This window comes from Papilio xuthus, unplaced genomic scaffold (assembly GCF_000836235.2).
Source record: "Papilio xuthus unplaced genomic scaffold, Pxut_1.1 DF828142.1, whole genome shotgun sequence".
Lineage (NCBI taxonomy): Eukaryota > Metazoa > Arthropoda > Insecta > Lepidoptera > Papilionidae > Papilio > Papilio xuthus.
Genome location: NW_013530507.1, coordinates 2,820,052 through 2,943,337, shown reverse-complemented (window position 1 = coordinate 2,943,337; position 123,286 = coordinate 2,820,052). Strand labels below are relative to the sequence as shown.

At 33.0% G+C, this 123,286-nt stretch overlaps 7 protein-coding genes across 12 annotated transcripts; 4 read left to right on the top strand and 3 right to left on the bottom strand.

Moving 5' to 3' along the window:
- The first annotated feature begins 2,826 nt into the window (after positions 1-2,826).
- On the top strand, positions 2,827-58,828 carry Src42A (Tyrosine-protein kinase Src42A). 2 transcript variants are annotated; one of them, XM_013307417.1, is made up of 8 exons: positions 2,827-3,387; positions 41,319-41,440; positions 46,987-47,150; positions 54,739-55,066; positions 56,072-56,250; positions 57,226-57,382; positions 58,219-58,472; positions 58,739-58,828. In XM_013307417.1, exons 1-7 carry the CDS (start codon positions 3,023-3,025, stop codon positions 58,425-58,427), a joined length of 1,524 nt encoding a protein of 507 aa, XP_013162871.1. In that variant the 5' UTR covers positions 2,827-3,022; the 3' UTR covers positions 58,428-58,472; positions 58,739-58,828. The 2 variants fall into 2 exon arrangements, with proteins under 2 accessions (XP_013162871.1, XP_013162870.1); XM_013307416.1 differs by lacking the exon at positions 2,827-3,387 and adding an exon at positions 27,541-29,324.
- Positions 58,829-62,881: 4,053 nt separating this feature from the next.
- LOC106114093 (uncharacterized protein C1orf112 homolog) lies at positions 62,882-67,825 on the bottom strand. The gene is made up of 12 exons (XM_013307179.1): positions 67,655-67,825; positions 67,441-67,575; positions 67,051-67,265; positions 66,811-66,968; positions 66,266-66,456; positions 66,042-66,187; positions 65,759-65,888; positions 65,235-65,397; positions 64,782-64,989; positions 63,980-64,319; positions 63,613-63,837; positions 62,882-63,525 (listed from the first exon to the last, which is right to left on the bottom strand). Exons 1-12 carry the CDS (start codon positions 67,718-67,720, stop codon positions 62,899-62,901), a joined length of 2,604 nt encoding a protein of 867 aa, XP_013162633.1. The 5' UTR covers positions 67,721-67,825; the 3' UTR covers positions 62,882-62,898.
- A 515-nt stretch (positions 67,826-68,340) lies between these two features.
- On the top strand, positions 68,341-95,447 carry LOC106114184 (midasin). The gene is made up of 41 exons (XM_013307287.1): positions 68,341-68,564; positions 68,724-68,980; positions 69,245-69,493; positions 69,934-70,235; positions 70,492-70,694; positions 71,045-71,208; positions 71,457-72,970; positions 73,052-73,217; positions 73,472-75,773; positions 76,060-77,788; positions 78,369-79,968; positions 80,219-80,433; positions 80,751-80,883; positions 81,381-82,005; positions 82,552-83,054; positions 83,386-83,562; positions 83,736-84,154; positions 84,241-84,380; positions 84,472-84,698; positions 85,108-85,328; positions 85,650-85,867; positions 86,191-86,361; positions 86,653-86,853; positions 87,316-87,530; positions 88,027-88,189; positions 88,670-89,805; positions 89,877-90,003; positions 90,096-90,225; positions 90,305-90,383; positions 90,675-90,888; positions 91,036-91,134; positions 91,208-91,381; positions 91,484-91,852; positions 91,930-92,104; positions 92,299-92,450; positions 92,578-92,703; positions 92,878-93,062; positions 93,203-93,408; positions 93,700-93,905; positions 94,263-94,616; positions 94,910-95,447. The coding sequence occupies exons 1-41, from the start codon at positions 68,478-68,480 to the stop codon at positions 95,096-95,098; spliced, it is 16,122 nt and encodes a 5,373-aa protein (XP_013162741.1). The 5' UTR covers positions 68,341-68,477; the 3' UTR covers positions 95,099-95,447.
- A 2,686-nt stretch (positions 95,448-98,133) lies between these two features.
- Positions 98,134-102,815, bottom strand: rush (pleckstrin homology and FYVE domain containing family member rush hour). Of its 5 annotated transcripts, XM_013307619.1 has the most exons (9): positions 102,711-102,815; positions 102,452-102,516; positions 101,935-102,136; positions 101,117-101,242; positions 100,635-100,741; positions 100,179-100,362; positions 99,777-99,880; positions 99,291-99,366; positions 98,134-98,407 (listed from the first exon to the last, which is right to left on the bottom strand). In XM_013307619.1, the coding sequence occupies exons 1-8, from the start codon at positions 102,724-102,726 to the stop codon at positions 99,307-99,309; spliced, it is 864 nt and encodes a 287-aa protein (XP_013163073.1). In that variant the 5' UTR covers positions 102,727-102,815; the 3' UTR covers positions 98,134-98,407; positions 99,291-99,306. The 5 variants fall into 5 exon arrangements, with proteins under 5 accessions (XP_013163073.1, XP_013163071.1, XP_013163074.1 ...); XM_013307617.1 differs by lacking the exon at positions 99,291-99,366; XM_013307620.1 differs by lacking the exon at positions 99,291-99,366 and having other exon boundaries at positions 99,777-99,859.
- Positions 102,816-103,194: 379 nt separating this feature from the next.
- On the top strand, positions 103,195-104,548 carry LOC106114085 (ribonuclease kappa-like). Its single transcript, NM_001311936.1, is given in 3 exon segments — positions 103,195-103,314; positions 103,385-103,510; positions 103,925-104,548. Coding segments are annotated over 3 exon segments (303 nt in total). The 5' UTR covers positions 103,195-103,239; the 3' UTR covers positions 104,027-104,548.
- A 507-nt stretch (positions 104,549-105,055) lies between these two features.
- Positions 105,056-106,264, top strand: LOC106114164 (ribonuclease kappa). The gene is made up of 3 exons (XM_013307261.1): positions 105,056-105,179; positions 105,644-105,760; positions 106,088-106,264. Exons 1-3 carry the CDS (start codon positions 105,114-105,116, stop codon positions 106,241-106,243), a joined length of 339 nt encoding a protein of 112 aa, XP_013162715.1. The 5' UTR covers positions 105,056-105,113; the 3' UTR covers positions 106,244-106,264.
- A 151-nt stretch (positions 106,265-106,415) lies between these two features.
- On the bottom strand, positions 106,416-109,872 carry LOC106114119 (testis-specific serine/threonine-protein kinase 3). The gene is made up of 6 exons (XM_013307211.1): positions 109,575-109,872; positions 108,841-109,010; positions 108,328-108,477; positions 107,852-108,125; positions 106,957-107,133; positions 106,416-106,564 (listed from the first exon to the last, which is right to left on the bottom strand). Exons 1-6 carry the CDS (start codon positions 109,749-109,751, stop codon positions 106,478-106,480), a joined length of 1,035 nt encoding a protein of 344 aa, XP_013162665.1. The 5' UTR covers positions 109,752-109,872; the 3' UTR covers positions 106,416-106,477.
- Between the last annotated feature and the right edge of the window lie 13,414 nt (positions 109,873-123,286).

Here is a 123,286-nt window from a genome sequence, read left to right as displayed (position 1 = left end):
AAGCTAAAACTAATCTTACTTCGTACTAATACTTGCGAATGTTTGGATGGATGGATGTTTATTTGAAGGTATCTCCAGAACGCCTGCATGGATCTCGATGAAATTTGGCGTAGATATAGAACAAAGTCTGGAAGAACATGTGTTCTAGCCTACGAAAGTTACTAAGTATCGTTTTTTTTTAATTCAGCTGACGTGAAGTTGTAAATACCTGTGTTATAAAAATGCTAAAGCCGTATTAAAATACACTAATTCGGACAGAATACGAATACGGATCTCGATGAAATGTGGCATACATATAGAATATAGTCTGGAAGAAGACATGGCAACTAAATAATTATGTTTTTTTTTTAATTCTCGCGGACGGAGTCGCGGACGACAGTTAGTAGATTATAAAACGAAAAAACTATTTGGCTGAATAATTAAAAAAAAAGATCAAACTGAAAGGTCAACTTATTCGCTTGTGCAAAAACTTGAACAACACTGTTAGAAAAACAAACTTTAGAACATTATGTTTTTATAATAAAACAATGTTGTTTACGTAAACATTATTATATGTTAATTAGTATCTTCTTATAAACATTAAGCTTTGTTTGTCTTCACAAACAATGTTCAACTTGGAAATTTTCGTGTACTACGTTACTAAGAATGTAAACAACTTCTCTGGAACCAAAATAAATTTTTGAAGCATATATGTTGCCTTTCGTATTAACTAAACTCCTGATTTATAGTCCTATCTCAACAAATATGTAAGTGTTAACTCGTTTATAAATAAATTAGATTTTTAATATAAAACGTAAATCGATTTATATCGATATTTGATATGAATCGATTTATTATTTCAATCAAATTGTTCAAACGCTTTTCGTTCCTACGTTTTGATCGGCGTTATCACGTTCCGTGATGGATTTTTCTCACCCGATCCCTTATCCTGACAAAAACTGATCGTAAATCAAGAGAATGTCAAGACATCATCCCGGGATAAAACAGATAAATCCTTTGAGGTGAAAGAAGTTTATGATGTAATCGTTATATTTTCGAAGTCTAATATATATAACGTTAATTGTTTCAGTACGATTCTGTTTCTCCGTGGGCATTATTCGTAATCTATGTCCTTAATCTGGAATCCTAATCTCTATTGTTTATTCGTAAGCTTCCTTCTCCTATAAAAAAAAACTATAATTCAATATAATTTTTATGAGTAACTGAAATATAATATTTCTTTGCTATATTTAAAGCATAGAAATTCATCGGAACTAATTACCTCTTAATAAATTTTCAGGGTATATGTTAGGAATTAATTAACCAGCTGCGCCATTGCAACTTGTTAATTTCGAATGCAAATTCCCAATTAATTACAAAGCGCTGAAATTAGTTGTCGGATAAAACAACCACTTTCAAAGATAGACGCTAAATATAGCCTCGCCACAAATCATTGTAGCGAGAGAATAAAGTCTAACTGTGGCTTTCGACTGCAGTGGCCACGGAGCCTATATTCTTACTATGACTATGGGAATGACACTAGTATTGAAGCATATTTTCGAAACGAAGAGTCTAAAATAAAATAATTAAGCGGCTGAACGGGTATTTGGAGCCATCAACAGGTGTCCACTTTCCCCGATCCAGTCCTGGGCCTGGAGCTCCTAATTATCTTTACAAATTAAAAAATATATTAAATCAAAATATCCGAAGAAAAACGGAATTAATAACTAATTACCGATTATTATTGTCTAAAAGTATTCTCGAAGCAGCTTAAAATATATTTATTGAAACAACAGGGTGTTAGAACAATAAGGTGTTTCTTAAACTTAAACCACAGAAAAATTGTATTTTATGCTAAAAGTCGAAAGTTCTAAAACATTTCGGGTATAAAACTTATTCTCGCATACCGTTATACCTTAACCGACCCTTATTTTACTATTACTCGACTTTATATAATAAAAACAATTTTTATTATCGTAAAGACGGATTTCTGACGTTTCTCTGTTTATTTAATTTCGGCTTTGTTTCGAAACGAAGGATGCTCACTTACCTGGTACGAACAGATAACAAGTCTAATGTCATATTATATTGCCACTTACGTTAGCATGGAAGTTCATATTTACATTCTCTCGTGTAAATAATATTTAAGTCGACGTAGATTAACAACTTTAAGGACGATCGGCTGTTTCATGTGATAGAAAAAAATATATAAAAACTAAATAGTGATAAGTAAAGAATAAAAAATCGCGTATCAAATGTTAAACTTTTCATTAGCTTATGAATATTTGTGTATCAAATTGTTATCATTGTTGAATAATTATTATTGTACCTTATTAAATGACATAATTTAGAAGGAAACTCGTCAGATTTTTTTCAGGCAGAACAGTAGGATGAAAAATTGTGCAATTAGGTTGTATTTTTAAAAGTCCCATCTATCAATAAACAGAAAAATCAAAAAAATCGTCTACAGGCCTATAGATGGCGGTACTGTTCAATAGATGGCACCATTGTGAAAAGGATGTTGCTACTGGCAAATAGATGGCACTACTGGCTAATAAATTTATCGCTACTCTTAAATAAAGGTAACTGCTAAAGAAAAGATACAAATGGCCGAGCCGAGTGTGCTGTGTTGCCATCCTTACGAACATATCTTTATGTTAATGTTGATTTCCATTTTATGATTATTGATATTAAATAATTTTAAAATGAGTGTGTAGATAAAAAATAGATACACCAGTTTTTCTATAAAGTTTAATTAAAAGAATATTTTATGCCGTGAAAGAACTGACATGAAACAGATGCAGAGTAATCTTGTCTATTATAATATCTATGATATTTCAAAATGGCTTCTGGTAGTAATGTCCTATCGGGATTTTATTTTCTTTGTTTACCATAAAATATGTTTTCCATTTGATTTTATTGACTTTTTAGTGACATTATAAAATGTTTATAGATATATCAATCCTAAACGGTTGTTTAAATTCATATGAGTGTGTGATTTGACGCAAAACAAGTGGTACTTGTTTCACCTTGTAAAGAGAAAATGGGGAACTGTTTTAGTAGCACAGGAGAAAAGGATTCTAAGAGTAAAAATGAAAGAACCAATCCACATGAAGAAGATCCAAGAACACTCCACACTCCAGTGCCCATTCCACCTCCGGATCCAATAAGATCTACTGTAAATCAAGGGCCTGATACGAGTGAGATCCCTCCCACTCGAATATTCGTGGCCCTGTATGATTACGACGCTAGAACCGATGAAGATCTTAGCTTTAGAAAGGGCGAACACTTGGAAATACTCAATGATACTCAGGGTGATTGGTGGTTGGCTAGAAGCAAGAAAACTAAACAAGAAGGCTACATCCCTTCAAACTATGTCGCCCGCCTGCAGTCAATAGAGGCCGAGCCGTGAGTAATCATATCTGTTTTTATGCAATCTTTACTACAGTGAGCGGTTCCTGTGCGATTTCTTTTCCTTTACGTGTTCTTATTAACTACACATGCGTTTCAATTGCAAATAAATATTTGATTAGATAAACGATTCGAGGTATCGTACTTTGCAGGAATTTGATTAAATATTTACATTACGTTTGGCATGTGTTTTAGATAAAAATTCTTCCATTATTTATGTAGGGCTTCTATGTCATATTATATGATTTCCAATAAATATATTCTATATGATTTTTAACTGTGAGATAACAGAAATTGTCAGAGGAAATATGATTCATCCATTTGTATAGTGAAAGCATAATTAACAATGCATATAGCATGAGTATATCAAATAGTGAGAATATAAATAATTGAGATTTACAATAGCTATATATTATGTTAAAAAAAAAAGATTTCATTAATTAATATGATTTAAGAACTAATTATATTAAATTTTCCTAATAACATATACAGAGATAACACATTGTAGGTAATGCATTAATCATGTTCCTAAAATATTCAATTCGTTTATATCTCAAATACAAATGTTTTTGTGTTTATATTATAAAGTATGCCAAAAAATAATATATAATGCATACAGTACAATAACAATATTATTAAAGGGAAAATTAGATGAAAACTTGGCAATGAGAAACATTATTACTTGGTTAGCATTTATTTGTTAAATTATACTTCTATGAAGAACTAATAATGATTAACTAATTATAAACAAGTAGCCTCTTGTAAGCCTCTGGTTGCATATGAAAAAGTTTTTATTTATCACAGGAAACAGCATAAGCTGTGTTGGATAGAGAAAGAAATAAAAAACCTAGTCAAGCTTAGGCTTGGACCCTTAACATATTAACATGCCATTTTTTCTAAAGAAATGTTTATTGAACTCATAGATGTGCCATGTCATCAAATTATTTTATTCTTGATTATTGACACCAATTCAAAGTGATCATTTTACAGATCACATTGCAGAATAAATTTTATGATTACTGTTGCATCCAAATTGTGTGTTTCATATCTTCGATGGCAATTGACTCTCCATCCCTAGCCTAGATTGTTCGCTAATCAATCAATTTATATTTCTATTTGAAAAGTAATATTATGAAGTACTAGCTGTCAACCAGGACTCTGTCCCTGCAATATAAAAAAACATAACAAGTAGCCTATGTATTCTTCCAGACAATATGTGTGCCAAATTACATTAAAATTTGTTTAGCTGTTCAAACAAACATATATCCATCCAAACATTTGCATTTAAATATTAGGATGATTTTAGCATTTTGGTTGTTCTAGACTAGAGTTGGGTTGATTATGTCACATTGCAATGTATGTCCGATTCAGCAAGTCTCAAGACTTTGCCATGCCGACCCTTCATTCCTGTTTTCACTCTCATGAAATTTGCTGGAACTTAATTTAGTTTACTTTTATATCAACTACTATATATATCTTCAATGTGATTTGCCTATCATGTTGTTTGTTACGCAACACCAAAAACCTAGTCATCAAAATAAACTTTTAACTTGTCAAAATGTCTAACATAACTTGAAATAATCATAATATAGTTATCTACAACTTTCAATAAACATTTTATATAACTATCAAGTAACCAATTATCCAATCAAACAGGAGGCATGTCATATTTGTTGACAGTTGATGTCATTGAAGAGAGATTTTTTGCTTCTCTTAATTTTTACCTCTTACACTTTGTTAAGTAAAATCTAGTATAGCTTATAGAATATCAGATAGGATAAGAATATCAATAACTTTTGATAAGTCTTCATAGCTACCACAATTAAATCAAAACTTTGCTGACTCCGTACATGGTGATGATGGCTATTTTCATACCTATTTTTGAAACAGAAGGTGTATATATGTACGTACTTTTATTCATTTACTAAATAAGGTATTTATATACCTGGTTTATATATAGCATTGAACTATAGCATAATGTGTGTATATAAGTATATTAAAATTTATAATTAAATTTTGAACATAAAAAGCATAACCCTCCCTAGTGGCTTTGGTTATTAGTAAAGTAAATAACAGCAAAAATAAAAATAAACGGTAGCTAACACTTGATAAATAGTAGCCAATTGATTTTTGTAAAACCTATTATTGACGAATAAGGTTAAATGGGTGAATGAATTCAATAAACGAGTTATATCATTTGGCGGCCGCCAGATGTCGGAGTGGGCGCTGTGGCGCTTTCACACTACAGGCCACTTACACCTCATTTAGATTAGAACGCTATTACAATAATAATTACAAAACAGTTTACCACGTTTGCATCCGTTGCGTAAGAATCGGATACGCATTGCCATTGCTGTGTGTTGTATTAGAAAATTTGCGAGCGAAAGTGTACCTACGACAATCGATTCGAACGGACTTGAAAAAAATATACATTGAAGTTCGTCGCTCCCATTTAACTTACTTCTTACTAATATTATAAATGCGAATGTTTGGATGTATGATTAGACATCTATCCTGGATGTTTGTTAGAAGATATCTCCAGAATGGCTTAAGTGATCTCTGTGAAATTTGCCATAGATGTAGCCTAGTCTGGAAGAACACATAGTCTACTAATTATTTTTTTTAATCTGTGTGAACGGAGTCGCAAGCGGCAGCTAGTGCATCATATCTATTTCGATATTTAATATTTATAAACCAATCATCGATTTATTACATTTTTTGATTAATTTTATATGAACGATGTTCTTCCTACTTCATCATTTGATGAACGTTCGAATTTGAAACAGTCATCACGATGTTTTTAACTTAACATAATATCTTGTCCACGCGCACACAAAAACCCTTACGTAACTAGAAAAATAATAATTCACTTGGATCACTAACTTTACTGATTGATTTCAATTAATGAATGAATCAGAAGTTATTATCTGTTAGAAAATATTTGTTTATATTTTGACATTTTACGATAACAGTATTTTTTACATAATCCAGTTAGGTACGATCTTATCTAACGCTTTGAAAGATAATTGGTTGCTAAAGTTAATAAGTGAGACACTCGGAGGAAAAATACGAATCGAATGACACATTTCAAAATCAGCTCAGTTGTTTAGTCTACACGGAGTCACATTAGAATATACAGACATCCAAATCCGCACACATAATAAACATTATCTTCTTAAGTTAGTCGGGTAATAAAAGCCAAAATACAGTTTGGTAGAGTGCAAACATTTCAGCATAAACAAATTCCTATCATTGTTTACACAACGGCAAGTCTAATTGCTACTTAAAATTTTGATCACAATCCCAAATAAAGACTATGACAAAACATAACCTTCATAGACATTATATGATGTGGTACGTTTCGATTGCTCACGAGTTCGTCCTCAGCGAACTTCCTCCAGGCGTCGATAACGTGATACGACCGCAGCCGGCTCTGTGTCGTCGCATCAGGAAATAGCAGGAGATATCCATTACCGATACAACTAGCCACTCGTGAAGGACAACTAATGTAACCAATGGAATTGATAGTTTGAAACCGATGTGTAGAATCATCTACATTGTATGAAGACATTTCTTATTTATTTATTTGTAAAATAGCTGTCGACCGAGACTCCGTCCGCGCGGGATAAAAACTAAATTAGTAGCCTGTTTGTTCTTCCATACTATGTTCTAAATCTATGCCAAATTTCAGCGAGAACCATGCAGCCGTTCTGGCAATGCCATCAAACATCCTTGCATCCACACATCCAAATATTCGCATTTATAATATTACTAAGATTTAACATTTATTTCTTAAACTTGGGTCGAATACATACATACATTTATATCTAGACAAAATTGTTATCGCTTAGAATTTATAATATCTGTCTTCATCGCAAGTTTACGGGCGTTGCTAGATAAATATTTAATCCCTTGGGTGCATTTAACGTCTGAGACACGTTATTCACTTTTTTCCCTTAAGAGCGGATGACGTGTCTAAGACGTCAAACCAAAAATTAAACTTTTAATATTTTTACTTTACATACTTTACAAGCAGCTAGAAATTATTTCCGTTCCACATGCAAATATTTTCTCAAATAAATCCATACCCAAGGGGTTAAATATAAATAAAGCTTAAACTCATGGTAAATAGTCCCTATATCGTAATGATATTAAGTGAAAGTTTGTTATTAATTATCTACATCGCTATTATTAACGGCTAAATGTATTTAAATTTGGCGTAGAGATAGTTAAGTCATGAAAAATGACATAGGGTAACCATTAGTAATGTTTTAAATGTGAAAGTCTGTGTGTTTATCATTCGATCGCGCGCAAACGGCTAAATGTATTCGAAAGGAATCTAGCACACAGATAAGATTAAGTCACATAAAATTACATAGGATACCGTTAAACACGAATGTTTATATTCTTTTAATTAAATTGTATTTGAATGGATTTTAGCGAATTTTTACACAAAGATGATATGTCTGATAAAATCGCGGCCTAACAGTAATATCTGTAGATATAACAGTCACGGGATATAAATCCGTGTAATCCGGATAGTAGTTATACGGTCTGGATAAACCGTGCATCTATAAGTGTAGTTTTCACTAATACAATAGTGGAGTAAAGTGTTCAGTTTCCTACTACACTATATATGTATAAATTTCAAATTAATTACATGCAATGTATTATGTATCAAAGTAAAAAAATGACCGTGTAATAAATGTTAGAGACAAATCTAAGTTTCTCTCGCACGACCTAAAAAGTGTTACATACGTAAGGAGTGTTCAATTACATTTAATTAGTCGTTGGAACGGATCGCCGAATCCAACTCGGCTGACACAAACGGTCGCAAATTAATTTCTCCGTCGACATTCTAGATGTCTATTTGAATTTCAAATGCGATTACGCCTTCTCGATTAATATCAATTAAAAAAATAAATACTATTTCTCGAATAAATAAAAAAAATCGTATTTATTCGTAAGGATCCTAATTACATGATTGTCACATAAAATTGTAAAACATCAGTTTACAAGTCTTGTAAGATTACGTGCGTAAAAAAACGTAATTAGTAAGTTTGTAATCAATATGCTTAACCTTACAAGGTAATGAAATAATTTTCTACGATGTTCTAGAAGAAAATTAAACATCATGTAACTTGTTTTTTGTAAAAACAAAAAGAAACAGTGTGTAAGGTGACAGCTAAGATACAATGACAAATTCGTTGTACTTTATATAAATTACTAGGTAACGGCCGCGACTCCGTCCGCGTGGAATTAAAATAAAACTTAATAAGTAGCCTATGTGTTCTTTCAGACTATGTTCTACATCTAAGCAAAATTTTAGCAAGACCTGTTGAGCCGATCCGAAGATATCTTTAAACAAATATCCATCGATCCATTCAAACATTTGCATTTATAAAATTAGTAAGAAATAAGATAGTAAGATCAATAAGAAGTAAGATTTTAAATTTTTTATTTCACTATTAATATCTTACAATAATCTATCGAGTTTATTCAACATGAAAGAAATTGCATCGCGTTTCGCATGGCTCCGACCACAAACGAGGTCAGTAAACACAAGTGTTAATCACCGCTGAATTTAAATGAAGCCGATACTTCAACGACGAAAGTGTTAATGAAGAAAGGTTCTTTGTTCAATGGCTGTCGAAGATAAATTTACGTTCTGTGCCGATGGAAGGTTGATTGTTAAATTGCATCATGTGATTTCCTCTAACCTTCGATTAATCGATAGAAAAAACCCACTTATATTTAGATTAGACCATTCGTACAGGCAAATACTAAATAAACAGTGTATATATAGTATTTTCGATGCCGAACTAGAACTTTGATTGCATTTCATTTGCATTTGAGTTTCATACACAAAGAGATGCATGTCTTCTCACAACATAAACTGGTCATGCCAATATCTTTGCTTATAGGCATAAAAATTGAATATTTCAGTCAATTATACGTACTACAAGGTTAAGCAATTTCACAATGAAAATCTTTTTTTATTCAAAAACATTTGACAGCCTTAAGTTTTTATATTTGACGGACAACTTCTTTCAGAGCACATAGTAAACTATTATACGTTAACTTGAACGGTCACTAAATAACACGTTTTGGCAGCTAAAAAGACAGCCAAGAAATTCTTAGGACAGTAAAATTGCTGTTACAACTAAACAAGAAGTTAACTTTACAATATTGTTTTTTTTTACTATAAAAAAATAGATTCTTAATAATCAGTTAGTCTTGTTGCCGATTTGCTGTCTCGCCAATTTAACTGACAAAAGAAGACCTTAAACGATATGTTTAGACGTCCGCATACATCGTGTAATACTACTTATTTATGATTTAAGGTGACGCTAGTTTAAAAAATAAACATCTGCGTTAGCAACGTTGGGCTTACAGGAAATCTGTACCTAGTCAAATAAGCAGATTGTAAGTCAAACATTAGAATTGCAAGGCTTCCCCCTACCCCGCGGTGTCTGTGTGCGTTTGTGTGTACACTAATAGCTATTCCCCGGCCGGAGCTTGCTTAACGGTGTGTTTGATGACTTGAATAAAACCACCGGGGCCCGCAGAACAAACATTTTATGCGTCCTAAGTATTAGAAAACATCTCTGACGCGGCAACCCCGCCGCTAACTAGAAACCTCGTGGCCAACTCATATTTTAACATGCAATTACTTTACCATTGGAGACGATTTAGTTGGCCCATGTTAAAAAATAACGGTACTTAAGTTATTCATGGATTGAAATACGTATGCATATAGATGTATAGGTAAACTTTGTTTACAAAAAGCCTTCTTATACAATCCACGGTCAGATGGTCATGTCTTTTGTATTGTATTTTGCACCAAGTTATAATAAGTTATCATTTTTATTGTAAAACATTGTTTAATAAATCAGAAATATAAAGCGCAACATCTTAATAGTGGTCTTCCCATACCAAATCGAAAGTAACAGAACAACCGAATGTTAGTTGGTATTAAATGTAAATTGTTTATTGATGACAGTCGATCAGAATGCGTCGGCGCAGCGTCGCGCGATTCACCGAACCCACCGCCACACTTCCTGTCACTCCGCGCATGCCTCATGAATAAACACCTCGACATACGCCTGTCACCTTAATATGCCGAATTAGCGTGAGATACTCAGCTACACACGTAAATACGTACTGTATGTTCCAATGTCCTTATCAACATCGTTGTGAGGCTTTGTTTTAATTTCAAAGATACGATTCACGAGCTCTCATATGTTAATTTTGTCAATCTAATATCTAGTTTTATTATATTAACCCTTATGTTCATTTTGTATAGTAAAAATATACGATCACTATAAAATAATTTAAAACTTAGTTTTATTAAACTTAGTTTTGCTTTTGCTTATTTTTTGCTTTTCTTTAAAAAAGAAATCTTGCCACAAAAGGGTCAAACTGAGCCGAAATTGTTGTATTTCAATCATAAAGCTTGGCTTAAGCACCTAAGAAGATTTTCAATAATGTTGATTAAACCTTTGCATATAAAATGTTTCTGGCAGCAACGCGATGCTCGGGACCAATCTCCAGTTCCTATCGTGCTACAAACCTGTTAGTATAACGACTACTTATTACTTGTAACACGTGTAATTACTTCTCATTACACACAGTAGGCCTATCTACTGCCTCTCACATACTATTATTGAATGCCAGCATCATTCGAACTGTAATTATGGACAAATAACTGTTTACTTTATGTATGTTTATTTTATAACTGCTAATTATCGTAATGTGAAGTGCATATTACGATGATTAGCAATTATGAAACTAACATTTAAATAGAAAGTGTTTTTGATTTAGATCTGTTTTATGTATAAGATTTATGTAATTTGTTATTATATTTTAACTATTATTCACTTATATACAATGTTTAAAAATTGACTATGCTAAGGGGTCCATACAGCTTATCAGAATATTACCAACGTTTTGAAAACCGGTCAATCGTCTAGGAGGTCACAATGATATGGACATATTAACACATTCCGTTGTTAATCGGGCAAAAAGGAATTAGTAAATGCAATAACATATTAAATTAACATACATCCATATTCATATATTAATTACAGATTCTCGTTAGCGGCTAGATCAAAACCTTTCTCATTGATTTTACACAGAAACCTAAAATAAATAAGGATCATTAAGGATAATTACTGTGTCAGATTGTTGGAGAATTTGTTTTATAAATTAGTATGTAATGTAAAATAGTGGGTGACCGAATTTGCTAAAGTCGGATGCCTCGTAAAATACCGTTAATTATAGCTTCACTACAAAGGATAAAATAATAGATAAGTTGCAAAAAATAATGATATAAAAGCAAATTTTGATGATTTGTAATTCGTAATGATGGAAAATTAAGTAATTAAAATTGTTATTAGAGAATGTTCTAGATATTTTATTTGATTCAGCGTCATTCAAATTGTATTTAGAATTACGATATCACCCGCAGTTTATGGTAATTTACAAAATACTTCAACTTCCCATAAATACAATGAATGCAAACCGATAACAGTTGTAAACTTTTTGTTATTTGTCAAAATTTTCCGTAAAAGGCAATAAAGAAAAGCACGTTATGACATAACAATTATAACCAGTTCCATTTTTGAATAAGGATCGATGACATCAATAACAACTTTAACATTTCATGTTTATTATCATTTACTATAATAATCAAGTGTGAAAAAAATAAAGTGTTTGAAGAAAAACAGACAAACGGATGTAAAGCGATAGATAAACCGCAGAACCTTGGTGAAGCTACGCCCTAGTGACAGCTAAAAACTTGCATTTCCTGGTGCGTATGGCCGGCACACATCTCCCACTTGGGATACAGGATGCGCACGAGGGCAGCGGCCCGGTCCCCTGCTCGAGCACTAATGCCAGCCACTCACGTTCAGGTTTAACGGCACAATTTTAACTGAACAGTATGTCTGGCTAGTTAAAATTGAATGTCTGTAGCTGACTTAACCTTACATTTAATGCGCCATAAACCGTGGTCACAAATTTGTTTGCTTTACTCCATAACACCCTACATACCGGCAGAACTTTGACTTATTGACGTTTGTTCTATGACACACTTTATAGCAACTATTCTTTAAAACTAAATTTTGTATCCAACATTACCTAAATTAAGATTATTGGCATACATAGATAGAATTAGGTTACCGTGGCTAACGATGTTACTTTAAAATTTATAAAGCCTAGCACATGTGTAGCTTCCTAACAATTAAAGAATTTTTTAGATCGATTTAGTACTTTCGGAGCCTATTCAATGCAAACAATCAAATCTTTTCTCTGTATAATGTTGGTATAGATTTAAAAATGATAATATTTTATCGTCGGACTTTGTAAAAATTATATTTTTCTTTCGTGATGGATGAAAAATAAAAGCAACAATCCATAGGTCAGCGATGTCAAATCGTTACGTGCTACTGTCGTATCAATGTACATACATTAGATAATCGGGACAGTATAATAAATCATATTTTTCCGTAAGCCTTTCACGAGCCGTTGGGAAGGCCAAACAAGGTTGAACTCTTCAATCGATCTCATCCAATGGCCACAACAAACATCGCGGCGGTCATTGGCATCGATTGCATAAGGCACGTGTTACTGCAAAGCTCGCGTTATGCGACTTTCACACGAGGGTAGCACGGTGAGGCAAAACAATAGGACAGAACAGTACTGCACATGGCAGCCGAGACAGAACATTACGGATTTGATAGTACGGACGACAGCGTTATTATTTTGCGTCGTCCTCGTGTGAAAAAAGCACTAGGGCGGGCGCGCGCGCTGCCGACTCACCTATGTAGGGCCCTCGAGTTTGATTTAAGAGAGAGCAGTGGCATAGTTTCTCGGTACTTAATTAAGGTCACTATTAGACTATAGGCCCTTGTTCACATATACCGGTTAACAAGGTTCACAGATATGGTATCCAGAATCAATTGTGTGAAAGTTCAGTAGAGGTTATTTTAGCAATTAGTCACAAAAAACTAAACTAACAGAAAAATATACACGATGTTTGGTCCTAATTAATCAGGGATAGCCCTTACTACTTCTAGGTAACGATGAAGTGTTTCTCAACTGAATAAATTGTTATGTAAAAATTCTTTTTCCTTATTTCATTTCTGTTTTCCACATTTTACCTTATCGGACTGTAGTAGAAAATTCTAGATCTTTCTCGGCTAATAGAGTCTAAGTAGATATTGATCGCGAAGTTAATAGTTTTCCGGATTCCATTTGCTCAAGACTTACATGATAAGTTTATTTATATTTGATGTATGAGATTAGCGAGTAGGAATCAGGTTTCGGCTGGTGTCCGCCCTGTCGCCATGTAAATGATAGCTTCCCTTGCTTAATGGTACAAACAGTGTTTCTTATTAAATAAGTATTAATCATTATTATAACATTTTTGCACCTATTAAATGCCAGTTTTTCTAGAAAACTGATCACGAACACTTTTAATTATATTGATGATGAATTTTAAATACCTTTATTATTTAATATATTGCATAGTATTTGCGGTTAACAATACGTACATATTGAGTATGCTTTATACATTATTTTAACTTGTGACAGTCGATGCTGTAGTAACTGACATAACAATGGAAACTATAGCTTTCACATTTTAAAGTATTGTTTTGTGATATAAAATTTTCGATTTTAAACTTTTGTTGAAGTTTGAGAAGCCCTGGCGCCGTAAGTGTTGGAGAAAATTCGCATCGAAGACTCAGACGAACGATTAAAGGCGCCGGCGCCAGCGACGTATTACCCAGTTCGCGTCGCGGATGTCTTGTGGTGGAGTATTAATATCAGAGGTAGCATTCGCGAGCTATCGCAATTCTGTTACGCCTCATCACACCGTGTGGCAATTCCTTTACTTTATATCTGCGGCGGTTCTGTACTATTAAAACATATTTATTTTATTTAATTATGAACTTGAAGTTTGTTATTAAATCCAAAAGATCCATAATTATTTCTTTGTTACGTGTAATATTTTAAAGTTTAATAATAAAAGTTTTGTAAATATAAAAGTCCTTCGCAGGTAAATAATGCGAGATGACCATCGCCGTGACCAAGTGATTTGTGATACATCGCTGATTTAGAGGTCGAACTAATGAAGTTTTCCAATAAAGAACATTCAATTCATTCAATAGGTCATACGATTTGAAGGTTGACCACTCAACCGGTAAGACCGATTGTCGCAAAATTCAACATTTCTGAGTTCTTTATATATCGCAAGCATCCACCCTCTATTCTTATTTAATTACCGTGGGGGCAGCAGATCTAATAATTTTTGCATACTATCAGTTTACTTAGTAATTAGTTGGAGTAATTAGCTATAATTAATTGTTTACTTTCACACACGATCCCAGTGGCGCCGCTGTCTGCGCAGCCTGCGATTATTTTTAGATTAGAAATGGCACAACCGCTTTACGTAATTGAACTGGTCGTCGCGAGCGCACCGAGTTCCAGAGTATTTGCTTCTAAATATAGTCGCCGGGTTGGTAGGCAATTATACCTTATTATCGCATATTTCCTCGGGAAGGTTGGCAGCGGCTCTCCAGCCTAGGCTATTAGTCGTGTGGCAGTTTCTTTAGAAAGTATCGAGATGTGACGAAATTGAATCGCGCGCTACCGTTCGCCGAATGAGCCGTAAACAGTTTTCCTTGCTCTCAATGGCCTAGCTTAATGTAAGGCGCGTGCTCCGAACACCATGCGATAGCGATACGGCCGGGCACGTTGCCGCCGCTGCTGTTGTTGTTGCGAATTAGGGCACAACTGAGTACAATTTACCTTATTCATTCAGTCCACTCACTGAGTCTACGATATTCAAATAAACGAACACAGAGTCTATAATTAATTTAGGTTGATTTTGTATCTTAAATCCCAAAGATGTACACCTAACACTATTATCGTCCTTCGTCAACTTATATATACGTCCTTAACGAGGGATGACTAGGCCTTAGTCAACCACGTTGACCAAATGTAGATTGGTTGACTTCATACACATCTTTGTGGAATTCTTCACAGATCGTTGCATCGCGATTTTTTTTTTATTTAATTATCATTACACAGATTACAGACTGCATAAAATGAGGATTGCCAAGGCTTAACAACCATGTGACACACAGATTCACAAAATTTTATTTTTTACTGGACAAAATAGTATAAGTAGGTAGTACACAATAATCGAAATCTTATTAGTCCAACCCAATGATAAAATATTCAAAATATATAGTAGAAAGCTTTTATCGAACGCCATCAATAATTATCTTTGTTTCACCTTATAATAGTATGTACATATTTGGTCAACCGCTGTTTGCGGCCGATATAACTTTCTACCAGCCATCCTTGCTTTGTTTGTACATGTAATACTGAATTGCGCGCAAAAACATTGAACGCCACTTAAGTATTCAGTGCGGTGACGGCTGTGATACAGATGGACTGGCAGATGTGGTGGTAGCCGCCCACGCGCCGGCGGCACACGCCCATGTCATGGCCGCTATTGTACACAGCGGCCGCCGAGACCGTGAAAACGTCTTGACACACATCGCATCTGGTACGGACGTCGCAGCGGCCTGCAACTGATGGCACTTTCAATTATCACTGCACCGCACCGAACTCCCACGCGCCAACTATTCAGCATTTTTAACTGCAACACATCCGCTGCTATGTTTTGTCTACACTTTCTCTCCTCCTCGGTGTGGTTTTTGTTTTGTACATGTCAAACAATCTCCAATGCGCCTGTCATTCAACGTATTTTCGCTGTCTTCTTATGTGTCATTCCGCTAATCGCAATTACAGACAAGAATCGCATCGAATGTGACACGTCGTTTTGCGATTTAAACAAGAAACGATCGCTAAGTAAATGCGATTGTGACTGGCAGCCGATAAAAAAATCCCGCCAATTAGTGTCGGAGCCGCGTCGCTCGGATCCTGGTACGGCCAGCTTTGAGCTGCACTGGTGATGTAAAAGCCTTTCAGCGCCGCGCTCGCGCCGTAAGTTTCCGTTGACCGAGATATGATCATTAGAAACGTCGACGTATAGTGTATATTATATATTTTTTGTCGGCCGCCTAAAATTATCGGCGAAAGATCGCAGTACGCGCGAGATGCGACATCCGCAAGTGAGAGTTTTGCAACACCGAAACTGGTATGTGTACCAGTGATCGGCGTAATGATTTCTTAGACATTGATACGTCCGGTGGCCGGCCCAAGGAAAAAAAGTGCAAGTGAGGTCGTTCGTTAAACCCCGCACCATAAACAGCCATGTGCCGTTTCGTATCGGAATTGGTAAACAAAATCCAACCAATAAAAACGCTTCCTCGAATACATTATCTGTGCAAATTAAAATAAATAATACTTTTATTTTATTTTGTTGGCTGTATAGTTGTTAGATTTTATTTGAAGTTCTAAATTTTTCTCTTAATAGAAATATAGTTTTAATGACAACAACTTTATAAGTTATTTAATTTCAAGATAACGTAAAATTGTCACCGTAGTAGTATAACATAATTAAAGATAATCTTAGATTTTTCTCAATAAGTATCCAAGTAATCGCTATTTGTTAAAAAAATTGATGACGCATCGGAAGCTATGCAGGTTTTAAATTTAATAACTCTGCACGTGAAATATTTATGTCAATATTTATTTGTATTTAATATCGACCTATTAACCTGAAATATCGCAAAAATGTTAATGTTTTTGTAGCAGCTAATATATTACAAATGCGCTTGATTCCATTATTCCACTTTACGCACAAATTGTCATGTATTTCTTGTGCGAGTTGATTACAGACCTCATTCGATTCATTTTATCAGCTATTAAAAAACACAAAAGACTTATCGTCCTGTGCTTTTTGCGGAGTTCAAAGGTTTCTAATCATGTATACGTGTATCGTGTTTCTCATTAGTCACAACCAAACTTATGTTCTCAGGTTCCATTTCTATTAAATATTACAAAGCTTTTTTTTATTATTTTAACGCCTTATCATTAACCTTTTTTAGCCTAAAAGTGTTAATGTGTTAGTGTGTCATTGGAGAAAATGACAAAAGTCAAGTGCCTATCACCTATAAGCAAATCCTTCAGTAAAAAAAACTACAAGTCTGAAATTATTAAAAGAGTAACTATTTAACCATACAAAGGTTGTAATCAAATTTTTTCCTCAATCTATATAAGGTAGCAATGACTGTTGATGCTAAATTAAAATTAAATTTCATCTAATTGTTAACTTGCGACTGTTTGCAATATGATTTTCTTGTTTTCTTTGTTAATTCGCAATGTTGCAAGGGCGAGGGGGGAACGGTGTCGGGCGGGGCATGGCTGCGCCGCCGCGCCCGGCTAGGTCGTTCATCGACCCCGCGCTCCGCAACCGCACTTACAAACTATTGTTTATACACACTACCATTATCCATACAATGTTTTGTTACTCCGCGACATACCTTTGTAATCATTCCCAAATCTAGGTTAAGGCTCCTCTTTCGCTCGAAACCTATGGACGGAGGTATTACTACGTATTGTTTTCCCTCTCTTTACGATTTCTTTGTCTCTAGCACGACTTAGTCGAGTGTAACATTGTATTTAAGAATAAAAAAATAGCCGTCGTCGTAGTCAGAAATAGAACTGGTGCCGATTACGAGTTGTGTAAATAAAGCGCGTGAGTCATTCGCGTTGGCGAATTACACATTCAAACAGCTAATTACGAGAGCCCTATTGAAGCACGAAGCACTTAGTATCCCTTAATGGTGCATGCATGTAAAAAACCAAAAAACATCCTATACTATTACTTATTAGGATATCTAAGCAACCTGTGGTGCAATTTAAATGAGATCGACGGCGACTCCCGATGGACGCCTGATTGAACTTCAACTTTTTTATTCTATTTGCATTGCAAACCAAGGTAACTCGTCTTGACAGTACAGCCTTCGTATTTTTTTTTAATTTACTAACCACTACTAACTAAACTAAAACGAATTACTTTTAACTTTAATCAAACACTGCGACTATTCAAGAAATAAAATAAATATAATTAAATAAAATCTTGTTCTTAGTATGCGCAGTTCAACTAATTAAATTTATTTACGTGTATGGGTTGTTGATATTTTTTTATGAATATAATTTCATATAAATTACGTAGTACTTGAAAGTATACTTTATACATTTTCGTAATCTCACGAGCTTCGGGCGGAAATCCCGACGTGATTTCAATCTATCTTTACATATATCCTCCGCGGTCAGTCCCACGAACAAGTTTAAATTAATCTCGACGCATGTTTTTTGTGTGCGAGTGCAGCAACCGTCGCTCGTCTTGTACGGGATCTGTTATCTCATTGACCTACTTTCCGCTTGACATGCGATGAACGGGATCAGCCCATGTTTTATATTGATGGCTAGTCGGAAAAATTACGCCCGGTGGAATATTTAAATATAATTTTACTTAGAATTACTACTGCCTATACTAAAACTAACAATATCTTTCTGATTAAAGAGTTGTTGCAAGTCCATGTTCAGCTAAAATAGCTACAGAATTAAACGCTTGTTAAAAACGTTATCTTAATATAGACATGCTCGTGTCATATTTTTGTAATGTACAAAAATATTTTTTTTAATAAGAAAGTAATACTCATTAGGAAAAAATGGCTTGTTTAATATTTCTTTGGCTATAGACAAGTCTTGTCTTCTCATTGTCTCCTCTCGTCTGCTTTTATTCATTACTTAAATGGGTGCAGCGTTTGCCTTCATTGTATTCAGGAGTTTTGTCAAAAATGTTAAAACGTCCTTATCTTTTTATGGTCGTACCTGATAAGATTGGATGCATATTTATTTTCATATTAAATTATTTTTTTGTTGAGACGTTTGGCAAATTACAAGCACATTTAAAATACATCAACTTGGTCATATTTACATACGTTTAAAAAATTAATTTCGCGTGAAATTCATACAGGTATGTTAAGTGGTTTTAAATTTGCAATAATAATGTCAAATATTATGTTAAATAGTTACTTAATTTGTAATCGCGTAGGTATCTTATCAAAGTTACAAATATAGCGGTTTCCGCAGTTCGTTATGCAAGTTAAAAAACAAATCATATAAAGCATAGGTAGAGATAATTTTATTCATTGATAATAGAGTACATTAACAGCTTTTAATAAAGTCGTGGCAATATTGAGTGACAAATATCTGATTTGTTTTTAATTATTGAAATGTTTTTAGACCCCAATTAGACATACAGACGAATTGATAACCTCCTTCTTTTTGAAGTCGGATAAATAAATCAATCTCTTTTATAAATTTATATCAATTAGTACATAGAACAGTCATTGGCACTCATAAGTCGTCTGGGATTCAAACTATCTGTGGTTAAACCCCAACACCGATTTCCAAGAATGCTGTTTTCAACGCTTAACGGCATTCAATGTAAATACTCATTTCATAGTTATGCAATAAAAGGATTATATAAGGATTTTGTTTATTTTGTTGGAATACGCAAACCTAAACAAAACCCCGAATCCGAATCTGATATAATTATTGTAATATGTAAAGTTCTCCCTGACAAACAAATCTAACCAATGTTTACCCAATAGTAAAATTGCTCAAACGATTGATAAATTAGGATGCTTTATTGCGCAAGATGAGCGCTTTAGAAGCAGACGCTGAAAGTCAGACAATTTTATTGACTAGACTCATTGCTATCTCGAGAATTCCGCAGCCGTTTTGCAAAACCGATTCATTAGCATTTTATTTATAGATCGGATATTTCATAGTGTGCGATAATTGTCTATTTTCAACGTGCAAGGGGCGCTTGCCTTACTGCGAAATACACTTTGTTTAGTTTAAAGAGAGAGACATTTTGCGCTTTTTAGTTTCATTTTAAAAGCTCTCCGGAGAATGCGGATCGCAGGACACGGGCGCCGTGGAGTCGCGCCGCAACTTTCTACGCGTCTAGAACGCTCTTAAACCGTAATCGCAAGATTGACGTACGCGAGAATGTTACCGCGAGCAAATTAAATTGAACATTACGCGCATATAATCATTTTCAATTTTCATTATGTTCTGAAATAATGGAAGATTTCACCGATCTCCAATACTTGTACGAGGCGAATGGACAACCAGCAAACATGCTTTGTTGTCCTGCTGGTTGGTAGTATGTTCCTTTTCAAAACGTGGTCTTAAATTCTATAGAAGGACTTCTATACCATTCTCCACAATGTCCACTACGGATAAACTATAATTTTTTTGTATTTCTAGGTAAAGAAAAATAAAAAAAAATATATTCCAATTTATTGCCATTATAAAATAAAAGTGTATTGTTAATATTTTAACGCTATCAATGGACAATATTTATAATAATTAATCCTTATAAAATATAATTATTAAACAGCATGTGCTAGTTTTCATGTAAATGTAACACAAGGCTCACATTATGCATAAAAACTTCATTTACACGTTACATTAAACGCACATTGTAATGGCGACGCAGCGGCAGGGCTGCTTGGAAATTTTATTACGATGTAGACTTATGCTACGTATTTTCTTTAATCGAAATTACATATTTTTTAAGTGAAATTATAGGTATCGAATACTTTACTGTACTGTAATGAATAAATTACTGACGTTTGTTGTCTTAGAAAGCTCTAAGATTGGGATAAGGAAAAAGTAGATGAGTTTTGAAATTAATTTAAAACAATACGGTTCATTTCTCATCTAACACAACAAAATTTACGCTAAAAGCATTATAGCAAAAAAACTTCGATTTGGGAAGCTGTTGTACTTTCTTCAGCTTTAAATCCAATTACGTGGAAGCCTTTCATTGTCCTTACTCAGTTGTGCAAAGGAATTAACTATACAGTCTAATCACATAAACAGTTCAGATGGCCCGCGTTGAATTTATTTGCCGTTCGCAACATTGTTCTATTTATATATTATACTGAAATTGCCACCTAGAGAATTTCATTACGACCAATGCGTTTCTTTGTTTAACATTTGCCTAATAACGTCACGACATTGTCTTTAGCTCTCACTATTAGACTAATGAGACAGTTGCAAATAAAATTGTTTCACAGATAACTGAGAACCAAGAACCTGTGATATACTAATTCGTAGTGACCTAATGCAAGCGCTAAGCGTAGATGATATTAGTAATTATTTATTTTATAGATTTCGCTGACTTACTTTCTTTCCAAAAATTCGTAGCTTCTTACTGTTGAAATATATAAAAAGGAACGAACATTTTATTATAATTATCATATTTAGTATTTACAGACATGGCTTTCGCTAATTATTAAATGATTAAAACAAATATACATTTTTTTTCTTCAATGACAACACACTACTATTTACACTACACAACTACACTATTTTAGGTCTCCGTGCTACGGATCTATTTACTAAGCTCCTATACTTATTTGCAATTTAAATGACCGCTCTCTTTCATGGTGTGATAAAAACAAAATTAGTTGTGTAATAATAAACGTATTTCACAAAAACAACTGTTTTACAAACAAATTATATAACATCATTATAGAAATATAATAACTTGTATAATCTCCTATATACGTAAATGACCAAAACTTTTTAATGTAATGAATATGTGTAAATTAGTTTAGGACTATGTGTAATTATTTTGCTAACATATTGCCATGTCATACTGACATTTAGCAGCGACGCTATTGAAATATGGCGAATAGCATTTAATGCAGATATAACTATGACTTTCTAATCACGAAATGATACAAAATTCCTGAGTTTAAACAACCAACACATAATATTATCAAAGGATTATGATCCTTCAATCAAAAAATAGCAAAACTTACTGTAATTCTTAAGGTTACCAACCAAATTTTAAAATAAAAGGAATATCAGAATAGAGCCAAAAAAGAGCATACTTCTTTTTGCAGTTGATATTAAACTGGAAATTTATTTACCCATATTGACAGTATCATGAAAATCATAATTGGTATCTTTGCTAAGAGGTTATAAGATTAGGAATATCGGTCTCGTAAACATAAATAATTGAATATCTGGGTGACTGAAAGTATGTTGCGGTGTATCGTTCATTGCATGTTGTATGTCGGATATGTAAAAAATCGACTGGGAGGCGCCAAGCGTTGGCGCCGAGCCTCGCCGTCGCCAACCGTCGCCCGCTTCCACGAACTTACTGTGCTCGTCGCTATTGCTGACCGCTGCCCGAGTATGCGACAATCCCTCATTAACCAACTTTGTTGACATTCAATATGATGAAGTATAACTTAAAAGGTTTTAGAGAACATACTGTACTATTAAACTATAAGTCGAATAACTAGGTCTTTGTTTTTTTACCGTAAATTATAAAAATAATTTTAACAAAATAAGAAACACTATGTATATTAGCTTTTCAAAATGAGTAGTTAATAAGCATTTATTCAATCCATTAAATCAAGCAAAAGTTTTGAAACAAATACGAAAAAAGCTGTACCCGGTCTCAAACATGCAAAAAAATTAAAAACGCAAAAATTTTCTCTACAGTTTTCGCTTCGTTGCCTGCACAAAGTTTTTCAACGGTGCTCAAAGTTAAGTTGAGCTTAAAAATAGCACGCTCTTTTCCTCTTGGCCCCGTTTGGAGTATTCGTGACTGTAAATATGTAAGAAAATATTTTTATAATATTCGTTATGGTGTAGTTTTTAAAGTACTAGCGTATTTTAAACAAATTAATGCCAGTATTATTTAGTTAGATTTGAATACTCATTAGCTTAGTTTTAATGAACAGCACATTTTTCAATTGTTTTTTAACTAAGTTCCATGCATACTTTTTATGTTATCTATACCAAAAACAGGAAAGATTTGATTGTTTGCATTGAACAGGCTTGGAAACTATTAAACTGATTTGAAAATTCTTTTACCGTTGGGAAGCTACACTAGTCATAGGCTATATTAGATACTAGACTTCTTTAATTCTGCGCGAACGAAGTCGCGGGCATGTGCTAGTAAATTATATCAAGGTATGCAGCATTGTAATGCAGCGATGTGAACGATTTTAACAATTTTATTACATGGAGTTATTAATTAATATGTGCCCTAATTAATATTTATAATGTAGATGAAGCAAAAGAAGACCATGGCGTGCAACGTGATGTGTCGCCACATATAGCTAGAAATTAACTGTGTGATCAGGATTTTTCCTTTAACTAACAAAGACTAAGTAACCAGTGCCACGTGCCTATTGAATTTACGTTGCTGTAATTAAAAAATAGGTCCATTTTTAAAACATACCTGATGAATATAATCCAAAGATTTATTTTAATCAGAACTAGGACACTAAACGTTCCAGGATTTAAATTTTTGCGATAGCTAAAAGTAAATTTTATAGTAATAAAGTCTGGTATTTTTACCCAACCCAAAGTTATCCACGATCAATTACAAGTAATCAAATAAATATTTTTGTTGCATCAAAAAAATATATTAAAACAATCTTTAAAAGGAAATGAATTTCCTTAAAAACCGGAAAAATAAGGCGGAAAGTCATTGACTACAATTCAAGCACCACATGCTCAAAGCCCTGCATGTAAGTGCTTACAAGGTATGAAGGGGTAGGCTATTAAAAAGTGCCCTTTGAATTTCCTATTCAACTACAGTAGCTTCTGTGTGAGTAGTTTCGATTCTCGATGGCTTTCTTTGAAATTGCAAAACTACTTGAAAAAATCATTTGATACTTGATTGTATTTAGGTCAAAAAGTATTTGAATATGTACCATTATTTCCAAGCTGTAAAAGCAATAACCTAACCTATATTTTTGTTGTCTAAATTTTGATATTGCAGTATTTATTTTTTACTACTATTAATAATTAAATATATTGGGACGACATAGTGAACAGAAATCTCCGTGTTCGAAAAACTAACCTCGTATAGAAATGCCGTAGTGATAAAGTGATTCAAATAAAGCAAAGTAAGAATTTATGGAGGTCAACATTATCTTAGGGTTTTTTCAATCGATATCAAAAAATACTTTTTATACCCGTAAAAAAATGAAGCTAATTTTGACCTGCTTATTTAGAGATTGGCGCATTCATTCTTGGAAATTTTTTAACCGACTGACCGTCCTTAAAAGTTAATTGAAAAACGGTTTTAGTACATATCATTGTACAGATAATGTATTCGACAGAATATCAAGATTGAATTCTGAATTTCAATTCTGATCGATAAATTCTGATGTAAAATGTACGAGAAAAATATGTCGTTAGAATAAAGTGATGTCGTCACCTACTTGGTTATTACCTTACGTATTTATTTATCGTTCTCTTCTTTAATTCAAATCATGAGATTTTCTGACTGAAAAAAAATAAAGAAATACCCAAATGTGTGAAAATTTTCCTTGTATCATTATTTATTGTTTAAAATAATACATGAACAATTAATCACTCGCACGAGACCTTGCTCGGGGTAAATAAAACCTCGTCCGTATCATGTTTGATTCGGCATATTCAAATGTGGGTATTGGCGTGATTGTAACTTTACACGGCAGTTCATCCATCCGCCCGGATTTTGTCGAATTCGTCCTTTGTGTGTCGCATATTAATTTATTTATGATACTTCCGGTTACACTTAATATTGTGTGTACGATTATCCTGAATATTTACTTATGAAGGAAATTAGGTAAAACAATGTCATTGACCGACATTGGATAAAACAATGTTAAGAATTTTTTAAATATGTTTTATTAAGATATCTGTGTTCTTTCACTACTAATTTTGATACTCTCCAACCTTAACCTTTACCAAATTGCACTTTAATTAACAAAATTCTTAATTTTGGCTAATTTTATTGGAGATGAAATATGGAATGGAAAGTTCTAAGACCATAACAAACTCTGTCAAACTTATCAAAGCATGTCAATAGATTTCCATTATCTTAAATCAATCAATATGTCGTCATTAACCGAACCTCTTAAAATAATTTTTCCTGCTTACGGGCTTGTCCGTAATTCCGCTAAACAGAAAGTTATTCTTCGAATCTGTATTGAGAGAACATTATCATACTGGAGGTCGATGCCTCGCGTCATCGATGCTAATAAAATCTCCAAGTCTGTCAGCCACCTACGTTTTCTGTTACCTAACCTAATCTTTTCAAATTGCTTATGTTTACAAATTTGACTTCATAATAGTAACCAAAGGCGGCTTAATACAATCGTACATTTTTAGGTAAAAGTTTTTAAATAACTTTCACTTTATTTTACAGAAGTGCAGAAAAATAAAGAACAGAACTTGAATTTTAACGAAGTGCATGTAAGTAATAGTTATATGAAATGTTGTGTAGGATAGAATATTAATATGTGAGTTTCACAGCGTAAGAAACAACTTTTTGCATACACCTCAACATTATGATTGAAATAAATTCTGACAAAAATATAATTTTAATTGTACATCAACAAATGCACAAGAAACAAGACAACAAGTGTAGTCTACCACATCATACCTACAATGGCAATTTCTTCAACTTGATCAATACAGTAAGTTTGATTAACTTCGTACGGATAATTAATACCCGATTTGTTCGTCCCAGTTACGGGTGGCGCATCACAAGCTGCGCAGGCGCCGTCTCTAACTGTTGATTGGCATTTGTGCATAACTTTGAGCTTAGTACTATGGTGCATTTGAATTCGCGCTCTTTCAGATATTAACTTTAAAACTTAATCACATCTAGAATCACTACGACATCTGGACTAATTTTTTTCATCTGACATAAATTTCTGAAATTTTTTGAATCCTCAATTGCATGCAATCGACAGGCAATAATCGTGTATCAACCTCAAGTTGTCCTCGTAACCAATTTCGACTGCGGCGACATCTTCCGGTCTTTATCAGACCAGTTTGATTTAGCAATATTTTCACCTTCAATTGAAAGTAAATTAAGACCCTGTTTTAATACATTGTTTTCATCTGATTAGACTTGATATGAATTTTATTATTTATTGGTACAACTAGTAATTTATAAATCTGGTTTTGGGTTTCAAGACACAAAAACACGTTATGCTGGTCCCACTCAATGAATGCAACCTATTTTTAATAAACAATGTTCGTTTAAACCTTTATGTTTACGTTCTCTTTTTCGGAAATTATGATTGTGCCCGAAAGGAGTGTACAAATGGAAATATGATGTATAATGTTTGTAATTTTTTATAACCATACTTATGAATAGTGCCTATTCTCAACAAGTATAATACCAACGACCTAATACTGCTTATTTCAAATTTGCTGAAGTGCAGTTCCGTTACCTTATAAGAGTATTAAAACACATGTTTATGCTCAAAGAAGACATAGAGTTAGTGATTTAGTGTACATAAAAATATTTAAGCCAATGGGACGTTTAATTGTGAACAGAACTCTATAGACGTAGAAGACCTTATGACCGGCGACTGGCGGACCGTAGCTAGCCGAGCTCGACATAAAGCTTGCGGTATTGCGTTGTCGATGGACGAGTAATGGCCCTCCCAGATACGAATAGGCCCACACAAAGCTTACTAACAGTACTTCAAAGATGAACCCCGCTTGGGTAAATTGGTAATAATTTAGAGCTCTTTTACGAAGGTAACAACTTCTTGAATCTTACTCATTACAATAATAGAATAATACACACTTAATCTTAATAAATTATTACAAACGGGGAATATAAATAGCTGTTAATCTTTAAACAACAATAAACGGTGTCCAAGGTAGGTGAACGTTTTACTAATTTTTAGTTCGTAGCTGTTACGTCAGTGGAGCAAAAACTTGCAGTACATGCATATTTTATGCAAATAAAATTGTAAATAAAGAAACTCTTACCACCGGTTACATTTACCCAACACACGTCCAATTATATCGTAGTTTTTTGCAATTGTAACGCGATCTTAATAACTTTTAATAATAATTAATTTTAATTCTGTATTCGCTATTATGTCGCCAAAACACAATTCATATGTTCGGGACCAAGATTAACGGTTTAATAGGTCCTCCTTACCGTTACGTAATTCGCCGAAGTACTGGGTCGTATCGGATAAAAATTGATGTATGATGGAAGATGGCGCGGGGCGGCAGCAGTGGGGAGGCGGGGCGGGGGCGCGAAGCGGCGGCGCTGCGCGTGCGGCTCTCACCGCCTTATCTCTCGCGACCTCCGCCGGACGCGCACGCACGCCGCGCGCCGAACCGAACGCGATCGCGCTATGTCTCCCGACCGACGATTCACTCGCGTCTTTGTATACTCCCAAGTTTTTGATTATAAAAGTGCAGGCAGCAGCCCGGAAATGCGCCAGTGAATTAGTGCTTTTTTATTGACTTATTTATTTTTCATTATAAACGTTAAAACACTTTCGCAACACGACGATGGTGTCGGAAGGGGCTCTGCCCGTAGTTTGGTGTATGCGCGACAACCAACTTGTGCCTCACCAAGTATCCGGTGTTAAGTTACAGGGCGCAGTTACGGGAGCGCACATAGCCGCTGTTACAGACTTTTTGCGTATGGTGGCCGGGACGCCTATTATTTTACCGCATACGGCCGTCCCTGAAAATTTTGACAATGACATCAATAAAGAGAAGGAAAATACGACAAGGCGACGAAAGATGTCTATGCAAGTCGAAGTGCCCTGCGTTTTCCTTTCAGAAAGCGCACTTCAAAAAGCGAAAAGCCGTAGCAATTCTCTAGAAGAAAAGGTAATTTTGGAAAATAGTAATAAATCGTCTTCGGCCAAAAACGACCTAGATAATAAATCAATGGCTAGTTCTACTAATACTTTAGATTCTGAAGAGTGCCAAAATGGATTAGGAAAAGAAAATTTTAAACCATGTCCGCTACGGGAATCTAGTGGTGAAATATATCCACAAAGAATAACAAGAATAATAGAATTAGACGATTTTAATACACAAGCTTCTGAAACAGAGAATGAAACACTTCAGAGGATAGCTAGGATTATTGAATATGAAAATAATAATATGCCCTCACCAGTATCTGCCGATGGAGATACTGATATGCCACAACGAATTACTAGGATTATAGAATTAAATGACATGAATGATCTCGATAAAGAAGGCCCCCAAAGGCTGCCTAGGATAATTGAAGTAGGAAAGGACGAAGCGTTTCCCAGTATGGCAAGAATCATAGAAATGGAAAATGAAAAGTCAAACGAGAGGAGAATTTCTTTGACTAATGAAAGAGAAATTGGTTCTGGAATAGCTGAAAATTATAGTGAGGAAATTATAGTTAGGTCAAAACCTTCGCACAGAAGTACACCTAGGTTTAGTGTCGACTCATCATGCTCCGAAAACTCTTACGTGAACATTGAAACCATGAAGAGTTTACAGGATGTAAGAAAAGAGGAAAACACGGAAAGCGGAAGTCCCGAGTCGTTATCGTCTTGTAAACCTATTGTTCGTTCCCGGTTTCGAAGAAAAAAAACGTCAGTTTGCTCTATCGGCTCGTCCGACTGCGACGACGAAATCGACGTTATTTTTAAATCTAAGCCGAAGTCTAGTCAGTGGGTAAGTTTGGACTGGATTCCTCCATCCCCTAAAGAGGAACAAGTCATCGGTCAAGTCTGTGATAAAAATGATTTTATTTCAAAATGGATAGCCGATCAAAATAACCAAGATTCGGGAATTGTGGCAGACGAGCGAAGAAAGAGTCTGCCGCCAAAGTCGAACGAAATATACCTACAGAATATGAGACGATTTAGCGACGGACTCCAGATATGTAAAGAGGATGCGGCTAGTGATTCACCAGCTACGGTGAAATGGAAATGGCATGACATCGTCAAAAGACATCTTCAACTGTTGAAGAATGAAAAAGGATTTCGACGACAACGAGGTAGCTGGATGAGAACAGCGAGGCGACTGTCTAGTACAAACATTAACACGAAAAGCTTAGAGCCGCTGCCGCATGATACCTATATAAAGATTAATACGATGCCGTAAGTACTTTTTACTTCATTTTAGATATAACACATTCAAACCGAACTGTCGGCTCAAAAAAAATATGTTGCGCCGATGCGTATCCATGCGACGAGCCACATCGGTCCACTTAACCGGAGGCAACCCGTTCAGCTAGTGGAACTGGTTACCACCTCACGGCTCGCGGCGAACCGCAGCTTTGTGCTAATTCATTTCCAATGACTAATGTTCACTGGAAGCGTTTCAGATTCGGTATGTTGAGACTCATATATTGCGCTTCTCTATTTTATTCTCATCTTATTAAAACCAAACCGCAAAATAGGTAACGATATTTTAATATTACAATGATTAGTGTGAGTTTACAAAAAGAGATCATGTCGTGGGGTCGTTGGTAAGACGCAGGCCTAAAGATGTTACGAGAGCGATTTGGAGACGCGCGCTTCCGCAAGGCCGTGCGATTAAAATGCAAGGAGCTCGCGTCCAAGGCTACGCTCGCCCGGTCGGTCGCTGCACCGGCGCCGCCCGCCGTCTTCCTCTTGGCGTTTCGGCGATTGGAAGTCGCCTCAGGAAGTGAGCCACGAAGGTGACGCTAACGAAAAACTGTACGCAGCCGATCGGAAGCGATTGTGCTTTGAATTTTCGACGTCTCGTGTTCGTGATTTCGTACGCTTCCTCAATCCTCTTCATGAATAATTAGGACACACGCAGATGAGTTTACATGCGGAATAACGAGCGTTTTGTTTTTATTGTTATGCGTATATTATGCCGCGAACTGAATTTAAATACCATAATGATATTTTAGTTGCCACCACTGCTCTGCCCGTACCTGTCCATGATGTGCGCGTGCGACACACTTATTCTGTCGCATCAGAACGTGTCACGTACTAATTTTCATAGATGTTAGTTAACATTATGCACGTCTTCGATTCCTAATTCAATGCATACAAAAACTGGATTTTTAATTTAAGCGCATGTCAATTCGTGTCAGACAGACGTGAATAAGTAAAATAAACTTGTCCATTGACGACGATTCGTTAATGCAGTGTGTGTTTACATAACGGCACATGCAGCAGTTTAAAATAATACAGTGGTAATGAACATAGCAAAACGTTGAGTAGAGCCGGCGACGGTACGGGTGCAGGAAGGTTTGCCGGTGAAGCAAACAGTGCGGACGCCGCGCCGGTGTTGGTTTCACTGGCCAGCCTTGAGGCTACTCTGCTTCCACAATGCCTGTTGTCCATTATCAATACAATTGTTCTTATATTTAGTACTATCTAACAAATGTATACTTATTTTTACCCTACCCTCGGTCAGTGACATAAAAATGGATAATCAACGATGAATTATGCTATTTTATTTTGTTAAATGCAGTGTTTGTGTTATTCCTTGTTTTAAAATTTAACATTTTGGATAATAGTTTTATTTACATAACGACATGCAATTACATCGATTTAATATGACTTTTATAAGGCTGTAAATCTAACACGGAAATTTGTAGTTCATTGTTATATTCATACGAGAACATAGGTCATGGACGTTTCGCCCTCGAGTTCGGAGTTACGACCCGTATCCTTACTTCCTTTGTTTGTTTACATCTGACTGTATTAAAATTGTATACATTACATTATTCGAACATTTTTATTCATTTCTTGCAAAGGCCGCGAAGTCGACAACTCATGTTTAGTGTAAGGCTGCATTTCCGAAAACATGTGTGTTTGTATGCAACGATTGTCAACATCGGCTATTGTACGCAATGCGTGTAAGCGGCTAATGGAACAAACAAACGCCTCTAATATCGAAATATTTTGCTTGCATTCTTAATCTTCCAATGCTTTCCCACTACTTGGTATATAAACATCAGTTCTACTTTGTTTCTCAGTTAAGTAACAGTGAGTTAAATTGTAGTAAAATCTATACTTTTATTTTTACACTGAAAATCAATGTTAGCTTTGATGAGCTGTATTTTCAATTATTTCTTATAATTATCGATATCTAATGCTACACCGACCGTTAGTCGGGTAATAATAGTGTAATTAGTGTAGGTAACCTTGCATTATTACTTGCCAATAACAATGGAAGAAGTACACAAATGACTAACCGTCTCGTTTCATTAAACTATTATTATCAACAATTTGATTTTCATGTAAAGTTTCGTTGTACTAGTATATCTTGGCGGCGATATTGAGATCGGGCACAGCTGATTAAGTACACCGATAATTATATTGTCATTAATTTGATAATCAACAATAGTTGTATTTTGTATATCGCACAGATTCAACACGTAAATCGTTTTAGTTGTGAAATGTTATTTTTGTTATTTGTGACATAAATGCGGCGTAAAAGTGTGATTTTATAAAATAATCAATATTATGATAACTAAAGTGAAATTTTGTGTCATGAAGCTCCCTGCATTTGTTTGTGAAATAAATCATGAATACGGATTTCATCATTGAATTCGAGAGGCGTCCTGCGACGAAAAAGAAGTAACGAGTTTCAATACTTTTCGACACTAGAACGTATAATGCGAATTTGTTTAATATAACGTCAATTGCTTTTGCTTCACTTTCACTGAGCCGATGATTCGGGTGCCATGTCGTGACGTCTCTGAGCTCAGCGTCGAATTGAGTTTTTTTTTTATCTAGCCAGCCACTCAATTCGCTTTCTAAGCGAATTATGTGTACACGTTAATCCGTGTTGACATTGAATATAATTTATTCCATCGATTTATAACGATATTAACGTTGTTGACAGTTTCAGTGCTGTGTAAATTGCAGCTCATTGTTTCAAACACGTGTCTGAATCGATGGAATCGACTTCGCCCTTATCACGGCACCGAGGTGAGGTCGTCTCTTGCGAAAGAACAATACGACAGGTTTTATGATTTGTTTTTACTTTTTGCGCGCGCGCACGCTCGCCGCGCAGACCTGCCCCTACAATTACTGCGGCGGATGTTTTCAAACTAAACATTTTAAAGTCGTTTTATCCATTCTATGTTATAAATATTTATCATATTTTATTTAAAATTAAATAATAATTATTCATAGCTACACCAAAGTCAGTCATTGTTTGTCTGGGTTTTTCATAGACATACAAATTGTCATGTTGTGGACAAAATTATCTTTTTAAATTTTTAATCGTCTTCAAAAAGAAGGTTCTCAATTCGTCTGTATGTTTTAACACACGGTAATTGTAGCGATAAAGTCAACAACGATATTCAATAAAAATACTGTAAAGTAAGCCATGGCTAAGCTATTGTTCGATAGTAGTTGTATATTTTAAAATTATTCCAATTTAAATTCTTGGTTAAAACATTGTAACCTCAATAGATGTTCACTCATAGCATTGCAAAGATACGAGGAAAAAAGGACAATGCACGCAAACACAAGTTAGCTGACACTTGAATGTGACATTGTCACTTTTGTTCATGATATATCTAGAGCATTATTATTCTTAACCTAAATGAGATAGACAGAAATAATAGCACTTTTACTAAGGACAATCAGTCCCAAACTACTTGCGGCCATCAGAAACTAATGTTCTTCTATAATTTATCAATCGAATACTTTGTACTTTGTCGAATAAAAATCTTACGTGATCCAAGATTATAATTTAGTTTGTCTTCATACACACGTACATTAATAAAGCAAACGTGCTAAAATGTTATGTTGTGAGTTAGGAAGTCCTATACAATAATAGCACAGTTCAGCAAAATGTCCAGTTATAGTCTTTAACTGAAGATAAATCGATGACTTAAAAATACTGCTAACTCGTTGTAAACTTAACAGTGTTTATGGTTAAAGGAAGTCAATTTTTTCTCAGCCTTTTAAAAGTTGACAACCCTATCCGTAAGTGTGAAAACGAAATCTCTTGTTTAGTTAATTATATTCGCAATCTAGTACGAAATGAGCGCGCTAAAGTTGAAACTTGTGAGTGCGAGAGAGAAAGTAGCTTACTGTTATTGTTTTTGTCCTAAACACGTGTGAGCTAAACAATCAACTGCTAACTAAATGTTGCTTAAAAATAATTCTATATTCTACACAACAGTGTATGGCTTTGTTATCATTTTCGCTTATGATACATTTATATGTGAGTGACGATATTGATTTAGACTTTGATTAATATCAGAGGAACTCTCCGCAGCCATTCAGCTACGATCATGAACCTTTATACGAGCAACAAACGACAATAATATTTAATGATCTATTGTGGTCTTTCTTATTTGTCGTTACATGACGATGGGTATCCAAATCTGGATTTAAATGATACTTCCTTTTTAAACTGTAAACAAACTATTGCAAATAGCCATGCAAAATTTAATTAAACTATTTTTGCCAATCTACTTTTTTGTAATACTTTTGAGTATTTTAGAGCCTTTATTGTATTGCGTAATAGGATCTAAAATATTTAGCCAAAGAACTAATAGAAGACATGTGGGAATATTTACAATTTAACCGACAGTTTTTCAAGACATACAAAAGCAATAAAAAAATTATTAGTATGATTTATTTCAAGTAGTAGCATTGTTTTATATGAAGCAGAACCAATGCCCTCGTCACTTATGACCAAGTCGCGGAACTATAACAAACTCGTTTACGTACTTCTAATATATTAGTTTTGTTTTTCCAAATAATTGCATTAGTGATTACAAAAAAGAAAGTACCGTAATTAATTCAAGCGTTAAATGAGGTAGTTTGTTTGGAAGTAGCTATTGTATGTGACGTTGGTGGTTTGTTCTCCAGTAATCAATAAATGTTAGTTGACTAAGAAAATATAGCAATCAATAAGATTATCAAAGACTGTTATAATTGCTTTATTAAAGGTACCTGGGAATCTATTGAAATTTTTTCGTTATAGTTGTTTTCAAAGGATGTATCTATAGATCAACGCCGAGGTTAGGCTATTTAATATTATATTAATAAGTTTCAGACGACCTTTTTAAATAGGTCATTTAGATAATTATAATTATTTCGTCATGAATTCATGCATTGTTGGTATGTAAGTCTGCATTCGAAATTATAAATAACAATAATAGATACTGTCGCGTGAAAGTGAATTGGGTATTCGGGATAAGATGACGTATTATTTCAATCTTTTTAAATATTCGTTTTCAGAATAGGAAGCATACAACCCAACTGTCCAACTGTTTATGTATGTCGTACCGTGGGAAGTTCTTATTGAAAATTCAATATATGTCTCAAATTGTATGACCGGTCGTCCTTATCTGTCACTTCTTTGAATAAATAACGGACGAGTACATATTTCTCGCAAATATACCGTTTGCTTTATTATCTTCAATGAGGTTTTTAGTTCATGCATCTCCTCGAGACAGAAGCACTCTCGGTGTAAGCGATCGAATTGATTTATATCTTATAATTTTTTAAGATAAATCGCACGCCCTCCTGACAAATACACCGATACATTGCAAATGAATTGCATGTTTAAAATGCAATTCATTTTGTAATTTATAAAACAACTCGGTCATCGGTGATAAAATGAAAGGGTTTTCCATTTATTAAGTAGCCCGTTCCAAAAGGATAATTGCGAAGAGTTATTTAAGCTGTACTGAATATTTTTTTTATATATTTATAACATCAATGTTGACCTATTTAAATTCTTACTATTAATTTACACCCTGTATGTATATTAATGCAACATTTTCAAGCGTGAATATAATACTGATATATTCATCTACATAATTTCTAGTTTTTTACAATTACACACACGAGGTGTTTTAAAGTTTTTTTTTCTTGAGAAAAGAGAAAAATCTTTCTTGAGCTTCCAAAGGTGTGGTTTTTATATTATTAGAGTTTTATTTTTATTTAAAAAGTCTGTTTAGAATCAATAAATAGCTCTGAGGCAATTAATACAAAAAGAAACGTTTATATTCTGCGCGATGGTTTAAAAACTAGCTTCTAAGTACTGGATTTAAGGTGAATGTGTCCATCGGGAGAGAGGAACCTATAATTAGATTGGCCATCTAGCAGCAGACCTAACAAGAGCAAGCAAAATGTAGTGCCATCGGCACGCAAAGTTCAACGCACGATGTCTCATCCGTAGCTCTATAAAATTATTTTATCGAAAATTTATACGACGGTCGAAACGCTCGGGTCTGTAATATTTCAAAAGGGCTTACGACATATCAGTTACTCATAAATTTTAACTAGAAAATACACATTCTTCTTAGCGGAATATTAGGCAAATTATACATGATTTTGATACGTTCGTGCTTAATATAATGATAAATTATTATAAAATGTCAAATTTCTTAGTTTTAAATATGGAATTATTACGTTCCAATAAATAAACTGTCACGTTTTATTCAACACGTCATAGATTATACTTAGAAATCGCATTCAAACTCACTCGACTTCAAACTTGCCAAAATAGGCTACAGCCATTTAATATTTTTAAAACTCTTTAAAATAAATTTAAGTCAACGAAAGCAGTTGAAATGTGAATCCTCGAATGTCATAACATAAAATATATAAATTATAAAATCAATATAAAGCCTAAAATTAGGAGAAATCGTATCATATTTCAAAAATCATTTATAAATGTAAACGATCTCTCGGAGAGTTATTACCATTTATCGTCGTTATGGTTTACTGCTGAGCTTTTCATGAGATTTGTTATATATGATATCTAGCTATAGCTTTTGCCCGCGGGTTAAAAAATATCTAGTAAGTAGTAAGCCTATAAAAAGCCCCGCTCCATTAGTATTTGACGCATAAAGCGTTACATGCAAAAATACAAAGATTTCCCCTTTATAATATCTGAGTGGATTTATTATTCATAAAAATGTAGATTTTAATTTAACATTTATTTTACATGCCACTGAACATTCCATAATGTTTGGACTGCTCTTTTATTTCTAAAACTTTGTCGGATAAATAATTCTGTAAAGCAATATTTAATAAGACCTAATAATGTTACACTTTTACTTGATGTTTTAGTTCTGTTCTGTTTCTTGTTTATGGCTCTCCCTCATCGGATTGGGCCAAATGTTTTAGTTCAACTCGACCGCCATAACGACCTAGTCATATTTGCACTTTCGAATATCGACGATCGAAACGGCAAAACAAATACAGCGGCAAATTATACTTGACTAAACAGATTCTATTTATACAACAAGTTTTAAGTGTTACCACAAACACTACACAAGACTTGAAACGATCTATATTTACAAAGAAAATTTTTATTCTTAGAACGAGATCTCGTTTCAACATAATTTTTGGGCGGACTTTTACATTCAGACTCCGTAACGTCCTTGCTTATTCATATCGGAATGTGGAAAGTTAAGACGGGAAACTAGAGTAAGACGGCTGCGTAGTTACCGCAACAGCATAAAATTCAAAACAGTCGGAGAAATGAAACCGGCAGACTAGTAATAGGTTGCCCTGGCGACAGCCACGGCCCGTCACTGATCGAGTGAAAAGGTTTACTTAGCAACTGACGTCCGGAGCTTCTTTTTCATCAACAATTACATAGACTATTATAGAAAACTATCACTCCATCTCTATATAATCGTTGAAGTCTTTTCTATGACCATAAGACAAAGATCTCACCTATCGTTTGTATATAAATAAAACGTAGTATACAATTTACTATAATAGACAACATGTGCGCTGACATACGAATTTATGAACAGAAATTGTAGGAAACAGTCTCCATTTATTTTAGTTTCGATTTCCTTGCGCTCATTATTTATGTTTAATAATATTTTGTTAAAAATTTTAGGTACTTATGTTATTAATATTCGCTTGTTATTATTTTTTTCTACTTCGATCTCGTTATTTGAACGTTTTTGCGTGATTGTTCTACTTAATAGTCATTTATAATTAATAATTTATAATGAATACAAAAAACGAAGCATTTTATTCAAATTTAACTATAATGATAATATAAAGACATTGAGTTGCGGCCTTTAAATGTAAATCAGTAGCTAATTCAACAAATATATCTCTCAAAAGGCATGATTCATATGACGATTTCTCTCGCATACAGTATACAGGTCAAGGTCGGTATTTGTGTCTGTTAAGTCGCTTTGTTAGTCTACGGTTAACCGTCTCGTATATTTGGAGACTTACACCAATGACTAACTGTTTTATTGTAAATAGTAAATAGTGTATAAATAGAAACGGCTTTAGTCATAGTTAAGTTACATTAACTTTTTAGTTTTACCTGTACTCGTAATTTCCAATAAAACTCCATTAAATTTTATTATATTGATTTTACATGATTACCGAAATGTAAATTTTGTATAAATTATTCTTCCAATAAGCATTAGTGTTGTTTATCATTTTGATTTCTTCTGACAAACAATGAGTTCTATTTTAAATGATTTGCAATAATGTTTAAACATGTTTATAGAAAAAAGTCGGCTATCGGATGAATCTTTAGCGTTTTCTTTATTCTAAACACGTTTTACATTTTAGGCCTGGAAATAATGAATTAATTCCGTGGCTCCCAAGCTATTTAAAACTTAGACTGACAAGGGAAGACCCGTTTTCACAGCACCATAAAATTTATCCGATCATAAAGATTGTTGTCAATAGCGCGTTTACAATATAGGATAATTTTATGATTATAAATAATTAAAATTTTAGATATAAACGTGTGGTCGTATTTTTAGTCGACTCCTATAATCTTATCTCTTTTTATTTCTTCTCTCTTCTTCTTATATCTTAATCTTATCGTATTCCTTCACGAAGTGTCATAAAGTCATTAAGGTTGATTGTTTTAAATTACTATTACTTCTTATATAAGACGCTTTACTTGCTTCATTTAAGGTCAGTGATTTGTCAATGAATGATTTCAGAGTAGTAATAAAATCAGATAAAGTTGAAGGTGAAATGTTGAGTATGAAATATAATCAGAAATGACCACCTCATTGGTATAACCTAGCTCTTGACTCACCAAGTTCAATGGACCTTCAAATTAAAACCTTTAAAACAGTTACGGCACATCTTATTATTCGTTAAAGAATGTTTCTCTCTATTCATCCGAGGTCAAAGAGTGAGGTTTTTATATCAAACTATTTTAGTCAAAAACAGCGTAAGTAATTGACGATAAAAGGATTTTTTACTATGTTCACAGTGTTGGTCTAAAATTAGCATATTTACTTTATAGTCTAAAATATCTAGTTACCAATAGAAATTATAAACGTATACTTTGCCTTTTAAATTGCTGTTTTTACTGAACATTGCAAAATGTATTTATAGATTAAAATGTTTGTATAAAAAATTGTTTCCATTTAATATTTAGAAAACTTTTATTATGTTTTAGAACTATATTAGGTATACTCAAATTTATATCTATGTATTTATACAGATCATTGAAGTTTTAGACGTCCGTGTGTAGTCTTTACGATTGAAATATAATTTTCTTAATAACAGGATCCAGATTTCTCGGTGATTTGTGTCTAGTCTTTGTCGGTATCAAGATTGTTTTTTTATATACTTTGAAACGTTATAATAACATAAATTATTTAGTTTTTATGTGTATATTATGTATTTTTTTGATGTGTATTGTAATTATTATGCATTTCAAGATTATCAAAGTTGAGATTATTCATTTCTGTTCAATTCATTCAATATTTGAGAAGCAGTTTTAATATCGACAATATTTCCCATTAAATTACAAAACTTACTTATGGTATGTTTCGATTTTATCTATCTTCTGTCGGAGAATATAGAGTGTTATCCTTTATAGTAGCATTAATAAATAATTTATTTCGCATCCCGTTCAATCCCTTGCGTGTTTCTTTTCACGTTATCCTCTTTTAAAGTAATTTAATATATAATTTTACCCGTTCTTCATACTAAACTACTACTGTCGTTAAATAGATCTTATCATATGATTGAAATGAATCAATTCTGTAAGCGTAAATCGTGAGCCTTCAAAGTAACCTAAGCGATGTCTATGACCCAAAGGACGCCCTTAGCACGTGACGAGGTCTAATGGACGCCCTTTCCATAGTATATTTTTATGGTTATTGTGACATTGTTCCCGATTATTTTCCTCCATTGCAATTTTATTACCCAAGTCCGACATTAGCAAGCATAGATTAAGAAAGATGAATAGATTAGTATGTTTTAGCATCTCTGTAATTTGTCCTCTATTAAATTTTACGAGCTTCTACTTTATGGTAATTGCAATAAGAGTAAGATTAAATTTTGAGTATGATCAATTTAAATAAGAATAAAAATAGTCATTACTTTGAGTAAATCAAAGTTTAATTATACTTTTAATAATGTTATCAGCGTGTGGTAATTCTATTTCGCAAATAAATATCATGCTGCTGATAGAATCTTGGATGATAAGCAGCTCAAGAGAGTTTCCTCAATGCAATGCAGTTACTCGCTATAATTACGGAACATTTCTATAAATAATTGTAATCGCTGCACAATCAATAGCTTATCATCACGAACAATATAAAAAGATTCCATTGATTCTATTGTAAGATGCTCTCAATAAAAATACATAAAAGTTTTATGTAATAAATGTTTTATGCAGCGGTCTTTGTTTGCTACCAATATTTTTCTTAAATTTATTAATAATTGTAATTAAGGTTAAGTTTATAAATATCCAGTCAATTGAGCGAAAAATTCGATGCATATTCTTGTATGCTTTGTTTTAGCCAATGCATATTTAGGTGGTAGCATGACTACAACAATTTTAAAAGACAAATTCGTACCGGCCTCGCGTGAGCGTTCGGTTTCATGCAACACTCGCCGCCATTGTTGGTCGGTGTCGAAACTGGTCAGTCCTAGCGAGGATTTTGTTTTGCTCCCAATTACACATATCGCCACGTCCTTGAATAAATTTTCGTGACTAAATATTGATGTCATTATAATGATATAAAGAGTTACATGATATCTGATTTAATAAAACATCAATGTGACGATTTAGGAAATTCTTTATAGATTTGACCCACTTAAGCTTTAAAAGTTATTGTATACATAATACTACCATACTTAAGTGTACGAGATGAGAAATATTTTGATTAATTTCACTAAAATTATTGTATAATCTAAATATTATTATTTGTATTATAAGTTAATAATTTGTGTATTGTGGTTTCTCGCAAACTTTTAAAGTAGCTATCACAATGAGTCGGCCCTCTTGTTGCGGAGAGTGTACGCCGATTGAATGCTAAATAGCTTCCATACGTAGTTGTTGAGTCACTGCCGCCCCGCTTTCTGGACTCCATGAAAGCACGGACCATCCTTTGTACATCTTACACATTATTATGATACTGTTTCATTAAAATAAATTAACTTTTGTCGTTTCTAATCAACACCATGAACAAATAAATAGTAGTAATAATTAACAGTATACAATGAAGTTACAGGTTAAAATATTGTCGTTTTCATTTGGTCAGGTTTTTAAATAATTTGCACAAAACTTTTCCATTCACAATTCAAATCGCGATGATGAACAATTATCACATATGACATGAAATAACTTTCATGTTATATGTGATAATTGGTGATGGTGGTTAAATAAAATATTGGCAACACAATCACCAGAAACCGCAAACTAATCAGGATTCGAACAACGTCCATACAATATGTATGACAAATTCTCGTACCGTGTCTTATTGTTTAGAAATGCATTTATACATCGGTCTTTAAAATATTGACAATTGAATCTGACCTCCTATAGACTAGATTTTATACAGTCCAAAACCCTGATGTCAATCTTTCGTATAGTTCTATTGTTCTAAGAATGTTTCATTCCACTATACGAATGATTGAGGAGGGGGTCTCTTTGTTCTATTTGTCACCAATTGTTAACTAAATCATTTGCTTCTTGTCTATCGTGAATGTTCCACACCTTAGACGAAACAACGCAAGTAAAATATCAGTTAAAAATCACCAAAGTGACGCGTTTTAGTTTCCTAATATTTTATAATTTACCTTAGTCCGATTATAAAGTGTACACGTTCAAAATTTCTTGGTAACATGTAATTATTAAAACAATCGATTTCATAGTGTTGTGAATTGTTACAGATGGTACTTCCGCAAGATAAAACGGATCGAGGCGGAGAAGAAACTGCTTCTGCCCGAGAACGAGCATGGTGCTTTCCTCATCCGAGACTCGGAGAGCCGGCACAACGACTTCTCACTCTCAGGTAAATAAATCGCCCTTTAAATCAAAGATTATTATAAAGATTTGCATAAGAAATAAAGTAACTTCAACTTGAAGTAATCGTACTTGTTTCGAATGGGTCAGTGGACTGCTTTTTAACATAATGTGTTCAAAATCTTCGAATATCTGGTGTATAAAAATAACTTTTCAATTCTTTACTACCTTTGTTGTCATTACTCGAAGCTAATGAGTTTATGAATCAATTAGAGTTGCATATAAATCTCGTGTTGAGTTTGTCGATATGTGTATAAAAAAATTACCGTAAACTTTAAAAAAGTCACGCAACAGGAAAGGGATAAAAGTCGAGGTAACTACGTGACCAAAGCGGAGGGCGATGGCTGGTTACAAATAAAATTGTGCTAACTATTCTAGTAGAGAACCCGTCTATGGGCCGCCTCGGAGATCCGATGCCGATGGTAAAACCGGTTAAAGTTTTTCTAAGACCCTTGAATAGGCGCCAGTGCCGTGGGAACATAACTATGCTACTAAACGATAGCTCCAATAGATTACTTGCTATCACATAACTATTACGCTTTATTTATTCAGTCTGGTACCGTATCACTCTATTTATAAAGTGCTCTGTGCTGTCTTATTTTGCGTACTGATAGTTCTAAAAATAACATACGTGATTGCAATGCGCTAGGAACGAGTTTATGCAGTAGCTACGTATTAACTAGAAAGAAAGCTAACTTGGAACTGTGGAATAATAAATTATCTTTGAATTGAAATAAAGGGACAAACAGGGGTATCATCACTATTAGGTACTGCTCATGGATTCTCTCATAAATATTTAAGAAATCAGTTCAAAATCCATTGAAATGTCATGAAGACTTATTTTTGTATTATATAGTGATGTTTATTCAAATAATATATTATCTACCAATAAAATCTGCAACGCATCTGCGGTTCCTCTGGTATTGCTGATGTCCATCGACGTCGTTGAACACCTCGGTGTTCCCGCTGCTCCTTTGCCCCCTTCTGTTATAAAAAAAAAACGTAGACTCAGAATTTATAGACTATGACGCACTTTACAATTATATTCGTTAGTTAGATATATTTTTACTTTATTATCAATTATTGCTTCCAGTTATTGTTGCATAACATAATTATTATATAAATTGTAATTATCATTCCTTATACATAAGTCAATCAAATGTCAATATGACAATAACATTTCTAGAAGTTACTCATCGAAATTCTTGAAATGTGATTAAAAATCAATGACTTATGAGAAATTAACAATTAAAATGCATTATGTAATAATTTATTTACATTGTAAGATGTTTTTGTTCTAAATGTCAAAATAACAACCGGCATAAAACAATCGCATACAAATCTGATCGTGGGTTTCCACGGCTACTAGTGTTGCGTTATCTCTCTCATTTTCACCGAAATAAAGAAGGAAAAACAATATGTTTCGACGATGAAAGCTCCGATCAATAGACCTATTCTCTATAACATGTCTCATGTATCAAGCAGTCATTGACTTTAGCTATAAAAACAATATAGTCCATTACAAGTACTTGGATTTTATTAGGATTAAAATATATTAGTAATCGTAAAATTTCTCACACAGTCATATTTACGGCTATACCCTTATTTAACATTGAATATTTGATTTAGTGCAATATTAAAATGCTATAGCTCGTTCACCGAGAGTCGGCAATTAAACGTCGCATATGCATGACAATGGAATACGCATAAATCTCCTGTCGGCTTTCCCAATGAATGAAAGTAGTTTCTAAAATTATATCTGCCCATCCCAACGAAAGCACAATAGCAAACTTTATTCAAAAATTTATGATTTTATTTGACGTCATGACCTTTACCTACTACTCTATGTTACGTCAATAAAAGGATATGCAAATACAATACAATAACTGGCTTTTTCAATCACATAAGCAACACGCGACGACCGGGTGGCAAATTTTCATATAAATAATTATTTTTTTCTGAAGTTTGTTGGATAAAATCCTTGTGTTTATAACGTAGTCCCCGATATGTACTTGTTTAAACTAAACCGACCATATAGTGATAAAAAAATTAAAAGTATTTTAAAAAGCAGAAAATTATTAAGAGGATACGAGAACGTTGTTAGCTTCATTTGTCGGCATATGTTAGTTAACCTGATCAAAATATTTTATAGTTTTGTAAACAATCTGTGCAATTGACGTATGTTTGTGTAAAAACAATATTCCATAGAAAATCCGCAAATAATGTCATGTCCGAAAGTTATACATACCGTTTCCAAGCATTTTGCGTCATTCGACGTACTTCATGGTTTCCTTTGAAAAATAAATTTAAAGTTGTTATGTATTTATGAACAAATAACGCACGCATTTAACTTAAGGTCTATTTCTTCGTAATCTTTTTATGTTTTAAAATTTAGTTCTTATGATTCTGGCCCCTGTTCTTATGATGAGCCCACAATAACAAGTTCTAAAGACTAACTTTCTTAAATATAAAGAAGAAGAATTATCGCTTCCTTATTTAATAGATATAACAGGTCTTGATAATTACAGTTATTGATTAAGTTTTTTTACTATTAAAACACATTTGCAAATGTAAAAAGATATTCGATTGAAAAATACTATTTTCTGGTATTAGTGAATACAAAAATTATTTAATATCGAAGCTATTAATTATTGACTTTACTGTTGTTATCGTTTTCCCTACAAATAAATAATTTTCTCTGTAGGACTTCCTTTACTACTTTCAAGACATTGTAAATGTCTATTCCCTCGTTTTACCTCATGTGTTTACCTTTGAAGTTACAATGAATACACTTTCATGTCTCTCACTTTATATGGAACAATATAGTATTGAAATTTGAAGTTGTTAACCTCCTGATCTATTCAGTTGTTTGTGAAAAAAGTAAACTTGTTTACTTACATATTAGTTACATAATACATATAAGGTAAATTCACATATTTTTTCTTTCAAATACTGATACTCAACCAATAAAATTTGTAAGCAGCCAGTTACTTCGTAATCAAAGAAAACCCAACGTTTAATATAAATATTCAACATTAGTGGTTACTGGTAACAGAATACATCTTTTTACACAGGACGTCAGCAAAATGTAGGTACCGCATTTCCAGTTCTCTCGGCAATCATTCATAATGACGCACAGCCCTGGCATTGTCCTTATTGTCTCAAGCGCCGATATGTTTATGCATATCCGCTTGTCACTTCTAAACAAATGTTGCGTTTATTTTAATTCGCATAAATTCTTGTTTTAAATTATTTATAACTGCCCTTTTGATCGTCTACGCCAACTACGCTTTTTTTATGGTGAACTAATAGGGTTGTCAACTGTATTAGAACATTGATACGTTTTTGTTTTTCATAGACACAAAATTGATTAGATTAAAACCAAAATTAAAACGTATACTTTTATTTGATAGTGTGTCTGGCTTCAAAATATTTCAATATTATTCATAAAGATACACAAATGTTTCACTGAAACAATTTTCGTTCAATTTGAATACGTATATTTGTTTCATAGTATCGCCTACAAGTTTATCTAGGTTCATGTCCTCAATTCACATTTCGCTTTGCTTGTATAGCATTTTAACACAAAATTTCGTTATTTTATACATCATTGCATTTACCAATTTTTATGTAACTTACCGCGTCTCTTGTATATAAAGTATTCAGAATATTTATTTAAATAATATGACATCTGATTATTATTTGTGTGTTCCAATTTCGAATTTTTAAGAATTACGTAAAAACATACATATAAATAACTTGTCATAAGTAAAAATTTAATATGATCCTCTTTATAATAATATTTAAAAATAAAATATGTGTATAGGTTAGCTCTTGTACTTGCTTTACTATAAATTTGTTTGTAAAATTGACATAAATTATCACCTTAGTACATAACTGTGCAGTGTTTTATGGAATTTGATAGTTACTACGTTATGGGGGAAATTGTTTCTTTGACATTCTTGAAACATCCCTCCAACATGAGGGATGGAAGAGACGTGTCTTTTGCAAGGAGGGTTTAAAGGACCCTTTACGCTATAGTTTCCTTTATTATGTTACTTATTGTTTCCATCACACCCTCTGTAACTTTGTGCACGTAAAAAAATCCTCAACCCTAGCTTTATGAGTAAGATCGTATTATATTTAGCCGTTATAAACAATTACTTACACGCAGCTTTATATACTTACGAGTATATATTAAATCATTCTGCACGTGGCTTGCCACTCGTCTAATTACTTGATGGTACATTGATTCATTATATGATTTTGTAACAGATACGGTGTTCGATTCCCAGTGAACAAATAATCTCAATAAATTATACAAAATTTGCATTACAATGTTCAATGCGTTTTCATTAATACTCTTATTAAAATATCAGTAAGTGTGTGTTCACAATTTAAAAAAATTATTACGCAATATAATAAAAAGTTCACTTCATTTTGCAGCGTAATTTTTGTAAGAATCCGAAGTAATAACTGGATTTTTTTTGGTACACAACAGCCAGTCACATTCCCTACCGTTAGATCGAATGTTCGAGAATTTTTTCTATTACCGATTTTTAGACAGCCATTATTTTTTTTCACTAGGACGCCTTAAGTTTAATATCCATTTAGAATTAAAGTGTGGAATACCCGTTTACGATGACGCAGACATCAATATAATTTATTGATTTTAAAATAACGTGGGTTTTGTTTTGATAAATTTATTCCAACAATAATGTAGCATTCAGTTGTCAATACAATTTACAGAAGAAATGTATCGTTTGTGTTTGAGGAAAGCAGTTTTTATTGTAGTTTATTATCAACACGAGATTATAACGTGCCCCATACTCGTGTCGGAAAGCGAGTGAATATTGAAATTTATATGGTATCTTATTGAATACAAAATTCAACTCCTTACATCTTTGCTTGTTGTTTCTTAACCATCAATCTATCTCGATCGAATACACTGAAGAAATAACGTTGGACAATATTGCATGCAAAATTTATTTTGAGAACGTGCAAAATTATAAAATTCAACCAATTCACTTTCGAGTAATCGATAATTGATTTAATCAAAAAACTAATTAAATTGTTAATTGCAATTATTTTAATTGTTAAGTGCCGATTAAACTCTTGTGTACGACGATAAGGAAAACCATAGCAAAAAATTTTTAGTTAACATTTCAATATATATTGCCTCTGTATTTTCACAGATCGGTTTTATCAAGAGCACGTACTGCATTGTTCCCTCCAATAATAAGCTCTCGCCCTCTCGAGACATCTCCATCCCCAGTAGCTTGAGGTTATTCAACTTTGTAGTATAAATTCAAGTATTAAGTCCCATCCACACATAATATAATAATTATGACGATGCTAGGAACTGAGAACAAATTTGCATGAATTGCTGACTACAGTCTTAAGCATAATTGTCAGTAGCGCAAAAGACAATAGCTAACTATAGCTAAATCTCAATTTATAATCGGGAGAATTCAGTATTGTTATATATCTTGATAAGTTGAATGCCTTTAATTTAAATTGCGTTTTCTTCTGCAGTACGCGATGGGGACACGGTGAAACATTACCGCATCAGACAATTAGACGAGGGTGGGTTCTTCATAGCGCGGCGCACCACCTTCCGCACTCTGCAGGAGCTGGTCGAACATTACAGCAAGGATGCGGACGGCCTCTGCGTCTCGCTCAACAAGCCTTGCGTACAGGTTAGTACCACCAGCATTGCATTCAATTCTTTACATTATGATAGAGTTATTTTAATCGGGTCAATATAAATGGTGTTCTTTTCCAAATTGCCGAAATATTAACCAATGTGGTTCGGAAATATTTTTTAAATTGATCTTATCATGAAAAAATCGCAACAAATTAAGCAGTTAAACTAGATTTTAAATTGGCAATACGCGATTTCACCCGAGTGTCACGGACATATGTCTGAACTAATGTGACCTCGCTTGTATAGTCAAAACTTTAGAACTCATCTGATTGAAATACGATTATTGAAATTCATTTAAAAATATCGTTTACGAAATTCTCAAATAGATCGAAATTGCTTCCGTGAATCACAGAGAAATGTCTTTCACATTAGTTTAAAACTATGACGTGTGTCTTGAAGTTTAATGTGATAAAAATGTAACAGGCTGTAGGTGCCGATCGCTATCTCTATATTGATTAAGTTGAATAATCGTGACTCTTATAGACATTGAGTTAATCGAAAGGGAACAATAAAGTCCCCACTAAATACTGCCAAGGTTCTCAGCTCCGACAAGTCAAAATTAGTTTTCTCTTACCATAAGTGCATATGGTGAACTCTAATTATATGTAATCCAACGACCCCTTTTAAATATTCCTCTAGTTTTTTTTCAATTGTCTACGCATTACGCTGTCAAATCAGGGTCATATGTAATTCGTGTTATTTATTGTTACAAACTCGAGGTGTTGCAAAATTCGATATCGTTTCGATCGTAAATCTTTTATGGTTTTCGTGGAACAATACAACTGGATGCGTGAGAATTCGCACCGTATAGGATTCGAAGAAAAACGGAAAGCTTCGTGTGTATTGCACTGACCTAGTGGTATCAGTACGTAGCAAAAATGACAAATATATGCTGTTATTGAATTACAGTAATCGTCGTATAATTATTAATCGTTGAAGTTCACTTTTAATTCATATGATTTAAATTTTTTTGGTCACACACTAAATAACTTCAACTTTTTGGTATGAACAAACATGACAATGACAAGTTCACCTAGTATTAGTTGTTTAGTCACATCTATTTCTTTTTCTTTGACGTAATTAATGCTGTAATTTGATTTATTAGTAAAAACCTAATTAGTCAACAAATGGGTATAAAAAATTAGAAATTTTTGTTGCAAACATTTTGTAATTGTTATTTTACCCGTTATTATGAATTACGTTGAAGCATTTATACTTTAACGTTTACATAACTTTAATATCATATAATAATTTTCATTCCACTAGGTGTAAGAATACGTAGTTCACTTAATTGCAAGTTAATAAAAATTATAAATAATGTATGAATTTATCGTTAAATTGAGTTTATCTGTAACGTTCCGTTTTTAATATACATCAAGACGACTTATTAACACATGGAAATTACTATACAATAAAAATAACGAGAAAAAATTATCCATCAAAGGCATTAAATGATATCTATATGAATTCTTTCATAATTACGAACAGTTATACGTAATATGATAATTATATGCTCTGTTTGTTTATGACCGTCAATTTGTAAACACGTTCGGAATGGAGATCCGCTGAGGTAAAAATGTGAAGTCTTAAACCGCGGGTAATATTCATAACGTGTAATAAAGTTCTCGTGTATATTATTATATCAAGAAAGACCATTCCAGTTTCGCGGTCGAGCGCCCGCCGCCAAGGTCGAGATGACCCCGCTTTCGTTGTGCACAGGGCTGACATCATTTAATTAGAAAATTAACAAACATATTATGTAGTATTGCTATTATGTTTATGTTTATGTCAACATTATAGTCAAAATTATAGTTATTGTAGAAAATAAGAATATCTTGGGAATGGGAACAAATGGAAATTTCAATTGAAAGTGTAATTTCTGTTACATTCAAAACGCTTTTTCGTTTAAAAATAATATATTTTCGATGTGTACATGTACCTTAAATAGTTTCTGCATTAAAATTGCACATCATGCGACATGCATACAATCGGTATTCAAATGTCACCTTCGTTTTGCCATTAATTTAAATATTTCGAAAGAAGTGGCAACCCTTGTCACCAAGCAACTGACCATACGTCTTTTGTAAATCCATAATTCATCTCACTCTCGCGTCTTTCCATGGAATCAGAACGTAGTGATTTGACTGCGGCACAAACTGCCCGAGGCCGTAAAATAACTATATTATAGTGATCTTATGTCACACTCTCATATGGAATTATCTTCACGAAAAATAACCGTTGAAACAGCAACAGTTGCCAAAAAGATCACGATCAGGAAACTCAACTGTATATATGCACTACCAACGTCTTTCTTTGCCAGTATATAACAAAAAGAGTTTAATTAAATTCACCAACAAAAATGAGGTCAAGATAATGTATCGATTGTGTGGTGGACAACGGTCACGTGTGCATCGAAGCCTTCCGTAATACGATCCTACCCTTGCTTGTAATCGTATCTTTACTCCCAATTCGAAGGTTACAGAGTTATACGATTATTACATTTGTCATTATTTACATATTCTTTCCCACTCTATGTGAGGTCGGCTCAACAGATTTTTGTTCTCTAAATCGACCTTTTATTCATCGTTTCAGTTTTCTAGTCTTTATTCTCTTACTTTTCACACAATCCATCCATATCTTCGTAATACTGCTTGTCCAGATATCCCCCTACAATATTTTAAGTTTTATTATAGTTTACCTTAACTTTTAAGTGTTGACGATAGTGTCCATATTAACCTTTATTGTACTACAGTAACGATCGGAGTGTCCAAGCGGCAGCCGTCATTTGTCTGTATCATGTTACGTTATCGGAATACCTGCCCCTCCAAGAAATGGCGCAGGTATTTCCGACTGTGGATCAATAGACACACTTGTGTAACTGACTACAATTCTAAAATACGATAACGATCGAAGAATGCGATGCATTAAAGAGTCCTTTGTGCACTGATACGCGTGGCACATACGCTGATATATTTATTACCATTATATAAAATAGCTGTCAACTGCAAGTCCGTCCGCGCAGCATTAAAAGAAATATAATTAGTAGCCTATGTGTTCTTCCAGACTATGTTCTATATGTATACCAAATTCATCGAGAGCCGTTCAAAAGTTCTGGAGATCTAATCATTTCTATTTAAAATATTAGTAAGATTAAAATGTGCTTGTCAGGTATTCCCCAGTCAAGTTAACCGGATTCGAAACTGACGTATAGTATAACATTATCGATTTTTTGGAAGTCGTTATGCCACTTTCACTGTATAATGGGATCTTGACGTAATTATTAGTTTTTTTATAGTAAGCTTCAAAAGTAAAACAAAAACAAATATTTTTATTGCGGATGAGTTCATTATACTAGTATTTTTTATAGATTGTTTACTAAAATATAAAGAAGAAGCGACCTTATATGATGCTACGTAATTGTCACTGTTATGAATGAAAATTTTAGCACATAACCATAAATATGTTGTCATAAAAACGTAAGAACACATCTCATTGCAAAAACATTCCTGATCTAATCATTATCCTTGTGTCGCCACATTTGTCCTTATCAACGCTTGACGTCAACAAACTTAACTCGTTATACTAATAAGCTAATAGCACTTAAAAGTTATGCACGTCAATACATAAAATTAGTAAATACTTGATGAATTAGTCATTTTTGTTAATGTTTAAATCAGGCGAACATTCTTTTATGAATTGAAATCGAATTCAAAAACTTGTGAAAGGGAAATTAAGGATTAAACAGCATTTTGGGCAAGTCACACCATGACAAAATCGTAGTTGTAAAAATGTATTTATAAAAGGGGGGAAGTATATGAGGAGCGAGAACGCCTGTGATCCCACCACTATGAAATATTCCCAATAACCTGGCAAATTTATTTGACGGTTCGCCATCCCTGTCTTACAGAAAAGATCTATTAATCGTTTTTTAAGATAACTAATAAATAAGTAGTTGAGTTGATATTATTGTCAAAAGAACATTTTCACAAGTGTAAGACAGATTATTTTACAAACCACAATACTTGCTTTCGATAAAAAGTTCGGGAATTTTAACATCGTCACAAGTAAATTATAAGTAATAAATAAATGTATAATACAAACAATACGATCATTTTGTAAAGCAAGTTTAACGATGCCTTGACAAGGACATTAAATCACAACAAGTACAGTTATCTTTCACTGACTCATATTTTACTATTTTTTTGTCACGTACACGAAATAAAAATGAATATTTAAACGAGTCACTTTACATATAAATATCCTAATGAATGCTATTGTTAACTTCTCAACTACAACTAAACTATCAATACCATTTCTTTTCTAATGAACCTTTTGTTTAAACCATATTTATTTTTACGTGTGCTAACATTAAAGACTTGACGAACGATTGCAAATAAATAAATGCTAAGTTTATTACGCATGTGCTCGTTTAATTACTTGCACGAGACCTGAAAGATATTTTTCATTTCACTTGATTGCTTTGTGTTTAATTTAAACTGTGTTTTATTACTTTATGGCTATATGTTATTAATATAAATAGCGGATTTTGTATACATGTGAACCAATTTACTAATTTACACCACAGAAAATATAAATATACATACTAGCAGGTTTTAATTAATGCTTAAAGACAACAATATTTTTAAATTTAATTTACAATTTTAAAATAACTCGAAAACCCCATTTCCTATAACATATACCTGCACCGGTACCAATTAAAAATTCGTTATGCGTCGAGATGTGACGGAGGTTCAAATTAACCAGCGTCGAATGAATGACCTCTAGAGGTTATTCAAAAATAACGAATCAAAACCACTGTTGATCCCCGCACATGTCAGATATAACTGCACAACACGAGACTACGAAATAAAAGTAACATGACGTCTTTGCAGACATCGTTACATACTTGTTTTAAACATCTCTTACATACGAATGCTAACAAAAACCGTGAGAAACGATTGAAGCGTGAACTATACTTATTTTTGAAGGATTTGTATTTCAACTATTTATGTTTGTATTTTTGGCAATATGACATGACTTTAAACGGAGCCGTATCAAAAGTTCTGTGTTCTCAGTTCTCTTTCTTGAACGCCGAATGAAATGAAAGAAATGACACAGACAATATAAATTTTGACAACATTGTGTATGTTTTAACTTTCTCGTTGTTAATACTTTCACAATAATGTAGTCTGAAAGTTATCTAATTTGCAGCACAATGATAATAAGCGATGTACGTGCGAGGATAGTTTTGATATATTGGCACACGACACTGTATCAAAATATTATGAACCGAACAAGAACGAGCTGCGCAACATTGTTTCTGTAATCTTTAAATGTTAACATCTAGTAGTTTTATAGCTTCGGAATTGTAACGTGTAGGAATTTTAATATATTTTTATATTACAATCTAGTAAATTATTAGAATACATAAATTACGAAATTACGCGTGTATCTATTTAAATCTATTATGAGGATAAAATAAAGCTACCAAAAATTTTGAGGAAAGGAAACAAAATAATTAAGACTACGGTTTAAAAAAACCCAGGGTAGCTAACATAGGTTTATTGGTTTAATATGTTAAAGTTCAAACTTGGTCTTGCCAAACACAAAAGTAAATAAATGATTAGTAATTATTACTTGTCACTTATTCAGTCATGTAAGCAATTAAAAAACCGTGCATTCAAATTTTATTAAACTCATTACGAATGTCGATGTTTAATCGTGTCCTCGGTTGACAACGTTTTATTTATGGTCGAGTTGAGCTCAGTAACCCCAGTTTGACATATTGTATAACAAAGTGTTGGTTTGTGCAAGACGCCGGCGGACGATTACATCAACCGCTCGATTTACGATACGCTTTAACATGTTGGCGCTGTGCGATCGCGACGCCAATACTGTTTTATTACGAATTTGCATATAATTTGTGCGTTGCATAACATTTCGACTCTCATTTGCATGTCGCCACAGTATCGGTGACAATGTAGGCAACTCTCCGCCCTGGCTAGCCTACGTGGCGCGTAATTATTCAAACATGTATAATTTAAAAAAAATATATTAGGATTCTTATATATATAGATTATATATCAATCACTAGTGGTCATGGTAACATGTAATAAAAATAGTAGTCATAAAAACTATAGCACAGTGTAAGTTTTAATGTATTATAATGAATAATATCCGATTATTCACATTGATTTGTCATATTGGAAATCTTACTGTGCCGTGAAATAATAGATACTACTAAAACCTACTAACTCATATCTAACCAGATCACGGTATCATTTGATATCACGTAACTCGTTTTAGATCTCGTTAGTAAAAATGACGATTACGAGTATCTAATGTTAAAAATCGATAATACAATTAATCGAACGTGGAATCGATAACGAGCATTCGTTAATCGGTGATCGCGACGCGTGACGGGCGCAGGTCGCGGTCGATGGCCAACCATTCCGACGGCGTCTTGTTACGCGTATAGAATAAAAAAATAAAACAATCACGTACAAAAACACTGACGTATGATAATGCTCGAGTTCGGCTAAGTGACGTCTTCCGGTAGGCAACAGAGGCAATGTAATGTAGCGCGTAATGTGCATTAATTAAGAAACACAAATGCACCTTAATAGAAGCAATGTATACTGCGTATACTGTTCAACTCACAGAATTTTATATCATTGTGGTATGTCTCTACCTATATAAATAATAAAAGAATACAGACGTATTGATAACCTCCTTCTTTTTGCAATCGGCTAAAAAGTGATCCATTCCATAAATCTATTCTTGCACTCTCTATAATTTTAACTTACATTAGATAGTCAGGATTTCAAATTGACTATACAATCGGTAGTGATATCATCAGCATATTGTTTCGATATATAGCGATAATTTTCTTCGATAATGTTGTAAACTATAAAATGCTATATTGTCTGTCTTGGAAAATACTACTTAGAATGCATTAACTTTCAGTTACTTGATTTATAGCAAAAATTGTGATCACAATGTCGCAAAGAGAAAAAAATTTAAAATGTCAAAAAATATTTCTCCACCACATTTGCCTAATGTAAATAACGTAACAGTGTAATAATATTGATAAAAGATGCTTTTTAATTTAACGCCGTTTTCTCACTAAGTGCGCTCTACCGATAGTTTACAAACCAAACAGATATGAACTATCAGATAGATGTCGACTTTGTGTCTGCTTTACCTCTTACGTTAATAAATTAAACACACGCCATCCCCGGAGTTCACTTTAACATATAATGATCAATTTAATGAGACAATGAGTCGCGTAAATCATTACATAATTCATCTTAAATTACTTTTCTATTGTAAGTAAGAGTAAAACGTGCCGTATTCAGAGGTAAATTATAATTAGTTTTTACAATCCATTGTTGTGGAAGATCTTATTTTTCTTGCCGTTTGCAATCGTTGCTAGATACTTATTCCGAATAATTAGTCATCATGATAAATATACGTAAAATCATACTATCTTTGTCCTTGGATCTGTTTTGTGTTTCAAAAAAATTTAACACTTCGATTTTTTGGAACCCGTTGTGATAAATGTTTTTTTTTATTTCTAGGTCGAGAAGCCTGTTACCGAAGGCCTTTCGCATAGAACACGCGACCAGTGGGAAATCGACCGATCCTCCCTGAAATTCGCCAGGAAGCTCGGCCACGGCCAATTTGGCGAAGTATGGGAGGGATTGTGGAACAATACAACGCCTGTCGCTATTAAAACATTGAAGCCTGGTACAATGGACCCCAAGGATTTCCTCGCGGAAGCCCAGATTATGAAGAAACTACGACACAATAAATTGATTCAGCTGTACGCTGTGTGCACTCTTGAAGAACCCATTTATATTATAACTGAACTCATGAAGAATGGTTCCTTGTTGGAATACTTGCAAGGTGAGTGATATTTAAACATTAAAGCTTTGTATGAAACTAATGTCGATGATCTTATATAAACTTTGTTTTTATGTAGATCTTCGGTAAAAAATCTTGAATGTCTCTTATATTTTTTATTGTTTATATCGTAAGAGATAAACTAGATTAAATGCATAAGATTTCTCAATCCTGTTTCTTAGAGTAGTCCTACGACTTATTGACTTCCTTGTTTGGATGTTTATCCATTTCTTTTGGCAACTAAAATTTTTGTTAACACAGGATATTTCTTTTAAAATCGTAAATTACTGACAAGAAAATATATAACTATTAAGTTTTACAATATGAGTAAAGTCACACAAGTTCCACATATCTTCTATATCCGTTTGTAACCCTTATATAATATATAACAGTAAAGTTGAACATAAAACTAACCACCTGTACTTATATACGTAATGGAAAAATAAAAGGTTATGCAAACAGTTTCCTTCTTATTTTTATGGTGGTATTTTTATTGAATTGTAACGCGTTCTGTTGCATATTTTACAATGAGTGTATTTCATAAGTGTTAAACAAACAAATGCGACAAAGAGGAACTTCATGTCCGTGACATAAAATATATTGTAAAAATGTGACTCATGGTATGTTATCTCATTTACTTCGAGTTGAGGAAGTCATGAACCTTATTTATTTTAAATCTTAACTATATAATATCAATGTGAGTAACACCAAAGCTTTGACGTTTATAATTATTTTCGTGGGTCCAATAAGAAACACCTTTATAAATTATATTTAACTCTGTTTATTTTTTTTAGTTTTAGTATAAACATGTTAACACTAAAAACCCACCATTAGGTGGCAATTCGAACGCTCTTATCCATCCCTGTACAAAACAAAGATGTTAGTGTAATACAAAATACGTAGACTTATTTCGTAGAATAATTTTATAGGACATCGTAATTACATTTAATTTAAGTAATTTGTTAAGAGACTTGCGTTATGGTACAATGACTTATTTGTATTGTCCAGGCAAAGGTCGTGGTTTGAAGCTGCAACAGCTGATCGACATGGCGGCGCAGATCGCGGCCGGTATGGCGTACCTCGAATCACAGAACTACATCCACCGCGATCTCGCAGCAAGGAACGTGCTCGTGGCCGACGCTAACATCGTCAAGATTGCTGACTTCGGACTCGCGAGACTCATCAAAGTAAGTGGTCGTCTGAAACAACATGTCGCGGACGTTTATTTTCTGCTCATTTATGTGAAGTTTCATTTGACGTTTTCAATGCGATTAGGACGAAAGCATAATATACACGTGCCAAATTTTAGCTCTTATGCTGACAGTTACATACCATACGGAACTCGATCAAGTGGGAATTGAATTTGATTCTCTAACTGGAAATTTCTGCCGACGAAGTTTTTTAAAGAAAATGAGAGATGCCTATGTTTTAGTTTAGTTGTTTTTCGTTGTTTGTACAAAGTTGCTAATGTTCTACGCATACTGGAAATGCAATAAACATTATAAAATACATTTATCGTAACCGCTTTTCAATACAACATTAAATGTTTTTATAACTGATGCATTAAGAAAGTGAATTGAAATCTCCGCAAATAGATAGTCGACTTTCTCGACCCTCTTGTCACTTTCCTATAACTTATTCTATACAATTGATGGGTTCCTTTTTTGTCGTGAGTTCTAAATGTCATTACAAGATACCACAGACGATTTAAATCGCAAGGTTAACGCGAAAGGTCGTGTATTTGCTTTTTATTTAATCTTTCATACTATGCATACGGAGCGGCTACGTCATTTTTTTTTCTCTATCGCGGATATACAATTAACTTGGAAGTGTTTTGGTTTGTATTATTTACCTACGTTAATTGGAATATTAGCAAATAATAAATTAAACTTTTACAATTCTTTTGAATATAAAATGACTTATCGTTGGTTTCTAAAACCAAAATTCCTGTATAAAATATCTTGTTTCTCTGTTTTTTTTAAATAAAATAATAGGGATGACACTAAAACTGTGGGTCTCAGAAACCAACTATTAATAATTCAATTGAATAAAGCAAAAAATATTTTTATTACGAGCATTCGAAACCGATATAGATGGAAATCAGTGATTTTTGTATGTAGTGTTTTTGTGGTGAATATATTTAACAGAGCTATGTTTTGTAGGAGGATGAGTACGAGGCTCGTGTCGGTGCTCGCTTCCCCATCAAGTGGACGGCGCCCGAGGCGGCCAACTACAGCAAGTTCAGCATCAAGTCCGACGTGTGGTCCTTCGGCATCCTGCTCACAGAGCTCGTCACATACGGACGCATACCTTATCCAGGTGAATATACTATCAGCTCATATGATAACTTTGCCTTTTCACTGCTAAAAACACGTATACAACCATATTGTCGTCCCTCTCTTTGAATAAAAAAAACAAAACAAGTTTTAGTACAATTATTAAAGCAGTGGATTAAAAAAAACTGCTACATTCCATTTCATAAAAATAACTTAAATATCAAATTACTATTAAATTTACGTATTGTTGATGTGAATTTAATATTTATAGTTAAAAATAGACACAAACAGATTATATAGTCGAGGGAAATTTGTATCAAATGATGGTATGAATTATGTATAATATTGCAAGTTTAGCTTATACAACTTTGGTTGGAGTGCACTGCACGATGCACATGCAGCCTTATATAACATACGATATCCCTTTACAACACTACGAAATATATAATATGTACCATATACACCTTTTATCATAAAAAGGAAATATTTTTTTCTCATACAATTACAAAGAAATTTCATGTAATTTTGTAATATTACACCAATTTATGCAAATGTCTGATGAATCACTTGATTATGTTTCAAGAAATTCAAACCCGTTTAGAAGGGAAAACCGCAAAGTAATCATATTATAACAACATTTTTTCCTTCTTTTAAACGAATCTATTTCCTCAAATCTTGTTTTGATCATTGAGGAAATTCTTATTTTGTAATGAAAACTACTCATGATTATTTTTTTCGAGAAATATAAGAAGCCTATAAAATCCCACCACCATTTTCAACAAACTGTAAACATTCACTGGGTTGTTAAGTGTATTCATTTTACAAAAGTTGATATAATGTCGTAGTTGCCTGTACTAATAATATTGTGTTATATCGCAGGCATGACGAATGCGGAGGTGCTGCACCAAGTGGAGCACGGGTACCGCATGCCGTGTCCCCAGAACTGTCCCGCAGCGCTCTACGAGATCATGCTGGAATGCTGGCACAAGGATCCGCTCAAGCGGCCCACCTTCGAAACGCTGCAGTGGAAGCTCGAGGACTTCTTCACCATGGACAACTCAGAGTACAAGGAGGCCTCCGCCTACTGAGCCCGGCCCTCCCTGCCGGCGCACCGACACGCGCACATGCATCATGTCAGTACCACACCCCAATCCCAAAAGTTGATAATATATGATAAAAGCAAGCATAAAAGCAAAAGTAGTACAACACTGATTAATTCGAATTTATTCAAATTGTTTCATTAAAAAAATATATATATTCAAGCTGTATAGCTTATAAAATCATGACTTATCCAGAAAGCTATCTGTATAGATAGCTTTCTGGATAAGTCATGATTTTATTCTATTAATGAATATTATTTTTAATGATGTGTTGTATAATGAGTTTGCTTTATTTGCAGACGCCAGGCCTGTACCACATGCCGCCGGAGCTGCAGCTGCTGCATACCAGCGCTTCCATGCAGCACCTGCAGCACGTGCAGCTGCACCAGCTGGCGGCGCACCAGGCGCTCGGACAGCTGCCGCCCGCTCTCGCGCCTCTGCAACACCCGGCGCTCGCCCAGCTGCAGCACCCGGCGCTCAGCCAGCTGCAGGCGCACCCCGGCCTCGCCCAGGTGCAGACGCTGCAGGCGCACCCGGGCATGCCCCAGCTGCAGGCGCACTCGGGTGTGGCCCAGCTGCAGGCGCACCACGCGGCCGTGGGTCAGATGCAGGCGCACCACGCGGCCGTGGGTCAGATGCAGGCGCACCACTCGAGCTTGGGGCCGGTGCGGTCGCGGCCGCTGTGCCACCACCACGCGCCGCGCCACGCCACCTAGCGGCCGAGCCTCGCACCCGCCTCCGCTCCGTATGTACAGGATTTGCACAAAACAGTATCAACCGGCTATTTTGCTTTTCGACGTACATACGGCGGGGATGCACGATTTTAGCGATATTGAAAGCGATAAGCGAAATATCGATATTTCTTGTGCATGTATTATTTCTTAATGTAAAAATGATTTGTTATTATAAGTTTTCTTTTCGCTTACTCGTGATCGACGTTGATAATTATCGTGCATCTCTAAGAGGACTTACGTGATGCGACATCTCGTCACACCGCGCGCCCTCGCAACTACTTGACTATCTCATCCTCAACTATAGCAATACACGTTGTCTCAGTAAATGAAATTATGTAAACAAAGATAATGTTTTTAATTTTCTTAACTTTATGAATATTTCCAATTTGCTAAGTGTATTAAATCAAAACATTGTCAATCTCAGTGCCCTCCATGTATGCGTTACTTTCTAATCGATAGAACCATATTGATTTATAATAAGACAAAAACGAATGATTATAAAATCGATTTGATATCGCCCGAAATAAATTGTATCGAATTTAAAATGTATGAAAAAATTTAAATTGTAATGATAATGAAAAAAATACTTGGAAACTTCTTATCCCTGTAATTATCCAATATGACAAACGTAGAAATTTTCTATGTAATTTAAAGTAAACTTTTGTACTTCATACTATCAGCGTTGTCTGACCTTAATCGATTATTTTAAGAACTGTAAGTTTTATCCGAATGTTTAAAAGTCCTAAGGTTATTGCAAGAATTTTTCGAATAATTCAACACAATACTTTACAGCTAGGCTAGGCTTAAGATATGCTTGCCGGTGCTCTAATGCAAAATATTTATTTTTTATTTAATCGACACCTTTAAATAATCTAATATTCTTCTAACTTCGCTTGCTTGCAATTAATAGAACACATTTTTTTTAAGAAATGGCTTTTTTTATTAAAATTCCGTTTGAGCATTTAAAAGTTCTTTGCTGTAAGTGTGAAGAGTTGAAATTGTCACTATAACTACATAAATTCATAAATCATCAAAAAACTTTTTTTATATATGTCACGTTAGTTGACATCTTGTGATTATCGAGATTCTTTGAAAAATTACTAAATAAATAGTCACATTAGATTGATATTTGAATCATTTGTTGTCCATTTTATAGCTACGATAATGTAATATTGTCAAATAATATTAATATTGTTATGAAATTGTATGCGCTATGTATGTGAGGGGCTGTATGTATGTCTGTCCGTTGAGTTGTCGCTTGGCGGCGCGGAGGAGTGGCGGCGCGGAGGCGCGGTGTGCGAGAGTTCGCGTGTCTTGGCTTCATCGATTGTGGCTCCATCTATGAACTGTGCGTGTTTCGGAGGATATTTACGTTCGGCAGGGATCATTTGTCGTTATGCACGACTATTGTAAAGATGTTTACTTTGACGGGCGCATATCCAATAGGTATTCTCACCTATGTATACCATTTTTATTGTAGAAATATTATTGGTGATAGATGCCAAATAATCCTAATAAAGAACTGAACTTTTATATACATATTAACTGTTCTGAGGGTATTTAGAATTTAGGACTTTATTTATGTAATTTAAACGCAATTAGCTTTTCTAAACGCTATTTATGTATTAAGTGACTTTATTTATATATATTTCTAAGTGACTCATTAATATTTTACATTTTTCGCAATTTGAGTTTCCTATATTACATCATTTTAATACAAGTAATGCTCAAGATTCAGGAAGTTTTATTGTTTTTTATCGGAAAACAAATCCGAAATGATATTTATTTTGTGCCAAGAAAATTAAGTTTAAGTCACTTTTTATTGATGCCACAAATTAAATTTTAATTTTAATTCAAATATATATTTTTGCTCCTTTCTTTGGACCCTGGGAAGATTATTGGCCTAAGTAAATAAGTATTTTTCAATGTGTAGGTTTTGTATTAACATAGCGTTTATGTTAAGAGGATTGTTTTAAATATATTATATATAAACAAAATAACAGTTATATTCATTAGTTGTAATTACAGTTGCAAAATATATATTATATAAGTGCAATATTTTTTAAATACCCGGTGCTTAGTATAGTACGAAACAGTGTAATTGGTTATCAGAGAATCTTTCACATCCTCAGAACATTTAAGAAAAATAGAAGTATATAAGAGAGTTACGAATTACGACCATAAATTTAATATTAATACGAACAGTTTACAAATAATTTTATTGCACTAATTGTAAATAGTATCTAAAGTAGGATCGAATACGAGTTTTTTTTTTAATTTTGAAATGTCATTTTAATGTGCTACAACAAAGTGTTCTGACTCAACCATTCCAATGTACATCGCATTCAGTAGTTTAGTGTTGGATTGATAAATGTGACGGAAATTATATATTTTTAAGATTGAACCAATTCGCACAAAATACGTTTTTATATCGACTTTGTGGTGCCTCGTAAATTAACGTCACAAATTCACCTTCACCCGGGACTTGACCATGCAGGATACTTATCTAAATAAAAATATTTTTGCTCTAAAACTAAATTATTAACTATTTATTAATTCTATTTAATGAAATGTACGATTTTTTGAAATTTTTTCATGTGTATTTCAAATCAGAACTATTTAAAGTATCCAGGCATGGGCTAGTCACAGAGTTTTTTTTTATTACACTGTGGATAAAGCACTTTTTGTATAGGATTTGGATTTAATGAATTGTTTGTACACAAAGGCATCAGATGATACGTCGATTAAGTATTATAAAGCGGAAGAATACTTGATATTATTGAAAAAGTAGTATTTAAAGAATCCCAAAAGTATTTACTCCCCCTTGTATTGTTTTCTAATTTATTTAAGTAATATATTCGTTCGTAAGTTATATAGCTGTATAAAAACGCTTCAAAGCTTGATGCTTGATCGCAATAGCTAGGTTTCGCTATATCTGTCTCATATGGCAATAATTTAATAATTGTATTCAATATTTTATTATTAGTTAGCCAATGTTTTTTTTTTTAAGTATTTTTACGTATACAATGTCGCCATCACAATAATTACGAGGATCGATCGGATGCGTAGAAATAAGCTAAGAATGAATGTTAGTTATATAAAGTAGATGTTATTTAGTAATTGTTGCTGTGTTACATGACATTTGTGCGTGGTTTTCACTGATGTACAGCCATTGCGAAGTATTTGGCAGAGGTTAGAAAATGAATTGGAATATAGAGTGCGACTGAAGTTAGTTGATACTGTAACGCGTGAGCTAAGGTCTTATTACCTCCGAGTATCAATTAAATGTATTTTAGTTTCCCGAAGGCCGATGTTACACTTTCGTACAAACGTCTGTCGACTGCCGATAGTGTAACATCGACCTTAATATGGTTATGATTATTATATTTCACTTACTTGTAAAATTTTTTAACACAACAATAAATTTAAATGTGAAAAATATTTTTTTGGTTTTATTTTTACAAACGACAATTTCAGTATAACAGAATCCAGAAACAAAAAAATTAAGAACTAAAATGTGATTTGAAAAAAAAATTATGATTTTGTCTTCCAATTCCGATATACTAACACAATGTTAGTTACCATCTAAAGGTTTTTTTTTAAATTTCAATTTTATTCAAACATGTTTATTTTATTAATTCTGTGCTTATCTTATTTCCATTAAATTCAACAATACAGGTGTCGGAACCATATTATTAGGGTAAAAACATTAAAATAAAACTCTTCTAGGTAATTATATTTCTTAATCTATCACATACAACTGTTATTCTCTTTTTACATTCATCAGAGATATGCTTAGTACTAGACAATAACAAGGAATCATTTTCAAGTCTCTTTACAATATCTAGAAATTGGTCATCTTCGAGCTTTACTTTTTTACTTGCAGGTTCCTCTGCAACTTCAATAGTAAACAAATTATCAATATCCATTTCGAAATTACTCTTTAATTTAATTTTATCTGAATCTTCATGTATAAATTTATTCTCCATACATTTATGTGTATATTTACAATCGGCTATTAACATCCATTGTTTGTTTCCTTCATTAATATTTTTATTTTTAATATGTTGCCACATTTTTTGCAGTTCTGATGAAGAGTTAATTATTTTCCCAACTATATTTTTGATTTTTTTCTCCTTATTATATTTTAATAATTCTCCCAGAGTATAATGTTGAACTAGAGGTTCTGTTTTTAGAAGTAAATACTTGAATGTTTCATCTATATTTTGGTCTATTGATAAATTTGGTTCATCGGCAAAAAAATAAAGTGATATTTTGCAATATAAAGGTATTAAGAGTAATATCAATTCATTATTTCCTGTTAATATTAACTTGGATATAATATGAAATACCTGAAAAAAAAACAACGAACTTTAAGCTTGATTTGTGAAGAAATTTATAATTTAGGAAACAAAGTATTTAAAAATAAATGCCATTACCGTTAAGACATTTTCAAAATAGACAAATTTTTCTATAATTTCATTGGTCAATAAAACCAAAGCTTCCACATATGAATAATACCAGAAAATACTATTTTCTATATTTTTAGGTAATGAGAAAAGATTTTTTGGACACGCTTTAACCCAAGCTTTTACAATGCTATCTATTATATTAGAATTTAATTCCGTAAAGCAACAAGTTGAAGCAACTTTCATTATTTTAATCTGTAACAAGAATAAATTTAATACATCATAACATATGAGCATTATTAACAACTTTTTTTTTCTCAAAACAATATTTTATTTCAAAATAAAAAAAAACTCTCATAATGTATCCAACTTTTAGAAATTGCTAAAGAAACCTTACCAACTGCTGCATATCATTTTCCATGTAATCAGAGTTTGTTAGCTTTTTTAATTCAAACAATAATTTTCCAAGTAAATTCTCTTCTGTTGCAACCCTTATATTTTCTGGTAAATTTTTAATCTTAATAAAACTCCATAGATTATAATATTTCTCTTGAATTTCATATTGCTTTTTAACCAAAACTTTATAATGGTTAGGTAAAATTTCAAAAAGTCGTCTAATAATCTGTCCCAATTGAATTTCTTGAGGAGAGTTTTGAAACGAAGCATTTAACTCCAAATTTTCGTATATTTTACATAAAGATGTCACAGTAGGTACAATGTATTGAGAATCTGTGAGCCTGTAAAGTTATTTTTATACAATTAAAGTATGTAACTAAAAATTAATTGTGGTTATTTTAACGGTCAAATCAACCTATTTTACTATAAAATAATCTCGCATAAGATATGGGTAAACATTTTTTTACTGAAAATGAAATGACCTGAGTTAAAGATATATTCATAAGAATAAATTACAATTAACAAGCTGCCAGAATGATTTTTCGAAAAACGAAAAAAAAAATTGTCCAAAACCATTTGAAAACACCTAAAAATATAGTAATACCTTATTTACATTGCTCATATACTTATTATTTACATATGAATGGAAGTATGTCTTATCGGACCCATAGTCCGACAAGGCCTGATTGAAACATTAGCTTGTCGAACATATAGTCCGACATGGCAGCTAATGTGTTAAGAAACCTACTATAAATATGAAGCCATCTTAAATATCGTAGTAGCATAGAACATGTCAAACTTACTTTGCCAATAAGACCCAATAATGTGTCACAAACAAAGCCTTTGAACAATTATCTCCCAACACAGCATCGCATAACTTTTCTTCCAATACTGAAAACTCTTCGCCTCTCAAACTCATTGATAATGCGACTAAATTAACAAGCAAATTATCTTCCAAACTTTGTTCTTCACTGTCTTTATGAGTCACCTTTGAATTAAGCCACACTTCACCTACAATATTATACACGTTAAACAATCTATATGTAATCTGTTTAATATACATACTGATAAATGCGAATGTTTAGATGGATGGATAGATAGATGTTTGTATAAGGGTATATCCAGAACGACTGCATGGATCTACTAATTAAGTTTTTTTTTTATTTTGCGCGGACGGAGTCGCGGGAGACAGTAATATTAAATAGTAATGAAATAAAATCAAAAATAATTATGTCATTTAAGATTAAAATACTTACCATAAGGTATGATGTTGAATATATATTCAATTAACTTGTTTTTTGGAACATTTAAATTCAGATCAGTATTTTGTAGAGTACATTTAATTGTTGATATCAAAAGTAATAGTAAACCATGTTGTTTATCCTCACTCACTTTTCTTATATCACTTTGAAGTAGACACTACAAGTAGAAATATAATTTATATCTGTCACACTGTCACTTAATAAATATTTAAGGATTACTTTAGTGTAGTATTTTAAATGGACGGAGGAGGGTACAGACTAAAAACCGATATACTATTTACCCTCTTTCTTATTAGGTAGCAAACAAACAAGCAGCTGCCTAAATTCGTCCGTATTTACAGATGTATGCCTACTTTAGGCAAGGTCATGCACAGAAACGGAAAAAAAACATTTCTATTCCCATCCTATTCATTTAAGAAAAATTTGGAAAGGGGAAAACACTAAAATTAGGCCTCCAGCATGCAAGATTGTGTGAAGCACAATAACTGATAAGTAAGTGACCCAACCTAGCAACTTACATCAAAGAATCTTCTATCAAGTAGGAGTTGAAATAATAACTCTTGTGTTATCTTAAAAATAAGTAAATTAACTTGACTTATAAACTGCTGTGACTTGTTTAACTGTTCACGCTGAATTGTACCATCACACCTTAAAAGTTATAAAAATCTATGTAGGTTTTTTATAATGAAAATGTTTATTGCAGCACTGAGGTATTAAAATCCAAAATTATGACATGACATATAAAACAGAAAACTTTAGTTAAATCTATTATATATTTTAAATATATTTGTTTATACTCACATATAAATAGAAATCAAAGTCTGTAGAACAATATCATAATTGTTTCTTGCTCCATATTTGAAGATATCGCTTAGTTTCGTTAATATCTTAATAATGAAACTGGCAATTTTCAATGAACGTAAAACTATTTTTTCCTCTTGATCAATCTTTAAAGATATCAAAAATCATAGCATATTATGAAAATATATTAAAACTATTTGGAATAATAATTTTAAAATACAAACCTCTAAAGCTGTTTTCAAATTAGATCCAATCAAACCACACAAGAGTTCAGTACATTGGTTATAAATGTCTTTATCCATTAAGCTCTCAGAATATTTAGTACATATCCCTGTATAAGCCTTTAACTGCTCTGCCATTGTCTTCACATCCAAAGCTTGGACTATCTCACTTATTTTCAAATTGATGTCAAGAGCTGTAATAAGTTTTACAATTCAAATAATAATGTAATCTTTGCTAAAACTGTAATATAATCTAATTCAGAAGTAAGGAAGGCACAATATCTCTACATATTACCAATGTGAAGAAATTAGTGATAGATTTAGGGGCTCAAGGCATAAACATATTTTAAGACCTGAATACTAAGCAATGATTTATTGAGTTGTATTTTCATGTCTTAAAACAACAAATATCCCCAAATGGAGATGGGAACAGAGTTCATAAAATGTTTCTTTTTTTTTTAAAGATGAAAAATGAATAACTTCAATGAAAGTTTAAGCTCATTGTATTTTGTAAGTTATACTATGGCCATTGTAAATGAATTGAGTACCTTTGAGAAGAATATATTGTTGTTCAACAACCATCATATCAAATATAAAATGCTTCTCTAATATCATCAAATATGTATGTTGCAATTCATGACAAGTACGAAATAAATCTTTTAATTCTGTCTCAACAACCTTTAAAAAGTTTCCATATAAGTTTTCACTGTAATAAAACATATACATTCATTTGCTTAAATTATAAACATCTTATAATGTTAATTATAAATACAGTAAAAATTAATTACCTATCTTTGCAGTGAGTAAAAATATTTAAAATAATTTGACCAGTGGTTGTGGGAAATGTTTTTAAACTTTCACATGACAATGCAACTGTTTCTATCAGAGTTTTCAGAAAACATGACAACTTTTGTAAGAGAATAACGGCATCTTCTAAGTAACTTTGTAATTCCACAGATTGAACATCAGTACTCTCTACTGTAGAACTTATTAATTCCAGACACTGAAATTTAATGTTTATTTGTCAGTTGCAATTATAATTGAATAAAGGGTTAAGGGTTACTACAAAAATGGAAAGTCCAATTTAAATATAGTAATTCTTCTATATTTAGTTCTAAGTTATTTGCCAATAATCAAATATTAAAAATTGTAAGTGTGTACGTATTTTTTGGACTTACCTGACATACACAAACGCAACAATCTTCAAGGCATAAAGTAAATTTTTGTGCAAATGAGGGTTCTTTGAATATACTTTCTGTGCTAAGAAATTCTATAGTTTTTGTCAATAGCATTTTATAAGGTGTACTATTAAACTGTTAAAAATTATATGTTAACGAAATTATATGACGAGGCACGCATTTTTAATAATCACAATTATAATTAAAAGGATACGATATGTGGACTATCTTCAATCATGCTATTTTCCAAGAAAATATCTGAATTTTGAGAATTATTCATGTTAATTTACTTGATGGTATTTTGATAGTATAATTCATACAGTAATTACCAAATCAACATTTTGATTAATTATTAAAATTCTAAAATATGTTACGGTAAATTGAAAACAAAAAGGAGTTACCGCCATAAAGTTTGAAGTTACTGACAATTGTCAATTTTTTTTAAATTTTATGACATGGTAACTTAGACCTTTAGGTCATTGTCAAAAACAAATTTGCACCAACCAACACTGGCATTTGATTTGGTCAAAGATTTTATACGTCCGGAAAAAAAATTGTGACAAAAGGTCACACATTTAATGTGTTCTCTTTTCTCTCATCATTAGGATAGCTCTATTTCTAGACCCAATAAAGTGGTACTGTTTAGGCGACCGTCGATTCTTCGCAACCCGCGCGAACCACAACTTTGTAAAGGTAGGTGAATGTTCGGTTTTTCACGACCGAGACCTGCGTGACCGCGACGGCGCAACCTTTTAAATTTTTCCTAAGGGCCATAATATGAGAAAATATGGTTATTTTTCTATTATGTGTAAAAAAATAAAATAATTAAAAAATCTCAAACCTGGCGCGATGGTGCGGGTGACCTTTGACAAACTTCTGTCAGCTGTCAAATTACAAAACACTACAGAAAACACAACACGTGCGGGCGAAATTGGAGCGAAGCATGGTTTATTGTACCGGCCAAACTTATTTTACAATATTTTTGAGCATAAAAAAGTAGAAAGAAATTTACGAAACCGCTTTTGCGGGACGATAACATGTCTGAGAATACAATAGTGGCGATTGGGAGAATAGAAGAGGAGACTACAAATTCTGATTTAGTTAAAACATGTCAACATGTTAAGGTTTGTTCTTCAGTTTTATGAAAAAAACATTAGCAATAAACTAGATTTGCTTATTCTCAAACTTTCTTTATACCAACAAAAGGTATATAAAAAAACCATAAAAAAATTGTTTAACATTACTAATTGATATAAATAATTTGTATTTTTTAACTTTTTTAGGATGCATTGCAAAAGAAAACTATTGAAATCACAGAAGCAATTAATATATTGTCTGACCACATTTTGAATTTTGAAGATGCTAAACTATTTAGAAAACATCTATCCAATTCATTATTAGCTCTTGTATCAGCTAGAATACCATTGAAACCAGTATTTTCTAGTTCTAATTATGATTTATGTAATGATTCTGAGAAAACCAACCATTTGGAGTTTTGCATTATACTCTCTACATTGTGTGACCATCCGGACATACTTCAGTAAGTTTAATTTTACTTAATATTTATCTACATAGCGCAAAACTATGTGATTGTGGCTTAAAAATAGCTATTGGAAGGTTTGGTAATTTAATGTTTTGTTTGTATCAAAGTAATTGCATGGTATAAAGAGATCAAAAACATATTACCATTACATTTACTTTAATTTATCCTATTAATATTGATTTTTTTGTTAGATTTCATGTTATGATTGTTTACGGGTATAATTTTGAGTGACAGATATTTAAAATCAATTACATGATGCAGGTATACACTTAAATACTTTCAAATCAACACTGTACCACCATTTGAGGTATTTATTCATCACGAGGATTCATATAATGTTGCTCCGAAGAAACGCAGACTCTTGAACTGCAGGCAGAAGATAAGTGATTATAGAATTGTGAACTGCTGCTATACATTACTTAACAAATTGCCCAATGAGTTCTCAACGAAATGGGATTGGACAAACTTTGTTACTAATTTTAGTTACCATGAGAATGCTGAAATAAAATGGTAAGTGATATTAAACAGGTTTTATATGAGTAGTCATAACATAACTGTTGGATTAATCATTTTTATTTTTAATTATTTGACTTATATTATAAATGTGAATTGGATGGATGAATAGACATTTGTAAGAATGTATCCCCAGAACGGCTCAATGGATTTCAATAGTCTGGAAGAACATATAGGCTACTAATTATTTTTTTTTTTAATCCTTGCGGCAACAGCTACTTTACCAATAAAGTTTTATTCTAACTTTCTGTGAACACTTCCAAAAAGATTCTATATTTGTTTTCATGTTTATGTTTGAAACAATGCAGATAACTATTTGTATAGATATTAGGGCATTGGAAACTTGCAGTAAAAATTTGCCTATTTTATTTTGAGGTATATATTTACTCTATTTAATAGTTTGAGACAGTGATGTATGTAATTTTTTTGTCTTTCAGGATGGTAAAAGAATGCATGGCTATATTAACAAATATGACAGAAATTCAATCAAAATTATTGACTAAACACCTTAATATATCTGATGAAGATTGTATGGAGATAAATTTTGCACTTAAAAACAAGGATGCAATAACTATAGAGGGCAACACTGATAATACTGAGTTATCTACGGCTAGTGTTGTTAACATAGATGGTATAATGTTGCCAGTGTATGATAAAACTAATGTTCAGAGTGGTATCCTGGTTCCTGTTACATCAACTGTAAATAATTTGAGGAGCTTAGCTTTAGCTGTGGCCTCGGGTAAATAACATTAATTTAATTTGTGAAAAATATATAGCTAAGATAAATATTGTTTAATTTAAAAAATCTACTTTCAATATCCAATAAATGTTTCATATTTATCTTTCATTTTTACTGTGTCTCTACTAAATTATTATTTTATAAAATGCATTATAACTTGAAACAAAAACATTGAAAGAATAAATTTCAATATAAGCAATAACAATATATTCAGACAATATTCAAATAATGATATATCAACTTTTTAACTTTACAGGAAAAGCTTTATCTCTAATGGGTCCCGTGGGGTCTGGAAAAACATCTCTTGTGGAACATCTGGCAGCTATCACTGGTAGAAAAGGTGTTGCCTTTAAAAAGATTCAACTGGGGGATCAAACTGACTCCCGGATGCTACTAGGCTCTCATCAATGTACTGATGTGCCCGGTGAATTTATTTGGAGTCCTGGTGTTCTGACTGAGGTATTATATTTTTTTTAAACCAGCTACATTTTAGTTTAGGCTAACTGGCTTAAATACATATGCACACCTAACTTTTTTTTTAAATTAAATCTGTACTCTGTAATCTTGTTAGCAGTCCAGTTACAGGAAAAATTCCTTGTAAACTAACAAAGGGTGTTTTTACATGTGATACCACAAACCAATAGGACTGTTTAAACATCAGTTGGAAACTAAGTGATATCATGTTTACATTATTCCAGTCTCGATCCTGCACACTGGCTTCCACTGGAATAATGTAAACTGGCCATAAGACTTATTTGCAAATTTAGGTCTCAAATTTGAACTGCACATAAACTTTGCTATTCTTTTAGGCTGTACAAAATGGTCATTGGTTGCTATTAGAAGACATAGATTGTGCTGCGTTAGATGTAGCGTCGACCCTAAGCTCGTTGTTGGAAAGGAACACATTATGTGTGCCGGGTTATAGAGATGCGCTGCCTGTCACGCCCGGCTTCCAACTATTTGTCACACAGAGGTATGTTTATGTCCTTTCTCTACAGCTCTGACCACTGGCTATATTTTTATATAATGTGTTTTAGTTATGTGTGCATGTAGATTGTTCAATATCTAAGATAATTAATGAAATATTAAAAAAAAAACTCACAGCATAATGTTAAATATAATGAGCAAATGCTCGATAATACCTAGGATTTAATTTATACCATAGATTTTTTCTATTTATAAAATTAAGTGTATTGTCAAAATTTACCATCTTGTTCACAGAACGGTAACAACAAACTATGGCTTCCAAAAGAAGATGTCTAATTCAAGCACATTGCTGCAAAGACATCTGACACAGATCAATGTGGAACCACTCTCAAGGTCCGAGCTGGCTGAGATAGTGCAAACATTATATCCCAGTCTTACAACAATATGTCCCAGAATAATAGAAGTATTCATGATGTTTTCTGTAGGAAGTCACGATACATCGCTACAAACAACTGAAACTGTTCCCAATACAGATAAAGAAACAAATTTAATATCAATACGAGGCTCTAGACTTATATCAACTAGAGATCTAATGAAATGGTGTTCAAGAGCCGTGATAGATTTTAAAGTATCCAGTCCCGAATCTGCCTTAAAAGTATTACAAGATGCTTTGGATATTTTCACATGTTCGGTGTCATCACCCGTACATAGATTGGAATTAGCCAAGAAAATAGGCACCTGTCTAGGAATTGTTGAAACTAAATCAGAATTCTACATGAAACATTACAAACCACATGTATCTCTAAATCCAACATCATTGGAAGTAGGTCGAGCTAAAGTACCTAGGATAGAAAAAAGTTTGGAAACTATAAATTTCAATGACAAGCAGGAAGTGTTTTCATTTACGAGACAATCGGCTTGTTTACTTGAACGCATAGCTTGTTGTGTTACGTCAAATGAACCAGTACTTTTGGTTGGTGAAACGGGTACAGGAAAAACATCATCCGTACAATATCTAGCCAAACAAACGGGACATAAATTAGTTGTTATAAATATGAATCAACAATCAGATTCAGCCGATCTACTCGGTGGCTACAAACCAGTCGATCTAAAGTTTGTTATCCGTCCTATTAAGAATGAATTCATAGAATTATTCAAAGGCTTCTACAAAGTGGATAAGAATCAAAAGTTTCTAGGACACATAGAAATGTGTTATGAAACAGAAAACTGGATAGCTCTTGTTACATTAATGAAGCAAAGTCATAAAGCTGCCGTTACCCGCTTAGGTAAAGAAAGAAAGGAAAACAAATTAAAATTATGGCTTACTTTTGGCCATAAGTTAACAAAATTAGAACAACAAGTTAAAGCTGCAACCAGATTGACATTCGCATTTATTGAAGGTTCCTTAGTTAAAGCGATGCAAGAAGGATACTGGGTTTTATTAGATGAAATAAATCTGGCCTCAGCTGAAATATTGGAATGTCTCGCCGGTTTATTGGAGGATAAAAACGAAATAGTACATTTACTTGAAAAAGGTGATAAGGTACCTATAAAAAGACATCCAGATTTTACTCTTTTTGCCTGTATGAATCCAGCAACGGATGTGGGTAAAAAAGATTTACCTGTTGGATTAAGAAATCGTTTTACGGAATTTTTTGTTGATGAATTAACGGAGAGAAACGACTTGATATTACTAATAGGTGACTATTTGTATCATATGAACTTGAGTAGAGCAATGTTGGATGCTATTTACAATTTTTATTCCACTGTGAAGAAAGAAGCTAAATTGAGCTTAGTTGATGGAGCTGGTATGTATGTTCCTTATGTTTTATCATATTATTATATTATGTACTTTCTTATTTACTAATATGTTTTTAAAACTTTATTAGGTAACGCACCGCATTATTCACTTAGGACTTTATGCCGTGCATTAACAGCGGCAGCAAAAGCTAAATGCGGGACTGTAGCAAGATCATTATATGAAGCATTTTGCCTTTCATTTTTAACACAACTTGATAGATCCTCACATCCGAAAGTAGAGGCCCTTATAGCCAAGTAAGTATTCATCAATGAAAATGAAAATATTGCTCACTAGCTGTCGCCCGCAATTCCGTTCGCGCGGAATTGAAACAAAAATTGGGTTCTTCCTGACTATTTTCTACATGTATGCCAAATTTCAACAAGATTCATGCAGCCATTCTGGAGATACCATCTAACAAACATCCATCCATCCATGCATCCATCCAAACATTCGCATTTATAATATGAGTAATATATACAGATATTTAATACATGTTTTTATTTTTCAGAGCCATCATCGGTAAAAGAAATGTTGTTTCAATTCTCAACCAGCTTATCCCCGAACCACAGATAGAAGGCAAAAAGTATTTACTCTTCGAAGGACACTGGATTCCTCAAGGGAAATTGGAAATAGATATTCCTGATGGATATATTTTGACACCAACTGTTAGAAAGAATCTTAGAGATATAGCTCGTATTGTGTCCCTTGGTCGATTACCAATTTTATTACAAGGTGATACATCTGTAGGAAAAACGTCTTTGATAACATATATAGCTAAAGCATCTGGAAATTACTGTGTAAGAATAAATAACCACGAACATACAGATTTGCAAGAATATATAGGATCATATGCAACAGATTCCAGTGGGAATCTAGTATTCAAAGAAGGTGTACTAGTTGAAGCTATGAGAAAAGGATACTGGATCATTTTGGATGAACTTAATTTAGCACCAAGTGATGTACTCGAAGCGCTTAATCGAGTTTTGGATGATAATCGTGAGCTATTCATACCAGAAACACAACGGGTCGTGAAGGCAGATCCCAATTTTATGTTATTTGCAACACAAAACCCTCCAGGTTTGTACGGCGGTAGAAAGATGTTGTCAAGAGCGTTCAGGAACAGATTTGTCGAACTTCATTTTGATGAAATACCTAGGAAAGAGTTGGAGACAATTTTACATCAGAGATGTCATGTTCCACCGACTTATACGAAAAAAATGATCGCAGTGATGGCTGATTTGCAAGTTAGGAGACGAGGTTCCGCTGCAGTACAAGGAAAAGATGGTTTTATAACTTTGAGAGATTTATTCAGATGGGGAAATAGATATAAACATGCTTCTAAAGAAATATTGACCGAAGAGAAATTCTATGATTGGGACCAACATATAGCCGATGAAGGATACTTGATATTAGCTGGTAAAGTTCGACAAACAGACGAAAGATCCATAATAGAAGAAGTAATTGAGAAACATATAAAAAGGAAAGTTAATCCGGACAATTTATTCAGTTTCCATCAGAATACATCTCCTGTGACCAAGTCTATTTTGGAGATTATTATCAATAATAATTTCAATGAATTTTCTCATGTTGTATGGACATTTAATATGAGAAGATTGGCCGTGTTAATTGCTAAAGCGTTTATATTCGATGAACCGGTGTTACTTGTTGGTGAAACTGGATGTGGTAAGACAACAATATGCCAAGTATTGGCCGCTCTAAGTAACCGAAAATTGTTTTCAGTAAACTGTCATATGCATACGGAAAGTTCCGATTTCTTAGGCGGTCTTCGTCCTGTACGACAATATAAAAATGATGGAAGATTATTTGAATGGGTGGACGGACCTTTGATTTTGTCAATGGAACAAGGACATATGTTCTTAGCTGATGAAATATCTCTAGCAGATGACAGTGTGTTAGAACGATTAAATTCTTTATTAGAACCCGAACGGCAACTTGTGTTGGCCGAAAAAGGAATGGACGACGGATCAGATATTGTCGTAGTTACAGCTGCGAAAAATTTCCATTTTATAGGTACTATGAATCCTGGAGGTGATTTCGGTAAGAAAGAGCTTTCTCCCGCTCTGAGGAATAGATTTACAGAAATATGGTGTGATAATGTCACATCTAGAGAGGATTTATTAAAAGTTTTGGAAAAGAGTGTCGGTAAAGGCATCGCGTTAGGAAACCAGGAAGATGGTACATCTGGAATCGGTAGTTCCATTTTAGATTTCACGAGTTGGTTGAAAAATTCTGAAGTAACGAATAAATTTCCATTCAGTATCCGTGATTTACTATCATGGGTACAATTTATTAATGTAACAGTGACTAAAGGTCTACTAGATACGCCAGAAGCGTACGTTCATGGTGCATGTATGACGTTTCTAGATTGCTTCGGTACAGCTTTGACGGGACACATTGACTCGTCAACATTGACTTTATTAAGAAAATCTGCGACTAATTTCCTAATGAATCAAATCAAATCCTTTGCTAATGAATGCTCTGAGAATTTGAACAATTTATTGGCTATCAATTCGTCAACTTTAAAAGCTGAATGTGATGATAAAAAATTTGGTATAAAACCGTTTTACATTGATATAGGACCACATGTAAAACAAAGTGATATTGAACAGAGTTTTACATTCACTGCTCCAACAACTGGATCGAATACATTAAGATTACTAAGAGGTCTTCAGTTAAATAAAGCTATACTTCTAGAAGGAAACCCGGGAGTTGGTAAAACAAGCTTAGTGACTGCATTGGCTAAATCTTCGGGTCATAAAGTGGTTCGCATTAATTTGAGTGACCAAACAGTAAGTACTAATTATGTTTCCAATTATATACTTTTTTCTTTTCACATTCTTTTTAATTGTTCTATTAGTATAGGGTTTCTTTAAAAATTTTTTTTATTTTCAACTAGCCGTCGCTCGCCACTCCGTCAGCGCGGAATTGAAAATACTTAATTAGTAGCTTATGTATTTCCATCCAAACATTCGATTTAATAATATTAGTAAAATAATAACAATGGAAGGAAGTTATTTTGAAAATTAAATACATATATTTTGATATTTTTTCCAACTATTTATTTTTAATTTTCAGGATATAACAGATTTATTTGGTACCGATCTCCCAGCGGAAGATGGTTCATTCGTATTCAAAGAGGGAGCATTTCTAAGCGCTCTACAAAATGGCGATTGGATATTACTAGACGAACTTAATCTAGCTCCACAGCCAGTCCTAGAAGGATTAAACGCCTGTCTTGATCATAGAGGAGAAGTTTACATTCCTGAATTAGGTAAAACATTTAAAGTTAAGCAAGAAACTAAATTATTTGCTTGCCAAAATCCATTAAAACAAGGCGGGGCTCGAAGAGGACTACCTATTTCGTTCTTAAATCGATTTACGCAAGTCTACATTGATACTTTGACCAAAGAGGATTTAATTTACATTGTTGAATCGCAGTATCCAGTATTGCCTAAAGATATTTTACATAGAATTGTGAATTTCAATTGTAAAATAGCTCATGAAATCACCGAAATCCAACTATGGGGTCACAGAGGAGGACCCTGGGAAATGAACTTAAGAGATATACAAAGATGGTGTGAATCATTAATAGCTGATTTAAATGCTGGCAACACTGCTTCACCTGGAAAGTTTGTAGATATGCTATATGTCAATCGTATGAGAACTGTTGAAGATAAAAATCTTATGATTAAAGCTTACGATGATATATTCTGTCCTGAATACCCAAGAAGTGATATAAATCCGCAATTCAATATAAATGATGAAGAAATTATTATCGGAGATGTAAAATTGAAAAGAAACAATGAAAAAGCTTTTAAAAATAAACACTCATTGGAAACGAATTTATTGGTTTTGAGAAATCAAATGCCGATATTAAAATCAGTCGCACAAAATGTCAAAATGAATTGGCTGACAATATTAGTTGGGTCTTCATCGACAGGAAAAAGCAGTGTTATTCAAATATTAGCTGATTTAACGGGCCATGATTTACATGTGTTGCCAGTAACATCAGCTATGGATGTTTCCGATCTTTTAGGTGGATTTGAACAAGTTGACTACAATAGAAATCTTGAAAACATTTACGACGCAGTGGAAACACTAACGCAAAGCACTCTTCGTGATATATGGTTGACGGAAAAAATTGAAAAATGGAAAGAAAATAAATTACTTATCAATCTTCATGAATATAAGAAATTACAATGCAATTTCGTACAAAATTCGTCTATTGACGATAATGAAAACTTTAAAATAAAAGTACAATTTCTTTTGAAACATTGCCACAAATTACTTGAGAGGAATTTGACAAATGATATTACTGATAAAGTACAATTAAATATAAATAAACTGAACAATTTGCTGAGAAAAGTTCAGTCATTTTCAGTAAATACTGGAGGCAAATTCGAATGGGTTGATTCATTACTTGTTAAAACATTGATGGAAGGATCATGGCTTTTATTGGACAATGTAAATTTAACATCAGCAGCTGTATTGGACAGACTTAATGGTTTGTTGGAGCCGAATGGAGTTCTAAGTATTCCGGAGAGAGGAGAAATAAGTGAAATTAAGCCGCATCCAAACTTTAGAGTGTTCTTCACTATGGATCCTAAGTATGGAGAGATATCAAGGGCAATGAGGAATAGAGGTGTTGAGTTATTTATGCTACGGTCAGCTGATATGGAGACAAGTTTATCAGAAAGTATGCCGTACTTGGACTTGACAGCATTACTCTCTTCTTGTGGACTTTCAGAGAAATATTTCAATGTATGCATTAAATGCCATGAACTTATGACAATGTTCATTCAAGGTAAAACTCTCTTACTTTATTTTGTTAAACTGCAAATTTTGTTTAGCTTGCGAAATACGTTATAGTTTCACAATATACGCTAATGTTACAGCTAAAATTAGTTTAGCGTAGATACTTTATTGTTATAATAGTTGTCAGCCGTCAACTCCGTCCGCGTGGGGTTGAGAAAAAAACTAATTAGTAGCCTATGTGTTCTTCCAGACTATCTTATACATCCATGCCAAATATAAATATAATTGAGATGCGTTCAGCCGTTCTGGAGATACCTTCAAACAAACGTCTATCCATCCATCCATCGGAACATTCGCATTTATAACATTAGCATGTTGTTAAAGTTGTTTAAATACAGTTGAATCTAGGTAAGCGAGAGTCCAAGGGACCGTGATATTTTTCTTGCTTATTGAGGTTTCTCTTTTACTCGAGTTTCTTACTTATGGAGGTAGTCCGTAATGACTTGCTTATCCAGGTTGGACTGTAATCAGAAATTTGTCTTATTAATTTCTTTTGATGTCGAAATCTTTTTCGATTGTCTCTATTTATGTTTTATGTATATATATTTTTATAATCTTTTTATTTGTAGGACTGGACAGACCAACAGTATCACATTTAATACAAGCTTCACATTTGACTTGGCAACAAATTCTACGCGGTATTTCATCTAAAACTGCTTTATTGAACAGTTTCTCTGATGTATATATAAAACCCAGAACTGGTAGTGATTTTGTCTCAAATATAAACGTATCATTGGCTGAAATGAAAAATAATATGCTCAAAGCTTTGGAAAACGAAATAGAAAAAGCAGAATATAAAGAAATATATGCAAATGATGCAATTCATACTTTGTCTGTTAAAGGACTATGTAACAATTCTTCGTATGAAATTGGTAAACAAATTGCATTCCCACTTATGCAGTTAAATAATGAAGGAGAAAATACAGATGATTGGTGCTATCTTTTTAATTTACTAATTGCATATCAAAAATGTTCAAAAGATACTTTGCAAATACTAAACTATGTAGTAAAAGAAAGCATGAAATGTAAGAAAAACAAAATATTAATTAATCAACTTAATGAGAAAGCTTATGATTTTATACGGAAGAATGAAATGAATTTGTTAACATATCAAAGATTTTATCCAGAATCCGAAGGACAAAATGTTGAAATAATTTTAAAATGTAACGCTGCATTTACTTTGCTTTATAACGAATTACAGAAACTGTTAACACAAACATTAGAAGAGGGAAGTGAATTCACAGCGATGAAGTACTCAAAAGCAGTACTGTCAAAAGAAATAACCGATGATTTTGTTGAATATCCTATATTGAAATATTGCAAAATATATCTTCAATTAGTTGACGATGAAATTATTAATGCTATAAAAAAACAAAATTCATGCAAAGATACAGATGTTTGTCAAATAATACAACTATTAAACTGGAGGAATAGATTCCTTAAAATATGTTCTCTTCCAATATTTGAGTTGACAAAAAATAAAATACCGATTTTAAAAGAAGACATCGTACCGTTGCTTAATGTACATAGCAGATGGATACAAAAACATTTAATTTTAGAACTAGCAAAAATAACAGGAAAAGATTTAAAAAAAATCAACAATGATTTGACAACAATGAATTTAAACAATCAAAACGATTCACAAACAATGCTTAAATTGAGTAAGAAATTACGAAAAACATTCGGTCAACCGAATTTATATGAAAATGACACAGAACAATCTTTATGCTTACAAAGATATGAAGTTTATAATTCATTGACTTTAGATATGGATCAACCAATCCATAAACAATTAAATAGAATTAATTCTAATATAAGTCCCATTTTAGACGTGTCTTTAGTAACAGATGTACCAGATCCGAATACTTTGAAAGTAATTCAAGAAAATATATTCAATATTGTTGGAAATGCAGACATTAAGAATGTTAAACTTTTACCTATTAACTTATATGTTATACAAAGAATAGTATATTTAATAAGATCTGATTTAATAAATATTGTTAATGATATTAATTCTGCCAACAAAAAATATACGTTGACGAAAAATTTTGTTGATTTGTTAGTAAATTTGGTGAATATTGCTAAAGAAATGAAAGGATTCCCGCCCACACTATTGAGCCTTTTAAAAATTATACAAAACATTAATAACGGAGAAATCAATAGTAATAAGTAAGTAAAAAACTGTATTGTACACTAGTTTTAGCCCTTGACTACGTCCGCGCTTAATTGAAAAAAAAAATCGGTGCATGTGGTCTTCCAGATTGTATTCTACATTTTTGCCAAATTTAATCGAGATTGGTTAATCCGTTTTGAAGATATGTAGTAACAAACATCCATCCATCCATCTAAACTTTTGCATTTACAATGTTAATATGATTAGGCGTTGTTTTAACGTTTTATTATAATTTTTCTCCTTTAGATTATCTTCAATACCTATGAAGTTTATTGATGAACTATACAAATTATTGGTACGATCGCCAGTGCAATATCCATTGCCTTTCCTTAACTATGCTGGAAATGAAACTGAAGAAGATAACGCAATGGAAACAGTACCTTTGAATACAAAGCGGTTCTCATCAAATCTACCATTGATGCCTTTTTATGTACAAAAGTTGACTATATCCAGTGATCAGAGTAAGTATAACTTTAAAATTGTTACTAATTTGTTCAAATTAATTGTTATTACAATAAATTATTATTATTACCTACTCAGCTATACTCAAAGACATTTATTTAATTATTACCTAAACAAGTCCTTAGTGTATATTTCTAAATCTACAATAAGATCCCAATACGATTTTTAACATTGAACACTAGCTGATAGAAATTAGATCAAGAGATTCCCTTACTTTACTACTTTACTAGAATGTATAATTAAATTTATTAATGAATTAATAGGTTCTTTAAGAATTAATTGCAAAAAGAATAACTGATTATTTGTAATATTTCAGACTCGCGCCATAATTTTGCATATGAATCAGTACCTTTAAAAGATCGTGCGGAATATTCGATGCATCTCGCCAACATACGCGATGTTCTCTGGAAGAATATTGGTGTGTTAGATGCAGCTGCTACTTTAAATTTGTAAGTAAATAAGACTTAAAACTAATGTACCAACTAACTAATAAACTATATTACTCATTTTCGTAAAAAAAAAAAACTTTAAAATCATTGTCACATTATATTGTTCTAACACTTTTCTAATAATAATAAAGTTAAATTTATATAAAAACGGCTAAACACTCACGTATACTCATCCGGTGGCGGCACCGACTAGTTTCGAGCCCATCGGGAGCCCTTCATCAGGGTGAGTGGTACTGGTATTATTTCGCGGACAAGGCCCTCAGCTCACTGGGGTCCGAAACCCCCCGATGAGCTCGAAACTAGTCGGTGCCGCCACCAGTCGAATATACGTCAGTGTTTAGACGTTTTTAAATAAGTTTATTAACGTCTTACGATACTTTGAATAATTTAATAATAAAGTTGTCAGAGAGCCTAAATGCTTTATCAAATATAACTAAAATCTCTATGAAAGATTACGATATATTCTAGCAATTTAAATATAACTATTTTATTTTCAGAAAATCTAACATCGAATTAGAAACGAGAAAATATGAACAACTTATGTATCAGTTGCATTGTTTCGTCAAAGACAAAAGTAACAAAACAAATACAGAAATGTACAGCTTTGAAGAATCCCAACTAATTAAATATTTTAAAGACACGGTTTTCGTTGATATGATTTCAATAGCTAATTCTATTTATGAGAACTTAAAATCAATTGTTCTAGAAAATTCTGACAATTCAATAAAAATGAAAGCTAAAATATTGATAACGAAATTATCTGTGTTAACAAGTTTCATACTTCTTAAGGTAATGGCAGAAATAAGTCCTATAGACCATGTGGAGAAACATCGACTCAAAATTCAATATATAGAAGAAGATGTAAAAATGTTTGAAAGTCTACTAAGTGTTTATTACGTTCACGGTATAGTTACAGGATGTGTTTTAGAAAATACAAATATAGAAAAAAGTTCAGAAATAACTATCGAAAAGTTAAAAGAAAACAAAGAGAGATTAAATAAAGTACATCCTTATTGCTCTATTATTGCTGAACTCAAAGAAAAAACTGCAAAAGCTGTACTTAAGTATGCATCTGGTAACACTTTCCGACCAAAGGAACCTTCTTATGGAAGTTTTGCAAAGGTAAATAATTTAACATAAATTTTATAATAATGACTAATTTTGCCCGAGGCTCCGTCTGCGCGGAATAAAAGAGAATTAGTAAGTAGCCTAAGTGTTCTTCCAAATTTCTACATCTATGTCAAATTTCGTCGAGATCTGTAAAACCGTTTTGGAGATGAGTGTGCGTCCCGGAGGCCTAATTTAGTCCTCTTTCCCTTCCCACCCTTTTTCTTATAAGGAAAGGATGGGAAGTGGAAGTGGACTTTTCGGATGAGAGGATACTTGGGAAGGGAAAATGTTTTCTTTCTGTGCATCCACTCCTCCATCGATTAAAGTTAGCCAACGCATATGCAATTGCGTATGTCTATGGGCAACGGTCACTTTGCTATTTCAGTGATTTCAAGTGGCCTTTCGCACGTTTGCCACTTTATGATATAAAAAAAGATACCTTTTAGCAAATATCCATCCATCTAAACATTCGCATTTATAATATTAGTGATATTCAGTGTATTGAAAGTTGATAAAAATACTAATTTCATTGTGTTATAAAATATTCAATATTTTCAGGACTGCAAGCATTTTACTAAATCTGTGTTATCACAGAAAACTGTTACAACAATATCTAAAAATCTGATAGCTACTTGTGACAATCTATATGATTGTTTCCATTCTAATAAAAACGATAAAAATATAATTCAAAACGCACAAACAATAATTAAAGAAACTTCATCTTGGTTACATTCGGTTAATGCGTTTTATAAGAAAATTGAAACAATATATTCTGAGGTGTTCCCCGATTTAGCAAAACCACTACAAGCTTCGATATCTCAAGTTGTGTATAGTATAACATCTTTAAGTGATATAATCAAAGAAATGATTGTCAAAATCGAACAAGGTTCAGATTTATGTGAAAAATTAACTGAATTATTGCAATATCCAAATAAAATACCACAAAACGACAAAGAAATTTATTTGAATAGATTTGTGACGTCTGCATTTATGCAAATGATAAAAAGAAGTGTGGTTTCTTCGGAAGATGATTTGTTTACTGCAGATTTGGAATGCTTGGAGTAAGTTTATTTTTTATTTTTGCACCAATATGAAGATGTAATTTTGTTATGTTTGTCATTAAAAAAAACTCAAAAACTACTCGACTAATTTCATGGCGGAAATTAAAAAAAATAATTTGTAGCCTATGTATTCTTCCAGGCTATATACTACATCTATGCAAAATTTTTGGCGAGGTCTATCCGTTCTCGAGAGACGTTGTAACCAACATCCATCCATCCATCCATCCAAACATTCGCCTTTATAATATTAGTAAGATTTAACGAACAACAAAGACAGAATGTTTTTTAATAAATTCGTATTCTTTGTTCTAATACTTTTAAATTTCTTTAGGACGTTAAAAATGAACTTATCAGAACTGAATATGCGTTGCGTTGCATCGGAGGGAGTAGATAGAGTGACATTTGATGCAATATTGAAAACATTAACTGCCATTGTCGATGCCTGGGAAAAGCAACGGAAAGACATTGAAAAGAAAAAAATAGACGACGAAGCTCTGTATGTTACGAAGTAAGTACTTTTAGATATTCTCCATTTTGATTCAATGCCGAAATGTAGTAAAAAGAGATGTTATCAATGGCAGGCATTACGATATAAAATCTAGACTAGACTAGACTTTTTACCTCTGTCATATCAATGTAATTTACTATTGTTTAACTTCATCATAATTTTTAATATCTTAGGTCTAAATGCGAAGACGAAGATGAGGACGCAATCGCACAAGAAGAAATAATGGAAATGTTCCCGTCTTATTCAGAATCAGATTTCGCCGAATTCAAACCACCGACATTAGAACAGAGGAAAGTTAAATTACAAACTGACGATAAGAAAAAATCTCAATACTTAATTACAAACGAAGACGTCTCATTAATATATAAATGGCATTCAAACTTCGCTCATGGTATGACTTCAGCGGAATGGTTACCCTCCCCCAGGAAATTGGTGGCGAATAACGTTGTTAGTCCATTGCTCATGAGGTATCCCATATTTAGTCGGTTAGTCAACAACTCATGGGAAGCTTTAGATGCAGAATTTGAAGGTGTCATATCTCCCACTTTGATGGTGATTTTATCAGATATCAAAGAAAAAATAGATGGATGTGGTAAGTAATTTATTCTTATTAGTTTCTAATTTTCCTCTGGTGATGTTTTTCTATGTGAAATATATATTTTTTTTATTTGCCAACAGAATCATCAAGTACCAAAATAGACTTTTACCGCTCAGCCTGGGTTTCTGAAACCAAACAGTGCCTGCCGTTACTGCAGAGAGTAAAGGATGCAACCAATAACTTACTCGATCAGTGGCCCGACTTCCCCACATTGAAAGACGTAAGTGAATTTTTTTTAACACAGATCCCCACCATGAAATATTCACTGTTTAAGTAAAAGAAAATTATATAATTTTTAATTATATTTTCAGATAATGATTATCGTAGAGAGAATAATAAACTTTTCAATCACAAGTCCCGTGTCCCGGTTTCTTACCGGATTGGAACTGCTGCGTGATAAGATCGAGGAGTGGAACAAGAACGCTCACAAAGCAAACAATATGATAGATATTTCCCTCGACGTTGGTCAACAGATTATCAATTGGAGGAAACTTGAAATGTCACATTGGAAGGAGTGCTTGAACAATTTGTACAACAGGTAAATATTTGCCAAAGTATATGCATGCGTACGCGTACGCACATGCGCACGTGGACTTACGTGCATGCGAACGTATTTTTAAAAAGTATACTTATTTTGTGTATGCGTTTAATGCGTTTAAACGTTAAATAAGTGTCTTTTGTCAATTAACTGCGTGTTTCCTGTTTGAATTGCAAGTTCACAGAATAAAAAAAAATACCATTCCACCAATTGATTCCTAGTTCGGTCACCATATAAACTATTAATTTTTAATTAAGCTTTTTTTAGAGACGTAAGCTTAGTTAGACACGAAGTTTTTCTACACCATAAGACATTGATATAAAATGTTGTTATTATTTTTCCTTGATTGGGAAGTAAAATTTAATTATATAATAATAGATAATAATATTTTATTTTTTTAATATTCTAGGAAGCAAGCTGAAGCACACAAATACTGGTTTTATTTATACTCTGTGGTGAATACATATTTGTTTGAATCACAAAATGATGAGGCAGTGACCGCAAACAGAGTTATTTCAGTACTAAAAGAGTTTATGGAGAGTTCTAATTTGGTGGAATATGAAGTTAGATTGAATATTGTTTATGTATATCATTGTCATTTGATACATCTGGATCCAAGTCCCAGGAGAGGTAAGAAAAGCTACATACACCTATTATTTACTAACATTATAAACTAGCTGTCGCCCGCAACTCTGTCCGAGCGGTATTAAAAAAAGTAGACTGTTCATATTTTTTATCAAAATCCAATGAACCGTTCTGGTGATACCTACTAAGAAACTTTAATCTGATTTGGGGTTAATTAAGTAAATAAAATATAGTTCTTAAATACAAGGCAATTATTAGTTTCTTTTGGGCAACCTAGATATACTTTTAGGCTCAGATTCATGACATTTTTCCCCTTTTCAATTTTTTGTCCACACAATGATTTATTGGTTTCTTTTCTTTTTTCAGATGAACTACTATCAATCTTATGGAACACGTACAACTTTTATTCTCAATTTTCAATGCAAATTGCGAATGCTATCAAAGAAAAGCGCACACCCATAGAGAAGAAACTACGAGACTTTGTTAAAATTTGTACCTGGGACAGAGATTTGAGCTACTGGAGTGTCAAAGATACTGTTGAAAAAGCGCATAAAGCGTTACACAAGCAAACTAAAGAATTTGAGGTAATTTGTTACTATTTGTTTTATTTGTGTAATTCAGTTTTTAGTATTAATCTTCTTTGAAGTGATATTTTGTTTTTTCCGATGCTCGTAAGCAGTAGTTGCTACCTCATACATTTTTTATTTTTACTTTACGATATCGTTGGTTACTTTTAGTTGATATAAGACAAAAAAACTAGACATTTTAATATTTTTTTTTGTAGTGTAGTAGTCGAATTTATTTTTTATAATCATATGATTAAAAACGTATGGATATGATAACTATTACAAAGATAATATTTGTTATAATAGATATTGAAGTAAATTGTATATAAAAATGTTTTCAGAATGTTTTAAAAGAGAGCGTTGTACCATATCTGGTGGACAACGTGTCAGAGAGCACGGAGCACGTGGGTCTGTGGGACAGGCCCAAGCGCGCCACCGGACCGCACGCGCCCTCCGGCGGCGCTTACATGATCGACCATCAGAACCACATCGTTACTGTCAGACATATTAAGGTAAATCACTTATGCAAATTTTTAAGCTTATTAATAGACTCCTATTCACCCTAATCTTGAGGGCACCCACGTTTTTAAATAGCTTTGAATCTGTCGCACAATGTTGGCCCGGTGCAAATACCACGACCACACAGACAGGCATCAAGTGCGAGCTATCCGTGTACAGTTTGATGAGTGCATGTCGGTGGCTTAATTTTACTAAGCTTTCCCTTCCCACTCTGATGTTATAAGGAAAGGATGGGCTGGGGAAATGGATGTGACGGAGGAGGTGACGCATATTTTTTTTTTCAGAAATACCTAGACCAAGCAGACCAACCTTGCGATATAATACCCGAAGGCAGTTTGTTGTCCAAAATTCCAGCGTTGATGAACAAAGCCAAGTCCCTGTGCAAGGACACCATGTTTAACTCTGGCTACCCCTCTCTCGTGCAGGCGTTAGATGACTTTGTTACTGTGATTATTGAGACAAATACACATTTGACTTCTTTAGAGGTTAGTAAGAAGATTTAATAGAAAAAACTTTACAAAATGTATGGACATGTAAATTATTGTAGACTAGCTGTCGATTGCGACTCCCGCTGCGTAGAGTTAAAAAAACCTTATTAGTAGCCTAGCATGTATGTTCTTTCTGGATAATTTCTACATGTATGCCAAATTTCAGCGAGATCCGTGCAGTCGTTCTGGATATACCTTCTAACAAACATCCATCCATCCATGCATCTAAACATTCGAATTTATATTATTAGTGAGATAGTCAGATGTATGAACTTTCGTTATACCCATTTGTCTACTTACTCTAAAATTCATACATACTTTGATGTTTGGTTGTTGGTTGCTTGTGTTCTAATCACGTGTTATAGTATACAAATGAATACTTGTGATATTGAAATTTGAACCCTATAGCATAGCAGATAAGGAATAAAAACGCGTTTAGCAATTTTGTCATATTTTTAGGTGGATACAACAGAATCGAAAGACAAACAAAAATCTCAAGCAAAGAACATTGTTCAACAAAAGAGGAAAGCTCTCGCAGATTTGTTTAAGTATTTGTCTCAAATTGGTCTAAACTATCGCACTGGTTTAGTTATATTGTCAGCTGAAGATGACTTATATGACTTTACTATACCTCCCGTGGATCTGGATGCTGCTATGAATTACTTAAAAAGCAGGTAAGAAAAAAAATTGTGTAGAATTTAAATCAATAAAAAGTATTAACAAGTTGCCAAAAATTTTACCACAGTCTATACATTTGTAGGTATTTGTAAAAAAAATGTCAACATTGAAATTTTAAAAGTATGAGGTTTTTAAATATTAATCTGGGATTTCTCTGTCAATAAAAGAAAACAAAATATTATTAATATATTATTGTTGAAGGAAGATTCTTTACATGTGGTCATAATCAATTTTATTAAATACTAGTTGTCGCCCGCGACTCCGTCCGCGCGGAGTTAAAAACAAACATAATTAGCCTATGTGCTCTGTCAGATTATGTTCTATGTATGCCAAATTTCATCAAGATCCGTTTACCTGTTCTAAAGATATCTTCAAACAAACATCTTTCCATCCATCCATCGAAACATTCGCATTTATAATATTAGATAATTCCATTAAACTTTGACAAAATTTCATAAAAATATTTACAAAATATATTTTAATTGTACACAGACGCAGCGACGCGACATTGTCACTCCTGTGGTCGGGATGTGAGAAATACTTCCAGAGAAACATTGCGCGTCATAGACTGCTCGCTGCCTCACTCACCTCGCCGCACAAAGACCTCGGCATGCAGAATATTGAAAGATGCAAAGGATTCTCAGCACAACTCATGGTAACTAAAATTTAACCTGTGTTTCACTAATTAAACCGTTATTTTTACTATGGCTTGCTACTATCTAAGAACTTGTCAAAAGATGTCTCTCTTAATGTCTTTATGAAAAAAGAGACAGCAATATATTACACGTGTCATGGCAATGGATTTTACTGTGGGTTTTGACTGACATGACAATCACTTTGACACTTTGTTGTCACTGTTTTTTCAAAGAGAATGTGAGGGATGACATTATGTACAATCGAACTGGGATAAACGAGATACCTCTATAAGCAAAAGTCATTGTCCGGTTTCGAAGGACCTCTTTAAGCAAAGAAATTCGGGTTAGAGAGAAACCTCTATACGTGAGAAAAATTTCGTAGTCCCTTGAACTATCATTTATCCAGATTCGAATGTATTAATACAAATTTTAGTGCACTTAAGTGTCTAGAGTTACGGTTACGATTATCATTTAAAATGACATTGTCATATATTTTTCAGAAACTAACAATAAAACAGAAGAAATCAGTCGCAAAACATTCAAGACAACTTTGCGATTTAAGAAGAATAGCTTCCAGTTTAACAGCGGCATTGGAAATTGAAATTCCCGAATCAAATATTTCAACATTAAAAGAGAAATTAACTCTTCTTTCTGATTGTTATTCTAACACATCGATATTGCTTGATCAATTCTGTGTACTGTTACAATCTTGTCCGGAAAAAACTCTTAAAGAAAGCTGTGATCCAGAATTTGATTCAATAGTATCAGATTCAGCGGTAACTCGTTGTTACAAGAAAAGCGATGAGTGGAATGTCTTATACAAATCAATCAAATCTATAATAACTGAAGTTTCTAAACAGAAAACTGTAATTAATAAATTATTAATATCAACTCCTAAACAAATTGGACGAAACATTTTTGAATTACCAATACTTTCTCAATCTCATATCGATGTTGCTAATGAAGCTAAAAATAATTTATTTAGCATTATTAAGAAATTAAATGAAATCAAAGATGAATATCAATTCACTTTAAAAGCTTTAGTTTATGATGAATTTGTATCACAACATCCTTTGTTAAGAAGTCTCAATAACTTAGATATGTATTTGAAAGAAATAATTAATCGACTTGACAAATTAGATCAATCAACTGATGTATCAATGGAAGAAGATACGACGAAATTAGTTACAGATACAGAAGATTTAGTAGCGACTATGCTTCTCGTTATTCAGTCGCTTTACAAAAAACATTTGCCAATAGATAAAAATGACAGTGAATCTGATGTTTTGAATGCAATAGATAAATTAATTGAAGACAGTGAAGGAAACAAAGATATGCTTGAAGATAAACACTTAAAAGAACGATTACAAGAGAATCTATTGAATGATGTTAAATTATTACAATTAGATGCTTTAATAAATAAAATGTACAAATTATTGACTGATTACGTTCAATATATAGCAACTGTGACTCATATTGGAGATGTCAAAATTGCAGTATCAAGAGTTGTTCCCATATTAGAGCAAGCTATTTTATTTATACAATATTTTGTATCGCAAAAGGTCGCTGTTCATAGAGTATCTTGTAAGATGCTATCTGTGCTTTTGAAAATATTCTCCGACTTGGCGACTAAAGGGTGGGTAATTTCTTTATTTTCTTGATTGATTTAAAATTATGATATTTTATATGAATTAAATTAATTTCCAGTTTCTGTAAACCATCTGACTTAGACATGGAAGATGGGGAAGGTGCTGAAGGTCCGGGAACATCGAGTGGTATGGGTCTAGGTGAAGGCGAGGGTCAAAAGGACGTCTCCGAAAGAATAGAGAATCAGGTAAGGTTTAGTTCATTACAACCTAAACCTTTTTTGTAATCTTGCAGTGTTCAATAGTTGATTAAATGTTGTAATATCTGTTATGGTAATAGGATCAATTAGACGATGCACAAAAACCAGGAGAAGAGAAAAAGGAAGAAGACAAAGATTGCAAAGAAGAAGAAAAAGGAATAAATATGACGGATGACTTTGAATCGCATTTACAAGATGTAGAAGAAAAGGGTAAGCTTTTTGAGTACTCGATGTAAAAAAGTCTTATTGCTATGAAGTTAATATTCAATAATTGTTAAAATATGTGTAGAAGGAGATGATTCAGAACAAGAAGACAATGATGACGATGCCGACAAGCAAATGGGTGACACGGATAAGGCAGCTGAGAAGTAAGTACAACACATTACTAATGTTACAAATGCGAAAGTTAAGATGGATGGATGAATGAATGTTCATTAGAAGTTATCCAGTACAGTTCAACGGATATTAGTAAAATTTGACATCCGTGTAGAACATAGTCAGAAAGAACTCATAGGCTATTTACTAAGTTTTCTTTTAATACCGTGCGAACGGATTCGCGGGCATCGGCTAGTTATTTAAATAAAGTCTCTTTCTAGGTTATTTGATTCTTAAATTTTCATTTTTTAAGCTCATAACTATGTCTTAATTTATACACTTAGACTAGATCAACAAATTTGGGGCTCCGAAGATGAGGATGACGTTGATGAACAGGAAAAAGACAAAGATGAAAAAGGTCAAGGAGAGAGTACTGGTGAGAAACAACTGGGAGCTAAAGAGGAAGAACAAGGGACCGACGATGGCACAGAAGGTGAAGACAAAAAGAAGAAGAAAGATATCAACGAAATGGAGGAACCTGAAGTTGATGATGACCATGTTAGTAACGAAAATCTTAATAACTTAATTATACTAGCAAATATTTGAGTTGTTTTATAAAAACCTCTATACTCTGTGGGTAGATTAACGATAGTAATGTGTAATTTTTTTTAAGAAACAAGTATTTTAACACAATTTTTCTTAAAGATTGATCCACATCACGGAAAGGAACAAAAACTACCGGAGCCAGAAGATTTTGAGATGCCTGATGATATGAATGTCGATGGCGAAGAAGGTGAAGATAAGGTACTTAATTTTTTATAAATGTCTTAACTTTAAATGTTACGAGAATTTAGATTTCAAATGTTTTTATTTACAGGAGGAAGGTGAAACAGAAACAGAGAATCCATTTGAAATAGATGTGATGAAGGATGTTGTTGAAAATGAAGAAGATGATAAGAAAGACGGAGAAGAGAAAGACAATAAAAATGGACTTGAAGTGTCAAGTGACGAAGATGATGATGGTGACGAAGGAAACAAGGATGATGCACAGGTAAGATAAATTATTTTATTTGATTTCTTTTCAGCACTATAGAATAATGGTAAGAAAATTTCCATTAAGGCCAGTAAATATTTTACGAAATCTTAATGTTAGGAAAAAGAAAACGCAGACGATCAAGACAAAAACGACGAAGAAGAATCTAGCAAACAAGAAGATGAAAATCAAGAAGGTTCTCAAGAAGATACCAGTGCTGACGTTCCACAAGAGATCGAGGAACAAAATCCTGAATTACCAGAAAATGAAAATAAACCTGAAGAGGAAGAACTGCCTAAAAACCCAGATGAAATCAATGAAGAGGATAATGTAGAGAAAAAAGAGCATGAAGCAAATCCTCAAGCTAATCCGTCAAGCGAAGATCCTTCAATGGCTGAGAAAGCTGAGAACGCGGAAATGGATCGTGGAGCTAACGATAATGTGGAAACTAATGCAGAACAAGCAAAAGACGAAGATGCAGCACCTTTTGTAAGTATAACCCTGTGACGTATTTGATTTGAACAAAAGCAATTAAAGACTTTAATATGCTAAAATATTTCTTGTAGGAACAAGCGCAAGAGCAAGTTGGTGAAGATAAACAGTCGACGGGGCGTTCAGAACTAGACAAGAGTGACAGAGGACATCGCGGCGAGAAGCAAGCCGCGAGAGCTGAGGCCTCACAAGATAAGCAAAAGCGACGAGAAAACAAGCCTGGAAGAACTGACGATAAAAGGACTTTAGGTAAGTCAACCACATATATGCTTACGATTGTAGGTTTTGATTTGCCTCTTCTAAAGATTACTTACTACAAATTTCAATCGAAAGAAATAATAATGATAGACAGGGACTTAAAAATAATTCGAGTAATTGATAACACTTGTGGGAGGAAAAGACTTAAGTTTTTTTTTTTATTTCTTCTAATACTTTCTTTTTAGGAGAGGTAAATGAGCAAAAACAGAAGCGTGCTCACACTTTAAACGTCGAAGAAGAGGATGCCACTGAAGAGGGTGGGGACGCTGACAATGATGCAGACAAAGAGGCTGACGCTTTCCAACACGTCAAGCAAGGGAAGAAAGATGATCTGCAGGTAACATATTAAATTTTATCTCTCGACTCACAACAAGCATAATTTTTAGTCAAATTACTTCACACTTTTTAACATTAATGAAAGAAGGAGAAGGAGAGACTGTTGGTTAATTTTAATTGTGTTTTAGGCAATCGACGCAGCCACCAAGGAGCAGGCTGAACAGCAGCCAACCCTGCAGCAAGAAGACGAAGATGGAGAAGAGATGAAAGACAATGAGGAAGTACCCATGGATGTTGATGACGATGATTTGCAAGTAAGAGAATAACTGATATTCTGCTTTTATCTTCAAATTGATTAAAAACGGTCTTCTATCCATCATACCATCGTATTGATAGAAATGTCTGATTGAATTGATGAAATTTTAAAATCTAGTTTATAGTCATATTTATAGGTATCTCGGTACTTATTTCATAACGTTACTTTCCAGATAGAGAAGTCTGAAGAAATAAAACCGGAGAAAATGAAGAATGGACAAGACAAAGAACAGGAGAAGTCCGGTAACAAAAAGGAAGGTGGAGAAGAGACGACAGGAGAGACCGGAGTTGAGGTGGAGGGAGAGACCGTGCTCACAGCCGATGTGCCGCGCGGTCGCGAAACTACTTATCATACCAAGTATGTTTATTGTTGATTTTAATGTTTATTTTTACGGTAAACAACTAAATGCCGTACGTTCAGTCGTTAAGTGGTGATTAAGTCCAAGGGGGACCCTTTAACGACTCTAAGTACATCAGTAAATGTTACAATATTAACAGATTAGAGGATCAAGTGCAACCAACGGAGGATATAACAATGGAGCAGTACTTGAGCATCCGCGAGTATTTGAGGATGGGTCCGACACGCGGCGCAGGCGCAGTGGAGGCGTGGCGCGGGGCGTGGCGTGACACAGCCGCAGCAGCGCGCGCACTCTGCGAGCGACTGCGTCTCGTGCTAGAACCCACGGGACGATCACGACGAGCAGGTCCGTACTATTAAAATGCTAAACCTCCTTCATACTAAACATGTATTTTGTTATTTTTTAACTCTTAAATTGCTGATTGCATCTTTTAATCCTCTATGTTTATGTCTTCTTAGCTTTAACCTCTTTAAAAGCGACTACTTATCGCCAATTTCGGAAAAGTATGGATTCGTTTTTTCTGTTTTACTTTCAAATGCGCAAATTCGGTTCTCTAAAAAGAATTTGAGAAATTGTAAATATTACAAAAATTTTAACTTGCCATGTTTAGAATTGAGAGTTCGTTTTGTTTCATAGGTGACTTCCGCACGGGTCGCGCCATCAACATGCGTCGCGTGATCCCTTACATAGCGTCGCAGTTCCGCAAGGATCGCATCTGGTTGCGGCGCACTAAGCCCGCGCGCCGCGACTACAAGATTGCACTCGCGCTGGATGACTCCAGCTCCATGTCTGATAACCGCAGCAAGGAGCTTGCATTTGAGAGCCTCGCCCTCGTCTCACAGGTATACACCCCCTCCCCTTTCCACCCTACACCCCCACCACTTACATATGACGACCCCAAAACTAGAGTATTTTGATGCAAAGTTATCAATATAAATTGAAAGTTAATGTTGATATACACCCTAAACAAGACGAAATGCTACAATAATACTAATAATAATATTATTTTTTCGTATGAAATGTACTATATTAAAAATATGACAAATAAATGAATACGAATAATAATATAATATCATTTGATCCAAAACGATTTGTTTACGAGATATTTGTTGCAGGATTTTAAAATCAAATACTTTTCTTCTAACAGTTTATAAATAAAAGTTCAAGCGAAAAAAAAATTTTTTATTTTTTTATTTCAGGCCTTGAACCTTCTAGAATCTGGAGATCTCGCCGTGATCAGCTTCGGTGAAAAGCCTAACCTCCTCCATCCGTTCAGTGAACAATTCTCCGAGCACTCCGGTGCTAAGATACTGGATCAGTTACGCTTCGACCAAACGAAGACTAAAATAGCTCAGTTGTTAGACTTTTGTACCGTTCTCTTTGATGAACAGAATATAAGAAGTGACGCGATCAATGCCAAATTGTTAGTAATCGTTAGCGATGGTCGCGGCATATTCTCTGAGGGCGAGACCCGCGTCATACAAGCCGTGCGACGAGCGAGGCAGCAGGGAATCTTCTGTGTATACATTATCATTGACAATCCTGACAATAAGGTGAGATAACGTCATATTAGTTACTAACCGTGTTTCTGATACCAAAGCCCCTGTTTTAAACATATTTATATTTCTGTTTTGTTAAAAACAATAACAAGGATGACAATATGTTTTATACAGAGAATTTGATGTCAGAAACCCACAGTTAAACGCTTAATTTGTATTTCATTTAATATTTTAATTGGAAAAGTTTCTGTAATCGAGTACGTTTCGTTACATGAATGAGAAGAAACACAAATAGTACAGTGTATCAGAAAGAGAGAGAATTAATTTACCATTCGTTACTTTTCCAGGACTCAATAATGGACATCAGACGCCCCGTAATGGATCCTGTGACAAATACCCTGTCCGGCTTCGTATCCTACCTTGACGCGTTCCCCTTCCCCTTCTACCTGCTGCTACGGGATCTCGCTGCATTGCCCACTGTGCTCGGGGATGCACTACGACAGTGGTTTGAGTTGGCAGCCAATGTATCCAGTTAACTGAACTAGGTAAGGCATTTGAATTGGCACGCCGAGCAAAAGAGTCTTCTTGTATCGACGTGCCAAATCAAATGATGCACGTACTTTTGTAGTATTGTAAGGTATTTTCTTTGAAACGATACTAAATATTGCACTTTTAATGAAAAGGGAACTTAAGACGATGGATTAGGAGTGTCAACAAGAGAGGTTGTGAAAAGTATGCAAATCTGTTATGTAATTTTCAATGTACTAAGATTTGAGTTTATTCACACCATATTTGAATTGTCTTGTGTTGATGTCTTTCATTTTTTTATGTTAACTATTAATGTAATCAATTTTTAAAAGTACAAAACTGTATCAGAAATATCTAAATCTATAATTTTTATAACGTGGGCCAACATGTAGCTAGATTTTTTTTAATATCTTTTTGTCATCATAATAAAAACTTTTATGCTTTTTAAATTAGGACATTGAATCAAAAAAAATATATATAAATCTAGTTGAAAAATATATAAAAAAACTCATGATCTGTGATTGCATATATTTTGCTTTATCTATGGTTTATAATAAATAGTATAAAAATGCAAATATAAGACAATTTAGATCATACATTTAAAATAAAGAAAGAAATAGGATCTTTGTTTGAATTCTTACATAAGTGTCCGTTAGATTGTAAGTATACAAGAACATAAAGTACGAGAAGTTTTTTGTGTTAATATCATGATTTATCATGTAATGACGAATTATTTCCATGTTTTGACGTAAGCCATGTTTTTTTAAACGAATTATGTATAGTTTTTTTTTGTATTTCGTTAAATGCAATATTAAAAATATTATATAGATAACAAAAGTGAAGAATATCTACTTAGTGTTATTTTATTCGATAAACTGTGTGATAATAAATCATTGAAATATATCAAAATTGCTTTTAATTTTGACGAACTGTGTTCCTCCATTTTATCATTGATTTCGACCCATGTAAAAATATTGTTCTGTTCCCTCAAAGAAAATGACAGGGATGACAAAATGTTTTGTACAAATAAAAAAGCAACAAAATCACACATGAAAACAATTAATATAATAAACGTTTTTTTTATTGTAGAGGTTCATAATCGGTCATGTTCTGAAGTTGTAGGAAGCTTAACACCAAGGAAAAGGAGGAAAGGCGTTAGGAAATTGAAACAAAATATTTGTTTATAAAAATATTGTATATTTGTCAACCGAAAAATGAAACAATATTGTAATATTTCGCTTAGCAATACTTTGGATAATTAACAGAAACAGGTCTTAATATATGTTAACATTTATCCCTAAGGTTACATAATGATTATAAATAATTTTATATTACCGACATCAAACGCACTTCGACAAGTAACGTTTCTTCGCCCTTAAATAACTTACAAAAAATATTGTTCCTAAATTGAAACGAATTTTACAAATTTTTCAATGCACCTCTTAGTAACTAAATTTCTAATATACATATATTTACAGCATTCGTTTATAAATATTCCATTACAGTATTTGGACATTTTTCTTTTCTTTTATTGAGTCCAAATGGAATTAAATATTCAAAAAAGATTTTTTACTCATTCGAGTTATTTTTTTCTTTTTAATTGTGACACATGGTTAGGTTAGCTCATATCATTTTTTTTTAAATGCGATAATTATAAATTTTGGATCTTAAATATGTGATACGACAAAGTAGTAACGTGAATATTTATAAACCAATCTGTAAAATTTAACAATCCAAAGAATTAAAAAACTATTGTAAAGTTTATAATAAAATATACTAAATCATAAAAATATTTAATATGCTGACATAATGTATTAAACTAAACGAGTGGTTAAATTATGTTAGAACCGATATAGGATCTAAGGAAAGATGTGTAAATAAATATGAATACAAAAAAAATCGATTAACCGTGGGTTTCCACTGCTTAAAGACTGATACAAAAACATTGTCATTTTCTATTAGAGGTATTGTAAAATGTTCCATCACATGGAAAAATAGTTCTCTTTACTTTCCTTGTATAATACAAGGGACAAAAGTGCTCGATTCTCTCCCACTGATGCGATGCGCCACTTTTCCTTCCGGTGACCTAGCAACTTTATTATCAAAGTGTTTATAAAAAGACACACCGAATATGGAGTGGAACTTTTCATCCAGGTGAGAACAAAATCCAATACGGACCTTGGGAGGAAAGTAAGACATTATCACCCGTAATTGTTATAAGCCGTGTTATAATATATGTGCGCGTGCCGGAGGCCTTATTTTATTCCTCTTTCCCTTCCACCTTTATAAGGGAAAGAGAAGTGGATTAGACGGAGAAAGGGACGTATAGGAAGGGGAAATATTCTCTTTCTGTACGTCCCCTCCCACGTAGATTAAAGGTAGTTAATGCATCTGCAATTGTGGGTGTCTTTGGACAGCGATTGCTTTGCTATTTCGGAGAATTTTGGCTACTCTTTTGCCACCTTTTAAAAAAACGTCTTACTTTTCTCCCCAGGCGAGTAACATACTATTTTGTACACATTTTTCAGCAATGAACTCCAACGGTTATATTATTATTGCCCGACGACATGTTTGAGCGTGTTTAAAGCTGTCCCGAACAAAACTTTATTACAACTTACATTTAAGAGAAAAAAAAACATCTTTATATATCACTGAAACAATCTATGGTCTGTTCCTTCTAGAAACATCTTTCATAAGTCTGTTAAAAGTAATTTGGGCAGATTTACAGGATTTTATTTTTTTGCATAGATTTTGAAAACAAACAGACCATAGAGTTATTCTATTTCTAATGTATATTGAAGGCCATATTGGTGAATTATTATCGAGACCGTTTATAAACTGACTACATTGGACCCGTTTCACTACATCTTGAAGAATTATATTTAATTCAGACACATTTAATGCTTAATATTTGTCAAAAAATATAAACTCTGTTTCCACTAAACTGTACCGTTATAATGGTTGATAAAAATGAAGGTCATGCAAAATGCATTTTTTTCCTTTGTAACATGCATTTTCTGTCGTTAAATGCATGTTACAAAGGAAAAAAATGTAACATAAAATTCCAAATAATCTAAAATTTGTAGTAAAAAACTTATATTTTAGTACGAAACCTGTTAATTACCTAATAATTAATCAAGATGCAGTACAATGGTTTGACATAAGGAATTATTGTTTTAAATTGCATGTATTTAATACTTATGTATAATGTATGAACCCTATGAATGATGTCGTTCATTCGGTCTCGTTCACTTTGTTTCCTTGGACGAATGATTGTTGGTCTCTTCAGTCTTTTCGCCGTCACCGTAGAACTTTGGCTGTAATATACAAATTTAGACTTTATTCATACTGCTTAATAGATCATTTTTGTTTACTCGACACTTCGAATCAGAGGGTCTTTAAACAAAAAAAAACTAGGGAATAATTTCTAAACTATTATTTTAACTGGTAACTTAATTATTGATTTTGAATCAATTTATCTTAATCTTTTTTTTCACACAACAAAAACTGCAAATATTTTATTGGAATTTCGTTGTGATGGGATCAAAATTATTTTGCCATAAAACGAAATTTAAAAATTTTATTGTAAATATTTGTAAAGCAAGAGCGAAAACGACAAACGAAAAAGCACGTCATTTCAATCAAACAATACAAATGTTTAATGAATATGAAAATATTACTAAAATACTACTAAAAACATAATTAAAGTGTTGTCGACATGTTACACTATCAAATACTATGTTAAAACTAAACAGCAATAATGGAGCACATGTTATTTTTAAACAGTGCTGTGAAAAAAGTGAGAAAAACACTGAAGTAGTGAAAAAATTGTAGTATTTTTTAAAATTAGTAAAAAAAAACAAATTAAAAAACACACTAAGATAGTTATGAGAAAATAATCTATATACAACTAAATAAAAATAAACCGTTATCTAAAAATAACATTTGTATATTTACAATGGTTATTTGCGAACAAAACCTGAGCAACATATGAACACTAGCATAACTATGGGTTTACATGCCGAAAGTAAACAAAAAGCATATCGCTATCCCTTTCAGATGCTACGAAAAAAGAGACAACAATACATCTTCATACAAATAATTCAGCAATGGAAAACCACTTTAAAATATAAGAGGTGAAACAAACAAAATCACACATGAAATGTAAAACAAACGTGTGATCAAACATACAAGACTTACACGGTCACAATTGCTACTATACGGTTGTCACTTTATTGGTGAATCCATTTTTGACACCGTTATAACTTGTAAAACCCTAGAAATAAATAATTATACATTTGATAAACGATGAATACTTTATTAGTGAGAAAAACTTTAGTTTTGAAGCATTTTATTGGGTATTTGAAGAATTACTTATATAATGAAAGTAATTTAAACTATATGTAACGGAATCTGTGAAATAAAGTTATATTTAATATCACAACTCAGTGTAGGTGAATGATTTCTTATCTTCAGATAAGTATAGGAACAACTTCCGGAACAACTAAATTTTATCGAACATTCCACCATTTTTAAATAAGACAACATTTTTTTTCACGAAAAACAATATGATTTATAATTTTTTTTTTAATCGAGTTGTCGTATTCCTTTTATTAATGTAGACCGTGTCACTAGTTGCAAATATGTTTGTGTGATGTTTAGTGTGTATGTTTGTGTATAACTGACCTCGTCGTGGCTGTGGTCTGCGGGTGCGCGGTCATCATCATCATCGCTGTCGTCGTCCGCAGAGGAGTCGCCGCCCGAGCCTGCTGTGTCCAATGCAGATTTCACTGTTAACCAACATGTTTCGCACTAATATTACAAATGTTTGGATGGATGGATGTTTGTTAGAAGGTATCTTGAGAACGGCATAACAGAACTCGATGAAATTTGGCATACATATAGAACATAGTCTGGAAGAATACAAACGCTACTATATTCTTTTTAAGGCCGTGAGGACGAAGTCCCGAGTGAAATCTAGTTTAACTATATATTACTAAACTGTTTAATTACATTTACAAAATTACTTGGCAAAGTTCCATGTTCCATGCTAAGATGTTTGTAATTCATAAAATAGTGATATCAGACCTGCAGCTGTATGTGGTGTGTGGGCGGCGGGCTGCGCGAGGGGAGGCACGCGGGCGCGCTCACGTGTCAGGTCGTCATAGCACTGCAGGCACACACGCAGCGGCTTGTCACTCTGTCCCCGGAGCACCCAGCGCTTTGACGAGCACGGCCCGCACACCACCGACCCACACTTGCGGCAGTGGTGCTGTCAACAAGGATAAAAACCTTTACTACACACTAAGACAAATCTTAAAGGCTTTTGCCAGTTTTACGTGGACTAACGCTGTGGATTTGCTAATTAAAAATAATAAAGTAAGTAAATTCATCTACTTACTTTTGTTCCTCCTTATTTATCAGAGAGCTTTCGTAATAAAGATCACATTTTTCGAGGTGTACAACACTCTTAATCTACAGAATCAAGGTGTAAAGTTAGCTTTTAGTCCGAATTGATATTTTCTTAAATAAATATAGACTTACTCTCCTGTTGAGAACAGTAAACTGTGTCTTCTTGCAGTGCATGCATATCGCGGCCTCATTGTCAGGCACCCACACAGCCGCATGCTCTGAGGGTGGCTGCTTACCACCTATAACACCAAGAAAATAGTTAAAAAATAACATAAGAAAAATCATACAATACCAAATCAATAATTTTTTAGTCAATTTTAAAAGTAATATAAATAAATGTGAATGTTTTAATAGATGGATGTTTGTTTGGAGGCATCTTCAGAACGGCAGAACGGATTCTGTTGAAATTTGGCATACATATAAAGCATAGTCTAGAGGAACACACAGGCTACTTATGTTTTTTTAATTCCACATGGACAGAGTCTTGGATGACAGCTATTGATTTTATAAAACCTCTGGTTCACTTAGCCAACTTATAATATTATTTTGATTAAATAGATGTGATGTTACTCTATGTTACATGCACATTTACAGATAAAACATTATTTACTTACTTTTCCTTAATAAATCTTCTATGCATTTCTCTATGTGAGCCATCCATTCTTCTTTCTCTGTGGCTGTTGCTGCGTACACCGCAAAAGATTTGGAGGCAGTGCGTATCAACCAACCATTACGATATTCTGAAAACACATAAATATAAACAAACTTCCAAACTTGGTGTGGGATTCCTTCAATGAAACATGTACAAAACCTATTTATCCCATTTATTATTTTAAAAAAAGTTTTATATCGACATTTGAATTTGTAATGATTCACTTGTAATTTATTAATATTAATAAGTTGCAGTGATGATAAAACTATAGAAATGTGTCATAGCACTGATGACTCATTGATTTTATAAATAAATATTGATATGTGAACTCAAATGAATCGGAAAGAATTTAAAAAATTTCTATATTTTAAAGTTACTAATGGTTTTTTAATTTATGAAAATTTTGTTTCTTAATTAATTTGGATATCCAAATAATGCTAAATTTATTAATAATCATAAAATGTTACCCAATTAATAGTTATTTTTGAAAACCTCTAAATTTATTTCTGGCACCCAATAAAAATTAGACATTTATTTTTTAGTTTTTACGGTTATCATATTAGACTACCAGCTAAAGTCAGAAAATAGATCTCTGTCAGACATAAACCTATTTTAAAGGACATTCACACAGCTTAGTTTCTTTTTACTCTATAGGCAGTTATTAATCAAGAATTGAGTAAAATACACTTTTCCATCTTGTGAAGAGCTTCTCTAACATATAAGGGGATTAATTTATATAATAATTTATATTTTCTTACTATAAATTGTTATAAAACTTACGTCCTTCATCTTTAAGTGACTCCAGCTTCACTTCCTCAAGTGGAATAACATGTTGCTTATTATACTTTTTCTTATTTATGACTATGTTGCCATATACTAAGATGTCATTGAAAAGAAAAAATTGACGGGCTTTTGGCTTCTTGCGGCACATTTTTGTCAAGACCCCTTCTCCCACCAAGACCCTTCCTTGCTCTGCCAGTGGCTGAAAAAATACTGAGATTAAGCTTGCAATCACGTTATTGTAGTATTAATATCATCCATATTTCTATCATGTTTATATTTTAAAGACAATAATATTTTGAGACCAGAAATAACAAATCAGAGTTGTAAACTCGAAAAACATATTAAAACGCTTACAATTAAAAATATACATTCACATCTCTGATTACCACGAGATACCACTTCGATGAAACGCATTGAATGTAGGTATAGTAGACTTATCTTTCCATGTTTGTCGGCTGATAAAATTACTACACCATACATTGTAGTTTTTATTTAGACCATAACATGGATTTACCTGACCAGAACTGCCGAAGCAGTTCTCCACCATTGCAATTCGTCTGGCATTTGCTTCGCTATTTACTGCAATAAAAAAATAATAATCACTCTAAATTGCGGTAAAGTATCAAAGTTTGACGTCAAAGGAAAGTGACTGAATGAACAAACAATAGCAACTAGCACTTATTACTTTAGGTTTCATATAAATACACGGCACAAACATAGATACAATAAGATGTTTTCACCACTTATGTTGAATAATTTAGATAATAGCCTACCTAAACGATCCACCATTATAGAAATTTATTTTCGATTCGTAGACACTAGACACGAAACGACAGAGAAAAATGTGTCATTCTCTAAATTCATTGCCATTGGAAATTTTAAGTTACCATTATGGTAGTAAAATATAATTATCTGAATAAGACATGTTCAACAATTGCAGTTATTGTGAAAAACAGAATAATGGATGTAAAGGTTTGGTAATGTTAAAAACAACAAATTAAGCGTTTAGTAAACTAAATTATAATGTATTAAATTCTTACACCAGGTGCAGGTAAAAATCTTGATACATACATTCTTACATTTGTAAATATTTTTTTGATTTGGCAGTATAAAAAATTGACTGTAAAACGAAATTATCAGAATAATAAAACGGTGGTGGAAAAAATTGTAGACACTTTCAACCATAGACAAATACAAATCATGTGAGCATTCATTTTTAGTGTGATTTTTGACACCTGCTGACAGGCGGTGGTCGATATCTTAGAATTTATTGTACGTAATTTTAGTTAAAACACCCTAAAAATGGCCTGTAAAATTTGTGGTCCTAAGTTATCATTGTGCGGATTGATTTTGAGTGTATGGGGAATCATCCAGCTGGTGAGTTTAACGAGGTATTTTCAGTAAGGTCACAATCTTCAATCACGATAATGTAAATCTTTCATTCCAGACTCTGATGGGAGTCTTCTATTATATAGAAGCTGTAGCTCTTCTAGAAGATCTGCCCCTTGAAGAAGAAAGCGGCCACCACACTGTAGATGCATTTATTCATGCAGTTGAAGTAGGATATCAAAGGGTGAGTAAATGAATCGTTCTTATTAGTCTAAAATAAACCTTCAAGGTTTAATTATGAGTCAATTAAAAGAGAGTTAACCAAGTAGTTTTACCTCTTATGTCACAAAATCAAAAATAGACTAATGTTAACATGAAAACTTATATAGAAAACCAATTTATTGACTACTAAAATTAATATGTTGTAAAAGTTAACTATGGCACAAAATACAGTTTTATGTTGTGTCTATGGCGTAATTTTAAGGTAAAAAAATTAGATAAATTAGTATTAAGAACAATGAAATAAAATAAAAATTACTCTTACTCCTCTGTACTTTTACTTACCTTTATATCATTGTTGTTATTATTGCACATCCTACTTTGTAAAATTGTGGCAACATGTATGTCAATAAATTAAATTTTATGATTTTTTTTTCAGAACTCTTACAACTGTTGGATTGCGGCTCTTCTCTATGTTATTACACTGGTAATATCAGGCCATCAGTTCTGGATGAACAACCGTTCTTCGGTTAGCATGTAATGCGCAAAAAATTGTACTTTATTTCTAGGTACATCTTATTACTATTTATTAGTTCCATTCCATTTACTGTAATTTGTTTGAATTATATCAAACAGATTTAAAAACTTTAAAATGTTAATATCTAGCTTGTTCTCTTCTGAAATGTTAATGATTATGTTATAAGATTTTATTGTAACTTTGCGAAGTGTTTTGAAAATACTTATAATTAATGTGTGAATATCTGAGATTCAACCTCGTTACAACTTCTTAGAACTTTTAATAACCATAATGCACTTTGAATTTGCTTTGTAACAAAAATATGGATTGTAATTGCGTAGTTGCAAGTTAAGAAAACCTGTAATGTTGAGTATTATTGATTAAAAGTGATCAAATATCAAATATGTACATAAAATAATTATTATTGTAGGAGCATTGTAAAATGAATATATAGTATTTCTTTGAAGTAAACTTAATAATGTTTTATTTGTTATTTATTAATTTTCCTCTGTTATAATTTATGTAAAATATAATAATTTTAAACTCTTTCAATCTTTTTATCAATAAGACCTAGTAAAGGAACTTACTAGAATTAGTTATACCATGATGAGTCTGTAAAGGCCAATAGTGTGTATCAAAGAAGCTTAGCAGCTATTGCTGTAGAAAGAGAAAGAATGTTATTTAAAGCAAACAAGAAAGTCTGATCCGCCATTGCAGGGCATTATGGGCATGTCCACAGTTTTATTGCCCATTGAGAGCTATGAAGTTAGCAGTTATAGTAAACCACAAACTGGACAGGCTATAAGCAGTGGTATCTGTTTGCTTATTTGATTTTCGCCATTTTGGCGCTGAGTAGTAACTCGTAGCGGTGGTGTGGAGTCGAACTAAAAATAAAGATAGAATAACCTGTCCATATATAGATATCAGGGTTGTACAGACATACAAATTATATTTGAATTTATTCAAACATATTTTTGACAAACATTATCCATGACATGACAATTAATACATTTGTCACTTGTACGACAATTTTGAAGATATTAATGTCAAAGTTTTACCGTGAATTGTCAGTTATTTCAAATAATTAATATATAATTAAAATATTTCCGCGATGAGTATGTTGTATAACTGTGGTTTGTGCTGTATGTTAATAAGTGTTTGGGGAGTCGTCCAACTGGTATTTTACTCGTTACTTTAATCACAAATATTTACAGTTGCCTGTATTCGTATGAAGCTTGGACCTTACTTACTATAAAGCGACTACTTCTTTATTATAAATCAATGAGCTAGACAATCCCACTTGATGTAGTAGTGATGGTATAGTGCTATTCAAAATATATGGCGGCTCGAAATGTCACACGAGATGCTCGAGGGACAGAATTTTCGATATAGCTGGGTCGTAGACGGATGACACTCCTATGGGTATGCCTTTCTAGGGACGAGCACCACCTGTACAGACATACGTTCGACCTATATTTTCTCGATTATTTTAGACTCAACCAATAACGGTTGCTATTTAATTAGTTACAATTATTGTGTGAATTGGTATCGCTTCGTGTAGTTCGTGTTATTGCATCACACCAAAAATCTCACAATTGTATACAATAACATCAATTGTTCATTGATTATTCGTAATTACAGATCTTAATGGGAATACTGTATAAGATAGAATGCATTACGTTGTTAGAAGATGTCGAGGCTGAAGAGTACGTTGACTATGACGACTTTATTAAGAAAACTCAAGAAAATTACAGCATGGTATGAAAATTAAAAATCAGTATACTTGCGTTAGGAGATTGCAAAGAACAACATAATTTTGATAACACAGTAGACGAAAAAAACTACCAATATAAATAATGACCTCCTCCTTTTTGAAGTCAGTAAAATAGAAGTGACGTTCCATTTAAGGAGACACGATGTCCAATGTTAGGGAGGAGGTGACTTTTTTCGGGTCGCCAAGAAAGTAGTAGGTCGTCCGTCGTTATTCGTGGTCGAGAAAAGAAAAACGGCGCCGAAAGGCATTCGCAATATTCATTGGCTAATAGAACCGTCGATGCGTTATTTTATGTAAACAATTTTTTTTAGGTAGGTTTGAACTGCTTGATCGCTGCTGGAATTTACGTTGTAATGATCTTATTATCCTGGCTTTGCATGCATCAAGCGCAACGTAAAGAACTAATGCAAAGGAAGAAATCGGACGATGACGAGTGGTATTGTGAAAATAAGTCCAAAGTGATTTAAGGCAGATTTAGTTATTATATGAAGAAGACGATATTAAGTTGTAATTTGTTTTTAATAAAATAATTTATTAAAACTATTTTTTTTCTCTCTATGTTGTCAGTAGCAGCCAAAGGTAGAAATCGAGATTATTTTTGTTGGAAAATAAAAGTCAGTAGTCAGTTCAATATATAATTATACGTATATTTTTATTATTTCAATAGTTTTGCATTTGTTTTTAACTTTTTACTTTGTTGATTACTTTACTTCTTCCAAATGTCTGTCGTAAGTTACAGTGCCAATATTTACACTTTTTATTTCATCTTTGCTCGAATGTGCGTTTTCCTGCGGAATTTAAATTTATTGAAATTTTAGAACAAAGCATTTATTATAAGATTACTATACTGCGGGTACTAGTAGTAGTCCTAGTGGTATGAAATACATATTTCAGTAATGGAAGTCAGGCATTCATAGAAATAGACAAGTTAGAAAGCGGTCCTCGCTAAGGTGGTCGAAGCAATTTTCGATAAATCGTGAGTTATAATTTATTTCTTCAACTTTGGTGGTACGGACGTATAAATTTTATGTAGATATATATTAGAGATAACAATGTACTTAACCGTCGGTTATCACTTCCGAAAGGTATCATGGTTTTTTTTTTATGAGAAAAAAACAATATGGTAAGAATATTTCGTTAGGATTATGGCAACACACGAGGTACATTATACATAATTTACCTGTGGTGCTTCACTTTCATCAACTTTGGCGGGTTGGTTGGGATTAAGCCAGGGGTCAGCGAGTATCTGTGGGATCTTGACGCGAACTTTGAGTGGCGAGAGGATTTTTGTTATCAATTTGCGACAATCGGCCGACACTTTCGGTTCCCGCGGGAATGATACTTTGTTTTGCACCTGCTGTAAGCAATAAGCCAATAATTTTAAGCCGTCCAAATGAATTATCTCTTGTATGTAGAATAGTGGTCAATGAGTAAAATAAAGGTTGATGGATAATTATCGATCTCCGTGTCCTTTAATTTGTGTCATTATAGTCACGATGAAATTTAAATGTCGTAAATAAAGAGACATAAGTGCAGTTTAAATATTTAACTACTTGTTATTTACTTGAAACATAATTAAAAGTTATTACTATGGTATGTATTATATTACGAGTGACGTTAGTGAAGTCACGCAATTATTTGTTTATGATGAATATTAAAATATGTATACTGTTTTTAATAATTCATTTACGGTAGTATCCAAAACTACAATGTCGGATAAAAAAGAAAAAAATAAGGACTTGAACAATATATTGGTGATTTTCTTAGTTGAAAACGAAGTGAACGTATAACGTATACAATTACTGCTCGTTAAAAAGTAATCCACGAAGTCAACGTCTTTCAAATTACCACAATGCTCTTTAAATTACGTTCGTTCTGTCGCAACGTATGATTCCGCGAACTTGTAACAACTATGGTAATAATATAAAATAAATAATACGATAAAGTAAAGAAAGGCTTGAATGTCGATAAAAGGTGTCAGAGTTCAATATTTGAGTCTCTAGGTTTAGACGGGACTTGATAATGTTTGCTGTAAAAACAATTAAAATAATAAGAATGAATAAGCCATAACTAACCTTAAGAAGTTGCGTATAATTAGTATCATCGAAAGGCAGACGTCCATAGACAATAGCGTAGAGCACAACTCCCATACTCCAGATGTCAGAATCTTGAGGTCTATACGGAACTCCTTTGAGTATCTCTGGGGAGGCATAAGCATAGCTACCACAGAAGGTTTCGCTTAATGCGTACACTCCATTCTTCGGCTTCATATGACCTCGCGCGAAACCAAAGTCTGACAATTTGATATTCAGGCCGTGATCCATTAGGAGATTTTCACACTTTATGTCCCTGTGGTTAGAATAACTTTGAGATGGGCGATGCTAGAATTGTATTAAAATGATTCGTTCGACTTCAAAATCTAGATATGAACTCTAAGGGTGGAACTTGGGTATAGAATTTACAGTATCTTGAATTTTGTAATTCTAAGACATACTGTAAATAATTCCTAATCGCATAGTTATTGAATTACTTGTAATAATTTGATACAGACCGATGAACAACACCTCTGTCGTGGCAGTAATCTACAGCTTCCACCAGCTGACGAAACCAACGTCGGCCGCGGACTTCATCGATGTGCTGGTCCTTCCGTATGATATCTAGCAGACTTCCGTTCTCAGCGTACTCCATCACAATGTACACTCTGAACAATATACCAAGTTAAGATGAGCAGCTATTATTGTTAACGTCAATTTGTTTCTGTTCGATTTAAAAGTGTTTCAAAATTTTGGTAATAGAAAGTAAGTAAAATAAAAATTCCGCATCATTACATACAGATGTATATGTAATGATTTTCCATCAGCGCGATTCCTCTTATCAGCAATCTTTGTGTATAAAAATATTAATAACTTAATCAGCTGTTACGTAAGTTGTAAATAAAATAAATATTAAAGTGGGTACGTAAAATTGTATGGTAAAGTTTTCTTGCCGCAGTAACTACTAAGTCAAGTACGCATTACTACTGCGACTTCTATTATTACGTTTGTAAAGAATAAAACTTCTCGACCTGTGAGTGGTTTCGATTGCTTGTAGGAAACGTATTAAATTTTCATGCTTTAAGCCTTTCACAACTTCTATTTCCCTTGGCAGAAACTTTTTCAGGTAGTCGCCGGGTGCTTGGAACTTGCTTATTATTTTTATTGCCACTTGGCAATTGTGTCTGTCGCTTGATGCTACCTGTGACATTAATAACTTTATTTTCTTCTCCGTCTTTTTTCATATATCATTTATCGTATATCTATATCTAAGAATATTATTATAAAATTTACATAAATTGGGTTCGAAACTAAAGCCATCCTTCACGACCTAAATTTGGTGATATCAAAGATTTTTCTTTTTTTTCGTTTTCATAAATCAATCACAGCAACATTATCTAGGTATGCCACGCTGGTATTTCGTAAAAGTGTGTTACTTCCCTGATGTAGCAGACGCGTTTTATATAATTATAACGAGCGTGGCTCTTAATTCTAATAGGATATTGTCGTCAGTTTCTATTTCTACTTCGAGAGCACGCGATCGGCCATCGCCGTTGGCATGCAGGAATTAGAATTACTATCTTATAAAGAATGCGGTATTTTCAAAACATATGGAAATTAAATTAAAGGAAATTTTTCATTAAAAATAATAATCATTGAAGTTATTTATTACTACCAGAATTATTACCAATACGGTGTAGTCGAAATATTAGCAGCTGTTAATTATAAATGTATGAATCCTGCAAGACACAAACCAGACGTTTACCTTTACTGTTGCATACGACCCAGAACCTATGGTTCTTCCTAACACATATCCATGAGTCTCCAATACTGTTAACTTTCTGTCAGCTTTGGCCTCGACCCCACTATGTACGGTCGCCGTAGGCTCTGTAGACATCTCGCCCAGTACATTTTTATCCGCTCTAACATCGGGCCCTGGCATATCACAGAAGTAATTTTATAAGTTTTGATAAACCTTTCTTGAAGTCACATTATATATAATTTAGCCACATAATATTTATTTTTCATGTATTTTTTTCCAAAACAGATTCATGATGACGTTTTTTTTCTTAAAAGGTGTTATTATGATTGACGTAACATATTTTTCTAATTATTTGGGCTTATGATATCAGATAAAAAAGTAAGCAGGCAGTATTAGAAATATGCCACATTAATATAAGGAGTTAGTAATTACTGTCAAGATCTAGGTTATTCTGTATTCGGTCTCGATATTTCTTTATTATTTTCAACGCGACACTGTAAGTTACCGAGTATAGTATTTTTAAAATGAATAAGACGTATTTGATTCATTTCTAAAAGCAATTGTATTTGAAGTACATTACTTCATATTTTCGTATAGTAGGAGTTATGGTAAACTATCCACTTTTGTTTGCTCCATGAAAATGAAAATTTTACATTATTTCCCATAAATTAATGTTAAAATTACTTAGCAATTGTGATTGCGTAAAATGAATCGTAAAGTTGACAGCTGTCAAAAGTGGAAAGCCAAAGCCAATATGGTGGCAGCATAACAAAAACAAAAATATATATTTGAAATTTAATGACTGAAAAGTTATTTTATGGTTGTTGATAACTTTTGTAATTTTAATTATACAACGGTTACTATAGACTAACATATATACGGTGCCTTCAGTGAACATTCAGTTTCAATTTTTGTATCTTAACTCTAGTGTTCAAGTGGTATAAAGTTATAAATTTTTTAATCTCTTAAACATAATCAACGGACCGGAGAAATATAAAAAGTACGTAGTTTGTGCTGTGCATGTTGTACTCAAATAATATTTTTTCATAAATTTTCTTTATATGAAAGCCTTCTTACGTTTATGCATGAGCATTTATTGTACCTATATTTTTATTTATTTTAAACAGACTTGCACACAATGTTTATGTAAAGTAGAACATTATGCATTTTAATGGTTATAAATAATTATATTTCTTTACTAATTTCCACAAATTATATCTATATCTGGAAACACTTTGAATATATGGGGAATAGGAGATGTACATCATTTTCTTTCCACAGAATATATAGACCTTCTATAATCATGTTTAAATTGTGGTGTGTTGCCTTCCTTGTTTTGGCTCCGGAGTAAATGTCCATGATTGAATGTGTACTAATTTATGAAGTCTTTTTGTTTACTGTAATTAGTTACAAATAAATTTTTGTTTGTCAGGAGAAGGTCTTTAATAAAAGAAAAATTAAGGAAATTTAGGGGAACATTATATAATTTAAGAAAATTTTCTTTTTTAATTTTTTATTAAATTCTACACAGAAAGATTGACTAAGGTGTAGTGATAAATAGTTTTAGAATAGATCAAAATGCAATATCAATTACTGCTGAATTATACTTTATAGACTAAGCCTTTGTATCTGCAATATTTATCCATCTAAATAATGATTAATCAGTATAAAAAAGTAAAACACACAATATAATTAATATTGCTTCAATAACACAATTTGTTTATTGTAAAGTTAAATTCTGACTGAATGAAAACATATGTGTGAAATAAATACAATTATAAGTTAGGTCGGTAACTGCCTCAAAATAAAATTTCAATGACTTGTCCAATCAAATAAATTTATCAATCAATTTATCAATAAATCAATTGATTGAACTGCTAGTTGAAGAACAGTTTTTTTTTAATTTTTTTTATTTAGTTAATTGGACGACTTAAATATTATTATAGCCTAGTGGTTATAACTACCAAAAGTTCTTGTGGGTTCGAATCCCACCTTTCCACTTTAGTTTTAAAGCCATACCTTAGCAGAAGTTAGGAGCTGATTTTGAATTTGTTGCAAGCTATTTAACTAAACTAGCGGTCGCCCGCGACTCCGTCCTCGCGTAATTAAACATAAAAAAATGAATAACCAGGCAATGTGATCTTCCTAAATTCTGCACATTACCAAATTTCAACAAGATCCATGCACCCATACTGGAGATACCTTGTAACAAACATTCCTCTATGCATCCATTTGAACATTCGTATTTATAATATTAGTTAGACTATTTATGATACTCCACTTTAAGAAAAAAATTAGGCTTGTACTTTTTTTTAAACACAAAAAAATGATAAGTTGCCATCACGAACGTTACACACATCGAAAACAGACAATGTGGATGTCTCATGTTAGCCGACTCAAGTCGGCTGTTACATGCAGTCACTCGTAAATAACGCTGAACAGAACTTGCGCAGTGCACCAAACCTACGCACGTACGGTCCCTGCACTATAATTTTCAAATTTACCTTCGCTCAAATAATGAACTGTACATTCGAAAAAAATTGTTTTATTGGAATGTTGCTTGTAATCCAGACCAGAAAAATTCTCTTCTAATACTAAGTAATTAATTTTTATATTATACTATCTGTCGCTCGCGACTCCGTCCGCGCATAATAAAAAAAAACATCATTAGCGGTGACTATGTCCTATATGTATGCCAATTTTTTACGCGATCCGTTCAGCCGTTGTAGAGATACCTTCAAATATCCTTTCACCCATCCATCCATCTAAATATTCGCATTTATAATATTAGTAAGAAATAAGATTAGTATAGTTAGGAATGTAAAAAGCGGTCATTTGAAATCTTAGGATTTACGAAACCAACTCCAATATGTAATTTAATGATTTAAGGAAAACCTACACATGTTGTTTTTGTATGGGAGGAAGAATGTTTACTTTAATTACATCATTAGGCCGGCATACATTGGTCTGTATTTGTTTTTTACTAATCGTAAAGGCCTTTGATTAATTCCAAACAGAAGAAATCATCAGGCTGCCTGAAAATTCGTGCCAAAGGGGCCTAAACATTAAACCAAAAAGGTTAGATATTAGCAATTCAAAATCATAAGATCAGATATCGTTTCTAATCTACAAGGAGGAAGTATATCAATAATCCTATAAAATCTGACAGTAATGTTTTATGAAATAATATGAAATTTTCTAAATATTGTTAAAATAATTTTAGCTAGAAATATTCGCAGTATTAATTTCCCAACAAATAGTAGCGGAAAGGCTCAACTTTTCATTTTGGTTGAACGGCAAAGGGTCGTGTGGCCGGCGCGGCGAGTCGGCGCTAGTGAATAATGTCTGCACAAACTTGCGCACTGCACCAAACGCATCCTACGTGTCTGACGAGCCGAGTTACAATGCCCCCAACAACTTACAAATTTATTTTCGGACTCTCTTGTTAACTGTAGTAAATGACGCGGTAGTTTAAACTTAAACTATTTTAACATTCAATAGACGGTAAATAAATCTGAGTTTTAGGTGGTTGTTCTTTGTTTGGTTGTTGGAATGAAGGGAATTGACTTCGTTCATTTTCTATTAGCGCTTACAATTACTGTCATAAACATTATACATATATACACTTAGTAACATGAAAATTTAGTATTTTGCATAAGTTTTTGGTTTTAAATATTACTACAAAGATCGCCAAGTATCCGACCAAGCCCATTGCCAAATTAGCTATATCGTAACGTTCAGCATTACTTTTGCTTCGTATGCTATAGTTTCTAAGATATAAACAATATTTATTAAACAAAATAATTAATTGCTTAAAACTAGGAAAAAATCCAGCATTAAAAAATGCAAATTTGTTCAACAAGCTAGGGTAGTGAAACTTTTATGCGGTCGGTAAACGTTGCTGTGAGGCGTCACCTCAAATAAACAAGAATTATCTCTGACGCTGACATGGAATGCATTGCTCATTTCATTACCTTTCATTCTCACGGTAAAAATGAAAACAGCTCGTAACTTTTCTGCGCCAGGAACGTAGATTGTTTAAAAAAGAAAATTATCTCAAACGATTGGAAGAGAGGATGTTATCAAAATACAAGTACTGGAGATCTTGAACTAACATTTATGTAACTTTAAAACACTGAAATAAATGCGCTTGACCACAATACGCTACGGCAAATAGAGGATAAGAAGAATATTGTTACATGTTTAGTTCGCTTTCGGCTCTTGTACCTAAGCCAAAATCTTTGGGAAATTCTGACTTACTAGGCGACATTCAAATTAGTACTCATTTTGGATGTACTTTTTTAAGATGTCGCTCCAGATAAATTCAGAATGGTCGTATCGTGGTCTTTTTTGCATATGAAATTTCCTAAAAAATAAATATAATTTTAAGTTTTTCAACTTTCGAAATGTACGTAGTCACTATGTCATATGTATTCATTTATATTCAAACCATTCATTGCAATTCATCGGCATATTAATTGAATTAAGGTTCAAGCCGTTCCAGATATGGTGCCAACTGCGAATAACTGCATACTGGCACGCGGTAAGCACGTAGCGGTCGGTAAGTGTGCTACATAAGTAAGACATGTTGACTTGTTTTTTTCAATAATTTCTGTACTTTTTCAAGTTATTTTTTTCTACTGGAATTCCTGTTCTGTTTATTCAAGATATTCAAGCTTGAATGTATCAATAATTCGTCATTAAAGTTGTTTAGACGCTACGTAGCAAGATTATCGTATTATTAACAAATGTGACAATTCCTAAGGATTCTCAATTTTCAGCGATAGCCTGTTTTTGTGCTGATTTTTCTTTAAAAACCATGTTTTTGTTTGACAACGTTTATAATATTCAGCAACGTCACCTCGTAATGAAAATAACTTGGACGTTACATTCCACTTAAAACACGGAACAACAGGTAAAAAGACAAGGGACGGTAATACCGGCGTCCCTTTTGTTATTTGCTGAATTTTGGAAAGGTCATTTCGTGTGTTCTCCGCATTCGCCTGTTTAGAAAAGCTTTCGTTGGACGCTTAGCTTTCGTTTAATTATTTATTTATTCGTTGACAAAAAGCTCGCATCAAGGATTCATGTTTTTACTGATAAGGTTTAGTTCAGAGGGTATACAAAGATTATAAATAGTTCTACAATCTATCAATAAACTGAGCTATACACTGTAGCTGTCAATTAATAAAATTACAAGAAAAATCTACAGTAAATAGTAAAGAACTTATTCTGTCGAAATGTAACAATGCTAGTCGTCCTGGAGTTGCAATTTGAAAAATAAAAGTAGACATATCCATCGCTTTCGTTGTTTATTTTCTTTTCAACATTTGTTATGACGAATCGAGAAAAGTTGGCCCCTCGCAAGTAACCAATTGCATCTCTAAAGTTTGAGTATAAAGTTTCACATTCACTTATTGCGAGCTAAAGAAAATGCATAATGCTTTCCTTGTGGTCGCTTTGTAAATAAATGCGGACTTTATTGAGGCCTTCAAATCGAGAGACACATTGCGGGCTTTTAAATGATTGTTATTGTTAACTTTGAACTTTCATTTTGAAGTTTGATTCGTTTTTGTAACCGTTTATAGGTTTTTGTTATTATTTATTTTATTTCATGTAGATTGTTAAAATTCTTTTTCTTACGAGTATAGCCAAAAGAATTTGCTTTTTTATGACCTTGGATGATAATGTAATCTTGTGTCCTTTTGATGAAATCCGACGAGAAATATATCCGTGATATTTTTGTTTGTGTAATCTTGTTTATATATTCACGAAGGCTTTTACACGGGCACGTGTAGCGTTGTTATAATAATGACGGTCCAGAACGACGTCCTGTTTCATCAGTGTCCGGCCCTGCGTCCGAGACATTACCTGCTAAATGTTTTCGGTGAGATTGACATCTACACTTTACACGTGTTAACATTGATAGAGACAGTGTCTGTCAAATTTTTAATGTTTGTTTTAATAATATGTAATTAAAATTTAGTTTTTTTTATTTCTACAACATTTCAATTCTTCAACAAGTTTTATAGCAAAGGTTTTAGTTTCTTTTTACCAGTACGAAAATTTTACGGTTGTTCAATTGCTGATCTCTGTTTTGTTATATATTTTATTTATTGTAAATGTAGATTTTTTTTTGGATCATATTTAACTATAGTATATTTCAGTTATTCCGCGTTGAATATAAACTATTCGACAACATAATATAGTTTGAATGAATGTCCAGTCCGGTTTTATGTTGCGTAACGATGTTTTCGACAATATTACGATGCGTAATTGCCTGTGACTATTTCAGCCAGTACCGGGCTTAACTTCAGTTTTAAATTCTTATTGATTCGTATTTGTTTATTAGTTTGATCAAAATAGATATTTCATTTCACGGTATTTCGTGCTTACAGTTTGTTGCAAATCATGGTAGAGCCAATTTAAAATGAAATATTAGTGTCCCTATCGACTACATGTCGATGAAAATTGCCATAGATGTAGAACATAGTCTGGAAGAACACATAGGTTATCTATTATTTCTTTTTTTTTTTATTTAATTCCGCGCGGATGGACTCGCGGCCGGTTACTAGTAAAATATAAAACGAAGTATTTAAGATTTTCTTATTAAACAATTGAGAAATTTTATAAAACGTTTTCTACTGTAGACTTGATTACTTTTTCTGCTTCACGAACTAATAAAAGTTGATCAGCAGACCGGGAAGTAGCGAGTGTCGTTTTTAATTAAAACTGGACTCCTCATATGGGACGGCTGCAAGGAATTTATTGATAGAACGTAACATTTTCTTCCAGTAGCGAATATTTATATCGTTTGCATGATTGCTTTGTTATCTATACACGGATTCAAATATATTGTTTCCTTTATTCTGATTGTTATAAAAAATAAACTTGTTAGCATTTATATCCGATCCACAGATGTAAAAAAATATTAGTAGTCGGTAATATATCAATTTAAAATTCGTTACTCTTCACATTCTTTTTTTAAATTTAAAATTACCTCTTAATTTACATTTCGTAGCATTTGAAATTGGAAGACGACCGCTACATTCGACGTTTAAAATAACGTTCATAGCTGTGCAATTGAGGAGCAGGCAAGAAGTTAGCACTCACCAAGTTAGCAGTACCGTCTCTAGAGTTGGACAACAAAGTTTTACATTCATTTATTGCAGGCGGAGAGAGAAAATACCTAGAGGTTTTCCTATTTGACTTGTTTATTCTTCTATTATTAATCGAAACTATTAGATAAAATGTTCAATTTGATATTAAGTTATAATATTTAATCTAAATATAAAAATACGATGTTACGTGTATTTAAATTTAACTAATTAATAATATTTTGAAAATTTAATTATATTTACATTGTACAAATATTAACGCGATTTTAGGTATAAGGGTGGGAGGGGTAGTCTGAAACCTCACCAAATATCATTGGTGGGGGTCAAAATATTGCTAAAAATCACGTGAATAATGGAGTCTCTTTATATAAGATTTGTTTTTAGTCAATCATCAAGTAAATGACGTGATTGCAAATAAAATCAATTCATGTACACTATTCCCGTACAAAACAGATTAATGTCAATTTCAAAGTTTAAATTGAATTTTTGACGTTGTTTGTATTGAATGGCCAGTTTATTTCGGTTGGAAGCATAAATAACATGGATGAAATGTTACGTGTCGAATCTAACGCTACCTGAACACGAGTTTCAGCTGTTCGTAAACAATTACATATGGTACAAATATATTGCGGATAGTAATCAAATAAAAATCACATGAAAATAAAGTTTACGAATCGGAAGTTCAAATCAAATGAAACAGCTGCAGAAAGTCTTTGAAACACTTTGGAGCCGCAGATAATTTTAGTACAAAACATTTTTGTAAAAGAATAATCTAGAATATTCTAGATAAGATAATATCAGTTATTTAATATTTTATGTTTGCTTCTTAATGTTGGTAACATCACCCAGGTGAAGTTAAGTTGGTAGGCCTGTAAATGACAGTTGAATATCATTATACGAAAGTTATCCAAGCATAGCTTTGTACAGCTTCAGTGTCAGGGCAGATGTAGCGCCTGCATTGCGATACTAAATTGGTGCATGTCGCACAGTAATGGCTTTAATTAATTACCTTATTAATTATGTATTCGTACGTAACATTTGCGGCAAGCGTGAATTTTAGCTCCGGATATGTTGTAATTTACTTACTCTGTACATTTCGACGTCTCTATGAAAGATAATTAGTCAATTTTGGAGTTGTGTTGTGTTAGGGATATTGTTTTTAATTACAGATATTGTTTGTCATATTTTGATTACGTATTGTTGATATGCCTTCTATAATGTTCTTTTAAAACGTTAACTTGTAACTAATATGTGCATACGTAAAATGTACGTTACATTAAACTGTCATAATAGTTATAAAAGTTCACTTAACGTGGACGCACCTGCAAAAATAATTTTAAAAAGACATTAGCACAATACTGTTGCGGCCATTATAACGCCAGGCAAGTGCCAAGGAAGCTCTTTTAAGTTATTTAGAATGTACCACTAAATTTAAAATATTCAAAAACTCAAAGTACCCTCATTAACAACAAATTATAAAATGTCTTCGTAAGCTTTTTTTGGTACGGTAACTTACCAAGTTTTAGATTTAATATTATTTGTACACATAAGAAAAAAATCGTTTAGTATCTATTTCTTCTCTCCTATAAGTTATATGGCCAAGTATTTTATTATTTTACTATACGAAACAGTCGTAATGAATTAAGTGGCGGCCAGTTATAGCTGGATAGTAAAACTCTTTTGATGCCCAAGGAAGCGTTAATTTTTAAGCGACATTGTGACCGCGGCCGGCGAGTTATGATGATTGTAGTGGTTTTTTACGACTCGTCCTTTATTAGGGAAAGTGGATGTGATGTTTTGTCTTGATTCAGCCATTCTGTCGGTATGTTGACTACCGCAACTTCTGGCCTGAGTTGCGGACAGGTTTATTATCTGATGTTTTGTTAAACGAGGGAGAAATATACGGCTTTGTATCAAGGATCGTTTCTACTTATTGTGTGTAGAGTTGACGATGTACATTTGTAGACTTTGAAACCATTGTAATTGCAATGCCAATAGGAATTGACTATTAGTTATAGAAGCTTTACAAGTCTTTTATACTATTTTTTACGGTGAAATTGTATGAGTACTGTATGGGGATGTTAAATTATCTGTTTTGAATATAATACCAGATTACAATATCCTGTGTTTATATGCATTCTTTTATAAATCAGTCTAAGACATCACGTAGTTTAGAAAAGAATTGTAAGCTGACAAAAGGTTGTCCTAGCCTGACAATAATAGCGAGGGTTCAAGGGCAGACGGCAGGCGCCTATTCCAATATAAATATGACTGCATCGTCGAGCTAAACGCAGAATAACATTTGCATATTTATAAGAGAGAGAGCAGCCCTCAGCAAACATGGGGACTGCGCTCACTCACAAGACGTTGGGTTTGTTTTTGACAGAATAGTGCTTTGTTGAAGATAAATGGTCTTTTTTCTTTTGTTTTCGATATTAGTCTTCACTTATTTTGCGGTGACTTATTTAAATGTTCGAATTATGAATTTATGTTTTGCTATCTGGGAGTTAAGATTTTTTATATTATACGTAGAATGCTATGTTCCATTCCGTGGCTGTTACATAAATAGTAATAAAAGTTACAAATACGAATTCTGGCGGCGTCGAGAAGCGCGGCTTTCTGATGGTAACTGGCAGTCCGTCCTGTCGTACGATGTTGAAATTCGGCGACAGGAATCATTCGAAACAGTTTTTTGGAATACTCCGTAGTATATACGAAAAAAATGCAGAGGGAACTAACGTCCCTCCGCAAGGAAAGATTATCAAGCCGTTGACAAAAGTAATTCGTGTAATGCAGTTTGAACATATTTAAATATATATTAATTATTAAAATCAATACATAATTTGCTAGTATTTTCATGTCCTGTTTCAAAATGCTATTTAATATGAATATGGCATTACATTGCACTATCGGAAGTTATGGCAAATGTATTGATTTTTAATTATGTATGCGAATGTTCACTTTTAACAATTTCACCGATACTGCAATATGTAAAACTCTGAAAGGATTGAAATACATTTCGGCGAATTCACCTGAAAATGGTATCAGATTGAATTAGTTTTGAATTTCCACACAACGTTTACATATCAAACAAATACTTTGTTTACTGTAATTTCTCTAAAAGATTTGGATAATGAACCTAACGGTAAAACTTGGTAAGTAAGACATCAGAAAGAGAAGAGGTAGCCGAAATATTTGAATCAGATTGTGGCCCTAAAGAAAACTTAGATAATAAATGCTTTCTTTGCCAGGATAAGGTACCAAGTAATATATGAATGTATTTCATTCCTTACAAAATATATCTTTATCTATATAATTCTTCTGTGAGTGTGTTTGTCACTGAACTTCTCTCAAACGACTGGACCGATTTTGATGAAATTTTTGTGTGTGTGTTCAAGGGGATCTGGGAATGGTTTAGATTCACAATTTTCATCAAATATTAACTTCATATTAATTTATTCAAATTAAAGACGTGTAGACAGGACAACATCTGTCGGGTAGTTAAGTTATATGATTTGATACTAAATTAAAAATAGTTATACATTTATGATAGTTACTTCTTATAATATTACATATAGAGCTAATAACTACCCCAAAAAGTGTTAATATTTATTTTTACTTTGCCATTACTGAATTTAAAACGTTAACTCAAGTAGCAATTGTATATTCAAAGCAAACAGATGGGATTTATTTAGTAATAATTTAGACAGCGTTAATAAAATGCTACGACGTTCCGGAACGAATCGTCCGGTCTCTTGTGATTTGGGGTGAGCAGAATTTAACATTGTAATTTATTTTTATAGCAGGGTGTGTTGCATTTTGCTTATATAGGGGATAAATAATCACATCAATGGTCGCTTTATCTTTGTAGTAACAGCCACGGGTACACAGTTAGTCAGTAATGAGATGATCCTCCGTGTTATAATCGTTACAATATTTTTTTATCTGTTATGTCCGGTTACAATAATTTAATGAGAAAATGAGCAATCGCGTGTGTCTAGTAGCTTAGTGAAAAAGGAGTCTAACAGTTGTGTCAGACTTCGGTTCAATGATTGCTAAATCCAGAATTTAATTAATCAAACTTCACTCACTTTATCCGCCGTATTTAAATTCCTTTCATTATAGCTCTGGTTAAAGCATGGGAATGCGTATCACGTACCTTCATATATATGTCCGTTTGACTTGTTTTCTTTTTTTAAAAACACCACAAGTATTGTACACCACTTCACAATAGTTTATAGAATCAGGCGTTCAAAGGATAGATACCGAATAAGATTATTTTTAGATGCTACTAAATTATATTATTTTTCTAAAATTGAAAATTTATGCTCGTAATTAAAATTCAATTTCTATTCCAAAGTTTTTATTCATTTTGAAACAAATGATCAACTATTAAAAGTTGAAGCTATTTGATACGATGACTCGTTTTTTTGTGTTCCTCAGTAAGGCTTCGGTAATCCGAAACTCCTTAGTTTTCAGCACAGTTGGAGTATAATTGAAGAAGTTAATAGGCGACCATTACTTGGTCCCCTTTTTCTTTCGATGTGTCATCTAATTGGTCACGTTCATCAGAACGTAATTTTTTCTTTTGAATATTTCTTGTTACTAACTTAATGTTTACGACCTCAATTGCGATTTATATATTATAGTCAACAACATATTTAATTCTAAATTATATTAAAAATAGAAGAATTTTGTAGAATTTATATAACACATAATAATGTTTATTTAGTTGTCAAAATACAGTTATAATTTTAGTGAGTTCAAATATAAAATATAATTGGTGAAGCGCCCCTTCCCCAAAAGTAGACGTCCATCGGTCTTAGATACGGTAAAGTTGCGTCAGTCTGTTTAATTATAATTTAAGAATTAAGAGGGTAAACAATGATAATAGACACACTAAATCGTCGGAAAGGAAAACAAAGATTTTTTGATTTAAGTAAGATTTTTCCTGTTAATTAGGTTAAGTAGTTTGCTCTTCTGCTCACCGCAGGGTAATTCTGTAAGGCTTCTGAAACTCGACGCGATATCGCAAGGAAGGTAGCGGAGCCCTCTTAACGGAGCTAAATTAACGACATCCCCTCTTATTAACCCTTCCTTAGCATCGACTCTATTTTAGGCACTACCCGTCTTAGTATAACCAGATTACGAATCTGCCTTAGGTAATTTTCTTGATTTTAAGGCTAAATTTCGAGCATTTAGCGCTTAGACTAAACCAGACTTACTTCGTGCTTTAGAATATTCTAAAAATCGGACTCATTTGAATGCGTTATACTAAAATTGGATCTTTCTGGAAAATGATATTGGCATATAAATTATAGTTTAGGGTAATAGTAGCAAAAATTGAAGTTTGGGTAACGAGAGATTCTCTTAAAATCTTCTATCTTCTTTGCATACTTGACGCCATCAATATCATTTTTTGTAGGAAAATAAAACCATCAATGTATTTTTCCATTTACCTTGGGATATGTCCATATTGTTCACATAAAATTAACACATTATCATATTAAATTTAATAATATTTTAATTCAATTTCAATAATAGAAGAAACAGATAATATTAAAATTTTAATGCATTATTTATCAAGTATATTGCTAATAGAATAATGGTTGTTAACATTTATAAATGTATTTATCAAAGAGTATGTTACAGACTTCTACGATGTGCCAAATTAACTGAGCCAGTGAAATGTCAAAGAAATTAACTGGATGCAAGCAATCAGATGTATCATGAGGATTTCGAGGTTGGCTATCATAAGTTTCTTGTCGATGTTGTGTGTAGACAATATCCCTATGTCCAAATCCATTATCGGTGTTTGCATGCCAGTCTGATTTATTTACAATATTTTCAAGATTTAAAACATAAACCTATCCTATTGTACATTTAAAAGTTTAAGAATTAACTAATATATAAACGGCTAAAATACTGACATATGTTCCGGTGTCGGCACCGACTAGTTTCGAGCGCAACGGGGGCCCTTCATCATCCAATGAGCGACGCAGCGGGTCGCGTTGGGCTCGAAACTAGTCGGTGCCGACATCGGACGAGCATACGTGAGTGTTTTAGCCGTTTATACATTAGTTTAGTTTAAGAATGGTTTGTTTATACTTGCATGCTAAAGTACAAAACGGATTGTGTTGTAAAAATGTTGTAGAAAATACGTTTGTATTTTAATAATTCCTTTTATATAAATAAAGCTTTTTATACAATTTTAATGATTTAAGTAAATGAAAGTTTATTTGGATGTCGCATTGGCACAACTTTATGGTTTGTAGAGAACAAGAAAGTTATTAGTAATTAAAACTAATGGCTAATTGAATCTTTAAAATAAGAGGAATAAACGAAAAAATTTTTTAAAGGCAAACTATTAGGACATGAATTCATTCTTAAATTAACCAACGAATAGCGTCGAGCGTAAAAGTTAGTGAAATTTAAATATTTCAAACAGTTTTATTCTCGCATTAATCAGAGGGAAAACTGCGCAGAACAAGATGTTCTGAATCTCGCTACTCGAATTAGTACAATTAAAAACTGAAAATTTTAAGGCCGTATGTAACTTTTACCGTAAAATTCTTCCATACAGTTCATGAAATGACT

Coding starts and splice junctions, on each gene's coding strand:
- Src42A (XM_013307416.1), top strand. CDS start 27,745: ATGGTGTCGGAAGGGGCTCTGCCCGTAGTTTGGTGTATGCGCGACAAC. Junction 55,067..56,071: donor CTTGTTGGAATACTTGCAAG/GTGAGTGATATT, acceptor TGTATTGTCCAG/GCAAAGGTCGTGGTTTGAAG. Junction 56,251..57,225: donor GACTCGCGAGACTCATCAAA/GTAAGTGGTCGT, acceptor TATGTTTTGTAG/GAGGATGAGTACGAGGCTCG.
- LOC106114093 (XM_013307179.1), bottom strand. CDS start 67,720: ATGAATAATTCTCAAAATTCAGATATTTTCTTGGAAAATAGCATGATT. Junction 65,398..65,758: donor TTGATAGAAGATTCTTTGAT/GTAAGTTGCTAG, acceptor TTCTACTTGTAG/TGTCTACTTCAAAGTGATAT. Junction 64,990..65,234: donor ATTCAACATCATACCTTATG/GTAAGTATTTTA, acceptor ATAATATTGTAG/GTGAAGTGTGGCTTAATTCA.
- LOC106114184 (XM_013307287.1), top strand. CDS start 68,478: ATGTCTGAGAATACAATAGTGGCGATTGGGAGAATAGAAGAGGAGACT. Junction 84,699..85,107: donor TTGAACAATTTGTACAACAG/GTAAATATTTGC, acceptor TTAATATTCTAG/GAAGCAAGCTGAAGCACACA. Junction 91,382..91,483: donor GAAACAAGGATGATGCACAG/GTAAGATAAATT, acceptor TCTTAATGTTAG/GAAAAAGAAAACGCAGACGA.
- rush (XM_013307617.1), bottom strand. Junction 102,137..102,451: donor GCTTCGGCAGTTCTGGTCAG/GTAAATCCATGT, acceptor GTATTTTTTCAG/CCACTGGCAGAGCAAGGAAG. Junction 99,881..100,178: donor CACACCACATACAGCTGCAG/GTCTGATATCAC, acceptor GTTGGTTAACAG/TGAAATCTGCATTGGACACA.
- LOC106114164 (XM_013307261.1), top strand. CDS start 105,114: ATGAGTATGTTGTATAACTGTGGTTTGTGCTGTATGTTAATAAGTGTT. Junction 105,180..105,643: donor TTTGGGGAGTCGTCCAACTG/GTATTTTACTCG, acceptor TCGTAATTACAG/ATCTTAATGGGAATACTGTA. Junction 105,761..106,087: donor CTCAAGAAAATTACAGCATG/GTATGAAAATTA, acceptor AATTTTTTTTAG/GTAGGTTTGAACTGCTTGAT.
- LOC106114119 (XM_013307211.1), bottom strand. CDS start 109,751: ATGCCAGGGCCCGATGTTAGAGCGGATAAAAATGTACTGGGCGAGATG. Junction 108,478..108,840: donor GCAATCGAAACCACTCACAG/GTCGAGAAGTTT, acceptor TATATTGTTCAG/AGTGTACATTGTGATGGAGT. Junction 107,134..107,851: donor ATTATACGCAACTTCTTAAG/GTTAGTTATGGC, acceptor TATTGCTTACAG/CAGGTGCAAAACAAAGTATC.